This window comes from Cibotium barometz, chromosome 6 (assembly GCF_041138505.1).
Source record: "Cibotium barometz isolate CiBa-2024 chromosome 6, ASM4113850v1, whole genome shotgun sequence".
Taxonomy (NCBI): domain Eukaryota; kingdom Viridiplantae; phylum Streptophyta; class Polypodiopsida; order Cyatheales; family Cibotiaceae; genus Cibotium; species Cibotium barometz.
This window is the reverse complement of record NC_141051.1, coordinates 20739344-20883522: the sequence shown is the minus strand read 5'-3', so window position 1 is coordinate 20883522 and position 144179 is coordinate 20739344. Positions and strand designations below refer to the sequence as shown.

The 144179-nt window shown below is 41.4% G+C and overlaps 1 protein-coding gene across 5 annotated transcripts; it reads right to left on the bottom strand.

The window, feature by feature from the left end:
- Positions 1-53745: 53745 nt before the first annotated feature.
- On the bottom strand, positions 53746-118189 carry LOC147637511 (putative serine/threonine-protein kinase SIS8). Of its 5 annotated transcripts, none has more exons than XR_015266047.1 (15): positions 117715-118189; positions 116456-117594; positions 115821-116229; positions 115134-115707; positions 87030-87070; positions 86866-86934; positions 86654-86754; positions 86335-86413; positions 86153-86251; positions 56835-56903; positions 56609-56658; positions 56419-56500; positions 55866-55960; positions 54067-54250; positions 53746-53968 (listed from the first exon to the last, which is right to left on the bottom strand). XR_015266047.1 is itself a non-coding variant. In XM_086799295.1 (14 exons), the coding sequence occupies exons 2-14, from the start codon at positions 116638-116640 to the stop codon at positions 54157-54159; spliced, it is 1947 nt and encodes a 648-aa protein (XP_086655421.1). In that variant the 5' UTR covers positions 116641-117594; positions 117715-118189; the 3' UTR covers positions 53746-54156. The 5 variants fall into 5 exon arrangements, 2 of the variants coding, with proteins under 2 accessions (XP_086655421.1, XP_086655422.1); XR_015266049.1 differs by having other exon boundaries at positions 116467-117594; positions 117715-117884; XR_015266048.1 differs by having other exon boundaries at positions 53746-54250; positions 56812-56903; positions 117715-118045.
- Between the last annotated feature and the right edge of the window lie 25990 nt (positions 118190-144179).

Genomic DNA, 144179 nt, shown 5'->3' with positions numbered 1-144179 from the left:
TGATGGGATTTACAATATAGCACGGGCACCCATTACATAAGTGTGCAGACATAGTTGTCATAGAAATGTGTTAACCAATATGTGGTTAACATACTCCCCTTCGTGAAGTCGATCATATCCTCGTCGTGATTGGTGAGAGGTTGGTAAGGCACATGGGGAAGGTCACACTTGGTTGGTTCTCCTGTCTCTCTGGAAATGAGAGGGGGTGGGGGAGTTAGCATGATGGAAAGAAGTTAGTGGCTCTAGTACTGGTGATTAAGTATCCATCTAGTCTGATGGGCTCTTATGAGCTTGCTTTTTTGTATGTGCCCAATAGTAAAATACTTAATGACCAGTATCTCAGTGGGGGTAAGTGGTATGATTAAAGAGGAGTTCGTAAAACAATGGGGCTAGTAAGCAATTGGCAAGGGGGAATCCCGGAGGGACAAGGAGGCAACACGCATGGAGACTACTTGTGCTCCGAGATATTGTATATCGATGGTGATGTTCATGAAGCTCTAGCATCTTTGTCAAGACACCGTGATGGGTAATCACCTAGAGACTCTCTCTTTTCTTTTGGCATGTATTTATTGGTCAACACCCCTAAGAGGGTTTTGTACTGAGCGGCCCATGTGGCTAGAAATGTGAGCTTACTTTTGATTTTATCTTTGAGTAGTTGGATAAGCTCAACCATGTGTAGCACTTCCCCTTGGTGTGGTGATGAATTCAAGGGGCGGGGTGGAGCTGAGGTTCCATGGGTTGAAAGGGTTCGGCAAATTGAGATTTGGAGTGCCCGTGGGTTGGGTATGGGAAATTATGGAGGATTTTGTATAGGAGGAGGGAGCTTGCTTGCCAAACCGTCTTTGTTGATTGGACAGGTACTGGCGTGGTTGGTGTGGTTTGGGTGAACTGTGAGGAGTATGCCCTGGGAGCCAAATGATGGAATTGCCATCATGAAAGCCTTTGGGCTGCTAAGAGACATTTGGGCACCCAACATTATCGAGTGATGAAGATCTGTGGTTGGCGAGGCTTTCGGCTTTTTTGTTGATGAGGCTTTGAGCTCCGAGGTGGTTGTTGTCGACGTGAAGAAGAGACTTTTAATTGTGGCTTGGGGAGCCATAGGCATGTGTTGCCTTCATGGAAGCCTTGTGCTTTGAGCACATTGGTAGGCACCCAATGATGTAGGCTTCGCTGTGCTTGGGGTTGTCGAACCCGTGGTTGTGGGACCTTTTGTCGCAGCTTCTTAGGGAGTTGTTTCGGGGAATGAGCACAAGTGGCATGCTTGGGTAGCCAAAGGTGAGTGTTGCCTTCATAGTATCCTTGTGCCCGTATAGGTAGGTGGTCGAGGACTAGCCAACGTTGAAGCTTTGTCTTAGGGTTGTTGGTTGTTAGCTTAATTGGCTTTTTGTACTTGGATTTTAGAGATGGCCATCTGGGGATCCATAGTTCTGTGTGTAGCCATCATAGAATCCCTGAGCGGCAAGAAGATTCTTTGGCACCCACCATTGATTATCATGATAAAGATACGAGGTCGGGGTGCTTGCAGTGTGAGTGGTCGAGGATGTAGGGTTGAGGGGCAATGTCGATGAGATGAAGCTTGTTTGTCATTAGCTGGCTTAGGTGAAGCATGGGGTGGGGGAATAGGGGAGACTACCGGTGATGACGAGGGGGTGTGAGGTGGTAGGGCAGTCGAGGGTGAGGGTGTGTGGATGATTTCCTTTTGGGGACACAAGAGGACAATGGCCTTTTTGCCATTGATTTCCATGGTGGCCATTTGTTCGCGGGGCAATTGATTTGGCAGTGAATGTCATCAATCCACTCTTTTTCAATTATTATATGGCCTTGGAGTGCACCTCCATCTATGATGTAAAATATGCACTCCAATCAGTTATTTCTAATAGAAATTTTAGGAGTGAAATACCCAACACGCATTAAATGCATTTCATGTGAAATTTGAATATAAGTGTTTTCTTTTGTTAGTGTGGGTTTTCCAAGAGATTTCCAAAACTCCAAGAATATGAGATTCGTGTGGACCATAGGATATATGCGGGCTTGCCACCCACCGTTGTAGACCATTCTTGGTTAGGAGTCTAATCCATATTCTTGGTGGGCTGAGTTCTGGTGGTAGTTCAGGGGAAGTGGAAGACTTACCAATTGTTGGGGAGGGGGTGTGAGAATACCCTTTGTGGAAGCAAATTTTTGGGGCAGAGGATCAGAGTCGATGCACTCCCCATGCCACAGGATCATTATTACCTTGCCTTAGGAAGCTTGAGGGTGTGTTGTCAACGAAGTTGATTATACTTATAGCGTTCTGGACCCAGCTTCCTCCGAGGATAACCGTTGCTTTTGTCTCACCTGTGGGAACCACATAGAACTTACAAGACAACGGGTTAAATATAATATGGATAGTTTGTGTAAAAGACCCAAGGCTTTGTATGAGTTGTCCACTAGGCAATTGAATTTTGGCATGGAAAGTTTTAAGAGAGGATTTGCCTAGAGAGACCCATGTTTCCCATGATAGAATATTATGGTTAGTTGTGGGAGACAGCAAGGCATGTTTTCTTTGCATGTTTCTACCAAAGGGGAAATATATCCAGACTCGAAGGGTGGTTGTTTCAAGTTGTGGAGCTATACTTACACTTAGGGTGTTAAGTTAGGTAATGGCTTTGTAGGGTTCATGAAGGGTCTGGCTATTTGGGAGCACGAATTGTGTGCTGAGTTTCCGACCTAGGAGGGTGTCAAGTGTAGCAAGGATTTGAATCCAATCATGGTCAACTTAATCATTATGGACAGAAGCGACCAGGGATGGTGCTCGTCGCACGTCCACTCGCGCATCATCAAAGGCCTAGTGATAAGCATTGCAAACAAAGAGATCGTCACTCCTGGTGGTGGTCACAAAATTAAGTGTTTGAGACACTTTGCATAGGTAGACATTATGCATGTCCCAGTCATGGAGCAGTCAGGTTTGTCGCATGAAGGGTCGACCCAAGATGGCATTATAAGAGGTGTTACAAACTTGTTCATGACCACAAATGTGGGGTGGAGTGTCATGCCACATAGTTTTACCGTGAGGTCATGCACTAGGCCTAGGGTTTTGTAGAGTTTCCATCCGCAAGCTTGATCACCAATGTGATGGGATTGAGGTGTGGTTAGCCCCAGGTTTCCCAACATGTTTGTGTGAGGATGCTTACTCCACACCTTAATCTAAGATGCCTTTGACCACATGTCTGTTATAGGAAATGAACAATGTTGTGTTTGTGTCATCACCTTCAAAGTATTGTCCCAATGCATTGACACAAATTGTTGGTGTACCTTTGGGTCGTGGGTGGTGGTGATGGAGTAAGTCTGGATGATGGTGCTCAAATTCATTCGAGGAATCTAGAGATTCCTCGTCCACGTAAGCCTGTAGTTTGTGTTCCATCCAATCCCATAAGTCATTCCATAAATTTGGACTACCTTTTAAAACAAGGTTCCAATGGGCATTAGGATTTGGGAGGAGGAAAAGAAGACACAAAGGCTAGCCAGGTCGCGTTGATGAGTAGGGGCTTCTTGAGAGGCGGGGCCTTGATTATAGGGTGGACCAGCAATAGTATATGGAAGTTCAGTTTGGTCCTTATTTGATAGGTGTGGAGGTTGAGAGGTAGTTGCAGTAGGAGGATAAAATTCCTTAGCAAATTTGGTGTGCAGACCTCGTGAGTCTCTATTATACTTTGTGTCAGTGTTTGCATATCGAGTTGTTCGATGTGAACGTGGGATTTGCACTTGGTTGTTTGTAGAATATGAATAAGAGAATGAGGAGGTGCATGAGGGGCGAAATCGTCATTTGTCAACATCATGTTGGCGAATAGATCTTCCTTAGCCTGGACTGGTTGCAAGGACTCTTGCCTGACCCAGTGTGGAAGTTCAAGTTCAATGGGGGATGGCACACACTCTGGTGTATGGGGTCAAAGGTTACAAAAACGGGTGGCGGTTCAAGTTGACACTGGTATTGCTCTACCAGTGCTTGGGCCTCCTAAAGATGTTGCTTCTCAAGGATGGCATTGGGATATGTGGCCAGGCGTTTTTCCCGTTTGGTGAATTTTTGCTAGGATACAGGGGGGAGTGGCAGTTTGGCATGATCATCACTACCGAAGGAGGATGATGATGTGGTTTTTGTTAAGCCCGTGCGGATGCTAACCCAATTGTCACCATGTCCAAAGTGCTTAGAGTGTTGTTTCTTTTGGGATGTGGCTTTCTTTAGCTTGGCATGCAACCGTGTGACAACATTCAATGGGACGGTGGATATCTTCCCATGCTGAATGCTCAACACATTGAGGGATGGCATGCCTTCTTCGACTGTGGAATGAGAAACTGATTGCAAAGGGCAATCCTTATAGTAATGGTCAATTCCATAGCCATGACATTGTGGTTGCATTGGCATACATTTCTTTTGAGGACAGTCCACCACTCTATGAGGTTCATGGAAGAGTAAACACATAGAAGAGGTGGCTGCGGGTGCACCTATAGTGTGCACAAGTGGTTTAGGATCCATGTGAGGCACGGACAAAGGGAGGTGAGGTGTTAGGGGTGCCTCGGGAATGGCAGAGCGCATGGGCTCCACAGGTTCAACAATGGACCTAGTTGGGATCTTTCCATAAGCAATGGGGTTTGCCTGGAGAGGCAATGATTGGGATGGAAAGATTGGTACTGGAGAGGGGTATGGTGGCCCTTTATGTGAGTAGTTATTTTGGGGCGGTGCCACCAGCAAGGCTTGGCACCCGGGAGGAGAGGAAGGTAACGTTACAAATGAGCTTTAGGTTGTTATTGGCACAGTGGCCAACTATGTGGAATAGCTTTCTCGCATGTTGTCATCGAGAAAGAGCGCCCATTTGCAGGCCTCCTCAAACACATAGGTTTCGTATGTGATGTTTGTGGGTGCAATGGTTGTTTTGTGACACTCCCCAAGTTGTGGTGTAAGGGGAGGTGTTGCAAGGGTGGGGGGTGGGAATAGATCCGTGTGGTGGATAGAGAAGAGGGTATGTGAATGTGCTCGGGGCATCTATCCATGCTGGGGTGCATGTAGGGAGGGGCTCCACTAGATGAGGGCTCTTTGAAGATCGTCTCATCCTCCCAGCCCAGCATGGGTGGCATGACGACCACATGTGAATGAGCAATTGAGGCCGAGGTGACACTGAATGAAATGAAGGCATTGGGGGTATGCAACCATGACTGAAAGGTGTCCATGGTGTGCGGGGAAGTTTAAAGAAGCTTCAACGGTGCATGTGCAGGCCTTAAATAGGAGTTTTAGTTCACTTTTGCCTTGCACGTGAATGCACCCTTAAGGTTAAAAATGGTCTTTTGAGGCGTTTTATGCATGTAAAAATGATGCTAGTAAGTTAGGGAGGTAGACCAAAAGTATGTCTAAAGATTTAAAAATTTGAAAATATTTTCTTTTTTTGAAAAATGAAAAAAAAAGCTTTTTTTTTGGGTTTGGTATACGATCGTATGCTCACAAGCAAACGCTCGTGGCTTTAGGTTGGAACGGCCGTTTGATTTTTTTTTGAAAAAAAGTTTTCTTTTTTTTGGTTTGGTATGGTCGTACGCTCAGAAGTGAACGCCCCTGGCTTTAGGTTGGAACGGCCGTTCTCGAAAAAAAAGTTTGTTTTTGTTTAGTGCGCCCGTATGCTCACAGTGAATGCCTGTAGCTTTAGGTTAGAATGACTGTTTGAATTTTTTTTCGAAAAAAAAGTTTTTTTGGGGTTTGGTACGATCGTACGTACGCTCACAAGGTGAACGCCCGTGGTTTTAGGCCGGAAAGGCCGTTTGAATTTATATATACATACATACATATATATATATATATATATATATATATATATATAAATTGGATTTGGTACGGCCATATGCTCATAAGAGAACGCCCATGGCTTTAAGTTGGAGCGGCTGGCAAGTGTGGAATGGCTGTTCGAATTTTTTTAGGTTTGGTACAGTCATATGCTCACAGGTGAACACCCGTGGCTTTAGGTTCGAACAACCGTTCAATTTTTATAATAATTTTTTGGTTTGGTACAACCGTACGCTCACAAGTGAACGCCCATGGCTTTAGGTTGGAAAACGACTGTGGCAAGTGTGGAACGGCCATTCGAATTTATTTATTATTACTTTTTTTTGGGTTTGGTACGGCCGTATACTCACAAGCAAACGCCCGTGGCTTTAGGTTGGAGCGGCTATGGCAAGTTTGGAACGGCCATGGCAAGTTTGAATTTGAATTTGAAATTTGAAATTTTGGATTTGAATTTGAATTTCAAATTGGAGAGAAGTGAGTGGGAGACAACTAAGACCCCCTCTTTAATGCTAGCTAGGTGGGATATGGCTAAAGTTAGAGGCTACCTCTAAATTAGTGTATTTTGACTAATTTAGTGGTCCTCTAGCTATTTAACTTAAGATTAATTCTCTTAATTCCACTGTTAATTACTCCTTAACCCTCTTCTTTGCCCTCAAATTACTCCTAATTGGTGGTGAGGAGTTTAAGCATGGGGATTTAGGTGGATTAGCAATGTTTATGCTAATACAAAGATGTGATTCTCCCAAAATAATTTCACTAATTAGGTCACTAATTAATCCATTCAAAAGAGGAAAAATTAGACAAAAGAGGCCAAATTAGTGCTAATTCTTGCTAATTAATGCCTAATTGGAGTGGACTAAGCATAGATTTGAGTTAAGGCAAGTGTTTAGAACACTAATGCCACTCCAATTAGTATAATTACAAGTAATTAGGCTCAATTTTTTAGCTTTTTACTCTCTTTTAAGTTTACTAATCACACTAACCAATAGATTAGTGATAATTAATAAAATTAAGAGAAATTTTATGGTTTTTTTGTTTGATTAGTGTTCTATCTAGTAATGCTAACCTACCTCTGCAAATAGATTAAGCAATTGAAGAAAGAATATGCTAAAAATAAAGAAAATAGTCTAGGTTTAAGCAAAAACCCTCTTGATTAGGCTCTCTAATCACCCAAATCACAAGGTTTTTTACTTAAACAAATGGTGATCCTACTCTAAATCCAAAGCTATACGTGAATATCTACAAAAACATAAAAAACAACCAAGAAAAACATCAAAATACAACAAAAAATCAAAAAATCGCATCCCAAAGAGCCTACCTCGCGTCGGGCTATGGGGGCTCCATTGGATTCGAATCAAAGAGCCTACCTCGCATCGGGCTATGGGGGCTCCATTGGATTCGAATCAAAGATGGCATAGACAAGCAGCGGATGGCGCTCCCGAAAATGGCACCAGAAATGTTAAGGAAAGCCTACCCTAACCATTCGTGGGAAGTTGCCTATCCGTTGCCTATCCGCCGAGCTCGAGCATGGCTCAAGAGCTCCACCGTAGCCGCTCGTCCCGCCGTCCTCCTGCACTCATTGTCACACTGGGGCGATTGCTCTAATCCAATGGGTGATGCAATCTCTCTTGTGAAGGTCGTGAGATCTCTGTGGAGGAAGAGGATCGCGTTTGTTAGCCTAATCGAGAGAGAGAGAGAGAGAGAGAGAGAGAGAGAGAGAGAGAGAGAGAGAGCGAGAGAGAGAGAGAGAGCGAGAGAACACTCCACTTCTATTGCACAAATGGGAGAATGAGTTACAAACAAAAGAAATTGGCTGTTATAGTTCCAAGCCTTTTTCCACCAGGCCGTAAGTGACCTGGGGCACCCAAAACATAGTTACAAGGCTTTTCTCTCTATGGTTTGGCTAACGGACCAAGATCCTCTTGTCTGTCCTTTGAAGCTCAATACTTGGGAGTGTCTTTAGGGCGTTTTCCTCATCAAATGACGGGATTTACAGTATAGCAACGGGCGGCCATTACATAAGTGTACGGACATAGTTGTCATAGGAATGTATTAACCAATATGTGGTTAATTGTTCTCTTCTTGTTAGTTTTTTTCTCTCCTCCTACTCTCTTTTCTCCCTCTACTATTTTTATTTCACGTTTTTTTCCCTCACTTTACTCTCTTCTTTTCACCAATTTTTTTGCTCACTCTACTCTCTAAAGATGAAACTATAAAAAATAATTCTAATATTTCTCACCAATAATTCTAATTTTGTTCACAAATCATTGCTTGTTTGATGGAAACACCCCCCACAATCAATATAATTTCCTACTAAGGCAAAGAAGGGGAGAACCTTGTAGGAGCCTATCAATATGGGGAGCTTGTAGTAGAGAAGCAAGGAGAAAGGGTAAGCAATGCTATTTGAAAGAAACACTGATTTCCAAATATACAAATAAATAAGCAAGAAACCACCATGGTGAAAGAAAGACTAAAGGTCAAGATCCCTAGAAGTGGGTGGGGAGAAAGCCTAAGAAAAGAGAGCAAAAAAGATCCAAGAGTATTTAAGGAGAAAGAATATGGCTATAGCATGAGAAGAGGGAAAAGAATTTTCATAGAAGAAAATGAAAAAGGTGGAACAAAGGATGATGATAAAAATGAAAATTAGTCATCAAATCTTGAAGAACTAGAAGCAAGTTGCGATAAAGTAAGTAATGAATACCAAATGAGAGACCGAAATAACTAAGATACTTTCAATTTCACAAGAGAGATTATTGGACACGAAATGAGAATCCATGCACACTTAGCATTTATCAGTTTTCCTTACACGATAAATGTCATCATAGGGGACCTCATTGAATTCCCATCACTTGTAGATGTGACTTCCTACTAGAACAAATCATGCACAATTTAGTATAACCATGATTTTGGTTTGAATCAGGTTTTTTACTTCACAAAATATAAGAGTATGGCATTTTTATATGTGATTTATCCTTATCCCATCATGGAAAACCATTTATAGTGTACACAATTTACGTGGGCATGTTTCCTACCTTTGGACCAAGAAGAAGGCAATAGCTTGCCAAACAACTTTCATTCAAGGACTTGAATGTCTAATGGTTGGACTTAGAAGAAACTAAGAAGCATCACCGTTTGTCAAGGGACATCAATGTCCAATGGATGGTCTCTCAAGCATCATAGTTTGTCATGGGACATGAATGCCTAATGTATGGACTCTCAAGCAAGACAATTATTTTTGAAAATTCAATGAATTTGTCAAAGTACCCCTCAAGACATGTACATACAAGTCATGTGTTTTGTGTAGATATTCTACATCAATGATTGGTCTAGCATAACACTTAGCATGAAGTGGGAATTATTTCGATATCTTTTGGTGGGCACCTTTAACCTTTAACCTTTGGTGGAAATGAGTAGAACTCGCTGTCTTTTGGTGGGCACCTTTAACCTTTAAGTTTGATAAGGAAGTATATAAATCTACACATTTTTTTACATGTGATTTTTTATGTGTTTCCCATCTAGTTTCTAGAAGTTCACAAGTCCTTTTTATTAAAGAGGGAGTTCCATCTTTATTTTTAACAATTTGCAATGGAGTTGCAATGTGGAACTGGAATCCCCAAAACTAGACATGTGATAAGACCATGGGCCCTTGGTGGATATAGGTCATTTATCTTCATGAATCAACACGGTTTGCTATATGCTTGTATAGAATTCTGAGTCTCTTAACCAATCTACTTATCTAAGTTCCTGACAATGATGTATGAATTAGTACTCCTGTAATCCAATATATTGAAGATAGTAAACTACATACCTCTTGAGCCTTAGGTGCCTAACACTAATGGTGGTTGATATGCATACAAGCTTGATTATGTCCTTTTAACTTGAGAAGAGCACCAGCTTTCCCTCCAATAAGGTCATATGAGCACACAAATTGATTCAATAATGTCAACTCTCTGTATTTCCACCACCATTTTGGTTGGATTAGCATAGTACCTTGTGCTACATTTGGTGGTACTTCACAGTATATGGTGATGGGGTCATGCAGAATCAATTGCATCACAAGTTTAGAATATAGCTCCTCTTGTAAGGCATGCTAGCCTTTTCCACCTTCAGTTCTTAATGTTGAAAACAATTGTAAACAACTTTGTCATGTACTACTAGGCAATGAGACTTACATGTAATATACACTTCAAGAAGTGCTCACATAGCCTTGTTTGTTGTGTAATTTTCTCAGCTGAAATTTTGAAATCTTGGTTAGAATTTGATATTGTATTTAATTTTAAGTGCTGAAATTTATACATTTTAGTTATGAATCCCAGTATTTGTATGAGTTTTAGTATCTTCAAGTCTAAATCTCAGTTAAGCCTAAACATCACCTATAAATTTAAGGGTTGAAAAAAACATTTTTTTTAGCATTGACTTGAAGCATCATTTCTAGTTTTGATAAGATGATTTCAAAACACCCATGGTAGTAACATAATGATATATGAATCTTCAACTATTTGTACATGCTTGGTAACTCATGTTTTTTCATTACATTATTAAGTCATGTTCTTTCATTACAAGCTTAATAGGTCAGTCATTGAAAGCATCTCTCTTCTTGATTTTTGTATCTTACTTGGATTAGATTTTAGCTAAATTAATTGCATTTGATTTTTGTATCTTACTTACATTTGGTTTTAGTATCATACTTGTGTTTGATTTTAGCTAACTTTCCAAAAATATACGCTCATGTTATGATGCTTGATAAGAGCGTCTCCGACTTTTCACACTGACGGCGGGAGGTGAGTCTAGAAAACTTCTGGGGTAATGAGTAAGGGTAGAGCAACTCACTCAAGGCCTCATATCACAGTGGCCTAGCACTGAGGGTATAGTAACTCACCCAGGGCCCCATATCACAATGGCCTAAACACTGAGGGTAGAGAGACTCAATGAGAGCCTCATATCACAATGGCCTAATGATTAGCTATCCCATCAGATCCCCTCTACCTCACACTGAGGGTAGAGAGACTCACTGAGGGCCTCATATCACAATGGCCTAATGCTTGGCTATCCCATCAGATCCCCTCTGCCTCACTAGAATAATCATGATGCAAGAATGATTCCTCCATGTGTATTCCCTTCATAATTCTTAAAAGCAGGTCACATTATTAAGCGACTCCTTGAGACTTAACAAGATAAAGGTATTGTATCTATCCTTGTTCATTATTTGCCAACTAAACTACTCACCCCAGGTTTTTCTCGCTCTAAAAGGCATAGATTTGTTTTGATTTGGAAGTGTCTGCTTCTCGGGTTTACTCGACATCCACTTTCTAGTGTTTAATCCTTTTTCTACTTCAACCAGATCCATAGGCTCAGCCTAGCCCCATCTAATCCCATGGGTTTAGAATTCCAACCCCACCAAACCTATAGCAATGGTGTGAACTCACACACCCATAATTGCAATCCTATACCTATGGGTTTAGGATTCCACCCCCACCACTAAACCTATGGTAATGGTGTGAACTCACACACCCATAATTGAAATTACCTCTTTACTCACACACACCACTTATAGAAAACAAGAGTGCACACACACTCCTTTACGAAATTATTCCTTCCAAAAAAAACATACATCATAATGTTCTTTTCAAACCATGCATATATGACATGTCCACACCATACAATAGAGTCACACATCAATGGCACCTCAATTAACATCAATTTCCTCGCACCACCATGATCATGATCCTTAGATCAGGACAATATGCACCAATGATCTCAAACACTCCTAGACCATTATGATGATTGAAGGAGCCCTACAATGTCTCGTATTCCGCAACACAAATGTCAATTAATCCTAGGAGTCGCTTCTATTGATCATTACCTATTCCAAAATCATGAACACTCTAAGTATCAGTATATCAAGAGCCCTACGATGTTAGGTACCATGCCTGTATCACTCTGGAGTTGCTTCCTTCCCTCACACCAATCATGCCAGGACCACACCCACGTTTGGTCGAGAGGGGTCAAAGTCTTCGATAACTGCCTTCATGTGATACAGCTCTCGGGTAACACCCACATGGTAGTCCATAAGCATGTGTGGTACCTTCATAGGCTACAAACAAACATATACATAAATACATTATTCTAAATAACTAAATAGTATTGAAATCAAAGCACATCATCACATTATAATCTCATTCTGAAGCACAGTAAACCATCGTAAGCTCAATGAGACATCACAACTCTCCAATCAAAACTCCAAACAAGTCAAATTTTTCTAGCCGTATCATATTCTAGTGAGGTCTTTTTAGGAATCTTCCCTTCTCAGAGTAGGGATCCTTCCAATTCTTAGTAAATCTTTGGTCTTCCACGTACAAGGATGATCATTTCTAGCTCAACCGTATATCAGATATCATAAATTCCTCAATCATTTTTAAAGCTACCCCTCCTTGAGAGTTCTTTATCATTTCTAACTCTAGTAATTTGAGCCTTATCACATATAAAAATTCCTCAGTCCATTCTTAAAGCTACCTCTACTTAAGAGTTCTTTATCGTATTTCTTAAAGAATAAGTCTTCTTAAATCTTGCATAAAAATATTTACTTGTTTAGGTCTTTATTCAAAAGTGTCTTAATCAAATCTTTATCAAGACATCCTATAAATAGCTTTTGGGATACATCCTTTTAGTGATTAGAGGGCTCTAAATCTTTGAGTCAAGACTTGACGGATACTTTCTCTCTTTATAAATATACTTTATGAGAAACCCAACCATTCAGGATTAATGCCTAATGTTTGAAACATTGTGGTGTTGGGCTTGCGGGAGCGAGCCTTAAGGTTCCAGGTGCTCCTCCCACTCCTTCACACTCGAGCTACACCTAAAGATAGGATAGTTAAATGCCTTCTTCATGAAATTTAAGGTGTTGTGTTCACAAAGTCAATTAGTGAATCTGGAGTTCGAAGAACTGGGGATGACTCCTGCTCCACTCACGTTAGTGTTTCATTACCTCATTTCTCCCAAATCTCCTCACTAGAGGTGGACCCAAAGGAGTCTAGCCTTCTTAACATCGAAGAACTCTACTGAGTTCTGATCATTTGTTGTTGGGACTAAAGGCTTGGTGGGTTTGAGGAGATGTGATTGTATTATCATTTCTAATAATTAGTCCAGATCGGGTTCACATCAAAGATCCAGTGGGTGCTTTTGGATTAGGTCTGAGAATGGTTTCAAACAAGCTTTTTTTGGTGCTACTAGGCTCATGTGTCTAGGTTCATACCTCTAGACTCACTCCTCTAGGCTCACACATATAAGCTCACATCTATAGTTCACATTATGTGGTGGATGGGTGATCGCCTCTACTACACCACCTATAGGCACACAAAAAGAAGACACAACGGGGGGGGATACCCAAATCCCAGCTCCAAGGGCACCTATCAACCTGGCTCCTACCAACCTCCCTATTTGATGGAGTTTCCTCCTCCGACTACCCTCTCAGGTCAGCTCTGACCTCCAGCACCTTTGATCTTTCACCTAAAAGCCTATCCTAACTACAACTGACATCCAACTGACTAGAAACCTCTCCAATTGACGTAGATATGTGGTTGATTTTGTATCCAAATGGCTAATGTTAGACTGCAATCCAAAACAGGTCCCTTGGGCTCCCAAAATGTCCTCCAACATTAGCTCACCTTCAAACCTAAATTAGAAGATCTCTATACCAGTTAATTGCGCTTTGCCCGAGACTTCTCTCACTCCCTTCTGATTGCACTATCTGAGATAGACTCGGCTGTCCGAAATAGAGTAATCTGACCTCTGTGTCAGACTTCCTCTAGTTTCTATCCACTGACACCTCTAAATTCTTAGAAGACTCAAACAAATCATAGATCCAACCTCATAGCCACACATTTAATACTGTGAGATCCCACTGCCCCCTCTACGCACGGATTCCCGGTTGCTAGGAGCGAAAGTAGCTTCTTCTTGCGCGGGGCAGGGTTTCCCACTCGGGGCCTTGCCCTCGAATATCCAGACACGACACTAATTTGGTGGTCATTCCGAAACCGAAATCGGGAAAATTTTCCTTGCCCAGAAAACGGGGACGATTCTACCTTTTTGATTTCCTTAATGTATTTTCTAACGGGATCAAGAGACTAAACTAACCTTCACCTGATTAAACCATATAGAAGGAAAACTATTACAGACTTAACTTGAAGAAATCAACGTTTTTTTCCTAACTGAATTAGGCACAGCCATTGATCTATTCATTTGAGAAGTCTTCAAGTTTTTATTTAACTACTCGAGTTCTAAGCGTATTCCTATTATTCAATTTCATTATTAAAACTCTACTGATTCTAGCCTAACCCCATCTGGCCCATGGGTTAGCCACCACCAAACCAGTGGAATTGGTAGAACCAGACAATTACTCACCCACCCATAATTGAATGCCTTTCTTAACTTTTGCTTTTGAATACAGATACGCACACACTTCTCTTTAAACTTTAACTTATAAAACAATCCATTGACAAACAGTTATTGATTGCAAATGTCATAACTCAAAATTTCCAGATGTCATAACTCAAAATTTCCATTGACAAACAGTTATTGATTACAGATGTCATAACTCAAAATCCTTGTTTCTTAAAAAAAAAAGAGTATCACTCTGGACTCTCCGTTGAGACCAGCTGGTCAGCCAACGAGATCCAGTAACAGATTACAATAATCATTGGTCCATCATACAAATCTTCCACGACATATACATGGGTGTCCTAGGCACCGCGAGCCTGTGCATCGCCTGGTCAGATACCCCCAGGATCCTCCTTAGGTGTCCTAGCACTTCACTCAGGGACCGCTTTGTCGGCCCTCGTCCATTGTACCAGAAGCGCACCATTTTAACCGTGCCGAGGCTGGTCAAGAGGGCAGGCTTTGCCGCGTGAGCTATCCTTTGAACACTCCTCGCCAGCTGTTACAACCAAATTCCCTTAGAAAAACACATACCAAACATGGTTTCTATACAAGTTTTTAGTTTAATTTTCTCTTGAATACAATGAGTATATCTTAAATCAGTATCCCCAAAACTTCATAATCGTAATACTGAATTTCAAAACAGAATTCCTCGAATTCTATAACCTTGATCCTTAGATCAATTCGAAGGGTCTTAACTTAGTTTCAGATTTGGTGGGAGATTTGAGTGTATTTTCCTGAATTGGTCACATCTTCTTTCCTCGAAACTCACGAAAGAGTTTGGTCTTGGTCATAGTCTGATTCTGGGTTCAAGCCTGATAAGGTTTTTCCTGAACTATCTTTCTTGAAAAGGGGGGTGTTATTTCAATTACTATTTTATTGAATTTCATTCATTGAATATTCACTTAACTGATTTCTAAATTAATCACGAATTCTGATGAGGAATAAATTAATCATTTATCTGAAATTCTGACTTTGATAGATGTTTTGAATTTTCTCTTTACAATCCGAGTGAATATGAAACGATAGAAATTTCTCTCTTGGAGTATTTACTTATTCATTTATCAAATATTCAAGGAAATTAAACATAGAATTAAAGAGAATCTAATTTTGATATAAAAATTCTTTATGCGTCTATTTATGCATAAAATCCAACTTCAATGAAAATAACACTTTTATATAAAAGAAAATCCTTTTATACATCTATTTATACATAAAATTAATTTAATAGGAATAACACTTTTAAAATAAAAAGAATTTCTTTATGCATATTTTTATGCATAGAAATTAAACTTAATGAAAATCACACTTTTATAATAATAAAAATTCCATTATGCATCTTTCCATGCATAGAAATTGAATTCAAAGAAAATAACACTTTTATAATAAAAAATTCTATTATGCATCTTTTCATGCATAGAAATTGAATTCAATGAAAATAACACTTTTATAAATAAAAAAATTTCTATTATGCATCTTTCCATGCATAGAAATTGAATTCAATGAAAATAACACTTTTATAATAAAAACATTTCTATTATGCATCTTTCCATGCATAGAAATTGAATTCAATGAAAATAACACTTTTATAAATAAAAACATTTCTATTATGCATCTTTCCATGCATAGAAATTGAATTCAATGAAAATAACACTTTTATAATAAAAAAATTTCTATTATGCATCTTTCCATGCATAGAAATTAAATTCCATGAAAATAACACTTTTATAATAAAAAAATTTCTATTATGCATCTTTCCATGCATAGAATTTAAATTCAATGGAAACAACACTTTTATAATAAAAAAATTTCTAATATGCATCTTTCTATGCATAGAAATTAATTTCAATAATTAATATCAATGATATCCATGCATATTCATAGGTGAATATATACATGGAGTAAATAAAAATATTTCTTTTAGAATGCACAAATGGTGGGGATTACTCTTTTAGAATAACATAAAAACAAACTTTATTTTCAATAAAATTCAAGAAAATGTTCCCATGGCTGATCATTTTTTAATTTTTAACATTCTATTTTCAATTTAAAATTAATCCCAATTTGAAGTAAAGTACTCTAATCTACTCAATTTTCACTTTCTAATGAGTAAACAATAAGAAAAGTTTAATCAATTTATTTGTTACTCATTTTGGGATAAAGAAAGGCTGAATTCTTATGGAAGAGAAGGGGGTAGCCTTTTCATCAAGGCATAACATCAAGATTCACTTTAATCAACTAAAAAAAAAGCAAAGAAATCAGAAAACCATAGATTTGAAATTAAAAAGTAGAACTTTTAGCTTACATGGAGTTTTGTGAGCTTTCCTTTGCCTTGAGGGATTGAGGGTTCTACTCTTGTTTGGATCAAGAGTGGCCACCAATTTCTTTGGAGAGGATTTAGTCAAAAACAATTGAATTATCAAGAGAATTCAATGCTCTGGGTAGGAGTAGAGTAACAGTGCATAAACACTATTAAGCTTTTACAAAGGGGGAGGCTTCTATTTATAGGAAAAAGTGAGCCTCAAACCAAGCAAACTGATTCTAGAATTTTCTAGATCAGTTTGGTCAATTTTCGACCATTTTTGGGTTAGTTCAACTTACTTTTTAGAACTAGACTTGAAATAGGAGAGAGGAGAGATGAAATATCTCACTTAATTGATTTAAAATTGGGAAGCAATGATGAGAAAAAAGGTGCCTCCTTCATGAGGAGAAATCCTCACTCTGAGGTGTCAAAATTTCTTTTTTTAATGTTTCCTTTGGTCCTTAGTCCACTCTTCATCTTATGTGAGTATTTACTCATTTTTGGGTATTTTTTCATTATTTCTTCAATTTATCTCCTCCCTACATTTTGATTAATCTTATTGGTCCCTCAAAACCTTAATCCAAAATTTTCAAAAAATTTGGACCCTTAGGCTGTCTTTTAAGCAGATTATAATTTATCTAAGAACTGAGTTATCTCTCTCTAGCATATTTTCTCTCTCTAGGCCAAAACAGGATCTTTTATTATTCTAAAAGGGGAGTGATTACAGGGAAGAAACTAGACATCTTGAGGGCATGGGGAAGAAACGCAACAGAGGCAGATGGCTGAGCTGGATTCCTCCTGGGATTGCCTTGATTTTGATGAGGCAGACCCTGATTTAATTGATATAGGAAGGGGCTCGTCTCTGCATTCTAGGTCCTTGACTTCCTTGTCCTCTTGACATGGCAGGAGTCGGGCAGTCTTTAAGCCGGTGACCGAAACCCTGACATCCAAAATATCTGTTCTCACTTCTAAGCTCATCCCTCTGAGTCCTTGAAAAAGGTGGGGCTCTTGAGAAAGTGTTCTGAAGGAATCTACCAGTATCTTGATTCTGATTTGGGCCTTACTGCCTCTTTGGGGGGGGAGGAAAGTTTGAAGCACTTCCCGGGGTTTGGAACCTTTTGAAGTTTGAGGGTGAGGGCTTTGGCATGGGACCTTGACAACAAATGCCTTGGCAAAGTCCTTTGCCATTCTGACAGCTTCTGCCATTGAGACTGGTTTGGCATTTTTCACTAAAGTGTCCAATGGCTCGTTCATTCCTCGAATGAATCTGGCCATCAGCTGCTCTTCATCCAAAAGTGGAGAATCTTTGAGGAGAAGGGCAAATGCCTGATGGTATTCTTCAATTGTCTGGCTATCCTGCTTCAACTCCAAGAACTCATTCATTTTGGTTTCCAGGAAGCCCGGAGGATAGAACCTCTTTCTAAGGTAAGCTTTAAGATCTGACCAGGTCTGGGTATTTCGATCGCGCTGAGACGGTTTGTCTCGCAATGGTTCCTCCATATGCGACCCTAGTCGTTTCCACAATTTTTAATCTGGCAAGAGCCATCTTGCTCCTCTCATTATAACCGATTACATCAAAGTACTCTTCCATTGCCTTAATCCATTTTTCCACTGTTTCTCCTAACTGTTCCTCCCCTTCACCCTTAAATGGACCAGGTTGGGATCGGTGTAGGGCTTTACGACGACCACGTCCGGATCTAACTCTTCATCATCGATAAGAGGATCCGGCTACCTAGCACGGGCCACGCGCCTCATGATTTTGACAAAACGAGATTTTTGTCAACTTAACTTTGTCATTAGATTTATGATTATTTAATTTTTTTGAAAATTATCTCTTAAACAATTAAATATTCCATCATAATTCTTAAAAACAAGATTCACTTTGATAGTTTTATTAACCAATATTCACAACCATGAAAACAATTTGGAATCTTTTGCAAAACATCATTTATTATCAAAAGTTTTTAATATATACATAGAGTGTCTCGACTCCAAAAGTCACTGCCTCAATCGCGTACGCATAAAAAGGCGATACTGCCTAAATCGCATACGCATAAAAAGGCGATACTCTGATGGAGACATGCTATGATAGACACGATTCATCATTGATAAGGGTGTTGTAATTCTACTTCTACGAATAAAGCAGCTTAGAAGTGTAAAAATTCGGCAAGAATTTCTAAAATTCCGGGGCGAATGATTAAAGAGTTGGACATAATGAATAACTCCTAGCCTTATCAAGATCATGGCTAGCGAGATATTCTACCTGAGTCTTTGACGCTGATTGGTATTGATGTTAATACTAGAGAACCACATGTGCTGACATCGCTCTACAGGATCAAGGAAGTATAGATCCTCAAAGTGACGAGCGAGCCTCACTCTGCTTTCTCGGGTTGTAGAAGAGTTAATGAGATTTTTGAGGACAAAAGCGATCATATCCTGACTCTGGGAAAGTCTAGGAATGCTAGACATATTTAAGGTATCCATCTAAAAATCCAATTCAATTTATGAATTCATTTCAAACAGAATCTTAGCAAGTGAAAACATTTTTATCACAGATTTACTTTAACATTTTAGGCAATTTCTGCTGCTGTTTCATACGTTTACAACAACAGCGCTCTAATACCAGCTGAGAGATCCCACTGCCCCGTCCGCGCACCAGATTCCCGGTTGCTAGCAGACAGCAGAAGTAGCTTCTTCTTGCACGGGGCATGGTTTCCCACTCAGGGCCTCGCCCTTGAATGTCCGGACACGAGACTAATCTGGTGGTCATTTCGAAACCGAAACCGGAAAAATTTTCCTTGCCCGAAAAACGGGAACGATTCCACCTTTTTGATTTCCTTAACATATTTTCTAATGGGGTCAAGAGACTAAACTAACCTTCACTTGATTAAACCAGATAGAAGAAAAACTATTACAGACTTAACTTGCAAAATCAACGCTTTTTTCCTAACTGAATCAGGCACAGCCGTTGATCTATTCATTTGAGAAGTCTTCAAGTATTTATTTAACTCGAGTTCTAAGCGTATTCCTATTATTCAATTTCATTATTAAAACTCTATTGATTCCAACCTAACCCCATTTGGCCCATGAGTTAGCCACACCACCCAACCACTGGAATTGGTAGAACCAGACAATTACTCATCCACCCATAATTGAATGCCTTTCTTAGCTTTTGCTTTCGAATACAGATACGCACACACTCCTCTTTAAACTTTAACTTATAAAACAATCCATTGACAAACAGTTATTGATTTTTACAGATGTTCATAACTCAAAATTTCCATCCAATCCTTGTTTCTTAAAAAAAAATAGTATCACTCTGGACTCTCCGTTGAGACCAGCTGGTCACAGCAAGATCTAGTAACAGAGTACAATAATCATTCGTCCATCATACAAATCTTCCACGACATACGCATGGGTGCCAGAATACTAAAGGGAGCATTTGGTACGTGTTTTTCTAAGGGAAGTTTGGTTGCAACAGCTGGCGGGGAGTATTCAAAGGACAGCTCACGTGGCAAAGCCTGCCCAGGTCTTGACCAACCTTGGTACGGTTAAAATGGTGCGCTTCTGGTACAATGGACGAGGGCCGACGAAGCGGTCCCTGAGTGAAGTGCCAGGTTACCTAAGGAGGATCCTGGAGGGTTTTGACCAGGCGATTCACAAGCTCGCGGTGCCGTGTAAGACCGTTCTTTAAGAAAATAGGGTTTCTATGCAAGTTTTCAGTTTGATTTTCTTTTGAATACAATGAGTATATCTTAAATCAGTATCCAAAACTTCAATATTTAATACTGAATTTCAAAATAGAATTCCTCGAATTCTGTAACCTTGATCCTCAGATCAATTCGAAGGGTCTTAACTTAGTTTCAGATTTGGTGGGAGATTTAAGTGTATTTTCCAGAACTGGTCACATCTTCTTTCCTCGAAAGTGACGAAAGAGTTTGGTCTTGGTCATAGTCTAATTTTGGGTTCGAGTGTGATAAGGTTTTTCCTGAACTATCTTTCTCGAAAAGGGGGGTGATATTTCAATTACTATTTTACTGAATTTCATTCATTGAATATTCACTTAACTGATTTCTAAATTAATCATGAATTTCGATGAGGAATAAATTAATCATTTATCTAAAATTTTGACTTCGATAAATTTTTTGAATTTTCTCTTTACAATCCAAGTGAATATGAAACGATAGAAATTTCTCTCTCGGAGTATTTACTTATTCATTTATCAAATATTCAAGGAAATTAAACATAGAATTAAAGAGAATCTAATTTTGATATAAAAATTCTTTATGCATCTATTTATGCATAAAATCCAACTTCAATGGAAATAACACTTTTATATAAAATAAAATCCTTTTATATATCTATTTATACATAAAATCAATTTAATAGGAATAACACTTTTAAAATAAAAAGAATTTCTTTATGCATAGAAATTGAATTCAATGAAAATAACACTTTTATAATAAAAAAATTCTATTATGCATCTTTCCATGCATAGAAATTGAATTCAATGAAAATAACACTTTTATAATAAAAAAATTCCTATTATGCATCTTTCCATGCATAGAAATTGAATTCAATAAAAATAACACTTTTATAATAAAAAAATTTCTATTATGCATCTTTCCATGCATAGAAATTGAATTCAATGAAAATAACACTTTTATAATAAAAACATTTCTATTATGCATCTTTCCATGCATAGAAATTAAATTCAATGAAAATAACACTTTTATAATTAAAAAAAATCTATTATGCATCTTTCCATGCATAGAAATTAAATTCAATGAAAATAACACTTTTATAATAAAAAATTTTCTATTATGCATCTTTCCATGCACAGAAATTAAATTCAATGAAAATAACACTTTTATAATAAAAAATTTCTATTATGCATCTTTCCATGCATAGAAATTAAATTCCATGAAAATAACACTTTTATAATAAAAAAATTTCTATTATGCATCTTTCCATGCATAGAATTTAAATTCAATGGAAACAACACTTTTATAATAAAAAAATTTCTAATATGCATCTTTCTATGCATAGAAATTAATTTCAATAATTAATATCAATGATATCCATGCATATTCATAGGTGAATATGTACATGGAGTAAATAAAAATATTTCTTTTAGAATGCACAAATGGTGGGGATTACTCTTTTAGAATAACATAAAATAAACTTTATTTTCCAAAAAAATCAAGAAAATTTTTCCATAACCTCCTTTGTATGGTTGACCATTTTCAATTTTTAACATTCTATTTTCCATTTGAAATTAATCCCAATTTGGAGTAAAGTACTCTAATCTACTCAATTTTCACTTTCTAATGAGTAAACAATAAGAAAAGTTTAATCAATTTATTTGTTACTCATTTTGGGATAAAGAAAGGCTGAATTCTTATGGAAGAGAAGGGGGTAGCCTTTTCATCAAGGCATAACATCAGGATTCACTTTAATCAACTAAAAAAAAAGCAAAGAAATCAGAAAACCATAGATTTGAAATTAAAAAGTAGAATTTTTAGCTTACATGGAGTTGTTGTGAGCTTTCCTTTGGCTTGAGGGATTGAGGGTTCTACTCTGTTGGAGAGGATTTAATAAAAAACAATTGAATTATCAAGAGAACTCAATGTAAATGGCTCTGGGTAGGAGTAGAGTAACAATGCATAAACACTATTAAGCTTTTACAAAGGGGGAGGCTTCTATTTATAGGAAAAAGTGAGCCTCAAACCAAGCAAACTGATTCTAGAATTTTCCAGATCAATTTGGTCAATTTTCGACCATTTTTGGGTCAGTTTAGCTTACTTTTTGGAACTAGACTTGAAATAGGAGAGAGGAGAACTGAAATATCTCACTTAATTGATTTAAAATTGGGAAGCAATGATGAGAAAAAAGGCGTCTCCTTCATGAGAGGGAATCCCCACTCTGAGGTGTCAAAATTTTATTTTTTTAATGTTTCCTTTGGTCCTTAGTCCACTCTTCATCTTATGTGAGTATTTACTCATTTTTGGGGGGTTTTTCTTTATTTCTTCAATTTATCTCCTCCCTACATTTGGATTAATCTTATTGGTCCCTCAGAACCTTAATCCAGAATTTTCAGAAAATCTAGACCCTTAGGCTAAGGTCTTTTAAGCAGATTATAATTTATTTCTAATGCACCTTAGGAAATTCTTTTTAAACTTCTATTTCGGGGGAATTTATTTTAATGAGAAAGGATATTTTTCCATCCAAAGATATCTAAAAACTGAGTTACCTCTCTCTAGAACATTTTCTCTCTAGGCCAAAACAGGTAGAAACAAGATCTTTTATTATTCTGAAAAGGGGAGTGACTACAGGGGAAGAAACTAGACATCTTGAGGGCCTGGGGAGAAATCTTACAGATACAGAAACCAATCAAACCTCAGACCCTTCTGACTGCTGACTGCTCAAACTGTCAGACTAAACTCCAAATAGGTCCCTCTCAACCCAGATAAGCCAGTTCTCACCCTCCACACACACAGCTGAGAAGATCTAACATTTAACTGACTCTAGCCTCTCAACTAACACCAACTGAGTCAATACTGACACAACAGACAATAGATTCATGCTCACAGGGTTCCTCCTCCATCATCTTAATCAAAACAACACCACAAATAAATCTCCATGGAACAAGAACTCATCAAATCACACAGAACTCATGCTCCACACACTATATTCTTCATTGAAATAGAAACAAATAGTCTCAACATCCCTGAGACTTGGGGCTCCAAGGAAAAAGAAGAAAACACAAAAAACTATCAGGGGTCCTCCACTGATAGACCACAACATCATCTCTTCACAACTTCATCTTCATTCACAACAAACAACATCCAACTAACTAACAATAGGTACACATGAGTAAGATCTGGACTAGGCCAAGTATCTAATGAAGGCACTGCACGGAGGCCCTAACAACCTCGCCTCCTAGCAGGTCCTCTTCGTCTTCATCTCTCCCTCCACTATGGCATAAACAAACCTTCTCTCACTACACAAACCTTCTGTCTACAAACCTTTAACAGATGTAGGAACTACAGTATGTAGTAAAATCAATTCACCCTACAAGAGTCCACTCTACTGCTGCGGATTGCGCTCTCTCCACTCTCTCTTGTGGTAACATGAACCATAACTCCATGGAGAGTCCCCTCTCAAATGAACTCAATCGAGCTTCTTGAACCGCTTTCATTTCTTCTGGAACAATTTGCCCCCTGGCTTCCTTATGTTGCCATGCAGTTTTCATTCTTATTTTGTGCACTTGCTCAAATACACCTGGCTGCAAGCCATTTTTTCCACCTTGGATTCATCCCACACTATCATATGTACACTACCTTAGGCATCTCTTCAAGGCTCTCCACACCTTGCAAAGCATACTCAGCCTCATTCAAGATCTCCTGACCTGACTCCATATCAACACATGCACCATCTCCCTTATCAACTAGCACAATTGATCACCTTTCGATTGCAACCAAGCTTTCATCTTCTTCACACACTAGCACTATGCTAGCAGTCTCTTCATAACCAAACTTTAGACCACATAAGGCCGCATCCATGCTCACAAAAACATGGGACATCTCATGATTCACCATTGAATATGACACTTTAGCTTTGTTTTGTACCTCTGCAAACCTTTTGGCTCCGACACTCTATCATAAGGTGCATCTTACAAACTCAATTCCCTGAATAGCAGGCAAACGACTCAAACCAACATAAAATCTCAACTTCCTCTCCTTCCTACAAGCAATCTCAAGAGCCTCTTTCAAGTTTTTAGGTCTCTTATACTCCAACTTCTCCTCAAGACTGGGCTCAACTAACTGATCAATTTCTACAACTTGACCATCTTCATATAGGCACCATAGAACTCAAACCTAGACATCTCTCTAGCATGCATAATTTCTCTCTCCCATGAATGCCATGCTTTTTCAAACCTTTGCCAAAAATCAACTACACATCCATCATCATGCACACACACTTTTACCTTCATCCAAGCTTCCATTAGAGTTAACTTTTATGTAAACCTTTGAAGCAACTCAACTTCCAACAATGCCCAATTGTCTCTCATATCATCCTACAAATCCTCATACCACCTACATGCATGATCTTCTAGAAACAACGAAAATGCCCTGAACCATTCTAATTCACAATCCCTATTCCTCACAAGGCAAAACAACTATACCTACCTCAAAAACCTGGCTGGATCCTCTCCATCAACTCCCTTAAACCTTGGACAATCCATGATCATATCAAATGGCTTGACCTAACTCCCAAGTGGTTTCCTACCTTGCAAATAAGGCCCTTCAGAACCTTCTGATCCTCATGGGCACCAAAACAATGTGTAGTGGCTGGGTGATGGCCTCTACTACACCACCCCTACAAGCACACAAGAAGAGGACACAACGGGATCAGAACTGTGGGGGACACCCAAATCCCAGCTCCAAGGGCACCTATCAACCTGGCTCCTATCCCTAGCCCTCTAGCTAACTTAAGGGGGGGACACCTCAACACACTTCAACACCCTCTGACCTCCCTATCTGATGTAGTTTCCTCCTCTAGCTGTCCTCTCAGGTTAGCTCTGACCTCCAGCACCTCTGATCTTTCACCTAAAAAGCCTCTCCTGATGACTACATCTGACATCCAGTTGGACCAAAAACCAATCCAACTGACGCATAACTATTGTCAATTCTGCCTCCGAATGAATGATGTTAGACTCCAATCCAAAATAGGTCCTCCAAGCTCCCAAAACATCCTCTAATGTTAGCTCACCTTGAAACCTAGCTTCAGAAGCTCTCTACCAGTAAGCTACTCTCTAGACACTTCTCTGACTACCTTCTAAGTGCACTATTTGAGACAAACCCGGTTGTTTGAAATAGAGTAAACTGACCTCTGTGTGTTAGACTTCCACTCCTTTCTGTCCGTTGACACCTCTAGATACTTAGAAGAATTAAACCAACCATAGATCCAACCTCATAACCACTTAGCTGACATCAGGCTGCTGCTGCTAATACAGAAACCAATCAGACCTTAGACCCTTCTAACTATTGATTGTTTGTTGCTCAAATTGTTAGAATAAATTCCAAATAGGTCCCTCTTATAATCCTATTTTTGGGCCTAATTTTAGCATTTTTTAGAGCATAAAATTAGCTACCCTTTGCTGACACTTCTTTGACTACCTTTTGACTGCACTATCTGAGCACAAACCCAAGTGTTTAAAATAGAGTAAAATGACCTCTATGTTAGACTTCCTTTTTGTCCATTGACACCTCTAGATACTTAGAAGAATTAAACCAAGCATAGATCCAACCTCATAACCACTTAGCTGACATTAGCTGACACACAGTTGTTGTGCTGATACAGAAACTAATCAGACCTTAGACCCTTCTAACTACTGATTGTTGGCTGCTCAAACTGTCAGACGAAATTCCAAATAGGTCCCTCTGATAATTCTATTTTTTGGGCCTAATTTTAGCATTTTTTTAGAGCATAAAATTATAATTTTAGCCATTTTTGGGGTTAGAAATTAGAAAAATTAGCTACTTATAGCCAAAAATTAGGATTTTTAGGTTCATTTGATTTTCTTATCATTTTGAGTATTTATCCTTATTTTTAGGATTTTTTAATAATATTTTACCCGTATTTGATAGAAGTTGACAATTTAATATACTACGGGGATGTAATGGTGTTGTTGCCTGGATGTTTCTCAAGCCTAGGGAGTTGGGCCAGAGCTTGGAATTGAGAATTGAGAGGATGCAATGGTGTTGTGGCCTCAATCTTTCTCAAGCCCTAGGGAGCTGGGAGAGAGCTTGGAATTGAGAAATTGAGGGTACTAGAATGTATTTTTATGATTACTAAGGTCTAGAGATGTGAAAAGGTGTAGAATTATAAAAAAGATATTATAATTACAATCGTAATTTAAGGAAGCGCTTCTTTATCATTGTGGGGCTGAGGAGGGTGATTTTGCAGCAAGATTTGGCTATTCTATGCTTCTATCTGTCATATTTATGCATTCCCTTCTCTATTTATGCTATTCCTCATGCCCAATTTCTTAATTATGCTAATTAAATAAGTGATTAGTGGGGTTTGTGAGAGATTAAGAGCTTTACTGAAGGATTAGGCTTAGAGAAGGTGGAAACATCAGATGAAACAACACAATTGCATTTTCCTAATCAAATTCTTTCATTTTTTTCAAGTTGGTGCCCTAATTTCAATAATGATTAATGCATAATTAGTGAATATTAAATAAACTAATTGGTAATTAAGGAAAGTTATTTAAAACAAAGAAATGGCATGTTCTAATACATTGAATCATGATTTTTATTACCAAATTTGAGGAAGGTTTCTAATTATAATGAATTATTTAAAATTGCGGCCTGTTTTAGGGTTAATGAAGGAACTATTTAAGGAAATTATCAAATGTGTATAAAGTTTCCAAATAAAGGAAGAACATAATGAAAGAAAGTTATGTTAATTTTTTGATATTTTACTAATTATTAATTGATTTCCAAAATTAGGCGGTTTTGGTAATTTAACTGAAATAACTAGTTAATCTAGGAGTTTAGGGTTGAGAAAAATTTCAGTGCTGAGGGAGTGTTTGAGTGTTTACATAAAAATTTATGAGAGTGTTTTGATGTTTTTTACTAATTATAGAAAAGGATTTTCCTTGTTTTTGAGAAATTGCTAAATATGGAGATAATTAGCTATAATAAGTACAACACCTGAGATAATTTTAGAAAATTAGTTTTAAGTTTCCTAATGTTTAAGAGTTTGTCTTATCAGAAGACATCTTAGATAAATGCCTAAAGGAAAGTAAAATGAATTTTGTTATTCATTTGAAGGGTAGTTTTAGAAACTTTATATCTATGAAAGGTTAAGGAATTTGGAGATGGTTGAAAACAAGATTTATGTTCATTTATTGATTTATTTTACTATGTGAAAGGGATTGGATAGATTCTAAGTCTAGCTTAGGACTGTATTTCAAATTGACCATTTTCAAGGATTCCTTGGAGGACTCTTATCTCTTGATGTGTGAGAAATTTGGGAAAGAGTTGAAGTAGGACCCTAGCTCAGTTAAGTATTTATTTGATTTGATAAGAGATTTTGGTCATATTTTACTTTTATGATGTAGTTGTAGTTCAAAATGGCCTTATTTTACTTTTATGATATAGTTGTAGTTCAAAATGGCCTTATTCCCTAGCTGAGTGGAGGATAAATAGTGAGAGTTATAGAGGGAATTAAAGGAATTTTGCTGAATAGAAATTAATTTTTTTATTTTTTCCTAAGTACCTACAAGGTTTGAGGTTGATATGAGTTGATTTGACCATAGATACTTTGTAAATGTGCCTCATTTTAAGCATAGTGAAGGGCTAGTTATGGTGCATAAGTGCGATACAATGAGAGAGGCGTGTTGGTTATGCTCTATAAAGAGTATTTGCAAACTTTAGATGTTGAGAATAACTAAAGAGTGGTATAAGAACCCTTTAGAATATAGCATAAGTTAGGCTAGGAGTGGTTTATTGAGGAGACTACAAGAACTAGTTGGACTACATTGGCTAGAGTCCACTAGGGAATGCCCGTCAATTGGGCAGAATATTTGCATAAGGAGGTGCGTGCCATTTGTTCACAAAAATTCCCAAAAATTCCTCTACCATGCCACTGGATGGGAGGAGCTTCCCAGGGCCATGCACCTCAGCAGACCTGATGCAACCCCCATCTCTCTGTCTCCTCCCCAATCCTCTCCAAATTCACCACCACCAAAGTGCCATCACCCGGAGCCCAAAGGAAAAGATCCCATCCCCCCCCCCCAATCTAGCCAAGGCCCCATCCCCAAAGAGTAGGAAGCTGAAGAAGCCAAACGCAAGGCTGCTGTGAGGAGGAGGCCCAAAGGTAGGCTTTTTGGAACATAACCTTTTTGAAACCCCACCCCTCACAGGATCTTCTCCTTTCCCCCCTCATTACTCAGAAGTGGGCCCCTCCTCTCCTCAATCATCCCACTTTAATACCGTCTGGAGACCCTTCGCTGAGCACGAGTGGGCAGTTTCAAATCCAGCGAAGCAGAGAGCGTCCATGCATCACATGGGGAAGTACCAAAATTTGCCCAAGGCTTCTCACGCATGCCCCACGAGCTCATCACGCAGATGACAAACTGCATTTATCGCCAGCAGGAGATTGCTTCATTGTGGCGTAGAAAAAAATGTTGCTTGCAAAAGGCTCAGCAACAAAATGCAGAGGTCTTCGATGAAAAGGAGCAACATTTGGGCGATGCTCTCTCCTCTATTTCAGAACTCCAGCACCAGCTCCAAGCAGCACAAGAGGCAACACAGAGGACTAACCACGACCTATCTCTTGCCCAAGACATAGCCAAATACTTGCAGCAAAGAGCTACAACCATAGGAGAAGCCCTCAACAAAACAAATCTCAACTTCCAACAGTACCGTGAAATAACAAAGGAGATGCTCCACCAAAAAGAGGCACGACTATGGAAGCCGCGGGGAAGCAAGAGCCGCACAGCCACCACAAACACCCTCTGGCCCCTCCTCCCCAGTGCCACCGAGAAGAAGGTCGATGCCTTGATGGAAACTGCGATGGAGCTACCTATCCTCGCCATCCCTCCCCAAACCTCATACTAGCTCCTCAACCTCCACTACACGACCGTCTGCCTCAACTTGCTTCAACATGACATATTCATTGACGAACCCATCTCCCACACCACATACGCATATGTCCTTACCAAGCTCCCACCCCACAGCATTGCCCTCCTCGCTCAGTTCTTTGTTCATGGGCTCATTTCCTTCACCCACCCTGTCCAAGCAAACCTCATGAGCTGGTTGCACCTCCTCTACTTCAGGATGCCTAGGGACCCGAATGATGTAATCGGCCTCTCCGTCCTAGATGGGATGTGTCCTTACCCATACCCATTGTAAGATTCCTCCCCAACCTCTCAAGATGTCCAGTATATTCCCCTGTAATCAAATCCCTCTTCAGATATATAAAAGGTCTTGTTTCTACCTCTATTTTGGCTTAGAGAGAGAAAATGTTCTAGAGAGAGGTTATTCAGATTTTAGATATTTTTTGATGGAAAAATATCTCTTCTTATTAAAATAAATTCCCCCGAAACAGAAGTTCAAAAAGATTTCAGAAGGTGCATTAGAAATCAATTATAATCTGTTCAAAAGGCCTTATCCTAGGGGTCCAGATTTTTTGAAAATTTTAAATTAAGGTTTTGAGGGGCCAATCATATTCATCCAAATGTGTGGAGGAGATAAATAGAAGAAATAAAGAAAATCCCTCGAAAAATGAGTAAATACTCACATAAGATGAAGAGTGGACTAAGGACCAAAGGAAATACTTAAAAAATGAATTTTTGACACCTCAAAGTCGGGAATCCCCCATCCTGAAGGAGGCCCCTATTTCACATGTGTGGTGGAGTTTTAAATTCCCAAAAATTGAGATATTTCATCTCTCCTCTCTCTTAATTCAAGTCTAGTTCCAAAAAATAAGCTAAACTGACCCAAAAATGGTCAAAAATTGACCAAATTGATCTAGAAAATTCTAGAATCACTTTGCTTGGTTAGAAGCTCACTTTATCCTATAAAAAGAAGCCTCCCCCTTTGTTGAAGCTTAATAGTGTTTTATGCACTGTTACTCTACTCCTCCCCAGAGCCAAAAACTGTGAATTTCTTAATAATTCATTAGTTTTTGACCATTCCCTCTTCTAAAGAATTGGTGGCCACTCTTGTTGCAAACAAGAGTAGATCCCTCAAACCATCAAGCCAAAGGAAAGCTCCCAGAAATTCATGTAAGTTAGAAATCCTACTTTTTCTTTATTCTTTTAATGGTTTTCTAATTTTTATTATCTTTAAAATGATAAATTGATGCTATGCCTTGTTGGAAAGGCTTTCCCCCTCTCTCATTCTTAAAATCAGCCTTTCTTTATCCTAGATAAGTAATGTAATTGTTGGAATTAAACTTTTTATATTGTTTCTCTTTTAAAAGTGAAATTTGTTTAGTTTAGAATTCTTTAAATCATTTGGGGATAATTTTTAAGTAATTTAAGGTTAGGAAAATTTGAAAAATGGTCAGCCATACAAAGGAGGTTATGGCAAAATTTTCTTAAATTTTGTGAAATAAGTTTTATCTTTTATTATTTAAAAAGAGTAATCCCCATCGTTTGTGTATTCTAAAAGTGTTATTTTCATTCTAGGCATAGAAAAATACATAGTAAAATATTTTTATTATAAAAGTGTTATTTCCATTAAAATTAAATTCTATGCATAGAAAGATGCATATTGATTATTTTTTTAATTATATATAAAAGAGTGATTTTCATTAGATTTAAATTCTATGCATAGAAAGATGCATATTGATTATTTTTTTATTATAAAAGAGTGATTTTCATTAGATTTAAATTCTATGCATAGAAAGATGCATATTGATTATTATTTTTTATTATAAAAGAGTGATTTTCATTAGATTTAAATTCTATGCATAGAAAGATGCATATTGATTATTTTTTTATTATAAAATAGTGATTTTCATTAGATTTAAATTCTATGCATAGAAAGATGCATATTGATTTTTTTTATTATAAAAGAGTGATTTTCATTAGATTTAAATTCTATACATAGAAAGATGTATATTGGATAATTTTTTTAATTATAAAAGTGTTACTTTCATCAATATTGATTTTTATGCATAAAATGATGCATAAAAGATTTTTTTTATTGCAAAAGTGTTGCTTTCACCAATATTGATTTTATTGCATAAAATGATGCATAAAAGAATTTTTTTATTATAAAAGTGTTACTTTCATCAAAATTGATTTTTTTAATGCATAAATAGATGCATAAATGGATTTTTCTTTTATAAAAAAGTGTTATTTCCATAAAAGTTGGATTTCATGCATACAGAATTTTTATATCAAAATAAGAGTTCTCTTTAATCCTATGTTTAAATCCCATGAATATTGGTAAATGAATAAGTAAATACTCTGTTAGAGAAAATTCTACCATTTCATATTCTCTAGGACGGTAATGAGAAATTTAGAAAAACTATCAAAGTTAAAATTTTAGATAAATGATTAATTTATTCCTCATAGGAATTCGTGATTAGTTTTGAATTCAATTAAGCAAAATATTCATGAATGAAATTCAGTAAAGTAGTAATTGAAATACTACCCTTCGATAAAGATAGTTCAAGGGAGAACCTTTCCAGACTCAAACCCTTAATCAGACTATGACCAAGACATAACTTCTTCGTCAGTTTTAAGAAAAAACGATGTGATCAATTCAGTAATCTACACTCAAATCACCCACCGAATCTGAAACTAAGTTGAGACCTTTGATTTTGATCTGAGGATCAAGAATTCTGAATTCGAGGAATTCTGCTTGGGAATCTAGACCTGTGATCTAGAAGTCTTGGGATACGAAATTAAGATATACTTATTGTATTCAAAAGAAAATCAAAACTGAAAACTTGCATAGAAACCCCGTTTTTCTTAAAGGACTGTCTTACGCTAGAATGCTGGTGGAGGGAGCATTTGGTATATGTGTTTTCTAAGGGAAGTTCGGTTGCAAAACAGCTGGCGGGGAGTGTTCAAAGGACGGCTCATGCGGCAAAAACCTGCCCAGGTCTTGACCACCCTGGGTATGGTGAAAAATGGTGTGCTTCCGGTACGATGGGCGAGGGCTGACAAAGCGGCAAAAACCTACCCAGGTCTTGACCAGCCTGGATATGGTGAAAAATGGTGTGCTTCCGGTATGATGGGCAAGGGCTGACAAAGCAGTTCCTGAGTGAAGTGCCAGGACACCTAAGGAGGATAGTAACTGATGCCAGTGGTTTTGCCTTGGGAGGTGCACTCATGCAGGAAGGTCATGCAGGAAGGTCATGCAGTGGTCTATGAATCCCAAAAACTCAAAACGCATGAGAGGAATTATGCTATCCGACCTGGAACTACTTTTAATAGTATATGCTCTGAAGTTGTGGAGACATTACCTACTGGTTCAAATATTCACTTTGATGACAGATCATCAGAGCTTAAAGTGGATCTTCACTCAGAAGGATCTCAACATGTGCCAAAGATGGTGGATGTAGACCCTGCAGGAATTTGATTTTGAAATCAAGTACCTCCCAGGCAAAGAAAATGTGATAGCAGATGCCCTCAGCAGAAAAGCCTCCTTGCTTGCAAATTACTGTAGTGTCAAATCCTTTGATTATTGAAGCAAGTGAGAAGATCATGCAGGATAGATTCTTTGGCCCTATTACTACCCTACTTATGCAGGAAAGCAAAACTCCACAAGAGTTGAACCAAGTTCAAGGGTACAGCCTGGATGATGGAATTATGTATTATAATCGTAGACTATGCATTCCCAATGATGAGGGAACTAAGGGTCAAATTCTGAATGAAGCCCATGACAGCCTTTTTGCAGGACATCCAGGTTTCATCAAAACCTACATGTCTGTGAAAGAAAAGCTTCTTTTGGCCTGGTCTAAAAAAGGATGTGCTTAATCATGTACATCAATGTCTGACCTGTCAGAAAGTCAAGGCCGAGAGAGTAAAAATGCCTGGGAAGTTACATCCATTAGACATCCCCCAGATGAAGTGGGAATGCATCAGTATAGATTTTATTACTGGATTACCCTCAGTGCAATCAGGTTACAACTCCATCTTCGTGGTAGTTGATAGACTAAACAAAGTTGCCCATCTGATTCCAGTAAAAGAAACCTACACTACAGTGGATGTGGCCAGAGTGTTCCTCAAAGAAATCTTCAGATTGCATGGCCTACCCAAAAGAATACTAAGTAATCGGGATTCCAAATTCACGTCAAGATTCTGGACTGCATTTTTTGAAGCAGTAGTAGGAACTTTCTTAGATCTCAGCATAGCTTACCACCCCGAGACCGATGGCCAAACTGAAAGGGTGAACCAAGTAATCGCAGATATACTTCGGTCATGCAGTGAGGACCAAAGGAAATACTAAAAAAATGAATTTTTGACACCTCAGAGTGGGGATTCCCCCTCATGAAGGAGGCGCCTATTTCACATGTGTGGTGGAGTTTTAAATTCCCAAAAATTGAGATATTTCAGCTCTCCTCTCTCCTAATTCAAGTCTAGTTCCAAAAAGTAAGCTAAACTAACCCAAAAATGGTCAAAAATTGACCAAACTGATCTAGAAAATTCTAGAATCAGTTTGCTTGGTTAGAAGCTCACTTTTTCCTATAAATAGAAGCCTCCCCCTTTGTTGAAGCTTAATAGTGTTTTATGCACTGTTACTCTACTCCTCCCCAGAGCCAAAAACTGTGAATTTCTTAATAATTCATTAGTTTTTGACCATTCCCTCTTCTAAAGAATTGGTGGCCACTCTTGTTGCAAACAAGAGTAATCCCTCAAACCATCAAGCCACAGGAAAGCTCCCAGAAATTCATGTAAGTTAGAAATCCTACTTTTTCTTTATTCTTTTAATGGTTTTCTAATTTTTGTTATCTTTAAAATGATAAATTAATGCTATGCCTTGTTGGAAAGGCTTTTCCCCTCTCTCATTCTTAAAATCAGCCTTTCTTTATCCTAGATAAGAAATCTAATTGTTGGAATTAAATTTTTCATATTGTTTCTCATTTAAAAGTGAAATTTGATTAGTTTAGAATGCTTTAAACCATTTGGGAATAATTTTTAAGTAATTTAAGGTTAGGAAAATTTGAAAAATGGTCAACCATACAAAGGAGGTTATGGCAAAATTTTCTTAAATTTTGTGAAATAAGTTTTATCTTTTATTATTCAAAAAGAGTAATCCCCATCTTTTGTGTATTCTAAAAGTGTTATTTTCATTCTAGGCATAGAAAAATGCATAGTAGAAATATTTTTATTATAAAAGTGTTATTTCCATTAAAATTAAATTCTATGCATAGAAAGATGCATATTGATTATTTTTTTAATTATAAAAGAGAGATTTTCATTAGATTTAAATTCTATGCATAGAAAGATGCATATTGATTATTTTTTTAAGTACCCTCAATATCGGCCAAACCTCCCCCAATCCTTCATGCCAACCTCGCCATTGTTTCTTCATCACATCACCGATCCCTCAAAACTCGTCACCCCGCTGCCACCAAGAAACCCCTCCGCCCCACCCTTGGAAGAAGGAGAGATCCCATCGCCGCCGCCACCACTTGAGCGTGAGGAAGTCGACCCTGCGCTTAACCCACTAAATTGGCATGACCCGCTTGATTGAACAAAGTTCAAGCAGGCAATTTGGATCCTTCTCAGTCGACAACTCTAGGCAGAGCCGCTCACAAAGGTCACGGATCACACACACATCCACGTCTTGCATCCCTACATCGACGTTACAAAGCATCAAAGCTGGAAGCGTGAGCATGCCCCTCGACAATGTGGCAGCTACCATCGGCTACACACCGCTTCTCATCCCATCACATTCGATCTCATGGGCGAGCAACCGGCCTGGAGGTGACCCTTCTTATTATTGAAGCTATACATATGGGAGCAATACTACAAGGTGCCACACCCACTCCAGATAAACCCTGAGTACCTGGCATCCAATGAAGATGGGCTTGAAATCTCTTCCACGAGGAGCAAACCAAGAACCTGAAGCTACTCTTTAACTTCTCATGGTTTACTCCTTCGACACCCCAATAGCCATGCACTGAAGACAACAAGTTAAAGCACATCCACAAATTCATTAGAAGATATGATCAGGTGCTCAATCCCGCGGTGGTCTCGCCACTATCAGATTTTTCAATCTAATTATCACGCTGCTAGAGACATTCCCCGAGAATAGAACCACTATCATGAAGGCACTCAAGGCTTGGCCTTCAAAATCAACAAAGGGCCAACATTAAAGCAAATCTTTGGCTACTACGAGCGTGTCTAGTGCATACTAGTAGTGCATACTAGCCTGGAGCCTCCAAGCATTTTAAGACATGATAGAGATAACTTTTTGGACAAGCTACCATGTCTTCCATCGAGCCCCCCCACATCCTACCCCATGTCATGACTTTGTCAAAACCTATTCAATCTACTACCATTAGATCTGTGCCAGCTCCAAGGACAGACCTGAATTAGGAGGGGGTGTGTTAACCACTCCGATTAATATTATTTTTCAAGCGTGGCCACACTTCTTGTAACTTATCTTTTTGTTACTGTGCAAAGCATTGAATGATAAAAGAGATATGGGATGACCGAGCTTAGAAGCTAGTTTTGTGCCCCCAAATTGTAAATGGGTGGCTAGCCATTGTAAATGAGAGCTCTTGTATATAAGACATTTTATGGAATATGAAAAGGGACAATCCCATTAGTCTCAATTTAGTTTTTCCTCTCTCTCTCTCTCTCTCTCTCTCTCTCTCTCTCTCTCTCTCTCTCTCTCTCTTGAGCTGTGGATGCTTTCTTGTGTGTAGATGCTTTTATGCTTGATTGTTGTTGTGTGTGCATGTTGGGATGGTGATGATCTAGCTTCTCCTCTCCTCTCCCCTCTCTTGTCTCTCTACCAAGATCCCTCTTGCATGCATGTTGGCATGGAGTGAAGGTTGAGCTTTCCAGAGCTCCCTCCTTCTTTGCTCTTCACCTAGCTTGTGAATCTCCACTTGGGTGATGTGAGCCCCTAGTGGCCTCACAAGTTGACCCTCATTACGGTTGGCTAAGTGCAAATCTCTGACTCAACCCTTGCATGGTTGTTTCTCTTCTTCTTTCCCTCTCTTGAGTGCAAGGTTATATATTTAACGTAACATAAACTAAGGAGAAATACAAGCTTACTCCCTACTATGCGCCATATGTCAAACCACCACTCATGCCATAGAGGCTTACCAATATAATGGTAGAGTTCATCACCCATGGGTGACTCTAGCGGAGGAGGGGCCTAAAGTATCAGTTCAACTAGTGGTTCTAGTGAGCCAAAACTGAATACATGCCCTAATATTGCCACATCCTTATGTTTGAGACCATGGGGGTGCAACTAGTGGTCTTTTCGAGTGTTATTACTGCAAGGCTATTATAGCATCATTATAGGAGCTCTAGAAGGCACAATAGGAGGAGACTACTTTGAATCAACCTCTAGGCAACTAATTTAGTTCAAATTGAGCTTTATCTAGTGGAGATTGAGCCATCATAGGAAGTTTTATGGAAGCCACAAGGTCGCAAGGCTCGATGGCCACTCTAAAAGATCAAGATGTACCAAACAAGGTTAAAGAAAAAACCCCAGAATTGGGAGAAGTAACATTGTGTTAGGGGCAAGGACCAAGTAGCCAAGATGGTGCAAGAAGCACAAGGGGAACCCAAAATGATCAAGAAGTTTTATTTCCAAGGAAGGTGGTAGGACAAAGTCCAGAGAATGCTCGAACATAGCCAAGATGGTGCAAGAAGCACAAGGGGAACCCAAAATCATCAAGAAGTTTTATTTCCAAGGAAGGTGGTAGGACAAAGTCCAGAGAATGCTCGAACAAAGTCCAGAGAATGCTCAAACATAGCAAAATGCAAGCACGGTGTGTAAATTCATCGTTGCTAGTAACAAGGAGCCGGATCAAATTGCAAGGTGCAGAGTAGTACTAAAAAGTGCCATAAGCACCTAGAGCAAGCAAGAAACCATGTAAGCTATGGAAGAGCAATGAGACTCAACAAAGAATGTCATTGAGTCAAGAAATTTCCAGAAAAAGGATGGAGGCCACTAGAGAATAATTGTAGAATTAAGGACCAGAGGTCCAAGAAGGGGGTAAATATTTTGCCTAGAGCCCTCTGTAGAAAAGAAATTTGGAAGTGATGGATAGCTCATGAAACACATGAGTATGATTTATGGCATGATTTTAAAAGATGAAATTAAACATCACATTAGATCAATTCCTTTGTTTGGTGTCAAATTACAGAAAATAGTTGGTAGAGGAAGTTGCTAGAAGCTCTGTCCAATAGGATCACATATGATGTAGTGCATTACAAATCACTAGAACCCATTTTGGACTTTGATGCAGTAGTTTCATATAGAAAACAATGGAATTCAAGGTCAAAGGGTGTCTAGATTCCTTGTGGATGGAGGATCTAGTGTCAAGGTGTTTTGTCCAAAATAATGGCATAAACTTTAGGAATCATAAAGATTCAATCTGCACCATCTTTGTAGTTAAAATGGTGATTCAATGGAGAGTTATGCACATTGGAATCATCCATGGATTGGAAATCAATGTGGATGACTGCAAGTTTCTAGTATCTTTTGTGATCTTGTAGATGAAGGAAAACTTTGGTGTATATCTAAGGATGTTGGGCCATCCCTAGCTATGAACATGGAAAGATATGTTAGAATTGGAAAATTGGGCTCACAGTTTGTCTCATGGCCAGAAGAAAGGTAAGATGAGAGTAGTCTCAAAAGAAAAAGTGGATCCTTTTGTCTTGCCATCTCTATGACAAAGGTTTGAATTGGTTGGAAGGAGTGGAGGATGATGAAGAAAAAATGTTTACAAAGCAAAATCTATTAGTTTCCTTATTTGAATTAGCTAGAAGGAGTGGAGGATGAAGAAGAAGAAATGTTACAAAGCAGAATCTAGATTTAGTTTCCTTATTTGATGTTAACATTGCCCGAATAGTCTCTTAGTATGAGCCACACGTGATGTCTGTACTACCAGACATTTCAATACCTTTAATAGATTTGGCAATAGCAGAAGATACATCAAAGAAGGCTCTAAAAGAGACTAGAGAAGTAGATTTGGCAATAGTAGAAGATATGTCAAAGAAGATTCTGGAAGAGACTAGAGAAGACTCTGAAAGAAGAAGTCAGGGAAAAAAATGATAAATGTTGAAGGTGGAATTCATTTATCTAGTTAATAAGGCAAATTGTTTTTCACCAATAGTGAGTGTGCCTAAGAAAAAGGTTTTGTGTGGATTATAAAAGTTGAACTCATCACTATCACTGATCCCTTTCCGTGCTACACTTTACAGATTTAGTAGGGAGACATAAGATGTACTCATTTTTGGATGGATTTAGTGGGGGCTATAAATGGCTCTAGAAGATAAAGAAAAGATAACTTTGTTGTGAAATGGGTGATGTTTGCGTCTAATGTAATAATATTTAGATTGATTTATGAGATTTTTTTATAATTATCTCATAACTTTCATGAGAGTGAGTCTAGGAAAATTTACCTTTGTAGTAAGCAATGGAGTATTACTAGGTCACATTGTCCGATAGGAAGGATTAACACTGGATCCTCAAAAGGTGATTGTTGTTAATTTGTGATGTTCGAGGCTCCATGCAATATCAAGAATTTGGGTAGATTTCTTGGATAGACCACACAGTTTCTATAATATTTTGGTGTATGTGGCATGTCTGCTATACTTTGGTATTTAGAATGTGTAGCATATCTGATGTACTTGTTGAGGGATGCCCAATATGTAGCATGTCTAATAATGTACTTGTTAAGGGATTCCCAATATGTGTGGAATGATCACTATGGAAAGGCATTTTGGCACCAAAAGCTTATGCTTCCATAACAAGCACTCGATTATGCAACCTATGGATTAGATGAGGCTTTTCCATCTTTTTGTGGATGCCTAAGATGTTGCAAAATAAGGAATTCCCTCATGCCACAATACAAGGAGGATGGCACCTTTCAATTTATTATGCAAGTTGAATGCTTTTCAATGCAAATAAAAAATACTCAGTTGGAAGGAAATGCCACTAGTACCCAGTCATGGGCCTGGATATGGGAGGGACGAGAACCAAATATTTGTGTGGGTCACCCCTCTCAATGGGTCTTGAAATCACTGCTTTTTACTTTGCGATTAGACTTTGCCACTATCCTAACTTTGGGGTTGCGTCCCTTGCCATTAGACTTTGCCACTATCCTAACTTTGGGGTTGTGTCCCTTGGCATTGTTCCTCCAAATCTTGGCTTTTCTATTTTTCCAATCTTCTCGGTCACCTTTGCTATAAAACTCTCCTTGGCCCTGCCTAGTCTATCTTCTTTTCCCCTCCTAGTGTATCTTCTTGTTGGTTTATCTTATCCTCTCTCAAATCTTTTCTTGTGTTCTATGTTTCTTGATGTCTTGGGTACTTCTTGTTGGTTTATGTTATCCTCTCTCAAATCTTTTCCTATGTTCTATGTTTCTTGATGCCTCGGGTATTTCCTGCTTCTTCTTAGAGTCCACGTTTAATATGTGGAAGAGATTTATTCTTAATTTCTTGATGCCTCGGGTATTTCCTGCTTCTTCTTAGAGTCTGAGTTTAATATGTGGAAGAGATTTATTCTTAATTTCATATCTTGGACATTTTCCTCTTTTAATTTTAATAGTGTATTCTAAAATGATTGGTTTTCCCTATTAATATTGTTTATTCTACTACAGTAGAGAGTACTTATTTAGGGCCTTCCCTACATTATCTTGATGATTGGCTATCCCAATGGCTCCTCCCCAAGGTGCTCAAATGGAAAACTCTCCTCGTTTGAGAAATGCAAGCAATTCCTCCTAAGAACCTATAAATTCCAATCTGATGAGTAACCCATGTTTTGCTTCCCTAATTATTCCTGGATCAAATCATTATCATAATTAGAGTACACACTCATCTTAAAAAATAGTACTTTGAGCCAAAACAAAACACAATGCTTTCAAAGAAATTGCATCATATTCCATTTCTTTGCTAGGGCAGTAGTCTCATCTAATGACAAGAGTTCTAGGTATTTTCCCTATTCCACAACCATGATAAGTAAGCCACACTCAAAAGCATCTTTAGGGTCAAATCTTTCAAGGACTTGCTAACAACAAATTAGGCTCAAGATTAGAGGTCAAGGATCTATTTCAGGTATTATCTTTAAACAATTTCATCACATCATCCTTTCGAGTCATATAAAAGATTTCTATCTCTAGTCCCTCATGAACAATTATTTAATTAACGTGTCTAGATAACTTAGACCATCAATATCTCTTTCAAGGGATATGACCATGAGAAGACTATCTAATTTGGGCAATGTTCCTTATCCTTATTGAGATTGCATTATAAATGGCTTAGGTCTTTATGCAAAATTCGACTCTTCAAGGGACTCTAACCATTCTCTATAGGTGTCTATTTAAATTACTAATCAATCATACTCAATTCCCTACTCTTAGTCCTTGATGAGATTGTGTTTTTTTCAATACTTTTCTCAAGGGGTTACTGACTCATTTCAAGGACTTACTAACAACATATCCACATTCCTAGGAATACTTCATAACTAGAGTCTTTTTTATCTAGTTCACAAGATACTATTTCGTTTTGTGTATTTTCCCTTAGGGTGGGTCCAGATTAGGTTCAAGATTAGAGGTTAGGGATCTATTTTAAGTATAATCTTTAAACAATTTCATCACATCATGCTTTCGAGTCATATAAAAGGTTTCTATCCCTCATGAACAATTATGTAATTGATGTGTCTAGATAACTTAGACCATCAATATCTCTTTCAAGGGATATGACCATAAGAAGGTTATCTAATTTGGGCAATGTTCCTTATCTTTATCGGGATTGCATTATAATTGGCTTAGGTCTTTATGCAAAATTCAACTCTTCAAGGGACTCTAACCATTCTCTGTAGGCATCTATTTAAATTACTATCGATCGTACTCAACTTCCTACTCTTGGTCCTTGATGAGATAGTGTTTTTTCATTACTTTTCTCAAGGGTTTACTGACTCATTTCCTTATGCATCAGATTTGGGCAAACACATGGCTTGCTCATTCCTAAAGACTTCTTATAACCATAACAATAAGAATAGAAAATGCTAAGAGGAGTTATAGAAGACAACCTTATCTTTAGAGGCAATTCAAAAGGTTGATACCATGGATGTCTCAAGCTTGAATTGCTCACCCAATAGATGACTTCATTATATAGCATAGAGCTTTTGATCTTAGATCATCTTGAAGTAGGATTCCTTCAAAGCTATCCTAGCATTTGTTCGATCATGTGCTTTAACAAGAGAAGAGTATCATTAAACTTGGAAACAAGCTTGAAAAATTCCCAGAATAGAATTAGGAGTAACAACAAATTTTTCATTGATTTGACTCCAATGGGTAAGGATTTAAGACGAGAAGATTATTCTTTATAAATAGTAGATCATGTTTTTGGCTAAGCTGTATTACTTTAAACTTTTAAACAAGCTATGTGAAAGTTTTATAGTCAAAGCATCTAATCAAAGATACCTTTTCTTAGTTTTCAAGATTACATGTCTTTTTTAAGTCATCTATAAACATGATTATAAAAAGAAAGTTATGTTATATGTGAAAAAGATAACTTCTTTTATCTTTTAAATTTTAAGTATTAAGCTTTTTGGCCACTTAACCAAACCCACATAAACATGGCTATAATCATAAGGTTTTAATCTTACTAGTTTAGACTTAGAGCAACATATATTCATGTATCCATATGCACATATAGCAAGATTATATGCCGATTCCCAACAACTCATAATAACACGGTTATATTGTTCACCTTATAACAACATATATTCATGTATCCATATGCACATATACCAAGGTTATATGCCGATTCCCAACAACTCATAACAACATGGTTATATTGTTCACCTTAAGCTCTAGGAAGCCTATCAACTAGTGTGAAAGAGAAATATATATGTAAAAAGCTATGCTAAATTCTTGATTTCACAAGAAAGAGGTTATGACTTTAAACCAATCTAAAAGCTTATATGACCTCAAGTTAAGATAAACAAGCATATAGTAGGTAGACTCGCCATAATTTCTTATAAGAGAAATTAGACTTAGCTCTTTTCATTACTAAGTAAGCAAGTAAGTAAGATATTGTTTACTAAGCAAACTAGAAGGTAACACATAGAAGATTATACAAGGCTTTATTAAGCTTTAGAAAAAAAAACATTCATGGAGAAGAGACGATTTAAACAAGTTACCTTTTATTCACAAAGGAGAGAGAGAGCTTCAGGCCTTCCATCAATCAAGAAGCTTATGAATCTTAACATTAGGGGGCATTTGAGCATAAAAAGGGCCCTATAAGAATCCCTAATTTTAAGAAATTAAGACTAATTTTGTTGTGGCATAAGGAGACACAGCTCATAAAGAAGCGTACTTTCTTGCTAAAAAAGTAGGGGATCTCTCTAGGCTCCCCCTCTAGGCTCTAGTTTCCCTCTCTAGGATTTTCGTATCTCTTTCTCTTTCCACATCATCAATCTCGTCCACATTACTGGGGCCCGAAAATAGAAAAAATCCATTTACTTTCAATTCTACCCTTTCAATCTTATTTACTGCACTTTAATGCCGTATTTGAAATTCCCACCAAATTCCACATCAACCTCAAAAACCGTTTTCATTCTCCCAACTTTCCATGCCTGCAATGATTCTCTCTCTTTCTCCCATTCCTGCAGTATCTGAGCCATCTGTTTGAGTCTCTCCCAAGCTCTCCTTTTCCATGTGAAGGTATTTTCTATCTCTCTAGAGCTACCATCTTGGAGTTACTATTTCATCCATACTTATTCATAGACCCCCAATTCTTATTGTAATGGCACTCAGAGAAGTAACAAACACCTCAGATAATCCATCACAGGCAAGGAAGGTAGACTTGCATGTTCGCATATTGAATCCTATCAAAAAATAACATCTTAATGCTGCACAGGACAAGCAAGAAAGAAGACAACATGGTCGGAGTAACGTGGAGGTTGATGGATATTTATATCCCAATGATCCTTCTTTGAGCTGCTCTCCACCTTTCCCAGATTTACCATCATTTATTCAATTTGTTGGAGAAGGTGAGAATGGGCTGCTTGGGTACTGTGAACGCTTAAGCATGAGTGATGTATGGAGGATTCAATTCCTCCACTCACAAATACATAGCTTACAAAGTGTTTCAAATAGCCTGCAAACAAGCTCTTCAAAATGCGCAAAATAATATTTTGGAGCTACAGAAACAAGGCAAAGAGAAAGAGGACCGCATAATAAAATTGTAGGATACAATCTCTCGCTTGAAAAGCACCTCTGTAGTAGGAGCAAGAGAATGAAAGAGGATGATGAATAACATTCAAAGACTACCAGTTGGTGGTGCTCGCAAACGAAGAATCCATGCAGCATGGTTTGTTTTCTTTTCATCTTTTATCGATGTTTCTTTCTTTTTTATATAATATTGGTAATGTAAGTAATCATCGTTTCTTTCTTATAGGAAATTTCTTAAAGAAGCATGTGGGGATAATGGTCCTTAAGACATTGGAGATATTTTACATAGTTGTGTTGTTCACGAAATGTGATATTCTTTCCATAGTTCGAGACCCGCGCTACAAGAAGGTGCATCAGATACTTGCGGATGAAATCCTTCAAGACACAACTAATATTTTAGGCATTGAAGAGTTTCAGAATGCTTGTTGTGATGCAGTGGGCATCAGCACAAAGGATATTAGGCTCTCTATCAATTGCTAAAAGATACACTTCAAAAGCAAGGCATCACACAAAATAGTTTCCCTGTTGTTCCAAGAAGACTAAGATTAAAGTGTTTGCTTGGGTGTCCCCAAGAAGGTGCTAACACCCTAAATCCTTGTCCGCGTGGTGCATGACAGTGGTGAGGGATAGAAAACATAAGGCGGGCAGGAAGCGGATGCTTGAGAATCAAGACTATGAGAACGAGACAATGGACGATGATGTTATCAATTGGTTGGCGGTGTCTTATCTCTGCAAACATGCTAGCTGAGCCAAACAGGCATTTGAAAGATCCAGTTTAGAATCCTATAATTCCATTTAAGCTCAAAAATGTCCACTTCTATACTTTACATGCATTCATGCATTCAAAAGTGTCCACTTCTATACTTTACATGCATTCATGCGTGTGTTTTACCGTCTGCTCAAGTGTCACATTGACTATGCATTCACCATGCAGGGCAAACAACGACAAGAAGAGGCTCTTCAAAAAGTGGAATAGCTACTAAACTCAATTGGTTGCCATGGCAGTAATGTGCAGATTACTATTAACAAAAAGATATCTGGTACAAATCATGAGGTTGCATAGCAGGTGTCCATGAGTGGATATAAAGCAAGATGTTTTTTGGAGAGGCTAGAAGAGGCAAAGGACTTATCAAAGCCTTGGGACTTGTGGATGGATTTGTGTAAATATACAACATTTGACTGCACCAACCCAAGCCTTGTAGTTCTACGTGAGAAGGTTTGGTCAGACTTCAACAAGATGGTAAAATTATTGACTAAAAATAGAACGACTGCAACAACGGATCGACAAAAAATTAAAGAAGAGCTTTTTTCTTTTACCAAGTCCATGGTCAATACATGGGGTGATAACAACATTACTCATTACATGGTAAACACATAACACATTATAAGTTCTTTATCAAGAAACAACGAGTATGAATCATTGTTGACTTTCTTTTATTTTCCTACAACACATTTTGTATGCTCATGGTGCATACTTCATGGATGAGTATGGTTCTCTTAACATGTGGAGTACCCAAGGAATGGAGAAATCTCACTATCGAGCTAGAGGCGTATATTTTAAAACACCCATCATGCAGGGGGGAAGACTCCTACAAATTACCTCAAGGAGATGTTTAACTGGTTTTTTAGATACACTTTTGGAAGAAAAGTATGCATGGAAAGGGCTCGTACAAGCAATTTAGCAAGGGCAGCAAGAAATCATGCCAAAATGAGGAGATCATCAAAGTGGAAAGCTAGCACAGGACCAGCACGTCATGCGGCATGGAGATCTTCACGAAGTCGAGTAGGAAAATTTTGGAAGGTTTCACAGTACCAAGAACTTGGATTAACAGACAACAAGTTTGAATACCAACACAAAACATGGAATTTTGTTTATCTAGACAAAACATGGTTTTCATTTCATAAAATTAAAAAAAGTTGATTACAAAATCCAATTGTGTTCAAAATACAAGATCTACTTGCTTTCCAATCTGTTCTCTTCTTCTTCATCCCCTTTAGGCATTTCTCCTCTATAACGCAAAAACTTCTTGTGACTATAACCCTTGTAGAAGGCCAAAATCCAGGACCATATCCAAAAATACGAATGGTAGCACATTTCTCTATGAGCATGACCTTATGTAAATTATACGAGACAAATGCATAACCTGTATATCTAGATAGTGCCTTGAATGCTAGTAAGGGAATTTTGACATCCTTAGAATACTTGTTGTGATAGAAAATAAAAATTTCCTTGTCAATAGACGAGATATAGTGTGCAAGAGCGGAATCTTGCCCCTCTTACACGAGCAGCTCCACCACGTCCAAGGAAGCCATTTGCATCATCAAACTCTATTTGCATTAACATAAAAGGCTTGACAACATGAACTCTTGGAAACATAAAAAGATAATATAAAATCTCCTAAGCCATCATTAAGCTCAATCTGCATTTATATATGGGATTGATTACCTTTTGGTTCTCATCCTCTTCCAACTTGGCCGCATCCCAAAGGTTAATGGATCCTTCTTCATTTCTTGATCAAGCTGAGGCAAAGGCCCTCGACCAAACTCTGTAAGCCCCATCTCCTTTTGAAGACTCTCAAACTCCTCTTCACTAGGAATAGAAGCTTCTCTCTCTTTAGCTTTGTGGAAGGGAAACACCATGAAGGAAAATTTTATCTCTACTCCACAATTTTGAAAGTCACCTTCCACGGTGTGATAAGGAAGTTTCTTCTCTGTCCGAACAAGCTAATCGCACCGTGAAGGAAAATTTATGTGATTTGTGATTTTTATCTCTACTGCACATGTCATTTTGAAAGTCACCTTCCACAGTGTGATAAGGAAGTTTGTTCTCTGTCCGAACTCGCTTATCGCACCGTGGAAGGGAAAAGGAAAAATTTGTGTGATTTTTATCTCTACTGAAAGTCACCTTCCACGGTGCGATAAGAAAGTTTGTTCTCTGTTCGAACTCGCTTATCGCACCGTGGTGGAAAGGAAAATTTTGTGTGATTTTTATCTCTACTGCACGCTTCTGAAAGTCACCTCCCACGGTGCAATAAGGAAGTTTGTTCTCTGTCTGAACATGCTTATCGCACCATGGATGGGAAATTTTTTTGTGATTTCTATCTTTACTACAATGCATCCTTTTGATCAATGTCCACTTATGACAATCCTCTTCTTTAATGATTTCAGTATCGTTGATGATGGCTCATACAAAGCAGACAGTTAGAAAAGTTCCTTTAGTTCCCCCAGTCTAGCCAACAGGAAAGATTGTGGACAGTTGTCAGCAGGGTCAGGTGGTATAGGTTTGATAAAATTATTACTCCCTTTCCATTTAGAGATAGAAAAGCAGCTGAGATCCTAGCTATTCCTCCTTCTTTGAAATGGAAAAAGAAAGATGAGGTTAAGGTTGAAGAAGTCACGTCCCCAAGTCCATTACGGAGAAGACTCAGAGGTTGGTAAGACATAAAGACTTGAAGGGTGAGGAAAGAGAACAAAATGTTGATGTAAGAGAATCTGAAGTGGATGAGAGTTTATCCAACCTTCTGCAGTTAGAGAAAGAGAATGATGAGAGGCTTGCAAAAGTACCTGGGCAACTCATTTGTAATGTATCCTTCACAATGGAAGATGATTACGTGCAGATCGCCTCCCGATAAGAAAAGCCTCTACATTAAAGAAGAAAAGAATGCCTATGCATTCACCTTTTAAGCATTTTATCTTTAAGCAAGGAACCCCCGAGAAGGTTGGCAAAAAGGGTACTGCGAAGAAGCAGCTTCGATTCACACATGCAAGAACGCTTCTACAAAAGAGACCCAGGCAAAGTATGTGGATGCAAGGCCAGAGACAAAGAATCCTCAGGGCATGGAGCCCCATCAGCCCTAGCTTGTAGATCTTTATTAGTACATTTCATTTTGTAAAGATTCTTCTCGATACGAGGTTTTTTCTCATATCTTTGTTTTTTTAAATATCCAAAATTCTTATTGAACCCCTCATTATTTTAGCCATTTAAGACAGCTTTAAAAATAATTTACGAAAAAATAGAGAGAGAGAGAGAGAGAGAGAGAGAGAGAGAGAGAGAGAGAGAGAGAGAGAGAGAGAGAGAGAGCAAAGTATAATACGAGTATACATTTTATTGAAATGTCACAAGATATTTTCCATTAAAGTAACATTGAGATACAAATTCTTTTGAGCCCGTCCTCAATACAAAACATTCCTAAAATTCCTAATCATCCTGTGCTGGAGTAGGCTTTTTCTTTAGTTGGCTTGTTTGGGGTCTTCTTAAGGATCGTTTGATACATGGCTTTGGCTTCAGCTCTATCAGTTTTTCTGCATCTTCAAGGTCTTTCTGTCTGTTTTCAGAGTACACGATAGATTTATCATCTATATCCCCAACAGAGGAATACACTGAGTCATCTTGTGAGACAGGAGGGGGTGTAGCAACCTTGCTAGGAGCATCCTTATCGCAAGAAGAATTCGCAGCCATGGTAGGCTCGCTTTTGTTATGAGCTATAAGTAAGAAATAATGTCACAACTTTCATATGTAGGATGTCTTTATATACTGCTGAAAACCATGTTCTACAATCCTGTGCGCCATAAAACCACGCTAGTTTTGAACAACTGTCATCTCGAATCCTGTGTGTCATAAAACCATTTTCCCAACCTACAATGAATTGACCATTCATGTGTTATAAGAATTCGCATCATCCATGGGACAGCTTTCTACAATCCAAAAAAATATATTAAAATACACACTGCACTTTTGATTGTTGGTAAATCATAAAATATTTTACAAATATGATTTGAAAAGGAAGCTTGGAAGGTATTGTTCTAGAGAAGTTCATTAACTCATCGATATACCCTCAACCTCCCAGTCGGTATCTACCAAGGCCATCGGCTCCATTCGCTTATGAATCTTCCTATTATTCACCTTGAATTATGCCTTGCTAATATCCTCACCTCCTACGATTTGAAGGTGCTCCCTAACATTTAGGAGACTCCAATGTCTACTTGCACTTAAAACTTCCACCACACCACTTGGGGCAACCGAACACATAGGTCAACAGGTAAAACAACTTGATCATCTGCCTGCATTGGAACCCAATAACTGTTCTTTTTCATCCACCGCTCATAATAAAAGCGTATGTATAACGTGGAATGGGCTTTGAGATACCGAAATGAAACACTAGAGTCTACTATATTACACTTGAATGTGTCATTTTTATGCACCCCCTCTACAATACTCCAGTGCTCTCCAAGCAAGGCAACCATGTCATCACCTAGTACTTTCTTGCACACAAACGTGGTAGATGTTTGTGAGAAGGTAAATTGATTGAACATCTTAGCAAAAAGATGTATTGGGCATACCCAACTAAGACCCACAGATCGAGAGGGCTTTGCAAACTTTAAAGACCCTTGTATATCATAAAGCATCTTTGATTTCATGACCATTACAGTCCAAGCATCTGGGATTGGCCATTCAATAGAAGAGAGGGGGGGGATGTTATCATCTGTAACTTACCAAAACCACCATCATGCCTTGGAACCACATAGGAGTGCCGGTAAAAGAAAACTTTTTCTTTGAGAAGTTATGCACTGTTTCTACAAGAAAACATTGCTTCACCGATATCTCCATGTAATGCTTGAAATGTTCCAGTAAGACTGCGTAATGGCTGCTCCTCTACCAAGTTTGAGGGAAAAATGTCTACAAACAAGAAATAAGATGACTTAGAAAGAAAGAAACTTCTGGCAGTCTCATGAAATCATATGCTCCTTTCAAACTCATGATACTTACAGTTGCATGGAAACTTAGTTTGTTGGCGAAGATGGATATCTCGTGTTGTGTAAACATGTTGTACCATGGCCACTAGTTCTCCATTGCTCGCCTTTTTGAACCATGTAAATGACCTTTCCAATGAAGCTCCATCACATCTCGTTGTCGAACTCGATAGGGACCAATTGCAGTAGGTTGTAGATAAACCCAAGAACCCTTATGAAATGGCTCTCCCACCCAAGCACCATCGTCGTCCTTCCTATTGTGCAGTGATATCTCCTCAGTCTCATCTTTTGGTCTTCTTGGTGCAGCCATATCAACCTAAAGCTAAAGGTGAAGCTTGTTGTGCGAAAGGTTAGGATTGGTGAATGTTCTAGAAAGAGATCTATAGATTAGGGTTTTGGAGGAGCCTTAGAGAATGAAGAGATCAAAGAAGGGAGGAGATTAACGAGAGTATAGTTTGGATGTTCAAGAAGCTAAGTGGACTTGAAAATGAGATTTTGGTCTATAATCAAGTTTGAGATGAGTTTTTGGGAGGAAAAGTGATTGTTTTGGAATAATGAGCCACGAAAATTGTGGGACCACACCTACCTACTCTAACCCCCTACTTTTTGTAGGAGACAAATATATTTATAAGCGTCGAAAGCCTAGTCCCCCTCCCTACTGCCTAGTATCTCTCCCTGTATACAAAGGAGACCAAATGTGCAAACTCCTCTATTCTTATTGGTTCATTGCTAATTGCTTTCATTAGTAAAAGGTCCAAAATATGTTCAAATGCCCCCTAATGAAGCTTCTTTATCAACTTAATTTCATTATGAGATTAGTAAGAAGTTAAAAAGAAGTCATGCACTCTAAACATAAATAATTCCTAGAAGAAAATAAGGAACACTTCATGTAAACATTTGAGATAACCCATACACTTATGAAAAGAGGCAAGCTTTTATGAAGCTTCCATTTATGAGAGAGCGAATTTTAGGCTTGTTAGACATGGAAGGACTCAAATAAAAACATTAGGCAACTCTTAATATCCACCAAAAGGGGGCTTAGAGCCACGCCCCGCCAAGGGGCTACAGGGCTATCTCAAATTTAGGGGAAGAGAGCACAACCAAACACTCACAAGGCAATCCCACCAAAGGGACTCATTGACTTGTTTGCATAGTTTTTCCCTCGAATCTTTTCCTGCAATTCTCTTATTTGTTTTTCCTCCTATAAAATCATATGAGAAGGTTTTTCATCATCATTGTAGGGCTTCGAGTTCTTCAGGGCTGAGGAGGATGCCCCTACTAGATGTGGGTGGGACACCTCATCTGCAAGGCTATTGGAACCCTGCAAACCCCACTTCTTTGCCAAAATCAAGAGAGACTCCAAGATACACAAGGAAACATGATGGTCACGAAAAACATTTTTCCTAACAATTCTCAAAACCTTCAAGTTCAAGAATTTGAAGGTTATTTTTAAGATTTCATAGGTTTAAGCAATATTATAGCCTTATGCACCTTGTCAAATGTGGTCACGTCCATCTACACATGATCAAGGAGAAGTTCTTCCAGCCAGTCCTCATGCGAAGAGATCGAGGGGCAACTATAACATTGTTGGGTACTCGTGACCAAAGAGCTAGGCCACCTTTCGATGACTCAAATATTAATCTACCCATGCTTCCACCAGGCCTTCCCAATAATATGTATACGGGAAGATCTAGCTCTAGTCGAAGCAATCCTTTGCAACCTTCTTGGACACGGTATAATCGTTTTATAGGACTGGCAAATGGTACTTTAGAGGATTGTGCTTGATATGTATGCCAAGTGTGGTGCTCTTGCCAAAGCACCACACTTGGTGATATTGTACATATCTTGCAATCAGTGCACTCCAAGAGACATCCCAAGAAAGAAGCTCCTCAAGCATGCCCTCTTTAGGCTTAGCTATTTGATCAAGCTGCCTTGATAGCCACTTGCACGAGAAGCTTTGCCTGCATCTTAATTTTGTTCCTGCTTTCAAATTTTTTTTGCAAATTGCAACTTTGGTTACGAGGTCGAAGAAAACTCGTTCGCATCATCGATAATGGTTATAGCTCTACATTAATCAACGATCGTGAAACAATATCATATGAGAATCGTCGTGGCATCATCGACTTCAAGAAAAAAAAAAAGGTATTCCTATTTTTCTCTCTTTTATATTCAAACAAACTAATGGCCAAAGGTGTATCTTTGGTCCACTTTCGATACAGAGAGTGTTATTTGGGAAACGATGGAAGGGCATGTTCTCTTATATTTATAAAACTTTGGGGAGGATTGTGCCAACTCCCCACCATACTTTATGTATGGATTTTTTTTCACTTGCATAAACAAGCACAAAATTCATATGACTTGAACTCGGATTCAGATGTGCTAACTAATTTGTAATTATCCTTTTTGCGAGGTACTTCAAGATCTCTGTCGTTTATAAGCGTAGGTGTGTAGTTCATCGATAGCGGACGTGCCTCCAGCACCCTTTCCAAGTATGTTTACAGATTCGTGTTCGTTCAATCACTTCAAGATATGTTTACAGATTCATGTTCATTCGATTGCTTCATACTTGTTGGAGCACACTCATGCACTTGTACAGGCGTAAAAGGCTACCCAAGCATTCTAGTTTTTTAAAAACTTAAATACTAGCTCCGCACCTAATTCATGCCCTTCCTCCAACATTTCTTATCCCTTATAATAGGCAAACATGCATGGCCCTCATCTATCTCCCTTGCACAACATGTCTTATCCCTTATAATAGGCAAAAATGCGTTGTTACAACCTAGCCGCCTTGTAATGGGCTACTTGCACTTGTCTCCACACCTGGGCTACCCCTTGCACCTTTCACCTTTCCTTCCCTCACTTTTCACACATCTTTCACTAAGCTCTCATGGATTTCTTGCCAAAACCAACTAGCAAAGGCACTTTCTTGTTCACTTCCCACGTCAACTCATCAATCCCCCACATCCATGGATTCTCTCAGCATCAAATGTAGGCTTTCATATGTGAGGTCTCCACTGACCACGCCCAAGAATTGTATCAACTCATCAATCCCCCATATCCATGGGTTCTCTGCGCGTCGAGTATGGGCTTTGGTACCAATGTAAGGTCTCCACAAACCATGCCCAAGGATTGTTTGACCTAGAACCGAAATCGTATAACGAGGTTTCATAGACCTAACATTGTCCACAGACCATGATAGATATTATGGCTAGCGACTCACCACCTAACAATAGGTTGAGTGTTTCGAACCACCCCTAGGTAGGAGGTTTGATTGTCGTGAGCCTCCTTGGTACCAATGGCCCCAACCTAGCATCCCATACCACTAAGCCAAACCACCCACATTGTAGCTCCATGGTCATGAGATTTGCACGCCCTTGGTGGCCCTCATCCTCAATAACACATAAGTGCACTGAAGGCACTTATATAGTAATAACCCAACTATTATAAGCCCTCTTTATTTATGAGCTTTCATGCTTTATTTGTAAGCTTTTAACCATTATTAGCCCTAGGATATTAATTATAAGCTCTTAGCCAATCTAGACCTCATCTTGCTAGTCCCCTCAACCCACGTGTGAACCCTCCATAGGTCCCCACGACCCAACTAAGCCTTAAACCTAATCTTGGATTAATCCTAACCCTAATCTTGGGTTCGGACACACCCCTAGTCCTAATCATAGGCATGTCAGGACGTAACATTTTCCTACTTTAAAAATTAACTTTTATTGTCTTGTGCCTATAAAAAGCATGTTACCTCTCTCTAGACCTTAAATTGTCCTATCTACTTAAAAGTCATTTGTATCATTTATTAGTTACGGTATTTTTTTAAAACCTAATTAAAAAAAACATAATTTCAATAAAGAAGGTAGAGCATTTATCAAATGGGTCCATTCCCAATTTCCATCCAATGTGGTTGTGCATGCACACTCATGTGTGGGGGGCACACGAGGCTATAAGATGTAATGAAGTCATTACTCGGTCTTAAAGCTACATTGAAGATGGACTTGTCTAGACTGTACAATAATCAACTAGTTTTGGTACAAGTTAACATGTTTAACATTGAGTTTATGTAAGGAATATTTACATGAGATTTACAAAATAGTTACATATTTGTAAGGATCTTGTAATGAGAATAAGCATGATGGTAAGAATGTGCAAAAGAGATGCATGTATACCTTGAAGTGCTTTCTCTTGAATACTTGGATCAATGTTTGTGAACCTCTATGATACTTTCTTTGAAAATATGGGGGGTGAGAAGTTTCAGGATCTAAGAGGATTTACTACGGAGTTTGATATCATAGTCCAGAAGCAAATTCAGATGAAGGGTTTTAATATTGTTGAATCTAATGGCATGTTTGATATTTAGTATTTTGTTTAATACCTACCATTGGGTAATGACATTTATTTGCATTGAAACTCTATATGCATCTATATATGGCACTTTTTTGGTAGCTTTCCAGTCTAATATTTATATGTTACATAGCCTTTAGTTGTGTCAAGCATGAGTTGCTTGAATTCATTTGGTGATACATATTCATAAAAAGCGATCTTCGAGAAAAGTAATTTTGATATTTCAATGAGGTTTGATCAAGAATCCTAGAGTGTATCTGTGTGCAAAGCACACTATGGACCAAAGCTCTTACATCTATGTATCCGATGAGTTCAATGTTTACAGGACACCAATCATAACCACCCTGTTTAGAACAATGTCCAATGCCATTAAAGTTTTTGCTCTGAAACAGTGTTGGATGCATGGAGAACTCATTGCAGCTCTGCAAGCAATATGATACAATTTACAAAGGCAGCCCACACACACAGCCCAAATGCTACCTTCCAGTATTACAACTAGAATTTCACAACCTAATCATACCAACAGTTCCTTTGCAGTTCTGCAGTTCACCATGTAGATTGATGGTCCACAGCATACTCCCAAGTTGCATAGTTACCTCATTGAGAGCTATCATGAAGGTTTGGGTGTAGAGCTCCGAACTTGTTTAGCCATGTCCCGCATTCTCTCCAAAATCTCTTCAAATGATGGCCGGATTGCTGGATCGCTGCAATCAAATCAATATGATTATAACCCCTTAAACACTTTCCTATAATACCATGCTGCCCACAAGGAGGGCTGAGTTCTAGCCCCAAAAACTATCATATAATATCTATTTCTGCCCTCCCCAACCCCCACCCCCCCAAAAAAAAAAAAAAAAACACCATGCATGATAAAACAGGCTTAAATTTGCATCAATTACAGACTCATAGACAAAAACCAAGGGTCGTGCAACCTGTAAGGAATTTGAGGTGCAACTGTTTGATACTGATAAGGAACCAACATGCTAATCTCTCAAGTACTTGACATTGACCACCTAAGGCATTTCCCGGATGGGCGGGGGTTGGACAGGGGAAGCTCCCCTGTCCGTGAGGGATGGGCAGGTTCTCCCAGAATCCAGATGGGCAGCATGTGTGTATTGCCCCTTGGATCAGACTGTCCCAGTCTTGTAATGATCTAAGCTGAGATGAGGAGACCCAGTCTCCTATGCAGCTGATGAATCTTCACTTTATGATATGTTTGAACGCTTCAGCTACTCCAAAAGGCAAAGTGAGGGATCATTAAATTTAATGGATTAGTAATCTTAAGCTTCAAAGGAAGCTAATTAATTTTCTATGAAGATCATCGAATCCTCTAAAATACAACACCCTAAAATACGTGAGAGTCTGAGCAGGATTGGGCAGAATCCTTGTTTGCAGGATCATCCTTTCATAGATCCACAAGGCTACCAAGAGGCAAGAATTGCTAGCTTTGTCCTTTATGCGTTGGCGGAGTGATTAGAGGTCAGAACTTTCATATGGCTGCTGGTTATGGACCCAATATATGTATCAGTCAAGTGGGCATGGTGATCATCATACCAACTGATTTATCCTTGATGTGTTAGCGTAGTAGTTATAGATTCAAATCCTAGTAGAGACAACCCTGCCGAATGTTTTTTTTTTTTTTTGTAATAGAAGATATATTACCAAAATTACTTTACAAATGGCCACATGGCCACCATGTGATGTACTAGCTTTCCCTCACAAATTACTCCGAACCACAGGTGTAGCTCGGAGTACCCTCATCCAATATATAGCCGTGTCATTCTCCACCAAATGAGCTGACCGCAAGGTAGAGACTTGCCACAGTAGTAGCCCAATGTTTATATCATGCAAATGAGAATGGTGATCACAGTACCCACTCCATGGATGTCGTCAACAGTTCCTTCAACATTTCTATTTTCATTTGTGATTTTTGTTTGACAATTACAGCATGTATTCCAGCTCCTCAAGCTTCAATGACTCTGGATCACAGACATTGGCTGCCACGTATGGTTCCTCCCCCCCCCCCCCCCCCCCCCCCCCCCCCCCCCCCCCAAATAGCCTTAGGCCCAAGATCCTCCCGTAGTTACCGTTTTTCATCGCCCGTGCTCCTCACCCGTAGGCAATGCCGCTAAGGAAGCACCATGTGGGGGTTTGAACCCCGAACCTCCTGGTCCTAGGCAAACATCCTTCACCACTTGGGCTATCACCTCTTTGGCCACTTGATTCTTTTTTTGGGCACCTACATTACTTTATTCCAGTTTTTACAATACACTAAAATACAGTTTTAGCCGTATGAGAATGCGTACATGAAGAACTCACCTTTGCCAACAGTCTTGCATAATGGAGACCAGCTTGGGATCCAAATTCTCGGGAATTTCTAGTCTATGATCCATGAAACCAACAACTCCCACGACCTGCAAGTTCAATAGACATAAACACAAGTCAAACATGACTTCATCATTCTATTTACGCATTGAATTCTACAGATGGAGCTTTCCGATTTGTTTACTTCTAGCTATTAGTATCACTAATAACAGAACCTTACACTAGCATAAATTTTGCATGCTAGGGTTGCACTAGAAAAGTCCAGAACTTGCTTAGCTATTGATAATGATATTACTAACCTTAGTAATCAATGCAGAAACCCCCAAAAAGAAGAGACTTCACCCATAATGGGTATCATGTGTGCATGTTCGCAACGACGAAACCCCCCCCCCCCCCCCCCCAAAAAAAAAAAAAAAAAAGTAAAGAAAAAAACAGGCAGACATGGACACATCCACGAGTGAGATGGCCCAATAAGAATGGCTTGTTTGCAACATCTCATCCCTCGCAAGAATTCACATGTAAGAATGGAAAATATGAGGGAAACTACCTGCATAGCATTGAGACCTTCCCAAGGTATTTGTTCTGTAGCCATTTCCCACAAAATAACTCCAAAACTGTACACATCGGACCTGTGCATGGCAGTTAATGAGGGACAACACTTGAAAAAAATCAGCAAAATAAATATACACTTACAGTTCACTTTATTTATTTGCATACTGCTTCAGAGTCTTGCTTACTTCTCATTTGATGGCTCATTTCTTAAGACTTCGGGGGCCATCCACTGTGGCTGAAAACATTATTAAAAATTTCAGCTTCAAAGTGTCTAGCAAAGAAAAGGAAATTTTTAATTCATGTTTATCAATAGAATACTAAAAATTTCAGCTTCAAAGTGTCTAGCAAAGAAAAGGAAATCTTTAATTCATGTTTATCAATAGAATACTTTCTCGGTATGGCATGGCGCACCGTGCCCTTTCCAGACTTGGATGTAAGATAAGTTGCATGTTTCATCCGTGAGAGGCCAAAATCACCAACCTGAAATATGTAATCACACAGTAACCAAAACTCTCTCTCTCTCTCTCTCTCTCTCTCTCTCTCAGCATGTCGCCTAAGGGTGGAGACTGGGCAAAGCAGAGAACATTGCCAGAGAGAACAGGATCTGCCGATCCTGGTATGGACAGCACTATCTTTTCAGATGCCCGGTGTACTATGAGTTACCAAGGGAGGTTACACTGCCTCTTCAAAGAGGGATTTCGACCAGTCTTGAGTCATTGATTTCCTCCACGAGTTTCTTTCATCCAACTCAGGATGGAGACCCTTGCCGAAGATCATGAGATAGCCTTGACCCAGATGCCGCTACTCGACACACCAGGAAGCGCACACTGAGAGTGCATGTGCCACAGATGCCACCCCACCTCCTGGGCCTCTCCCTAGACAGAGCGATCCAGGTGCAGCGAGCTAGATGTTTAGAACCCACTGGTCCAAGGAGATGCTCCATCCAATCGGGAGAGCTTTTGATGTAGAGGCTTTGAGTGTCCATGGTTGGTATAGTCGAAAAAGAGGGCAATGAAGGAGTTGTATTCTTGAAGAGCCAAGAGGTTCATGTAGGAGGGGGATCCAAGCGATGGGTCATACCATGGACCAAGCTTGCACCCACCATAACCCCCCATCTAGAGATGTACCTAGATGACTGTCGATGATATTGCCTTTGGTGCAGGTGCAAGTGTTTGTGAGTGACTATGCCTGCTCCCCAAGCAGTGGATGGGGAGAGCCTCTACACAGTTAGAGATGTCGAGGACCCACATTGATCCCTTCACATTGTATCATTGTAGCATTGTACCACTGGCACTTATTACAAGGCTGTTGTTTTTCTCTCAGATCTAGTTTATTTTTTAAATCATGTTTTTTCTATGATTCTTGGACACACTAACACTTTTGTCTCATTCAACTTTTGGCCTTTTGTAGACATTAATGGAACTTTCCTCTCTCCCTCTCTCTCTCTCTCTCTCTCTCAGCATCTGCCTCTCAGCATCTGCCTAGCCCTGGCTCGAGAACCAAAAATTGCTATCTTCGCCGGAGCTTCCCACAAAAAAAATCAGTTCTACAGAGAACATTTCATAAGAGTTACAGAGGACAGTTTCATTGAGAAACATGTCTATCTGCATAGACACACGTCCCATGCCATGCCATTAGTCAGCTGAGGGTGTCTCACCACTGCCTAAGGATAGATACTTGGAGAGCAGAGGGCATACCATGGGAGACGCTCATATGCAGACCATGGAGGACCAGACACACGTGCCATGCCATGCCATTAGTCAGCTGAGGGTGTCTCACCACTGCCTAAGGATAGATACTGGGAGAGCAGAGGGCATACCATGGGGAGATGCTCATATGCAGACCATGGAGGACCAGGGAGGTGGAGACTAAAGAGCACTACCTGTTCAGATGCCCGGTGTGTACTATTGAGGTACGTGGAAGATTTCATTGTCTCTACTGGCCATACTGTTACCTGTCGTACCTTCGGCTGAATCTGACATCATTGGTCCATAGATCCACGTTGTACCTGTTTTCTGTACTAGCTGAATATACATAAGTACTTACGACTCCCATCGAGTAGTGTGATTCAACAATATGTTTTAAGGCAAGCATAGTTTTGAGCTGAGTTTTCTATTTTATATTATTACAAAGACCTGCAAAAAAGGGGGGAAGATCAGTACCTGCACAGGAAAGGTTTATTTCTCTCTTGTACATGAAATTTTTGGGCATGGATTGGGGCATGGATTGAAAGGCCAGTTGTATATTTATTATGGTGAATGTAATTGGATAAGTCTAGCCTTTCTCCAAAGTGTGGGAGAAGAAGAGGCCCAAAAAGCTTGTACCAAATTAAAGACTCCTTGGTAATAAAGGAATCCAAAGGAGGGGGGGGGGGGGGGGGGGGGGGGGGCGGGTTTTGTGTATTTTGTTAGCAAAACTAAGCCACAAGGGGAGAGGACATATTCTGAGGTAGAGCAAGTGATGGTGGCTGTTGTATTTTCTCTTAGGAAATTTAGGTCCTACCTACTCCCAAAGCCATTTACTATTCTGACCCATTATTCTCTGCTTCCTCATCTGATCCAATTTGACATTCCTTTTAGGAGATTGTCCAAGTGGTTGGTGGAATTACAGGAATTTCAGTTTATTTGTATGGTGGTGGACAGCACCAAAGCTACATTGGTTGACATTCTGACATATAGGCAGAATCCTATGGTGTTGAAGGAGGAAATAGTGGCAGAGAAGAAAGTGCCCAGATGGAAGGACCCAGAAACATGGCTGTTAGATGCTTTTACTATGTTCTTTATTGGGGCTTTCAAGAGAAGCTCAGGGATGGCCAGTGGAGGTATAGTCTTATTGGATCCAGAGGATAAAGAAGTATTTAAAGAAGGGATTAAATTGCAGGTGCAGACCAACAATGAAGCTAAGTATGCTACCTTGGAGTATGGGCTTCAATAGTGCATTAAGAAGGGAATCAAAAGTCTGATCATCAAAGGGGATAGCTTGTTGGTCATTAGGCAGCTTCAAGCTGTTTGGAAAGCTAAAAACCCTAAATTGAAGGAATGGAATTTTCAGATAAGAAAGATGTTACATAGATTCCAGGGAGTGCAGAAGATTCAACATGTGAAGAGGGAGCTAAATCAAACTGCAGATGCATTAGCAAAAAGGGGGTTGGGCAAGGACCTGGATGCGTATGCTATTGTTGTAGCCCATCCAAGCTAATGTTGGAAGAGAGAACTTACAAGAAATTGAAGATTTTTTACACACAGGTCATGCACCATCCAAAAGGTAGAAATATGGTTTTATAAGGAAAGCTTTACTGTACATTATTTTGAATGATCAACTGAAGGATTTGATTTTGAGGAGAGTTTCAAACAGGGAGGAGATATTTGCCATTTTGGCCTCCTACCATGAAGGCGTCTGTGGAGGGCATTTTGCCCTGAAGCTAACCCTGAGGAAGATTTTGACAGCTGGGTATGTTTGGCCTAGTTTGAGAAGAGATGTATATCATTGATGCAGAAGGCAGAAGGGTTTTGCAATGTGAGTTAAGGAAGAGTATTGTATCATATGGAGCTTTTAAAAAGTGGGGATTGGACGCAATTGGTCCTCTACCCACTGCTGCTAGGGGTAAGACCTACATTTTGACTGGAGTAGACCATCTGACCAGATGGGCTGAAGCTAGATGTGTGAAGAATATAACTCTGCTAAAGAGGTGGCCAAATTTGTATTTGAAGACATATGTGCTAGATTTGGCATGCCTTTGGAGATGCTAACAGACCAGGGTCGCCTGGATTCAGAGGAGAGGTCGTACAAGAGCTCATGTAGAAATTACATATTACATGTAGATACTCCACTCCGTATCATCCACAGTGCAATGGGCTAGCAGAGAGATTCAATGGAGAGTTGTGCACTATGCTGACTAAGTGTCTGGAAGAGCATCCCAAGCAGTGGGATTTGCATGTTTCCTCAGCTCTGTGAGCTTATAGGACAGCTGTTATATCAGCTATTGAGTTTTCACCTTCCCAACTTGTTTTTGGAAAAGAGACCATGATGCCTATTGAGGTTGAGTTTCCCAGTTTACAGTTTCTTATGAAGCATCAAGAAAGGGACTTAGATGAGTATGAAGAGAGATTACTGGATCTTCAAGAGTTGCAGTTGGCTAGAGAGGAAGCCTTGGATCACTATATTTAGTTAAGCAATCAAAGAGCTGAGCATTTCAATCAAACTGTTAAGGACAAAGGTATTAAAGAAGGAGATTTGGTTCTCAGATACAACAACAAACTGGATAATACCTTCCAGGCCAGGTTACTAGCCTGCCTGCTGATGCAGATGATCCACCTGATGCAGCAGATACTGCTTGGAACCTAGATCTACTTTTCTTTGAGGATTGTTTTGGTGAGCCAGCAGCATGTGGTTGAGCATGAATGCTCTAACCAAGGGGGGTTGGGCAAACTATGATGGGTTTTTTTGTGCCCAAACCTTTGAGCCCAATAAATGTGGCCACCTCAACCCAGGAATAAGAATAAACTCATCAAGTATGGCTAGAAACCTTAGGAAATGGGTGATTGTTGCATGGCCACCTTCTATTATAGAACCAGCTATTGTCACCCCAACCAAAAGAAGAATGAGCTCTTGCATGTGCAGTAGAGGAGAGCTAGATGCTCGAGAGCCAGGAGAGAAGCGAATAGTGGCGGGGAAGCATTGTGGAGAAGAACTGTATTGTGTGAGAGCATTGTGGTAGAGAAAGGAGTTGTGAGAGAGCCAAGGGGCGTTTTTGTGAAGCAGCTCTGTGGTAGCTTGTTATTGAATACTGTTTTGTTTTGGGAAGAAGGCCACGCAAGATTTTCTTGAGGAGGTTTGGGTTTGCCCAGAGCAGAGGGTGCTAAGGTGATAGAGGGTCTTGTAAGAGGTTGGTAACCTAGGACCTTTGGGAATAGCAACTCTGTTGGAACTTGGACCAACTCAAAGCTTTGCTCAACAATTCTCTGCGGTGTTTGATGGTGGAAGCCTGCAAGGTGTAGTTGCACTTCTTTTGTTGTTATTGGTTATTGTGGAGTTGAAGATACAAATTTGGAAGGGTTTTGCTGGGGATAATCTCATGAAGGATCCCTTGGTTTCTTGATGATCTTTCTTTTTTTGTTGGAACCCCAAATCTTAGGGTTGTTGAGATTGGCTCAGTTTTATATATACACAAAAGGTCTAATTGTACTAGAATGACGAATTCCTATGCTTTGGTGTTATCTGTGTTATTTTGATGGAGTTTGTTGAAAAGAACCAATTGTGAGTTGTAAGGTCCCTCCCAAGCCATGTATGTATGTGTCTCTTTTAATATAGATTTCAATAAGGAAAGAGAGTGTACTTAGAGAAGAGTGAGACAATAAGGCTAGAAACATTAGGAAAGTGTTAGAATAAAAATATTAGCTCCAAAAATCTTAAAAGAAATAAGAACATAAGAATAGTTCTATTAAGAGATAAGTATTCCCAAAAATAGAATTTCGAGTTTAGGTGATAAGAGGTCATATTTAGAGTGCTTTTACACATTTAGAGTCCATGCATACTAAAAATGTGAAAAAACAACGCGTTTCTAAAGATGGCGCGTTTGTGGCTATATATAGACGTTTTTGCCCATTCTGCCTGCGTTGGCTTGTAGACCAGATGCCTTCCCGTTCTTTTGAGTAGTTACATGACTATATTCTGAGTTTTTGTCAGCGAGTTATGGCCGAAACAATTTGCTGTTTCTGTCAGGGTGTGAGAAGGCAGCAAGTAGCCTCAAGGTAATCCTAGAGTTTGAGATGCATATATCCCTTCATTCTTATCTAATATCTCAGAAAATAAGCTTAGATTTCTATGGTCTTTCGAAGGAAGAGACCAAAACTCCATAGCTTTTCTTGTAGAGAAAGAATAGTAGACCGTAGTCCTGTAAGAGAAGGCTACTTTGCCATAGACCTTAGAAAGAGAGAAGAGTCACAGTACGAGTAAGAGGAGATAAAGCTTAGGGATGATTGGATGATTTCAATCATAAGACAAGGTATGAGAAGACTCTATTCTCATATGTCAAGTTCTAAAGCTCTTGTACGAAAAAAGGCAACGATAAACGACAAATTTCTACAAGGTATATACATATTTTGTTTTTCAATTACATATCATTTTCTTAGGGGTTGAGGTATGGCCCCGGCTTCTCTATTGATTGTTACAGTGATCTATTTGATTGATTTACCATTTAAAGTTTGTATTCTTTAACATATGCCTTAATAAAGAATGTCTTATCTGGCAATCTCAAGTTGAAATGCTAAAATCTTTGTGAAAAGGATTGTTTTCTTAAGAAGGTAACATGGATTCTAGTCCTATGGTTTAGTTGAGTAAATGGATTGTTATCTTGGTTAAATTAAGGTACAGGTATAACTTCTCCCTGCCTTGACGCTGCCCCGTTCTTGTGCTTGTATAGCCGGACGGCGGAGACGTTAGTAAGGCCCGGAGTTGGCCCATGGTATCCCTCATACCATTGGGAGAATGAGGTTCGCCGATTGAGGCGAGTGATTGTGATGCTGCCTAGTTCTGAGGGCCCAGGCTAGTGCGGTGAATTAGCCCACCCTAGTGCGCAGACATCCCTCTGAGGAGCGGGAGGATCGAGCGATGGAGCCTGAGAGGGCGACAGGCCGGCTTGAGTCCTCGCCAGCGGCCGACGATGAGGTGTGTGGTCCCGTAGGGTTTTGCCCAGCATGTAGAGGCTGGAAGGCCGAATTCTAGATCATCGGCGGTATAAAGGAAAAGAATAAGAGAGCCGGCTTGGCTTGTATGAAGTTGATTCATGTTTAAACTTTGTTTTTATAAATCTTGTCTTTGGCATGATTGTATTGTGTAAAAAGGCTGTCTTAACAAACCTTGTGAAAAGGGCTTTAATTAAGGAACATGTTTATTTATGTCAAACAGTGTGGTAGGATTAATTAGAAAACAAATTGATGTGTGAGTAGGGTGGAAAGTGGGAGGATGGAATGCCCCGACGGCACCATCCTATGGACGGGTGGACCCGATTAGTCGGGTAGCTTTCCAACAGATTAAGTGAAAGCCCTACGCTAGATAATTAGGTTCTTGGGCAACTCTACTCTAGAAGACTAGGCCAGCGGCTGTGCCTTGCATAAGATGAGGAAAAAAGCGTTGCCTCTAGAAATCAAGTCTTATAGTTGCCCAATTTATGATCAATTGCCCTATGGGTGATTTGATGTTTAGAAGACCACGCTCCCCCTACGGGATAGAGCTAGGTCATACCTATGAATCGTATCCTTGAATCTCTACAGGGTCAAGGTGTCGATGAATAGGAAATTTTTCCCAAGATAAGACTTAGCGGACTATCTTAAGTGTTTCCCCTATTTTTGGAAAGGGGGAAACCTTACAAGTGGTATCAGAGCCGATCTTAGTTCCTAGGATTTGTTTTTCAAAGGTTAATTGTCAAGGGATTAAAACAAGTGATTGTTTATCATATGAGGACGAATCAATCATCTCTACTGGCCATAGAAGTTGTTTGAATATCCTCACATGTTGAGACAATCATCCTATGAAATTGTTCTTATATCTTGGGGGTGCACACGCAAGATATTTGTACAATAAATTTGACAAATAAGATTGGGGAGAAATTCTTTTGTGAGGAAAAATATAGGGTGATCAAATTAAGAAACTAGTGAGAGACTGAATGACTAGAAGGATAGACCGAAACTTGTTTAGAGAAATTTTCAAGATATATCTCATTAACTTGCATATTATAAATTATTAAGATTATAATTCCATTAAGGTTTGAATAGTTGACGTGTGAATGCCATCCATTGGATGCTTTACACTAGGACGATCATCCAAGATCTAGAACCCATCTAACAACATGGATCTCGGATGTGTAATTCCTAGAGGATCATGCTCTTAGATGTGTTAATCCCAAGATACTAGATGTTTAATTTTCAGAAAACTAATCATCTCAGATGTGTCAATCCTGATAATCTTTGGATGTGTCAATCCCAAGGCACCAGATGTGTAATTCTCAAAAAACTGAAGATCTCAGATGTATTAATCCTGACTGCCTTCAAATGTGGTGCTATGATAAGTATTTGATAGTTTTGAACTTTTAATGGATATAATGAAAGAAGCAAGCTCACCCTTGCTCACGTCTAAAAATCATAAGAAATGCCAAATTAGTTGGAAGCATTGTTGTCAATCTAACCATTGGAGCTAAAAAGTTAGAAGCATTGTTGTCAAGCTAACCACTGGAGCTAGAATCAGTTATGAGATGCCATGAAAGTACATCTTCGTGAAAGGTTTTTTCCTCTAGGATTTCGAGAGGATAAAATGAACGAATTTTTGGAGCTAACCCAAGAAGGAAAGACCCTAAAAGAATACCACCAATAAACTTCTCTGATTTGCTCTAGAGATGGATGAGGTAACTCTTCTCCATCGATCCTCTATTTCAGAAGCCATAGCTATAATCAGAGACTATGATAAAGTTTTTTTTTATATAGAAAGTGTCGAGAAGGACATGAACCCTTCCATGTTAATCAAGAAGAGGTCTCCTAATTCAAGAGGAACGTCAAGCCCACCCCTGGCTACAAGAAGTCATGAGCTAGAGCAAAAATTAGGTCAAGAAATAGGGATAGCAGGGTTAAAGATAATCGAATTCAACAAGTATTTCTATGAGTAAATAGAAGAGGATTGGTGCAAGATTCATGTGAAGTAATGTGCATGATGATAAATAGAGCTATTCTACAAGACAATACTAAAATTATGAAATTGCTATCATAGGTTAGATTACGTAAAGAATTGATTTCCTTACGTTTTTCCATGATAATTTGCTAAGTACCATATTACATGGGGGTATAGAATAAGGAATTCGAAGGTTCATACCATATGAGAGGTATATGGATACATGAAATTAGAATAATAAAGACCTTTCAGAGGCACAACAAAACGAGCCAAGCACATGAAATAAACGAATCTTTAAGAACAATATTTAGATAAAAGAAGATTTTTACCTAGTGGAGACACCACTTTGAAAGAGACAGGAGGATTTGCTTAGATACTACCCCAGCTCGCGAGATGAGGACATCTCGAATCTTTTAAGTGGGGGAGATTGTAAGGTCCCTCCCAAGCCATGTATGTATGTGTCTCTTTTAATATAGATTTCAATAAGGAAAGAGAGTGTACTTAGAGAAGAGTGAGACAATAAGGCTAGAAACATTAGGAAAGTGTTAGAATAAAAATATTAGCTCCAAAAATCTTAAAAGAAATAAGAACATAAGAATAGTTCTATTAAGAGATAAGTATTCCCAAAAATAGAATTTCGAGTTTAGGTGATAAGAGGTCATATTTAGAGTGCTTTTACACATTTAGAGTCCATGCATACTAAAAATGTGGAAAAACAACGCGTTTCTAAAGATGGCGCGTTTGTGGCTATATATAGACGTTTTTGCCTATTCTGCCTGCGTTAGCTTGTAGACCAGATGCCTTCCCGTTCTTTTGAGTGGTTACATGACTATATTCTGAGTTTTTGTCAGCGAGTTATGGCCGAAACAATTTGCTGTTTCTGTCAGGGTGTGAGAAGGCAGCAAGTAGCCTCAAGGTAATCCTAGAGTTTGAGATGCATATATCCCTTCATTCTTATCTAATATCTCAGAAAATAAGCTTAGATTTCTATGGTCTTTCGAAGGAAGAGACCAAAACTCCATAGCTTTTCTTGTAGAGAAAGAATAGTAGACCGTAGTCCTGTAAGAGAAGGCTATTTTGCCATAGACCTTAGAAAGAGAGAAGAGTCACAGTACGAGTAAGAGGAGATAAAGCTTAGGGATGATTGGATGATTTCAATCATAAGACAAGGTATGAGAAGACTCTATTCTCATATGTCAAGTTCTAAAGCTCTTGTACGAAAAAAGGCAACGATAAACGACAAATTTCTACAAGGTATATACATATTTTGTTTTTCAATTACATATCATTTTCTTAGGGGTTGAGGTATGGCCCCGGCTTCTCTATTGATTGTTACAGTGATCTATTTGATTGATTTACCATTTAAAGTTTGTATTCTTTAACATATGCCTTAATAAAGAATGTCTTATCTGGCAATCTCAAGTTGAAATGCTAAAATCTTTGTGAAAAGGATTGTTTTCTTAAGAAGGTAACATGGATTCTAGTCCTATGGTTTAGTTGAGTAAATGGATTGTTATCTTGGTTAAATTAAGGTACAGGTATAACTTCTCCCTGCCTTGACGCTGCCCCGTTCTTGTGCTTGTATAGCCGGACGGCGGAGACGTTAGTAAGACCCGGAGTTGGCCCATGGTATCCCTCATACCATTGGGAGAATGAGGTTCGCCGATTGAGGCGAGTGATTGTGATGCTGCCTAGTTCTGAGGGCCCAGGCTAGTGCGGTGAATTAGCCCACCCTAGTGCGCAGACATCCCTCTGAGGAGCGGGAGGATCGAGCGATGGAGCCTGAGAGGGCAACAGGCCGGCTTGAGTCCTCGCCAGCGGCCGACGATGAGCTGTATGGTCCCGTAGGGTTTTGCCCAGCATATAGAGGCTGGAAGGCCGAATTCTAGATCATCGGCGGTATAAAGGAAAAGAATAAGAGAGCCGGTTTGGCTTGTATGAAGTTGATTCATGTTTAAACTTTGTTTTTATAAATCTTGTCTTTGGCATAATTGTATTGTGTAAAAAGGCTGTCTTAACAAACCTTGTGAAAAGGGCTTTAATTAAGGAACATGTTTATTTATGTCAAACAGTGTGGTAGGATTAATTAGAAAACAAATTGATGCGTGAGTAGGGTGGAAAGTGGGAGGATGGAATGCCCCGACGGCACCATCCTATGGACGGGTGGACCCGATTAGTCGGGTAGCTTTCCAATAGATTAAGTGAAAGCCCTACGCTAGATAATTAGGTTCTTGGGCAACTCTACTCTAGAAGACTAGGCCAGCGGCTGTGCCTTGCATAAGATGAGGAAAAAAGCGTTGCCTCTAGAAATCAAGTCTTATAGTTGCCCAATTTATGATCAATTGCCCTATGGGTGATTTGATGTTTAGAAGACCACGCTCCCCCTGCGGGATAGAGCTAGGTCATACCTATGAATCGTATCCTTGAATCTCTACAGGGTCAAGGTGTCGATGAATAGGAAATTTTTCCCAAGATAAGACTTAGCGGACTATCTTAAGTGTTTCCCCTATTTTTGGAAAGGGGGAAACCTTACATGAGTGAAGAGTTGAACCATGTTGAATCAGAGTTGTGTCAGATAACTTTGTTTTTGACTCAATAGGGTCTGACAGAGGCAGCTGGAGTCAGTTGTGTGTTTGGATTAGTCAGCTGATGTTGTTTAAGTATAGATCTTGTCTTGTTTGAAGCTTGTTGAGCTAGGCTGACCATCAGAGAGTATTCAGAAGTCAGTCTGATAGGTTGTGGGCTGGATTGTAGTCTAGGTGTCAGCTGAGGGCTGTTTCAAGTCAGAAAGGTATCAGCTAGGACCAGTTGAGGATCAATAGGAGTCGGTTGAGGGTATACAAAGGTAGATCCGATCTTTTTGGGTTGAAAGGAAGGGATAGCAGTAAGATCTCAGCCAACAAGGAGTCAGCACGGGTGTGCTGATAGGTTCAGTGAAGCCCTAAGGAAAGTACTTTGAAGTCGGATGGGTTTGGAGGACATCTTGGGTTGCTTAGAGGACATTCTTTTGACTGGGGTCAACAGCCGAAATCTGAATCAGAATACAATCTGCATCTGATCAACTAAGTGTCAGCAGGAGGAGTGTTTTTGGTCAACTGGTAGTCAGCTAAGGTCAGCTGAAGGTTTGTAAGTGAAGATTAAAGATGTGGGAGGTCAAAGTGTTGGGGATAAAGGCACAATGTGCTATCCCTTGTATAAGTGGTACCGATAATGCCACTTCATCACCTTATCTATTCTTTGTATAAAAGGCAATAAGGGAAGTCACACTTGAAGACTTTTGCTTCCCACAAAACTCGTGCTCTCTCTTTTGCTCTCTCACCCTTCTCCCTCTCCCTCTTGCTTCCGCTCCTTGCTCCCATCAATTGGTATTAGAGCCTCCCTACCCACCAGCTCCTCCTTGTTCCCTAGCCTCCCCTTGCACTGTGTGACCTTTCCATCGCGGGAAGTCACTTGTTCTTGCTGCCCAGGCAGTCCAGCCACTCTCCCTCGCTGCCCCCAGCTGTTTTGTGGAGTTTCATCGCGGGAATCACTTCTATTCTCATGCTCCTAGCTGGAGACACCTTTTGGGTGAGTGTACTTGCTGTTTTTCAGCATTTTTGACTGTTTTTTGGGCTGTAGCAAGCGAAATACAGCGAGAAAGTGGTCAAGGACACTTTCCAGTTGGAGCTCTTGGCATTGCTACACCTCCTACAGCAGGGCGACTGCATTTGCATCATTTTTTCGTCAGATTTGGTGCAGTTTAAGCTGGGCGACATTTTTCAGCCACACAGGAGCTGAATTTCGCCTGTCATTTTGGGGGTTCTCCTCTAGTTTTTTGCACTAAATCTGGTCGCCTACACCTGTAGAGGAATCCTGCCAAGTTTGGTTGGATTTTGCCTGCCCGTTGCGTAGTTCTTGCTGATTTTCAGTTTCCAGCCACAGGGCAAGTTGCAGATCTGTGGATTTCGCACATTCTACTGCTGATTTGACATCATAAAAGAGGTCGCCTACTTGAAGGGACACTGTCTGCCAAGTTTGGTTGACTTTCACCTTCGTGGTGCTGAGATATCATCACTTTTAGGGTTCAGCCTATCAAAAAGTGACACGTGGCAGTGGATAAGGCTGAGAAATTTGGGGCTTTTGCAATTTTATGCATTGGAAGGCTTGCTCTTGCACATTGAAGCAAGAAATTTTCAGTTTGAGACACACTGGAAGAGGGAATCTCAAAGAATTCATAAAATTCCAAGAATATTCCTTGAGCTTGATGCCAGAGGTTATGCCTTTGTGAAGCAGTGCTTGGAGCACTTGGATGCATTGACATTGTTGCAAAAGTGGTGCTGATTTGCTTTATGCTTGGATTGTGCACATTTGTGGTAGTCAAAGTTTGACTTTTGACCTCAAAAATTGGGGCTTTTGGTGCACAAGTGCTCAGCAACTTTTTGTGACACTGGAATAGTGTCTTGGATGCCAATTTGGATGCTTTTGTGTTGAGAAAAACAAGAATATTGTTTGCTGCAGATTTATGACTGTTTTTACTGTCATTTTGGGACAGTTTCTCTGAGTTTTGGATGCCTCTATCTCTGTCACAAGTTGGGACAGATTTTTGAGTGAGTTGCACTCAGTTTTGCAGGCATATTTGGCTCAGTTTTGGAGTCATAGTGGTGCAGGAAATTTATTACAGTTTTGGGACTGTTTATGCATTCAAAGGTGGAAGGTATATTGGTTGCAAGTTCTCTCCTGTAGAGGACAGATTTTGGTTGCTATTTTATTTGGCTTTTGCTGTTTTTTATTTGCTCAGACACGGCTTCAAGTGGGAGTGAAGGTGGTTCACTTCTTAACATCAAGAAGTTGGAAGGAGCAAACAACTTTGCCATTTGGCAAAAGCAGTGCTATAATGTGCTTCTTCAAAAGCACCAAGCCCGTCCTATCAAGGAAAAGGGGGTGAAGCCAGATAATATATCAAATGATGATTGGGAAAGTGTTGATGAATTGGGCCATTGGCACGTTCCACAATTATGCTTTCTATTTCAGATGTGCTCTTGTTCAATGTTGAGAATGAGGACACTGCATGGGATATGTGGAGAAGGTTGGAAGATTTGTATGCTCAACAAAGTGCAGCAAGCAAGGTTTATTGGCTCAAGAAGCTCATGGATCTCAGGATGAAGGAGGGCATGACTATGAGTGTGCACCTAAATGAGTTTAACTCTATCATCAAGCAGTTGGCAAATCAGAAATTCAACATTGATGATGAGTTTAAAGCAACATTTTTGCTTTGTACTCTTCCTGAGAGTTGGGATATTTTCAGGACAGCTTTGAGCAATTCAAATCCTATTCTTGTGTATGCAGATGTTGAGAGCCAGCTCCTCATGGAGGAGATGAATAGGAAGAACAATGCTTCAAGTAAGTCTTCCACTGCCCTTAACACAAGGGGAAGACCTCAGTATAGAGGTAATGACAGCCAAAGGAACAAATCCCGTAGTAAGTCACGTCCTAAGAAGGACATTGAATGCTTTCATTGTGGAAAGAAGGGGCACATGAAGAAAGATTGCTTCAAGTGGAAAAAGGAGCAAAAGAAGGGCAGCAACAACAATCAAGATGCCAAAAATGACAAAGGCAAGCAACGTGCAGAGAGCAGTAACAGTGGTGTGAAGATTGAAGAGATAAATGCAGTCACTCATGAGAGTGAGGATGACATTCTTTTTGTTTCATCACTTGATGCACATGCTTTGATCACTGATGATGATAGTGATATGACCACTTGGATCATTGATTCGGGTGCTTCTTTCCATGTGACACCACACAGGGAGTGGTTTTGCTCATATAATGGTGGTTCACAGGGTGTTGTGCATCTTGGAAACAATTATGCATGCTCTATTGAAGGGATTGGAGATGTGAAACTTGTATTTGCTGATGGCACACATTTTATGCTTCATGATGTTAGGCATGTGCCAAAGCTGAAAAAGAACTTGGTTAGTATTGGTCAATTGGATGATCAAGGCTAATACACTGTGTTTGGTGATAGTAGGTGGAAGATAACTAAGGGAGCCAGAGTCATTGCAAAAGGGTATAAGTGTGATACTTTGTATGCTTTGCATGTTTTTGATGTAAAGAATCATGTGGTTGCCGCCGTAACTGAGGTGCCAAAGGTTTCATTGTGGCATGGCTAGTTAGGACACATGAGTGTTAAAGGAATGCAAGCACTGTCTCAATTGGGTTATTTACCGTCTCTGAAATTTTCAGAATTTAAGCATTGTGAGCATTGCATTTTTGGTAAGCATTCACAGTCACCACATAAAGTGACATTGCAACAAAGATTGGCACCCTTAGATTTGGTACATAGTGATGCATGTCAAATGCCTCAGTTGATTATGGGTGGTCATGAATACTTTTTTACATTTATAGATGATGCCACTAGGAAAGTGAGGGTCTATTTCATCAAGAGGAAGGATGAAGTTTTTGGTGCATTTCAAAAGTTTGTTGCCTTGGTTGAAAATCAAACAGGCAAGAAGTTGAAATGCTTACGCTCTGATAATGGAGGAGAATATGTCTCCAAAATATTTCAGGAATTTTGTGACAGGAAAGGGATAAAGAGGGAACTCACAAGCCCTGATAATCCTCCACAGAATGGAGTTGCAGAGCGAAACAAATCGGACTATTCAAGATAGAGTCCGTAGTATGCTGTCTCATGCTGCCTTACCCCATGGTTTTTGGGCAGAGGCTGTTCAAACAGCCATTCATGTCATCAACAGGTCACCGAATAAGCGGTTGGATGGTAAAGTACCTGAGGAACAGTGGTATGGCAAGCCATTGTTCAAACAGCCATTCATGTCATCAACAGGTCACCGAATAAGCGGTTGGATGGTAAAGTACCTGAGGAACAGTGGTATGGCAAGCCACCCTCATATAAACACTTGAGAGTGTTTGGCTGTGATGCGTATGTGCACGTACGAAAAGATCAGCGCAACAAACTCCAACCAAAGTCAAATAGATGCATCTTTATTGGATATGGTGATAGTGGTGAAATGGGGTATAGATTGTGGGATCCCGTTGGAAGGAAGATTATACGCAGCAACGATTTCATGAGGAAAGCATGCACAGGAAGCCCACACAAAAATCAGAAAATAGGAAGGTTGTCTTTGAAGAAATCATTGTGAATAGACAGCAAAATATGCCCAATAATATGCAGCAAGGTGCTGCTGCAAATGTCCCTAATGCAGAGGGAATAGAGGCTGAGAATCAGCCTAATCAAATTGCCTTTGATATGCCACAAATAGAGCCACATCTCGGTGATGTAGGACAGCCAGAGGAGGTGGTACAACCACATAATATGGCTGATATGCAGGCTGAACAGCCAGCCAATCAAGATGATTGGGTAAGGAGATCCACCAGAGTCTCCAAACCTCCTGATAGGTTTGTTCCAGGACAAAACTACGTGGCTGATTTTGTCATGCTGACAGATTGTGGTGAGCCTTCATGCTATCAGGAAGCAATGAGAAGACATGATAAGAGAAAGTGGGAGAAGGCCATGCATTCAAAAATGGATTCTCTTATCAAAAATAAAACATGGGATTTGGTGAAACTACCAAGTGGAAAGAATGCCTTACCATGCAAATGGGTTTATAAGATCAAGGTCACTCCTAATGCTGAGAACAAATACGAGGCAAGATTGGTTGCCAAGGGGTTCAAGCAACATAAGGGCATTGACTTTGATGAAATCTTTTCCCCTGTGGTGAAAATGACAACATTGAGGGCTGTTTTGGCATTGGTTGCACATGAGGACATGGACTTGTGTCCAATGGACGTCAAAACTGCGTTTCTTCATGGTGATCTTCATGAGGAGATTTTTATGGTACACCCAGAAGGGTTTGTCAGTGAAGGCAAAGAAAAGTTGGTATGTAAGCTGAAAAAGAGCTTATATGGGTTGAAGCAGGCTCCAAGGGAGTGGTACTTCAAATTCCATACTTTCATGCAATCTCAGGGGTTTAGGAGAAGTGATGTTGATCACTGTCTCTATACCAAGAAAGCAAAAGATGGTAGCCTTATTTTGCTCATCATTTATGTTGATGACATGCTTATTGTGCAGGAAAATCTCGGTATGAGATTGATGCACTGAAGATGGGACTGCATAAGACCTTTGATATGAAGGATCTTGGTGATGCAAATCACATCTTAGGGATGCGTATCATACGGGACAGAAATCAGAAATTGCTCTATTTGTCTCAGAAGGAATACATTGGCAAGGTTTTGCAGCGTTTCAATATGGAGGGAGGAAAGATTCTTAATACTCCATTGCCTCCATATGTGAAACTCAGTCAGAAAGACAGCCCACAATCAGATGATGACAGGGCTGAAATGGCCAAGACTCCTTATGCATCCGCGGTTGGTAGTCTCATGTATGCAATGGTGGCTACACGTCCAGATATTGCCTTTGCAGTGGGAGTTGTCAATAGATACATGGCAACACCTGGCAAGAAGCATTGGGAAGCCGTGAAAGGTATAATGAGATATCTTAAGGGCACAATGCATGTGTGCATTTGCTTTGGAAAGAAAAACTTGGTTCTTCATGGGTTCACAGACTCAGATTTTGCAAGATGTGTAGACAAAAGAAAGTCTACTATAGGATATGTTTTCACCTTAGGTGGTGGTGCTATTTCATGGATCTCTCGGTTGCAAAAATGCATTGCTTTATCTACCACAGAGGCAGAATATGTTGCAGCCACAGAGGCGTGCAAAGAAGCCATATGGTTATCTCGTCTAGTGGAGATATTGGTTTATCAGAAGAGGTTCCTATTTTGCATTGTGATAGTCAGAGTGCTATTCAGCTAGCACGTAATCCTGTGTTTCATGCCAAAACGAAACACATTGAGGTGAAATATCATTTTATAAGACAGGTACTTGAGGATAAGCGCATTCGGCTTGTCAAAGTGCACACTGATGACAATTTTGACCAAGAGTCTTAACCCGCAACGCTTTGCACATTGCAAAGTACAGATGGGTGTTGGCTGAGTTTCTCATGTTGAGATTCTCTTGTATTTTGTGTATATGTTTTTTATGTACACTTCTTCCTCTCTTTTGGGCACATTGCCTTTAAGTGGGAGATTGTTGGGGATAAAGGCACAATGTGCTATCCGTTGTATAAGTGGTACTTATAATGCCACTTCATCACCTTATCTATTCTTTGTATAAAAGGCAATAAGGGAAGTCACACTTGAAGACTTTTGCTTTCCACAAAACTCGTGCTCTCTCTTTTGCTCTCTCGCCCTCCGCTCCTTGCTCCCATCACAAAGCTGACATGGGAGATGACTGGAGTAGTTAGCTGGGTTAGTATTGAAGAGTTTGGAGAGTGCTCAGGTATCCGCCTGTGTTAGCTGAAGATCAAAGGACATAAGCTGAGTGGATTGGTACTTTGATCTGGTGTTTTGTTGGTGTTGTGGTGCTAGGTGGTTGTTCCCTTCTCATGGTGGTGTGGTCGGACAAGCTATAGAGGCAGGTCTCCCCCGACACATCAACGTATTAAGTGCGATGTGTGTATTGTTCCCGAGATGGTGCCCAAGCACGTTCACACCTAGCTAGTGTAGTTTGATTGTCACCAGGAGAGCTCAATGGGTGATCATCAAAATTGGAGAGGACACAATGGGCTTCTTGAACATGCTGAATGCAGTAGTAGGAAGAGCCACTTTCTAGAGTACAGTTCACCAGTCCCTCCCACAGGCGGATTTTTGGTACATGCGTGGTGATTTCAACATGTTAGAGTTGACAGAGGACACACTTGGATGGGCATGGTTATGGTTTTAGGCACGGAGTACTCGGTCTGGGAGGAGCTGATTGTGGCTTTGAGGGGACATGACCCTTGGCATTTACCGGAGTTTAGACAGCCCCGGGAGTCTATGCTTCTCGCGATCCGACAGGGAAAGTACATGCCCCAACCTTTCCAAATTAGACCGGTTTTATGTGGATGAGTGGGCTTGTGGACTAGGGGTATGATTGGTATTCTGGCAAGCACTACTTTCTCTAATCATGCACCCGTCATTCTATCCCTGGAGGACCCATGGAGGCAGGACTAACATTTGAGCACCCGGATCCCAGACAGCCTCATTCAAGATTTTGAGATTTGTAGCATGATAGAGGAGATTTGGGAGAGTCTGGATTTTCACACTAGTTCAGCTGCAGGAGCTTTGGACGCAGCCCTTGAAGAGATCAACAGTTTATTGCAAGAGGCCGCACAAAGCAGCCTGGCTGGCTTTCGAGAGCAGGGGAGGAGCATCCATTGGAGACGAGCCTCCTTACAACGGCTTCAAGAGAGTACCCCGTACAGCCCCTGGATTGAGGCCCAGTTAGCTGTAGCCCGTACAAGTAAGGAGGCTTCACAAGAGTACCCTAGACAACCCCTGGATTGAGGCCCAGATGGTTGCAGCCTGTACAGAGCTTAGTTCCATCAAGGAGCAGAGGGTGGACAAATACCATGATAGAGCCTTCTTTTGGAACCACGCGGGCAACAAAGTCACCCGACATTTCTTTGAGATTTTAGGCCCACACACGCAAAGGGATGGTACTGCAGGTTGCAAGGCTAGGATGGATCCATAGTTGCGGATCCCCCCCATGAGCCATTGCTACAGATTTCTTCCATTCTCTCCTCACGGGTGCCTCCCTATCCTCTCCACGCGTGAACGGGTCTGGCAGCACACGAGAGAGGTGGTCCCCCCCCCACTCTCCCGACTTTCCTACTGACACCCTTTATGTCAGAGGAGCTTGCGGAGGCTCTAACGGCACTCCCCAGGGGAAAATGCCCAAGAGAAGATGGGCTTCCGGTTTCCTTTCTTCTTTAGCATTGGGATCTCATGGAAGGCGGCCTCAAAACTGCCTTAATGAGATTATGACCACGGGCTCCATGCCAGAGAGACTATCGAAGGGATTGATTCATTGACTCCCAAGGAGGGTAGTCAAGGAAGGTGGTGATAGATTGGAGATTCGGTAATGGAGGCCCATCACCCTCCTAGGGACTGCCTACCAAATCCTAGCTAAAGCCATCAACTGGCAACTGCAGCCTTTCCTCCTTGATTTGATTCAAGGCACACAAACGGGTTTCCTCTAGGATCAGAGCATTCTAGACAACATCTTCACTTTTTGGGAGGTGAACGCTTCGGCCAGGTTGAAGTAGTATGATCTTAAAGTTCTCCTTCTGAATTTTGAGAAAGCCTATTATAGGGTGGACTAGGGCTTTCTGGAGGGGAAGATGTGCCGGATGGGATTTCTTGAGGAGTGGATCCGAGGTGTTTCTGGGTTCTATTCGGCTTCACAGAGCCAGGTTCTCATTCAGAAAGCCAAAGGCAACAGATTTTCGCTTTCTTGCTCAGTCCAGCAGGGCTGTCCACTAGCACCTTATCTATTTTTTGTTTGTTGCCAACGCTATGAGCAGTTTTCTCTCCGCTTAGGAGATAGTGCTCCAAGGGTTGCGTCTTCCCATCCGCATGCAGGAGGAGTTTACTGATTCCGAGTTTGCCAATGACAAAGCATCATACCTATCCAGAGATGAGGGGAATCTCCAGAGATTTGCCGAGGCGATAGAGATCTTTTGCTGTGCATCTGGAGCACAGATCAACTGGCACAAGTCGTGTGGATTCTAGGTTGGCTCATCGCCCACCCCGACTTGGAAGCCAATTGATGCTTTTCAATGGATCCCGAGTGGCACTCCAGTTCGTTATCTTGGATGCCAAGTTGGTACCGATATTTCCCCAGAGCAGCAACTAGCCCCTCTTCTTCTCAGCATTTGGAAGAAGCTCCTTTACTGGAGTTCAACTAGGCTTTCCTTAGCTAGCCGGGTTGTGGTGGTGAACCAGCTTCTTCTCACCACCATGTTGTAAGATCCACACTAGACCATGCCCATGGATAATCTCACATAGAACCACTCTGGGTCAAGGTAGAGGACATACCTAAGAAACCATACCAAGGTTTCCATACACCTGAATGTCAAACACATCGTGTGAACATCGGAGATAGAGGACATACTTGAGAAACCATAGCAAGGTTTCCAAGACTTGAACGTCGAACATGTTGTGTGACTAGGATAGATATTGGTTAGTAACTCACCACCCAACTGTAGGTTCAGTACCTCGAACCACCCCCGAGCCTGAGGTCAAATTGCCATGAGCCTACCAATCGCCGATGACCCCCACTTGGCATCCCATACCACCACACCAAATCACCCGCTGACAACTCCATGGCCGAGAGATCTTGCACGCTCCTTGGTAACCCTAGGCTACCGCATGGCTCCTTGATCTCATGTCTAATAAGTGACCCCAAGTTACTTATATAGTAATAACCTCGCTATAAGTGGCTAGCTTTTATTTATCAAGCTTTCTTGCTTTATCTATAAGCTTTTAGCAATTATTAGCCCTAGGCTATTATTTATAAGCTCTAAGCCAATCTAGACCTCTTCGTGCTAGCGCCCTTAGCCCACATGTGAACCCTCCAAGTCCCCACGCCCTTGGCTAAGCCTCGACACTAATTCTGGGTTATTTTGGGTTAATCCTAACCCTAATCTTGGGTTAGGACACGTCCCTAGCCCTAACTCTAGGCTAGTCGGGATGTAACATACTTCCTCCGGCCTAACCCTGACACCGTAGAGGATGAGGATACGAGGGCTACCCTTACGTACGAAGCTGCTCTATGGGATCGGCTTAATGCCTGTGCTTGGTCTTTCATCCTTTTGAACTCTCAACCCTCAATCATCGCTCACATCAAATGGGATACTCATGCACATGTTACTTGGAAGAAACTCTCCGACATCTACGACTGGAAGACACCCATGAAGAGAGTTTCCTTGGAGTTTCAATGGTTCCACTATCACATCAACAAGCTGGAGTCATTGCGACCTGAGATTTCTAGGTGTAGAAAGGAGGTTCCGCTCTGGATATGGCCATCCGGCTACTTACTCAGTTGCCCCTAAAATTTGAGAGCTTCTATTCTTCACTTCTTACCTCAGGATGGACGGAAACCATTACAAGGGATGGGTTGGTGCCTATGGTCCTTAATTGGGAGAGTAGATTCAATGATTGTTCTTCAAAGAAAGGTAGCTAGGCTTTCACCTAACAAAGGCAAAGGTGTTGCACCTCCCTCTAATGACTCTAACGGCTCCAAGGACTCTAAGGACGCTAAGCCGTAGAGGTCTTCAGCTCCTAATTCTTCTGGCAGCCAAAAGTTTTGTGATTATTGCTCCAAACAGGGGCACTTATGGCGACAAGCCAAAGTTGCATGTAGGACTTGGAAGGGAAGTCAAAGGACAAAGGGGCGAGCTCAGCTGCCAAAGTTGTGAGGAGTCAGCTTTCGTCGCCCTGAATTGATCTCACGTCCGATATTTCCCATCCAATGGTGGAGCAGGCTTTTCCTTCTTGTTCCAACTCACCTCAGTGGACTTTGGAAAACAGTGCCACAGCACATGACTTATCGCAACGCATTGCAACAACGTCACACTCTGCCATTGGAGATAACTATGTTGTCCCCATTCTTGGCGAAGGGACAATGCCCCTCATTCTGGATGGCAATGGAGGGAAGTATACCTCGAGAGTGCTATATGTGCCAAATTTAGCATTCCATCTCCTTTCTGTACATGAGATTTGCAACTTGGGCACTAAGGTGGAATTTGTGGAGGACTCTATGGTCATTCGTGACCCTCTCACACAGGTACCCAATTTTTGGCATGCTACGTTTGGACATCTTCATTTGGAGGCTTGCGAAAGGCTTTTCGAGAGCAACTGGTGGATGAGTTGCCAGATGTTGGCACACGTGAAGGCCCTTGTGACTCTTGTCTCAAAAGGAAACAACATCGGGAGGCCTTTCCAAAAAAGGCTACACGGTGAGCTACGGCACCTCTGGAATTGGTTCATGCGGATTTGTGTAGCCCGATGCGCACTCCGTCGTTTTTCTTTTGGTTGATGATTTTAGCAAGTATACTTGGGCCTATTTTCTCAACTCCAAAGACGAAACTTTCGAAAGATTCCAAACATGGAGAACCTTGGTGGAGAAATAGTCGGGACACTTTGTCTTGACATTACGAGCCGACAAATGCGAGTTCATGTCTCACCAGTTTAACCAATATTGTGACCTCCATGGTATTCAACAGAAGTTTGCCAACACAGATACTCCTTCAGAGAACGGCATGGTGGAACAAAAAAACCAAACGGTGATTGAGATGGCTCGGACAATGTTGGAACATCAGAGTCTTCCTCAAGCTCTGGGCGGAGGCAGTTTACATTCTCAATCGGTTCCCTACTATTGTTGTTCTAGGGCAAACCCCCTTTCAGGCCTACATAGGAAGAAAACCCTCAGTTTCACACTTTCGGGTTTTTGGGTCAAATGCATTTGTTCATGTACCTGATGGTGATAGGGGGAAGCTGGACGCTACGTCCAAGCACCATATTTTGGTTGGTTACAGCTCAAAATCCAAAGGTTATCAGCTCTACAATCTTGCAACTTCGAAGATCACTGTTAGTAGAGATGTGGTGGTTGATGAGACTTCATCTTCCACTGCAAAGGGGGTTTCTTCATCATCAGAGGCTGATTCGACTTAGCCTCTCCTTGGTTCCTCAAGGGATCCTCCTATTCCTATTCCTCCTCCTCGACTTGAACTGGCACGTCCTCTAGCATCTCAGGTGGACAAATCATTCGACAATGATTAGAGGAGGATATTTCGGTGGATGATCCATAGCATGCTACACCTCCGGAGCAGGGTTCGATTTGTGAGGGGAGATCTCGTATTCCCAATTGGTTGTACCAGACATTGCGAGACTCAGGGGTAGCACGGTTGCCTTCACCTACAATAGGGAGTTCCCGTCGATCGGAGCGGTTGTGTATCACAACATCACCTGAGGAGAACCTGTGCGTCAATTATGTCCTAATGTCATGCATCCAGAAGGACTCGAAACCTACTCATATTGGGGAGGCGCTCTCCAAACCGACTTGGAAGCAGGCCATGGAAGCACAGCTTGACTCTATTGAATGGAATCAGACTTGGGAGTTGGTTCCTAGATCAGCAAAGCGGGAGGTGATTGGTGTCAAATGGTCTACAAGACCAAGTACACATCATATGGCACTCTAGATAAGCATAAGGCTAGGCTTGTGGCCAAAGGCTATTCTCAAAAAGCTAGTGTGGAGATCGGTTTTCAACAGCAACAGCCTACCATTATCTTATGCAGCAACCAAAGTTGCTTGGCTATTGCTAAGAATCCAGTATTTCATGTGCGGACCAAGCATATAGAGATCCAATACCACTTTGGGTAGGAGCGATCTTGGAGAGAGACATTATCCTTGAATACTGAGCACACCCCACATAAAATCCCTGTTAAGCATTTGATCATAGGTGGAATGGCCAACTTTCCTCCCTATATCGTAGCCTTGAAGCAACCGAATTTCCCCCTAAACACTAAGGTCAAACCTTAGGTGAACCCCAGGAATCAATCCAAATCCATGCAAAGTCAAGGATGAAAGATAGCACCACACCCCAAATCTATCTAATTCCACTCCAAATCCGATGTAGACATCTATGCATCTATTCCACTTTGTCCCCTGCCTTGTCCCTGAACACAAACATGAATACTTCTTCTTGAAACTAATAATGGTACCCTTGGCTCCACCCCTTGGATGAACTTCATCCCTTGGAGTGCTCCATGAAAGCTTCTTGTGCAGCCCCAACTAGCTACCAACTCTCTTGAAACCCTCCCCTTGGGTTTGCCTGATATCAACCACCTTCTGGAGGTCTTGACACATGCTAAGTTTCTCTCCTTGGACCTGTGCACTTCTTCTGGGACACCAACAGCACTTAGCATAGCTAAGCCTGATGCTGACACAATGTTGGATGGTCACCACACCACCAAAAGATCAAGACATGGGTGATGGTTTCATCCATGTGTGATGCAATAAGGATAGTCTTGTTTCAGCCTAAGCGCTACATAGGAACTATTGATGCAAGAACAATCAACACAGACAGAGACTTAAGGGAGCAAAGCCCCCTTTGGAGGCTTTCAGTGGATACACCTTGCCGAGGGTGAGGGCATGCACAAAAGTGGCACATAGACCCTCCACCAGCCAAGGTGGCTGAAGAGAGATTCTGGCGGGTATGGATTTGGGAGGGTTGCCCTCTCACGCAACTCCAGTGGGACCTGGGGGAGTGGACATGGCATGATCCCTATGATAGTGAGGAGGCTCCCGGCACCCCTTTCGTTGCTTACACCGCACGGCTGGGCCGTAGGATTCACATGTCAGAGACTGAGGGCACTCCAACAGCAGCAAGGCACCGGCAGTCTTAGGGCCTCCCTCCTTAGTTTCTCTCAGATTTCGGAAGAGGCCGCGAAAGATCACTCTCTCTCTCTCTCTCTCTGGAATCGGAGCTTGGCGGCGGTTGGCACTTGGCTGGCCATAGGAGGTAGGCTAGCAGTCTCTTCGAGGTGTGGCCATCTCCCGGAGGAGAAGAGCATCCTTCCCCCTTTTTAGTTTCTTGACTCTCGCTCGCCCTCTATGGGGCTGAGTTTGTACTTAGCCATTATGGTGTTTTGCTCAGTAAGTAATAGAAGGATCTCTTTTCCACCCGCTGGGGGAGAGAGAGAAATGAAATGAAATGATGTATTAACATCTCTAAGAGGCCATAGTGGCCTATGAGACCAAAACTGAGAGTACATCTGAAGTTGGTGTCTCATCAAAGAGAACAACTAAATGAGACTAAAAAGTACAATAAACTGATTGTCCTACAGTTATAAGAACAGAACTGTAAGACTCCGAGATGATACTGAGTAGAAAATACTGAAAAATACTGAAAAATACTGAAAAATGTATATCAGGTAGATCCATGTATGCTGATCAGTTGAATTGTTGCCCTCTCCTTAGATCAAGTATCTCCGCCATGGGGCTGTCTAGAACGGAGAGGTTGTAGAAGTGAGGTAGGCGCCTCTGATGCTGAGCAATAATGGCTCTGATCTGGCGATGGTGAGGATGCCGTGGTCGGGATCCTGGTGGGCGTGGCCGACGAGCACAACAGAAGATAATTGCTCTATCAGTGGTGACTCCCTGGGAGCGTGGTCGGTGCCCTGATGGCCCAATGGAGGAGGTATCAGGAGGTGTGTGGGCTAGGTTGCTGGTGCTCGTGCCGAAGAAATCTGTCAGGGTCCTCTGTCTAGGTACATCATGGTTCGGCCTCCTGTCTGCCAAGAGGCTCTCTCTGTGTCTCCTGAGCTCAAGTAGAAACAATCCCATGCATCTCTGATCCTCAAACTCCATGACCCTACGTAACGGCCCAAAACCCTCTCAGAAGAGGCAGTGATATCTCCCTCGGATCTCATAATAGACTGTACATCGGCAAATGTAGTGTTCCTTTGTCTCTACCTCCTGGTAGCATAGCTGACAAATGCGGTCATCCACGATCTGATGCACATATCGCCCTGTCAATCCGCAACTGGTGTGATGAGGTCCGGATCTGTCCAATGGCACAACGTATCCCATGTGATAGGTGTACATCCATGTACGCCGGGCGGGTGATAAAATCATCCGGTGAGAGGTGTAGAAAATGGCTCTTGTAATGAGCCATTTTCGTGCCCAAGGGCTCAAGGGGGCTAGTCCATGTCCTCTCTGTGTCCACTCTGATGATATCCATCCTGATCACCCGGTTTTGCTCTGAGCGGGTGAGATCCAAAAATGGACAATCTAGACTGTACTGAAAGGGTGGTAGTGCCCCTATTCGCAAACCATGTAGGTCAAACCATGATCTCATCTGAGCATACCAACAATGAGTATCTCCATCCTCTGCCAAATGTATGGATGAGGTCAATGCCAATCGGGAGTACCTCTGCTGAGGTAGCTCCCATAGCCGCTGTAAAAAGGTAACTGCCTGGAATAGGGCCTCGGTTACTACTGGTGGGGCACCCAGCTCAGCCCGAACAATCTCATGTGGTACTGATGATTTGGTTCGAATCATGCGGGCAATCATCAAAATCAGTGGTCTCTCCATTTGCCTCCATCCCTCATCTGTCCCTCTCTGAGATCTGTGATGTATACTAGGTCCCCAAATTGGAGCTCCGTACAGGAGGGTCGGTGTGACAAGCGTATCAAATAGCCACAATTTGGTGCGTGGCTCCTGAAACTGTATGTGTGCACATTGCCTCTCAAGTGCCCCCAAGGCTGCATGCCCTTGAGCTAATCTAGCTGCTGCTGCCTCCTTCAGGGAGAAACGCGGTCTTGTGAAAGTAACTCCCAAGTAGACATATGACCTGACGTACTCTACCGGCTCCCCTCGGAAAGTGAACCGAGGCTCTGATCTCGTCACCCATGCCTGTGTGGTGTTAAACACCATAACCTTGGTTTTCCCAAGGTTCACTGTCAAATCTCTATCCGCACAGAAAGCCTGTAATGCATCCAGGTGTCTCTGTAATCCCTCCGGATAGTCTGAGATTAGAACAATATCATCAGCATATAACAAGATGGGTATCAACACCCTTGCCAAGCATGCCCCTAGGCCTCCCAATCTGTCTACATAATCAGAGACCGCATCAATGTACAGTCCAAAGAGGGTGGGCGATAGCGGGCATCCCTGCTTCACCCCTATCGTGCTGCTCACCCTATCAGATAGTCCGCCTGGAGCTCGGACTCTACCTGTCACAGACTCATACAAAGCATATATCCCCCAGTGCATATCCTCGGGTACCTCAACGTCATGCAATCTGTGCATAAGCCTAGCACGTGGTACGGTATCGAAGGCTTTGCGGAAGTCCCCAAAGCAGCAATATATCCTTCTCTTCTGTGCCCTGCCCTCTTCAATAAATGCCCGAAGTGTCAGTATGTGATCCAAGGTAGTAAATCCTCTCCTGAAGCCAGCCTCTCCATGTGCTCGATGACCATGCCTCTCTGCCCATGACCAATCATGATCATCCTGTAGTTGCCTGGTACCATGGGGTCCCCACTCTTAAAGAGTGGTACAATGATATGCTATGTCCAGCTTGTCGAGAAACCCTCACAAATGGCACGATTAAACACATGTACGATGAGCGGAGCCAAAGTGTCTCGTGCATATGAGAAGTGCTCTCCAACTAGCCCATCATGATCCTGTGCCTTTCCATTCTGTAACCTATCTATCGCATCGAGCACCATCCGCATAGTAAAAAAGGTGCTGCTAGCCGGTCTAGCTCCCACTGGAGGGGGGGTGGGGGGCTGTCCTGGTGCATCATATAGCTCTCTAGCATAAGTACACCATGCCTCAGGTGCAGTAATCGGAGTACCAGGCTGTCTCTCCTGAAACATCTTCCATGCCCTCTTGCTGTCCTTCCCCAGGAAGAGTTGCTAGATCTCCTCCTCTAGCTTAGCCAGATAGGCTCGTTTCTTCCTCCGCACAAGGCGCCGAAAGATCATCCTAGCTTGTCTATGCGTGCGAGACCCAATGGCAATCTCACGCTGTAGCTGTGCTCATGTCTCACGACACTCATCATCATACCAACTGTTCTGTGGGGCAGTTCTGCGGGGGTGGGTGGAAGGGATAATAGTGCAGGGAAACGCATATGAGGCGGATGCATGTAGTACACTTGCCAATCCTCTCGTGATCTCGTCCAGAGGGCTATGCGGGTCTAAAGCAAACAAGCCATCAGATACTGCATCTCGATAAACCCCAACTCTCTCACGTGTAAACTGATATCTCGGGTACCTAGGTAGATGAGTGGCTGGCCCATCTCTCGGGGATCTACCTACTAGTGTGAAACTCGGGTATGCATGATCAGCTGCTATGCCAACGGGCCTACTGGAAATCGTGAAACCCCGCACATCAGGTATCAATGAAGGAGATCCCATCAAGTAGTCCATTGTGCTCGCTCCCCCTTTAGAGTTCCAGTGTGTGAGAGCATCTGATCCTTGCCATCTCGATAAGCCATTGTATATGACCAACCCATGTGCACTCCCGAGTGTGAGAAAATGCCTGCCATAATCTGTAATCTCCCCCTCATCCTATGCTGATCTCTGCAACCCTACATCCTCTGCCACGATCTCCCGGTACATAGCCTCGTGAGTATCATACAACTCTGTTTGCTCTGTGCCTGTACGTTCATTAAAGTCTCCCAATAGTAATATGTCTCCCATGCTGGCAAACCTCATGATATCATCATATAGTGGTACATAGGGCGACTCTCCTGATGGTGCAAACCTGGAGTGGGCTGGGGGAAAGTAGCATACCGCTACATATAGTTCGCGGAGCCCCTCTCTGCAACATGTACCTCGCATTTGCATCTCTATGTACCACATGTATTTTGTCACAAAGCTCCTGCCTGAAAAGTATTGCCACTCCTCCAGATGATCTCGTGCCTCCCACTGTGCATGGCTAAGGGCGGAACACTGATTCCCATCTATAACCCCGCACGTCAGGAAGCCTCTTGTTTGTGCACCGATGGGTCTTCATATACATAGCAATATCACTATGTCTGAAAGTATCCTGCATCTGTTCTAAGGGCTCCATTGCAATTCCACACCGTGAATCGCAAGGTCTCATAGGCCGCGCACCATCAAGCGGGACTCCTCTCCGTAATGATGAGTCGGCCATCTCTGTATACCGCCCATTTCCCCTCGTTCCTTGCCTCAAGCAGACGTGGCATGTGTTCCTTCCGGTGTGCTATCTGTGCTAGTGTAAGGTCCTCATCCAAATAAATCTTTTCCCCCTTAAGGGCCATCCTTTGGAGAGGAAGGCCTTCTTCTTCTCCAAGTCACCAAACCTGATGATCAATATCTTCGCCCTAATTTCATCTCAGCCTACTCGCCATGCTCCAATAATGGGTACATCAGTGGCTCCAATTTTTGTTGCAAGAGCTTTTGCAAGAGAGAGAGAGAAATGAAATGAAATGTTATATTAACGTCTTCAAAAGGCCATAATGACCTATGACCCTAAACCCTAAACCAGAGAGAGAGAGAGAGAGAGAGAGAGAGAGAGAGAGAGAGAAGGTAAATCACTCCTGTAACCTCGAATCAGTAACCTCCAAATAGTATTCATGCTCGTTAAAACAAACTACACTACAATAATCACTTGATAGATAGCAACCATTAATGTTTATTAGAAGTGTTTTTGTAACGAGACCAACCTTGACGGTCCAATTCTTGTCAACAAGAAGGTTGGAAGACTTCAAATCCCGATGGATTAATGGAGGATTGCGATGGTGAAGATAGTTCATGCCTCGAGCCTACAGTATCAAATTAGGTTCCACTGTAAGGCTTCATGCTTGGTAGCTTTAGCATTACACAGCTTTTGCAAACATCCACTCACCACATCAAGAACCATAGACAAGCGACGCCTCCAATCCATTCTCTGTGTATTTCTATGCAACAAGCGAAATAGGCTTCCCCTGTAGAAAACAATGTGTCATAGATCATCTGTGGTACTGATGTACAACAAGATTAATAATGGTTACCATTTGTGAGTCCTTCTTTCAAGAGATAAATGAGAGAAGAGAATAATAAGAAATGATGTATATAGGGGGGGCGTTCTGTAGAAATCTCCCACCCCAACAACAATTTATGGCTGCTTTTCACATTATACTGGCATTGGAATCTTTCTGAAGCAAAATAGACCGCAGAAGGCACACCTTGGCAAGAACTCTGTGACAATAGACAAATGCTGAGGACAGTATACTGCTCCCATGAAGAGAAGAACATTAGGGTGCCTAAGTCTTCGCATGATAGACACCTGATAGAAACATGAAGACAAGACATTGAAAGTTGTTATAGAACATCATCCAGAAAATTTGAATAAAGTGGTCTTTGGAAATAATGGGTATTCTGCATGCAATGCAACTACCTCTTTTCGAAAGTCCTCCAAAAGTTCAGTCGAGTATTCTTGATTTGTGAAGACTTTTACGGCTACATCCTGAGAAAAACAATCGCAAAATGAAATACGATGCAGCCAAATGGGAAGGGGTTTCTAAAGAAGTCCAGCCATCCATACACAGGGAGCTTCCATACCGAGCCAAACCAGATTCCATGATAAACTGTCCCACAAGAACCTGTAACAAGAAGGTTGCAACTTCACAATCTAAGGATAAGCTTGAGTTTTGACAACGCTCAGGAAATTTTAAAAAGTAAAATAAAAGAAAGTGCAGATTTAAAGAAACTAAAGGTGCTTCTCAAGGAAAACCCAAGCAGGTGAAAAGCGAAGTATCTGGCTTTGCCATCCAAGGATTCTCAAAAGGCCAATGGTGAGGCCCTTTGTTTTGAATGCACGAGCCAGAACCGCTCCTCCTTTTAAGTTCCCAAAGAAAAAAGAAGAGAGTCCAAAGGACAAAAGCAAGTGCACTTAATACAGAAAGTACCCTTTTCAAGTACTTCAAAGATAAAGGAAGTAGAAATTTTCCATGAGGACAACACATTTGTGCTACTTATCATCCACCATGTAGGAGCCTACTTTTCGCCTCATAATCTCATGAAGATGGATGGGAAGGGAGCTCCCCCCCACTATGCCTACATCCTTCACCCCTCCCCCCTTCACGTTTGTCTGCACACACACCCCCTCCCACCCCCCCCCCCCCCCCACCAAAACCTTCTTCTCCGCCCCCCTTTGCCTGCCCTGCCCCGTTTCCCCCCTCCCCACCTTCACGTCTGTGTGCGCCACCTTTCCCCCTCTCTCTGCGCACCCTGCCCAGCTTCCCCCCCTTCCTCTGCGCCTGCCCTGCCCCCCTCCCCTTTGCGCTTTCCCCCCCCCCCTTCTCTGCGCCGCCCCTCTTCCCTCTTTTCTGCCTCTTTGCCCTTCTCCTTCTCACCCCCCCCCCCCCCCCCCCCCTCTTTCTTCCCGGATCCCCGCCTTCCCTCCTTCACAGCTATTTTCCCCATTTCTCCTTCCTCTCCCTCTTCTTGCAGGTAGTTTTTTCAGGTTCCTCGGGGCGTTTTCCTTTCGGCAAGTCTCGGCATTTTCTGGTCTTCACCCTCAAGAGGACTCCATGGCAGCTGCTTTGTCAACCCCAACCGAGGCCATCGTTGCTCTTGTAGTCAATTAAGGAAGAGGTGGCCTGAATCTCCAGACATGCAAATGGAGTAGCAAGACCCTGGAGTGGTCGGTCATCGCTGGCCAGCGGATGTTGGAGGGACCGGCCACCGCCAGCTAGCACAGGGGGTAAAGAATGCAGAAGAGCTTCAGTCTCGGCTTTGGCCTGGGGTCTAAGAGATAGTAGATCATAGAGAGAGATAATGTAATGAGTGGTTTGTAGGAGAGCCTTCATGGACAGACAAGAACCCCCAGGAGTATTGGGATGGGCCGGAGGTTGGCCTTGGAGCTCTGTGACGGCATCTTGGAAAGCCTGGTCAATAGCAGAGGGTGAAGGTGGTACAGATTCCTTTACAGGGGATGGAATGGGGCCCAAAGGGAGATTGGAGGTGGCACGTTGGGCGTGAGCTACTATTGGTGTAGTTGCCAGAAACCCTTCAAATAGTAGCAATCTGCATCAGCGTGGCCAGCTTGTTGACAGAAGCTACAGTACTTTTGCTGAGGGCATGTGGGAGCCGTGTGGCCCACAGATTGAGAGAGACTACACCAAAGGTGCCGTCTGGCATCTTGGGTAGATTTAAGTTCATCGATTTCTTTGTGAAACTGAGAAAGTGTGTTGACCTCCGGGCTAGGCTTGTTAAGTTTGAGGGATTCTAGCTCCTCCTTGAGTTGCTCCTTCTCATCAGCAGCCCTCCGAGTAGGCGAGCATCTTCTAATTGAGTGGCCAAAGGTGGCATTTGGTTTAAGGCTTTCCCGCAGCTTTTGATGGGTAGTGCAAGGAAGTGCTTCTCGACCCATTTCCAGATCATAAAGTTACCCACAGGTGCTGTGAGATGACTGACAAGCACTTGGGTGCGTGTCATGAGCTTTGCTAAGGTTTCGCCCAACTAGAGTTTGGAGCTTGTCCAAACTTGTCCAACTAGAGTTTGGAGCTTGTCCAACTTGTCCAGGATCCACTCCTGATAGTTGTTGGGTCGGAACATGGTGCAGAAGTCGGTGTGGAGGGCTGCCCATGTCAGAAAATGGTCGGCCTCAAATTGTCTATACCACTTGTCGGCGGAGCCTTCGAGAGTAGACGGGAATAGGGCCAAGCAGGCATCCTCTCAGACTAGACCTCTACACCGACACATGGCGAGAAATCGTCGGATGTCATCATCCGCATCTTCTGTGGAAGACCCTTTGAAGGTGGGTAGTTTGACATTGACTCTACCCAACACAGTGGCCAGGGCCTCAGGTTGGCCAGCCGCTTGCCATTGAATTGTGAGAAGCAGAAGAAGATGAGGTATTTGGTGATAGGGGAGGAAGAGGTAGGGGTGGAGGAGGATTTCTTGGTGGAATGTAGCGAAATTTCCTCCTTTGGTAGAACTTCAGAGGGCTAGAGGGGGAGCTTTTGATGGGGCTATCCTCAGGACCATGTGAAGAACGTGTTTGCCGCATGCAGTGGGGAGAATTGGTGAGAGTTGCTAACAGAAAACACAATAGCCAAAGTATTCACTCCACTGCTGTAGACTGCGATGTGACGAGAGAAGGTCGCACCGGGCATGCCAAATTTTGGTGTACCTGTAGCAAGCCTGAGTGGCTCAGGTCCCCTACTCACTGTGGACTCTCTCTCTTAGATGAAAGTATGTCGAGCCAGGGAGTCTACTCACCAGAACTGCTCAAATACCTACTAGTGCATAGTGAGAACAAGCCTATGATGAAAAGAGAAATGCAAGGTGCTCACGTGCAAGTGCTCAGTGAATATGAGTGAACATAAGTGCAGAAGTACTAAAACAACAATGAACTACAAGACCCATTGGAATGGATCTAGAGTTAAGGATGAAATCAAACACATGAAAGATGAATTCTAGCATCCGTTATACATGAAATTAGCATTTCCAAGCATCATAGCCAAAGATGAACAAGAGAGAGAATCCATATGTGTATGTAACAAAGAGAGAGATACACAATGGCCTAAGTGTGTTAACCTCTCACCAAGAGGATGGCTTGAAAGCTAGCCATGAGCCTTGACCATAGATGGCCTTCTCCATAGTAGGAGCCAAAGGTACAATGGAATGTCCAAGATTAGTAAAATGACAAAAGGTTCTATCCATGTGTCCAAGGCCCTATTTATAGTGTTTTACCCATGGGTCCATTTACATTTATGCTATAGGTTCATGACAAACCATCCCTTCCCAAAGATTTTGTCCTCAAAATCATACAAGATATTTACACTTCAAGTGTGGCCGCAACTGGAATCTTTGAGAAGTAAAGAGGTTCCCAATTTGGAAGAAGAAATCCAAATGTAATGAAGCCCACAGACTCTTTCTCCAATGCAATCATATGAGACTGTTATGGCAGCCTTGTTGTCGGTGAAGATCCTTGAAAATGCTTCATGAAATCTCCATAAAAATGGGTTGCAATTGATGCATAACCTCAACCAAATGAGTTCCACATCTTTGCCTTATATCATGATGATCTTCCAAGTGTGTTGGAGTAGAATGATGGCCCCAACAATGGATCCAACCAAAGCTGTCCAGAAATTACAGCAAATCTGTCCAAAGATTACAGCATATGTAGTCCTCATGTAATGCCCATTCTCCACATGCTAAACATGCCACTTGGTCAAGGAATACATCAAGCAAACCATGTTGTACATACTCCATTGATTGCCAAGTAGCCTTATCCATGGGCAAATGCTTCCATTTAACAAGGAATTCTTCAATATTCCTGTTCCTCAATGCTCTCGTCCTCTTGTCCTCAATGCTCTTGTCCTCTTGTCTACAATCCTCTCCGGCTCATATATTATCTCTCCTTCTTCATCCATTGGTGATAGTTCTTCAAGCTCTTGAGGAAGAGAACCCACAAACCTCTTGAAGTTAGATACATGGAACACATTATGGATTCTTGTGGAAGGAGGTAAGTCAAGCTTGTAAGCCAATTCACCTACTCTCTTGACTATCAAATATGGTCCATAATACCGATGAGCCAACTTTGGGTTGGAAGACCCTTTGAGGATATTGTGACGGCTCTTAGGAAGCTTGAGTAACACATAATCACCTTCCTTGAACTCCACTTCACGTCTATGCTCATCCGCATTTGCCTTCATGACTTCTTGAGCCTTCTTCATGTTGTTCTTGCATAATTGAAGAAGCTGTCTCGTCCTTTCCAACTCATCCTTGGCTAAAGGATTAACTATTTTATCCTCATGAAAGGCAATGGATGGCACATGTACTTGATAACCATAAAGGGCTTCAAAAGGTAACATCCCAATACTCAAATGCTTACTAGAATTATGGCAAAATTCAGCAAGATAGAGCCATTAACTGTGAGCCAAGCTACCCTGGCACGTGTGTCTGTGGTGCCATCCAAACCCGACCAAAGAAAATTGCGAATCAACCTCCGCAATTGACCAATGCATACACTAGAGAAGCACCAACAAGAGGCAATAAACCAAGCCGAAGCAAGCAATACCTCAATAGCCACCAATGCTCTGGAGGTTAAATCTAATCTCCTGGAGCTCCAATGAAGAAGCTTCTTCCGAATACTCATAAGTACCGGAGCAAACTGCTATGCAGAAATAGAAGAAATATCAACCCCAACCTGGCATCCCAGGTATCTAGCAGTGCATCCTCTGCTAATCCGAATAAAACCAAGCTCCGCACCCCAAGCAACTCTCAGCGAGTCACTATCCAAAAACCAACAAATTTGTTCCAAGTAATGAGGGTTCTTGTTGCCAAAAAAAACTCTTCCAGTGCCACCCAGAAGGAACATAAACATATGTGTGAGGCCTCCAAGAACATGGTTGTGTCATCAGCTAACTCAGCATCAACCAACTCCTCCTAACTACAAAGAGGCAAGCTCAATCCATAAATACCAACAATGGAGCTGAGGAAGATGCTCATGGCATCTGCGACTATGATATATAATAATGGGGCTAAAGGGCATCCCTTCCGTACTTAACGATAGATCTAAAACCACTTGTCACATGTGGAAGCTCTGGGAGTCTTCTTTCAGCCCTAAACACCATCCTAGAACATGCTTGATGCAAAACACATACAGAAGACAGAGAAGAGAGAGAGAGAGAGCTGAGTATTCAGTATATTCATAATGTACGAAAAGGTAGCACAAGATCTTGCAGCCCTAAGCTGCCTTGGAAAAGGGTAGAAACCCTAATCTAATTCCTTAATCTGTGACCTATCCTGTTGAGGGCTGAATGAAGACTCCTAGAGCTTCCGCATGTGACATTGGTATCAGAGCATTAGGTTCAGCAATGCTAAACACTCATTCAATCCCAGATGAAGGTGTGCAGGTCCAAGGTACAAGAAAATGCACCGGTCCGAGGCCCAAGGAGTGGAACACAAGACATGGAAGAAGTTTCGAGGAGGTTGGTTGGTGGTGTTCCACAAGGCCCAAGGGGAATGGCAATCCTGTGAGTCAGGTGCCACTTGGGGCACACCAAGAAAGGCTTTCAGGAAACGGTTCCAAGGGAGGATGATCCTCCAAGGGGCAGAGTGAGAGTGTCAGACTCAATACTCAGGAAAAGAAGACCAAAGAAAGTGTTTAGGGACAAGGCATGAAGGGATAGGGGACAGGATGGAACAAATGCATGGATCTTCATCAGATTTGGAGTGGATTTGGAGACCGGGCCGGGTTTTCAGTGAAAAGGTTGCCACGAAGGGAAGGATGACAAGTTTGGGACTCCGTGAATAGACAATGGAATGATGACAGTCATCAAAGAATAGAGATTGGAATCTCGCCATCAAGTTTAGCAAAGGGAGATGTCATGTGTATGCACATATGCATGCTGATCCCAGGGCTCTTTCCTGTAAAGAGCCAGTTTTGGAGCCAAAATTTGGAGCATATGTTGTTAGGCATGGGCAAGAAGGCGGTGGGTTTTCCCACGAAGCTGTCGACCAAGAATCTATCTCTGGCATGAGATGGGCCGTGAGTAGCAAAGAAGTATTTGTTGCATTTGCCACCCATCTGAATCCAAAAGCATTCCTGGGCATGGTAGCGGTACTCCGCACGCTGCTCAAGAGAGTGATGAAGCTTTTCCCTAACAGTGTATAAAGAGCCTGCAACCCAGTGAGCATGATGATGTTTCTCGTGCTCTCTCTCTAAGGCAGCAAGTCTACATCTAATAGCCCTTTCTAAGTCCAAGGCCTCTTGCCTCTTAGAAAGGGCACACGTGTGATAAAAGTCACTAATATCACAGAGAGCAAAGGCCAAGCTTTGCGAGACCTGCGAGAAATCATGAGATCTCTAAATATCAAGCATCTGACATGATAGCTCTATATATGAGAACAAATGAACAGGAATGCGTACGTGAGGTGCTAATCCATGGCGACTCGGACCTCTAATGCATAAAACCACTGGGCAATGATCCAATTTCGAAGTGCCTGCAGTAATAAAAGTATGGCACTCTCTGTCAAGCACCCAATCATCCACATAAAACCGGTCTAACCGTGCATGAATACATCCTGCATCCTTTCTCCTGTTAGACCATGAATAAAGAAGAGTGGATGGTCTCCTTAGAATGTCATCCTCATGCCAACAATATCTGCCATGAATGGAGAGTATAAACCTCTTCCAAGACGCTCTCTCAAGAGGATGCACCAAGCCCTCATGTCCACCTATTTTATCCATTGGCATCTCAACCATGCTAAAATCCCCACCAAGAATCCAATGGTCAGCATGAGACATAAACGTAGTGAGAGATTTCCAAAAGACAATCCTCTCACCTCTATGGTTAGGAGCATAGAGATTAAGAATACCAATGCTGTCACATGCACTCTGCACTGTAGTGCATGGTGACAAGATGGCTCATCATCATCAGTGCAACATTGTACTTTATTAGTACCTTTTTAGGATGATAATTGCCGTACGTCGTGACCCCATTGTAATCCTCAATCCAAGATAAGTCAAGTACGAGCTACGTAGGTCATTCTCAGCCTTAAATAGTCAGTCAGTCCAAGTCCCTTAACCCACTTGAAGAGATGCATTCATGCATGTAGAGTCAGTAAAAGCCTTAGAGTTTGCATCAGGACATGTGTGCATTTATGCATACCATTCATTCCATATGCATGTAGGGCATCTAGACCATTGCAGAAGCCTTCAGATATCATGTAGCAGTCATTAGTATTATTCCCATATTTTTCAGCATTTATTGGGCATTTTTTACATCATTTATATATTTCGGCCAGCCCTGTAGCCAACCGACCAGCACCCCATGTCCATATAAATAGCATCCATTATTCATTCAGATCATAATCAGCATTGAAGACCTCATCACCTAGAACCTTCAGCACAAGGAGCATAAAGGGATTGCAGAATTCAGCACATCAGCCTTCAGCGTTTTCCTCATCATCATCTAGGAGCATCAACGCTTGAGCAATTCAGCCTTCATTCAGTAAAACGCATCATCTACAGCATTCAACCTACAGATCCTCTTGCGTTTTCAGCATCCATACAGTTTTCAGCACCCTCATATGCATCGTTTTGCTACAGCCACTTGGTGAAGGTAAAACTCAACCAACATTCATACTCATTTTCAGCATTCATACATAGTCTAGAACAGTCCCAATCAGCCCCTTCTCTCAGCCTCAAATTTGCAGCCTTCCTACATCCATTGGGAAGAGTGCATAGGCTCGAGATTGGTCATCATTGGTGCTTCTACAGCCGTGTACGGTTCAGCCCGACTCTTGGTCTTCCTAGATCTTGTGTTTGGCTTATCGTCAATCCACTATCAATCTCTTCAAAGAAATAAAGCAAATACTATTCCGGTAACGGGATAGGGGGCCCTTCAATGGGTAATTCGGGACCCCATATGGTGTACAGTTTCCATCCCTCTCTCTCTCAAATCTCTTAAAGTTTGAAGTCTTAAAGTGGATTGCTAAACTCGTGAGACTCAGGATACAAAAGACGATGTGAGCATTTGTGTGATAGGATCCTCAATTACGAATACTTCCGTTGCATGTTACAAATGCATGTAACACCCTGCATAAGACGGATCCACTGTGCTCTCACAGGTAAAATGACACCATGTCCAATGATGCAAGGCAAAACTGAAACAGAAATACAAACACACCTTTGGTACCAATGGCTGGATACCAAAAGGTGTGTCCTGAGAGAAGCTTGCCCGATCTCCCACACTAGCTAGCATCCAATTTATGCTCTTGCAAGAGCAATACATCCATAGGTCCACCTGTTAATGCACTGTGAAGCAGAGTTTTGACAATCTGTTTCCGCCAACGCAAAAAAAAACCCCCAAGACCTTGAATGTTCCATGAGACAATCCTCATAAGGACTCGGAGTAGGAACGACCAGATCTCGTGGTTGACAAAGGACCCCTTTAGAGACAGAGGTATGTCTCGCATAGGTAAGGGAGGGATAATCTAACAATGAAAACCTTACCTCTCATTCCCACTCCAAGGAAAAGCCAAGGCTAGTCCTCAAGATTGGAGAGGTACCATGACAATGCGACTGCGCAACATCATCCTCGAGGGTGCAATCATCCTATAACTGTAATGCTGCATCCTCCTGCAAGGGATCCAAATATTGTGCCTGCAGAGCTTCATCCTCCAAAAAAGAAGGATCCACATCCTGTGAGGCAAGAGTTGCACAAGGGTTGGGGTGCTCCTCTTAAGGGTGCGCGTAAAGGGACAGGTACAAGGGTCCAAGGGTGCCTACTATCTCTAACCACAAACCAACACTGTGTGGTCTGCTGAGGCACAAGGGTAACTGGGGTCTAGGTAGCTGCAGGAGGCATCTGCTAGGTAGGACCATGCCGCCTCCTAGCGTGGCCTCTCGATCTAGGACAGCCTCTAGCAATGTGGCCTTGTTGACCACCAAGGCATCACTTATATAGTGATAATTGCCGCTATAAAGAGCTAACCTATAAGGCAAACCCATCTATGAAAGTGATAGTGCAGAGAGAAACTATAATGCCTAACGTGAGAAAATTTTCATAGTAGGCTCCAATATTGTTTTCTCAGGACATATGCCCTCAACAAGGATATTCATCAATGGGTCAACAATCTCTTGCTTAAAAATGTGTGGACAGAGTTTACTATGGAGCAAGGGGATTCTCAAAAATCCTACTTAACTCACTGCAACCAAAGGAAAAGTTGTTTGAGATTGCACCTCTCTTTTACGCAAGGCAAATGGTGCATGTGCCGCCATGGGTGCCTCTTGCTAACTATCAAGGGCTACTACAACATCAATGCCCGGTATGGGTTGAGGTGGTGGATTTCCCCGTTGATCTAGAGGATGCACTGCCACAGATAGCTTAGACATTGGGAAAAGTAGTGTGTGCACCCAAAATCATGGGCAATAGAAACAAATTCTGTGTTTTTTGGGATATCGATGTGCCAACACCCGAACGCATTGAAGTCAAGATTGCTAATGTTCCCATGGGGGAAAAGCATTGATGTGCCAACACCCGAAAGCATTGAAGTCAAGATTGCTAATGTTCCCATGGGGGAAAAGCCATATGAATTAAACCAGTCTCCTTTTGTTGGGTTGTGCTTTAAATGTCACAAGTTTGGGCATTTTGAATTGGAATGCCCGATACTGAAATTGCAACCCCATGAGGACTCAATTCCTCCTCCACTAGTGCAGAAACAATCAAAACTACCAAAACAAATACCAATGGTACATGCGGTGAATGCAAATGTGAAACAAAGTATGACACAAAATAAAGGGAAAGCAGTGCAGCAAGCACAAAATAAAAGGAATGTGCAAAACAGACAAATCAACCAAAGAAAAGATGTGGATGGTTGGATTGCTCGAAAAATAGCCACTCATTGTGAGGCACTAGGATAAAACATCTATGGCCTCCACCTCGGGCGAATCAGCCACATGTACATCCATGAATTGGTTGAATGCAATGGAGGGAGGGATGGAATACTTGCAACAAATGCATGGAGAGCTACACAAAGAGATGGTATTAGCAAATAATATGCCAGTTGCATGATGGACACAACACCATGTAAATATGTAAAATATAATGTACAAGGTTTGTCTGATCCAAATAAATGGAGGTTTCTCTAGGATGTTGCTTCGGCAAATCCGGACGTGGTTTTCTTGAAAAGGAACATAATCAACATGCTTTTATTGGAAACGTAGGCTACTTAAAGAGATTTTAGTATATTTTATGCGGGAACTGTTGATTACTCAAGCACATGCATAATGATACAAACAACTTTGAGGCCAGTGATCGCCTATAATGATCCTCTTGGTAGATACATTGTGTTGCAATGTATACTAAATGAGGAAATGCACGAATTTGCGTGTATATGCACCGACAGCGTCAGCTAGAAGGGCAGAGCTCTGGAGAAGACTCGCTCTCTATCCGTGGTTGACCAATGCATTTAGGTTAGGAGACTTCAATATCTCTCCATCAGTGCAAGCTAACACATCTGGGGATTCACACATGATTGTAGCAAAAAAAGTAGCTTGGTAGATATTTATTAGACACTATAGCAATGGATATGTGGAATGTGAATTGTTCGAACAAAAGAGGATTCACATTTCAGCATAATGCTAGATTAGAGTATCAAGCGAGGCTTGACACAGATGCTATACGTTAAATGTGCACAATGGAGATCCGAGCCCTGCGAAGGTATGGGTGGATTATGCATCACAATTATTGGATCATTATCTATTATGGGTGGGTATGCATTTTGACATAGCTATGCACAATGCAAGGCTGCCATGTAAATGATTGTGCATAGTCAATAGATCCAACCTATCATATGATGTGTATCAAGAGGTGTACAGAATCATTGCATGACTTAGAGAATATGCCCGCTATGACCTAGCATAGTATACTCTAGTAAAGAGATATAATACCCCCAGACCAAATCACTAGGCATTTGGGATATCCTTTGGGTTGGAACATATCTTTCGAAGAAGAAGTTGCATGGGTGCAAACAAAAGTCAAACAAAAGGTTGATTACTAGCACTTTTCTACATGGCCTTTGCATGTCAGGCTACAAATAGTACAATCCATCATAATGGCTTACATAAAGTCCTTGGCGTTGCTGATTTGGGACAAAAAATCACTCGACACATTCACGTCATCACCAAAAATGGAACTTTTATGGAAACAAGCACTGATAGGAAGGCTTTAAGGCTATTGAAAATGGAGCATGTATGTGTTGGTAGAAACAGCTAGTGATGGAGACACAGCTATGGAGGATCATAAAGCTCCATGGCTATGGATTGCATAGGGGGAAGAGAGAGAGAGAGAGAGAGGTAAAATAATGCTAGAGAGAGAATTTGCACAACTCAAATGATGATGAGATTGATTGATATAAAATGAAGTACAAGCCCATGTATATAAAGGCCTTTCCCAATACCAAACCATTTGACCTTATTTAATGCATGCTTATCCACCCTAAGAGGCGATTCACATGCAGACACACACACACATACACTTAACTCTCTATAAGAGAGTGTACACACACACACACACATGAAGCTCCGATTTCCCAACAAACCCTCCTTCGAAGCGAAGGTGATATCTTATGAAGTGGCATTCATACTTATGGTGATTTGGGCTCAGTAGCACCACATGATGCAAAAGATCACATTGGCCATACCTGACGTGATACAACAGATCACAGTCAAGACTGTAAATGGAGCCTGACCATACATAAGATTCCTCAACCCTTCTAGACTACTCCCTCTGACACAAAACAGGGTGATTTAGGAATTTACGAAGCCTTTTATAGCACAAGGGAATACAAACATTTAGGCGGGAAAAACACACACTCAATGATTATACACCCCCTAGACAGAGGATTGACACCAGTTGGGGATTATTGCCAGTATTACAGCATGGCGAATCTGGAGAGCTAGATGCACAGAGGCTATTGAGGGTGTCCAGATTTTTGGGTCTCCGTGCATTAGTACTATATGGGGTGATATCATCCATACTCTTATGGCTACTTGGACTCGCATTCAGGGGCCCTCTCGTTCTGCGCAGGCGAAGCGTGTGATATTTATGCAGGAATGGGACCATGGCATCTTCTTTTCCTTTGGTACCACAGGTCTTACATGGCATCATGATGCTCCTCAGTGGTTGAAATCACCTTACATATTGGGGTGATTTTATTCTTTTCCGGCTTATAGCTGTGATTGTTGTATGTTTTTCTCATACTTAATAGAAGTCTCTTTCTGGGGGGGGGGGAAAAAACACACACACACTCAAGATTTTTCTTCAAATTTTGGGGGACATGCCGGGCAGAGAACCCAACTCAAACACATATAAAGACAAATATTTTCACAGTAGGTAGTGTGTCGATGAAGATGTTGTTTCCGACAGCATTGCCAAGGAATGATCGCTTGGCCGATCATTTTAAGCCCGAGGGCTAGGGCAGAGGACCCGTGAAGACTTAAATTTCTTGCCGTGTAGAAGGTTTAATTAGAGGATTTATGCTCTAATTTTGAAATGCCCCAAATTCTAGTATATTCAAGGACTTCAATTTTTTTTATTTTTACTAATTACAGGAAAGCCCCAAATTTTCGGGATTGAAGAGACTTCAATTTGATGCAGGAAAGATGATTTTGAAGAAAGCCCTAAATTTTTGTTGCTTTAATTTTTCAATTTTCAGCATAGAATAAAAAAGGCCCAAATTATTTTTATATGACCTGCACTGTGCAGACCTGCTGGAGGTGGTTGAGCACACACCTGCTAAAGATCAATAGGCTAATGATGAGCAAGGTGTTGGTGGGCACATGCGGACGATGCAACACTAATGATGTGGCATAGGAGAGGCAGCGGATGAAGTCAGTGCTCATACAGGTGGCGACGTGAAAAGTAGAGGCGGCTACAAGGCAGAGGCGTGACACTTTGTGAAGCACCGGGCTATGCAAGACCAGGGGGCTACAAGTGTGGCACACGAGACTAGCATACGGAGATAAGAGATTAAACAAGGTGCCTTCTTCTGTGCAAGCAGAACAAAATCATCTGCAGGGCTGCAACGTTACGCGCTAGCTCTGTTCGACGTTTGCCAACGAGCTGCAGGGTACACACAGGCTACAGTTGTCTTCTCTCCAACGGGCTACAAGGAACGCACAGGCTGCTGCTGTCTTCTCCCCATGACCACAACCACGTTCTTCTCCACAGCTACACGATAATGATTAGCACTTTGGGATGGCAACCAGCATCAACAGCAATTGTTGATGGCTCTGATACCAATTGTTGGTAGAAGCAGTTGTTGATGGAGACACAGCTATGGAGAATCGTAAAGCTCCATGGCTATGGATTGTATAGAGAGAGAGAGAGAGAGAGAGAGAGAGAGAGAGAAATGAAATGAAATGATATATTAACGTCTCTACGAGGCCATAATGGCCTATGAGACCAAAACTCAGAGTACATCTGAAGTTGGTGTCTCATCAAAGAGAACAACTAAATGAAACTAAAAAGTACAATAAACTCATTGTCTTACAGTTATAAGAACTGTAAGTAAGACTCAAAGATGATACTGAGTAGAAAATACTGGAAAATGTATATCAAGTAGATCCATGTATGCTGATCAGTTGAAGTGTTGCCCTCTCCTCAGATCAAATATCTCCGCCATGGGGCTGTCTAGAATGGAGAGGTCGTAGAAGCGAGGTAGGCGCCTTCAATGCCGAGCAATAATGGCTCTGATCTGGCGATGGTGAGGATGTCGTGGTCGGGATCCTAGTGGGCGTGGCCGACGAGCACCACATAAGATGACTGCTCTATCAGTGGTGACTCCCTGGGAGCGTGGCCGGTGCCCCGATGGCCCAATGGAAGAGGTATCAGGAGGTGTGTGGGCTGGGTTGTGGTGCTAGTGCTGGTGCCGAAGAAATCTGTCAGGATCCTCTGTCTAGGTACATAATGGCTCGATCTCCTGTCTGCCAAGAGGGTCTCTCGGTGTCTGGTAGGAACAATCCCACTCATCTCTGATCCTCAAACTCCATGAACCTGCGTAACGGCCCAAAACCCTCTCGGAAGAGGCAGTGATATCTCCCTCGGATCTCATAATAGACTGTACATTGGCAAATGTAGTGCTCCTCTGTCTCTACCTCTTGGTAGCATAGCTGACGCTTTGATTTGAACTTGTCCAACAAAACATAGAAAGGAAGGGAAGATCATTCCATCTCGAGAACCCCTTGATGGAGTTCAGATGTGTTGTCACATGCACTCTGCACTCAGTGCAGAGTGCAGAGTGCATGGTGACAAGATGGCTCATCATCAGAAGTGCAGCAGTTGTACAGTTTTAGAACCCAATAGGATGATATTTGTCGTACGCCGTGACCCCATTGTACATCCTCAGTCCAAGATAAGTCAGGAACGAGCTACGTAGGTCATTCCTCAGCCTTAGCGGGTCAGTCAGTCAGTCAACTCCCTTGACCCACTTGGAGAGAATCATTCATGCATGTAGAGTCAGTAGAAGCCTTAGGGTTTGCATCAGAAAGCACTCTGCATCTTGCATAATATGCATGCATATGCCTGTGCATCATTTAGAACATCCCAGAAGCCTTAGGGAATTTACTAGGATTTATCTGGTATTTTTTCCATATTTAATAGTATTTATTTAGCATTATTTGCATTATTGGGCATTTATAAATATAAACTTTATTAAATGACCAACCTCCAGTTAGTATAAATAGGCTTGCATAGAGCTTAGTTTCTCATTTAGTCTTCATTGTGCTAAGAGCTCCCCTCCTCAGCCCCAGGAGTATCCTTGCCTTCAGCCCTAGACTAATCCAGCCCTTGGAGCTCATAAGCTTGCTTCTCCAACCTTGAGAACCCTTGCTTCAGTCAGCCCTAGGCGCCTGCTATCAGCCTCCAATCAGCCTGTTTTCAGCACCAAAGCAGCCTTGATTCAGTCCACCACAGTCCCTTATTCAGCCTACAGCCCCACCTCAGATCAATGCCAGAAATCAGCAGCAGTCCATCAGCGTTTCTGTCCAGCAGCCTGCGTTTTCCAGCAGCATCAGATCCTTTGCGTTTTTCTGTCCAACAGCACCAGTACTTCATGCGTTTCAGTCCATCAGTTCCCTACAGGTCTGCGTTTCTGTCCACAGCAGTTTCCAGCCCTGAATCAACAGTTTGCAGCAGTTTCCAGCCCTGAATCTGCAGTTTGCATCAGTCTCCAGCCTTCTGTGCATCATCCATACATGCAGCAGTCATCTGGTGAAGGTAACACAGCATTCATAAGTGTTTTCAGCATTCTAACATAGTGTAGAACAGTCCACCTTCTTCTTCTCTCAGCCTCAGGTGTACAGCCCTTCCTCATGCCCTTGGGAAGAGTGCATAGGCTCGAGATCAGGTCATCGAGGTGTTTCTACAGCAGTGTACAGATCAGCCACTCTCCGATCCTCCGAGATCTTGCGTTTGGCTTATCTACAGTCCACAGTCATTCTCTCTAAAGAAATAAAGCAAATACTATCTCGTTATCGGGATAGGGGGCCCTTCAATGGGTAATTCGGGACCCAATCTGGTGTACAGTTCTCATATCTCCCTCTCTCAACTCTTTAAAGTTTGAAGTATTGAAATGGATTGCTAAACTCACGAAACTCAGGATACAGAAGACGGTGTGAGCATTTGTGTGACAGGATCTTCCAATACAAAGACTTCCGCTGCATATCACATTGGTATCAGATTCAGATTGTCCACGCACACCGTATCCTAGCGTGGGGGCATCCTTGGATGGTTCGATTGCGTTCCGGCACGACCACCGACTTCAGCATCATGTCTACAGGAGAGAGTACTCATCAGCCGGAAGACGTCTCCCCCGAAGGAGACCTCGTTCTTCCGCCTACAGCAGACACCATAGCTCTTCCTCCAACTCTTGGAGGCAGCAGCAGCACGTCCTTCTACACCTCCAGCAGCACACGACTACATCTCCCTCTTCTTTCAGATGGAACAACAAAGGAGAGAGGACGAGGCCCGAAAGAGAAGAGAAAAAGAAGAAAGACGGGACTATGAGGAAGCCCAACGCAGGATCGACGAAGACCGGCGTCAGGCTGAACTCGCCGCTCGGGAACACCAACGTGAGCTTGATCGAGAACGTATGTTACTCGAACACCAACGGGAAAAGGAGGCCATACACTTGAGGTATCAGCAGCTCTCCTCAGTCTCCCCAGTCATAGGTGTCACCAGCCAGCAGCCCGCAGCAGCATCAACCACCATTATTCGCAGTCAACCAAATTTCAGTAAGTATGATAGTAAGTGTGATCATTCATCAGTTAATCAATTTGTTCATCAGTTTAATGCTCATTTTCCATTAGCTAGGATCACAGACCCACAAGACAAAGTCCACTTAGCGGCTCCCCATCTCACTGGTGAGGCAGTCACTTGGTGGCAGCATTGGTCTAGTATTCATACAGCCCAGGCCACAGGTGTCACAGCCTTTGACTGGGACATCTTTGTCCATGACCTGAAGACCAGATTTCTCCCGCCCCAGTACATGACCGGTCTGAAAGACGAGTTCTATGGACTCAGACAGAACGGATCCCCAGTGCTTTAGTTTTCCGGTAAGGTTATTACTTTAGCACAGCAGTTTTAGGGTTATCTGAGCAGGCCAAGATGGAGCAATTCATTCGTGGATTGGACTAACATTCGGTTCACAGTTCGTAACTTTGAACCAAGTACATATGACCGGGCTCTGACTCTCGCTCAGAATGAAGAAATGAAGCTTAACGGGGGCAAGCCCAAGCAGGCATCTCAGTCCAGTACCAAACCCCAGCAGCAACAATCAGTTGCACAGACAGGGAAAGGTAACGCATCTTCTAAAGATGCTAAGAAGGACAGCAGTATAGCTCCAGTTCAGGGAGTAAGAAGGATAAAGAACCTAAGAAAACCCCTGATGAAAAGGCTAAAGCAGGCATTACTGGAGGTTATCTTCCTCCAGAGGAGCAAAGGAAGTACCAGTCAGAAAATAGATGTTTTTTCTGTCATATTATAGGGCATGGTAAGAAGGATTGCCACAAATGGCAAGCGGCACAAGCCGCCAAAGCTCCTTCTGCCACAGTTGCCACAGCCTCCCCAACTCCTCCAACCCCGCCTACTACCTCAAATGCAGTTCAACTTTTACCTTCCATGCATCCAATGCCATCCGTGGTATTTGATGCTAAGCAGGAGGGTGAGAGCGATGCTGCTTAGAAGAGCCTCATCCGAGCTTATGGCTCTGCCCAGGGCCGACAGTTTGTAGTCCTTTTCGATATGGGTAGTTCTGAAGATGCCATCTCTCCCCAGTTGGCTAATAAATTGAACTGCACATTAGTCCCATATCATCTGGATGTGGACGGGTTTACACCTGGTCTTCGCACCCACATTTCCCAGCAGGCACAGCAATTTGCCTTTGAAGTTCAGAAGGCCTCATTTCAACGAGATTTCATCGTCTCACCTTTGTTGGGGTGTGACATGATCTTAGGAATTCAGTGGTTCCGTCAGTATGAGCCTATTCCCAATTGGGGGCAGGACACTTTTACTATTTGTAAAGGTTTTCCTGAGCCTGTCGTGATTCGCGGGGATAGAAGCATTCTTGGCATCCCATTGATTTCACATCTCCAGGCCAGACGAGCTATCCGTAAGGGAGCAGAAGGAGCACTCCTTTATGTTCGTGCTCAAACAGCCCCTCCCTCATTAGTAGCACAGTCCCTCAGTTAGCATACCTCCTATCTAGACACCAGGACATTATGCTTAGGGACGATCTCCCGCCCAGTCTCCCACCCTCTCGCCTTGAGGACCATCACATTGATTTGGTCCCTAGATCAGATCCTCCTAGCAGGTTTCCCTATCGTCTTTCCAAGACTTTAGAGGGCGAGTTAGAAAAGCAGTTATCTAAGCTTCTCCGAGCCGGATTCATTCGGCCTTCTTCCTCCCCATTTGCTGCACCTATCCTATTTGTCCAAAAGAAGGACAAGTCTGCACGCCTTTGTGTAGACTACACGGCATTAAATAAACTCACTATCAAGAATAAGTTTCCTATGCCCAGGATAGAGTACATTTTGGAGCGTTTAGACGGTGCTAAGTTTTTCACTATGGATCGACCTCAAGAGTGGTTACCATCAGGTCCGCATTTTTGAAGCCGACATTCCAAAAACAGCTTTCCGGACAAAGCGTGGTCACTACGAGTTCGTAGTCATGCCTTTTGGGCTTACAAATGCACCCGCAACGTTCAATAAGATGATGTCTAGGATTTTCGCATTCCACATTGGGAAGTGTGTTTTCATATTCCTTGATGACATACTAGTCTTCTCAGCCACTGCGGAGCAGCATGAGAAAGATGTGGAGAAAGTCTTGCAACTTTTGCGGGATAATCAGCTCTACGTAAATGCCAAAAAGTCTATCTTTGGTGTTAAGGAAGTTCAGTATTTGGGCTACATCATCGGTTCCGATGGGATTCGACTGGACCCATCAAAGGTTCAAGAGATCTTAGATTGGGACATTCCTAAGACCGCCCAAGAAATCCGTTCATTCGTAGGTCTTTGTCAGGCCTATAGCACACATGTCCATCAGTTTTCCAACCTTGCAGCACCTCTTACCAACTTGTTCAAGGGGGTGAAGACTCGCAAGCAGAAAGTCTCAGTTACAGGTAAGGCACTTGATGCATTCCGTGCACTCCAGAAAGCTGCCTCAGAAGCACCTGTATTAAAGTTAGCATCATGGGACGAACCTTTCGAGGTCATCACCGATGCCAGCAATGTAGCCATAGGTGCAGTCCTCCAGCAGGACAATAGACCCGTGGCATATTACAGCAGAAAGTTGGATGTCGCCAAAAAGAATTATTCGGTATATGACAAAGAGCTTTTGGGTGTGATCACAGTGCTCAAACATTGGAAGCCTTTTCTTTATGGACAAGCTTTCACAGTGAAAACAGACCACCAAGCCCTTAAGTGGCTTCAGACTATGCCAAGTGCCCAGTGGAGTGATCGACAGGCCAGGTGGAGTCAAATCTTCCAACAGTTTGGAGGTATGATTGAATACATCCCTGGTAAGCATAACCCAGTAGCAGATGCTCTCAGTCGAAAGTCCAGCATATCCAGGCAGTCCAAGAAGCTACCATTCTCGAAATCACGGGGAAGGACTTGGATAGTATGAAAGACCAATATGTCAACTCCCCTGAGTTTGGTACTCAGTATAGTTTGGCCCTCACTTCTGAGCCTGGCCACTATTCAGTACAGAACGGTTGGTTGTTCTACAAGAACCGTCTCTGTGTTACTCGGGAAAAGCGTTCCGCTCTTCTCCACGATGCCCATGACTCCTTAGTTGGAGGACATAGGGGTATCAACAGTACCCTCGAGAAATTAGAACGGTCCTTTTATTGCCAAAGATGAGGCGTGATGTCTATGCACATGTACAAGCCTGTAAGATTTGTCAAAAAGTCAAGGTTCCCCATACAAAGAAGGGAGGTTTACTTCAACCTTTGCCTATCCCCAAGACGGACCTTTCATCGACATATCTATGGACTTTGTAGGGCCTTTACCAGCATCCACTGGATCCCGTAACACTCAGTGTTTTTTCATTGTGGATCGCTTTAGTAAATTCTACATGCTCATCCCATGCAAGCATACTGCCACAGCCGAGGACGTAGCCCGTCTGTTTCTCAAGCATTGGTATCCAATTTGTGGTTTGCCTAGCACCATAACATCAAATAGAGATTCCAAGTTTACCTCGCATTTCTGGAGGGCATTATTTGAAAACTTTGGAACTAAGTTGCAGTTGTCTAGTGCATTCCATCCCCAGACAGATGGCCAGATAGAAATTTATAACGAGTTGGCCTTTGATGTCCTCAAGTTATACTGTCATGACCAGCAATCCCAAATGGGAGCACTATCTTCCATTGGTCCAAGCTATCTTGAACGACACTCATTCATCCAATGTCGGACGGACTCCATATGAAGCAGCCTTTGGTCGCCGTTTTTCTTCTCTTTTGACGAGAATGGTGTCTCCATCTTTAGAGGCTAATAAAACACGGAAGCATTTTCTGAGATTATTGAGTCAGTCAAGGACCACTTGACCAAAGCTCAGGAAGCATATAGCAGACAGGCAAATAAGTCTAGACGAGATGTCCACTTCAAGGAAGGGGATTGGGTCTATTTGCGTATCATGAAGCAGAGATTGAAACAAGTGGGCAAACGTTGTCCCAAGCTTTCATTCCGTAGTTTTGGCCCTTTTCCAATAGTTAAGAAGATAAGTGATGTCTCAATGAAGTTAAAGGTGCCTGCCAGTTGGACAATGCATGATGTTTTCCATGTTTCTTGGCTAAAACCATATGTTGGTCCATAAGTGTTTGATGTTTCAGATGAACAGCAGCCAGACATGGTAGACGAGCCAGAAGTTATTGAGCCTGAGCAGATCCTTCTTCATCGATGGAAGCATGGTTCCGGTCGACGGATTCGTCAATTCTATACGAAATTCCAAGATCGAGGCACCCACGAAGCCATATGGCTCGACCAGGAGTTCTTCCAGGAGTACCCCAGTTATTGGCGGACTACTTGGAAGCCATAAACCTGCCGCCAAGCTAATCAGGAGGGAATGTCACATGCACTCTGCACTCAGTGCATGGTGACAAGATGGCTCATCATCAGAAGTGCAGCAGTTGTACAGTTTTAGAACCCAATAGGATGATATTTGTCGTACGCCGTGACCCCATTGTACATCCTCAGTCCAAGATAAGTCAGGCACGAGCTACGTAGGTCATTCCTCAGCCTTAGGGGTCAGTCAGTCAGTCAAGTCCCTTAACCCACTTGGAGAGAATCATTCATTGATGTAGAGTCAGTAGAAGCCTTAGGGTTTGCATCAGAAAGCACTCTGCATCCTGCATAATATGCATGCATATGCCTGTGCATCATTTAGAACATCCCAGAAGCCTTAGGGAATTTACTAGGATTTATCTGGTATTTTTTCCATATTTAATAGTATTTATTTAGCATTATTTGCATTATTGGGCATTTATAAATATAAACTTTATTAAATGACCAACCTCCAGTTAGTATAAATAGGCTTGCATAGAGCTTAGTTTCTCATTCAGTCTTCATTGTGCTAAGAGCTCCCCTCCTCAGCCCCAGGAGTATCCTTGCCTTCAGCCCTAGACTAATCCAGCCCTTGGAGCTCATAAGCTTGCTTCTCCAGCCTTGAGAACCCTTGCTTCAGTCAGCCCTAGGCGCCTGCTATCAGCCTCCAATCAGCCTGTTTTCAGCACCAAAGTAGCCTTGATTCAGTCCACCACAGTCCCTTATTCAGCCTACAGCCCCACCTCAGATCAACGCCAGAAATCAGCAGCAGTCCATCAACGTTTCTGTCCAGCAGCCTGCGTTTTCCAGCAGCATCAGATCCTTTGCGTTTTTCTGTCCAACAACACCAGTACTTCATGCGTTTCAGTCCATCAGTTCCCTACAGGTCTGCGTTTCTGTCCACAGCAGTTTCCAGCCCTGAATCAACAGTTTGCAGCAGTTTCCAGCCCTGAATCTGCAGTTTGCATCAGTCTCCAGCCTTCTGTGCATCATCCATACATGCAGCAGTCATCTGGTGAAGGTAACACAGCATTCATAAGTGTTTTCAGCATTCTAACATAGTGTAGAACAGTCCACCTTCTTCTTCTCTCAGCCTCAGGTGTACAGCCCTTCCTCATGCCCTTGGGAAGAGTGCATAGGCTCGAGATCAGGTCATCGAGGTGTTTCTACAGCAGTGTACAGATCAGCCACTCTCCGATCCTCCGAGATCTTGCGTTTGGCTTATCTACAGTCCACAGTCATTCTCTCTAAAGAAATAAAGCAAATACTATCTCGTTATCGGGATAGGGGCCCTTCAGTGGGTAATTCAGGACCCAATCTGGTGTACAGTTCTCATATCTCTCTCTCTCAACTCTTTAAAGTTTGAAGTATTGAAATGGATTGCTAAACTCACGAAACTCAGGATACAGAAGACGGTGTGAGCATTTGTGTGACAGGATCTTCCAATACAAAGACTTCCGCTGCATATCACATGTGTGCACATGTTTAATAGGATTTGTACAAACAACCTCGATGAGTGACACAACAGAGTTAACTAAAGGATTCCATTAGTACACTAATGGAATCCTTTAGTGTACTAAAGGATTCCATTAGTACACTAATGGAATCCTTTAGTGTACTAAAGGATTCCATTGGTGACCTTCTAGTCCTCTCATAATCTCGTCCAGAGGGCTATGCGGGTCTAAAGCAAACAAGCCATCAGATACTACATCTCGGTAAACTCCAATTGTCTCACGTGTAAACTGATATCTCGGGTACCTAGGTAGATGAGTGGCTCGCCCATCTCTCGGGATCTACCTACTAGTGTGAAACTCAGGTATGCATGATCGGCTGCTATGCCAATGGGCCGACTGGAAATCGTGAAACCCCGCACATCAGGTATCAATGAAGGAGATCCCATCAAGTAGTCCACTATGCTCGCTCCCCTTTAGAGTTCCAGTGTGTGAGAGCATCTGATCCTTGCCATCTCGCTAGGCCATTGTATATGACCAACCCATGTGCACTCCCGAGTGTGAGAAAATGCATGCCATAATCTGTAATCTCCCCCTTATCCTGTTCTGATCTCTGCAACCCTACATCCTCTGCCGTGATCTCCCGATACATATCCTCTTGAGTATCATACAGCTCTGTCTGCTCTGTGCCTGTACATGCATTAAAGTCTCCCAATAGTAATATGTCTCCCATGCTGGCAAACCTCATGATATCATCATATAGTGGCGTATAGGGCGACTCTTCTGATGGTGCAAACCTAGAGTGGGCTGGGAGAAAGTAGCATACCGCCACATATAGCTCACGAAGCTCCTCTCTGCATATTCGGACCCACATGTACCTCGCATCTGCATCTCTATGTACCACATGTATTTTGTCACGAAGCTCCTCCCTGAAAAGTATTGCCACTCCTCCAGATCCTCTCGTGCCTCCCACTGTGCATGGCTGAGGGCGGAACACTGATTCCCATCTATAACCCCGCACGTCATGAAGCCTCTTGTTTGTGCACTGATGGGTCTTGCAATATCACTATGTCTGAAAGTATCCTGCATCTGTTCTAAGGGCTCCATTGCAATTCCACACCGTGAATCGCAAGGTCTCATAGGCCGCGCACCGTCAACCGGGCCTCCTCTCCATAATGAAGTCGGCCATCTCTGTATACCATCCATTTCCCCTCTTTCCTTGCCTCAAGCAGACGTGGCATGTGTTCCTTCCGGTGTGCTATCTGTGCTAGTGTAAGGTCCTCATCCAAATAAATCTTTTCCCCCTTAAGGGCCATCCTTTTGGAGAGGAAGGCCTTCTTCTTCTCCACCTGATGATCAATATCTTCGCCCTAATTTCATCTCTGCCTACTCGCCATGCTCCAATAATGGGTACATCAGTGGCTCCAATTTTTGTTGCAAGAGCTTTTGCATCCTCTTGGGGATTTTCCTTATCTTCCCACCCAACTACGCGTACATGTAAGGCACGTGCGCACACGGAAATGAAAAAAGAGATGCAGATATGGAAGGATGACATGCTCCGAGAGATTGGCACAACAGTTATTGGGAGTGTCACAAATCTCTAATTTCTCAAAGTATTTAGACTTCTGGACCTTCGGTGTTCCTGCAGTTGGTGCCTTAATTTTCTATACCCTTTTAGGTATCCAAATCTTCTCCAAGTTTACATGTGCTTAATGCATTCATATGCGTGTTTGATTACTTGTATGACATTGTTTTGTTGCTTGGACAATTCTTGGTATTTTGTATGTGTGTCCATGGAAGGGGATGCTTGGACTGTTATGTGCAGGTCCACATTATATAAAAAAGAAGGCTGGACAACAAATAAAAAGGGCTCGTGAGTATAGGCTTTCAAACACACTGACGTGTGGGCACCCTGGACAAGCCAAAGGCCATGATTATATATGTGAGCACCTCGCTATTAAGCCTGAGCTTCATGAGTGGAGGAGAAAAGAAAATAATTAAAAATTTATCAAGGCTTTTGATAAAAGCATGGAAAAGCAAGCCTAACCATATATAAAGGTGGTATGGAAGTTTACTACGCACATATCAGAAGGTGACTCTCTCTCTCTCCATCGCAAACCTATATGGACTGGTGCCATGTCACCAGCCTGGACATTTCCCAATATGAAAGGGGTCTCGTGGACTCCATGACATCTAAATATTGGAAAGTACAAGCTTTGGAGATGGGGGATTATCATGGAATACAAAGAATCATACTCCTAAAATCTAGGAGGTCACTATTTTTTTTTCAAAGAAGAGGAGAGTTACTATTTTTGGCCCGACTCGGATGGAAATTCCATTCGCGTCATTACGTCTGGAATCGAGCAAATGGGAGGGCATGTCCAAGCACATTTGGCAAAAGGTCTACCAGTTGGGATATTTTTAGAGGTAAAGATTACGGGAGGACCCATCTCTTAGATTGGGGCATGTGGCAAGAAAGTGGATCAAAGTGAGACAAGTGGCCTCACACTTGTCACTTCAGCTATTGTGTGGCTCTCCACTTGTCATTATAGCCTTCTCTTGCCATTTTAGGTCATGGGAGGCCCAAATCTATAAATTGGAGCCCTCTCTTCTCATTAAGAGTAGGCTCTCTTGCTGCAAGCTCTCTTCTACCATGTTGGCCTGCTTGCATTCTTGTCTACGTCGCCTAATGGAGAGTCTCTACACTACTTCACTCCCCTCTCCAGATGGTTTCTCTATTTTTGTAGCCTCTTCATGGTAGACAAGAATGCAAGCTATTGTACCAACCATTGTACCTCTTGTACCAGCTGAGTGGAGGATTGTACTTGCTATTTTCAGATTTTGTACCTGCTGTTTTCAGATTCTGTACCAGCCATTGTACCGGCTGAGTGGAACTGTTTCAGATTCTGTAGCTGTTGTACCAACTCTATTGGTGCTGCCCTGACCTGTTTTGGTTGCCCATGGTGCTGCCCAACTTGTTCATGGTGATGTATATGGTATATTATTTGCTTCAGCTGAGTTTTTCTCACATATGGCATCTTGAAGACCCGTGGTGATGGGGAAGAATCAGTACCCACACAGAGGTATATGGATTATATTGTTGGCTCAGCTTTTCTACAGCCTATGTACCAGCTGAATTTTATGGTTGTCTCGCGTTGGGGCATTGGTATATGGATAATCCGGCATCTCCCGTGGGGAGAGTAAGGCTGTCAAAGCTTGTACATGATATTATTCTCCTTGGGTAATAAAAAATTCCCGGCGGGGGGGGGGGGGGGGGGGGGGGGGTGGTTTGTTTGGCCCATTCCGGCCACTATGCGATGTTAGTTGTCCACATCTCTCTTTTACAGCTCTGTGGATTAAGTGGTGTATGTTTAAGGATGTGGCCAATTTCAGTGTTTAATTTCATTAATGGACAAGTGTTTTGTGAAACCCCCGGGCCCCTCCGGAAGTTACATGCCATCGTCAACATTATCATCGTCATTATCATTGCCATCATCTTTACAGACAAACCTGCATGCGGCTACTGTCAAACAGAGGCAGGTTGGCATCATCTTTGTAAGGATTGCGAATTTGCTGATGTCATCAACATTGTACACCTGCTGCTGATTGCTGATGTCATCACTACAGTACAGCTGCGGTCTACTGCTGTATGGACAGCTTGTTCGCATAATTACAATATGGCCAGAACCCTTCTGACATCATCTACTGTACGGCTGTTGTGCCCTGACATCATCCCTATACGGACAGGTTTGTGGGCATCATATTGGGTGTGAAGAAGGTTATTGCTACACACCTTCTCTATACAGCATCTTCTTTTGGCTTGGGGGTTGTGAGAAACCATTCTACAGGAGCATCAAGATTTGTGAAAATATGTAGGCTTCCTCGAGTTGGCCCAAATACTTGCGTGTGTGTGAAGAGATATTGAGAAGGCTTCTGAAGAATCCACATTCAGTGTGCATTGCTGGACCTTGGGAACTCTTACGCATGGCAGAAGAGTTCAAGATACAACTCCTTGGAATCCTTACGCATGGCAAAGGAATTCAGGGAACGGATTGTTCTTAGACTCTTACGCAAAGCAGAAAAGTCCAGGAAGGCTTTCTTTGGAATCCTTACATAGAGCGGTTGGATCCAAAGGCGACCATTTGATTGTATTCGTTACATGTGCTTGGAGAATTAGGTGCAGAATGGTGAGGATTCCCAGGCACCAGTGACCTTGTACTTGGAGCAAACTCCTTTTGGTAATAAAATACCTTGAGGAGGAGGATCGGTCCAACATTCAAGCCCTAGTGTGGTGTACAGTTTATTTCAGTTGTTTGTGGTTGTGCCGTGTGTTGGAGGTAGAAATTCTGTAGCTACTCTCGGGTTGCATGACTAGAAGTTTTGATGGATTATCCCATATGCAAGAGCATGGGAAGTCGAAGAGCCATATATCGGGTGTGGTGGCACCTTGTCATAGATATCTCCTCCGGCCATGTTTTTGGGGGGAAGCAATAGCTAGGAGATGGAAGCCCAGCCACTGACGTTGCTCAGTGCCCTAGGGTGGTGTGCATGCTACTACTGCGTGACTTTAGCATGGTATCAGAGCTCGGCCTGTTGTGGTCCTAGGTGGTCTTAACCTCTGTTTGATCGAGGTGCTCGAATTGAAGGAGGATGTGGGAGGTGGCAATTCTCATAGCTACTCTCGGGTTATCGCATGACTAGAAGTTGTGGTGGATTATCCCATATGCAAGAGCATGGGAAGTCGAAGAGCCATATATAGGGTGTGGTGGCACCTTGTCATAGATATCTCCTCCAGCCCGGTTTTTTGGGGGAAGCAACAGCTAGGAGATGGGAGCCCAGCTACCGACGTTGCTCAATGCCCTAGGGTGGTGTGCATGCTACTACCGCATGACTTTGACACCATGATTAGTGTTTAATCTTGTTTACCACTAATTCATTCCAAGTAACACACTCAACCCCATTACAGCGAGCTGCTCCAATTTCTAGTTTTAGTCCTAATTTTTCCAACAATGCTACACTAAGCTCATCAAGAAACCTCTCAGCAATTGGTGGTTCTTTGGCAGCTGGGTTAGTGGCTTGGGTAGTTTAGGGAAACAACAAGAGAGTATTCATTGTTGAATCCTTCTCAGTCTTATCTTTCATGTTATCATCCAATCTAATGGCTAGATGACAACAAGCATCCAAAGTTTTGTAATCCACTAGCAATCACATGATCATGAAGCCCAAGATTACGTAATCCATATGAAATCGGGACAACAATTCTTCATCACTGAGCAGTTCTCGGTCTTCACACCTCAAATTCAGATGTTTCGTGCAAGTTATGAATTCACGTACACTTTCTCCTTCATTTTGGCCAATATTATTCAATCATGACTCCACTTTGCTCCACTATGAGCGGTTTCCACCATGAATACAACTTTCAAGGTTTCAAAATCCGCACTTATTCTCCAACTTTAGCGATCTAAACACTGACCTTCTCTCCCATCCAATTTCTTTCTTAGTAGGAGGACAAACGCTTGATGAACGTTGCCCGTTAGAAATCCCTTCTACTGACCCCTGGATCCTCGGGGCTGAACACTCAACGAAGGCGGAAGGGAGGCCCAAACCAGCCTCCAACTGCTAGCCAGCTTGGTCAAGCTCCATACAACAAGTTGGACCCCTAAAAATGTGATTTTTCACCTACCTATGGTGCCACGACAAAGAACGTGACTTCAAAAGAAGATCAAACAAAGCTCTCATCTCTTCATCATGGTTAAAGGTCCATGCATGGCATATATTGTGTCACAACCTCACAATCATCACCTTTTGTCCCTTAAAAAATAAGGACTTCCAACATGGGACTGATCCTGCTGCTAAACCCTAACCTTAAATAGTAGTCTTAGCATGACACGTGCATCTGAATAACGGAGCTCATGTATGTGAATGAATTATCCACTATGTGTCCGTGCACCATGATATGGGCTGAACTAAGCAAGACGTGAGGTAAATCAAATTGATATCAACGGCCATGGCCCATAACCCCTTAGGAATCGACAAATGCATAGCCTCCAACATTCACAAAGTCAAGTATACACTTAAGGCAGAAAACTCATTGCTCCATACGCTTCAATACATACAAGCAGCCAAAAACAATAAAAATTTTGAATTCACAAATACCTTCTCCAATTTGTTCGTGCAAAGTCAGATTACTCCACGCTATTTCACAATCTTCTAGCTCAGACTCCGTTTCCATTGATAAATGCGAGCTGCCATTTACGCTAGAATTGCTGTTGCTACTAATGCTACCATTTTGACCAGAAGTGAGCGAGCCTGGATTGGCTGGTAAAACGCTGATCCCATCTTGATCTCCTAAACCAACCAGTCCAGCTTTTGGGGGACTACTCCGATCTTTGTTGCTTTGATCTAAGGTTGTCCAAGGGAAGGAGGTACGGAACTTTTTCTTCAGATTTTTTGGCATCCACGCTTCTGCCTTGGAACTCAAAACTGCTGCCCGCCCACTTAATCCCTTCCCGTCTGGTTCTACAAGTTCTCTCTGAGTCTCTGTTTTGGTTGCATTTTCTTCTAGATTCACAGGTAAGAAACCTTCCTGTTCTGTGCCCGGTGAAACCACTTGATGGTTGCCCTCTTGCCGGTTGTGATCATCTGAACCTCCATGATCAGATCCACCATCCTCACCAGGACCTGCTTCCCCATTGTCTGCTATCCTCAAACGTGATAAAACCTTGGAGGCCTACAAGAGAGAACCAAAATCAGACCCAAGTAATCATACATGGAAATACCTTGCCCTCCTCCAAGGTTTAAAAAAGATAAGCTCATGTTGGTGGTCGGAAGTCTGGTGCTAACCACTTTGGAGACAGTATTCTTGAACGGCATGGCAAGTGGCTGTTGCCTATCCATCTTAAGCTTGGGAAGTCCACGTATTCCATTTAAGATGCGAGGAGGTTCCCACGAATGTGAGGAGCTGTTATCTTGCAAACCAGACTGTTTGAAAGGGCGGGTATCACTTGAGACCCCAATGATACCAACAAATTGATCTCCCTCATATAGTGGAGTATCTGTCATCATTGCAACAAAGACTTCCCCGGTTTTTTTCTTCAGCGGAAATTGTCCCGACCATGACTCTCCCCGGCCAAGTTGGCTCACAAGCTGTGCTGCCATATCATATCTAGCATCATCAACGACAAGATCTAGAATGTTCTGACCTATTGCCTCTGAAGCTTTCCAACCATATAGATCTTCAGCAGATCGATTCCTGGGAAAACAAACCTTAGTCACTTCTAGTAACAAAATTCTTAACATGGTTTAAAAAAATGGATTTCAAACATAATACTTAATGAAATGGTGAAAATCAGCTGCCATGAAGTGATTCTGTGCAAGCATGGGGTGCACAAATAGCAAAGAATATTTGTCTTTGACTTCACAAGCATACAGCCATTACTTAAAGTTCCTTTTAACAAGACAATGCCAGAGGTCTGTACCAGTAAGTCACCTCTCCAGTTGGCCGAAAGATGTAAACCGCCTGTCCCATTGATTGAAGAATGTTCACGAAGTGTCTAGCTGGAAGATCTCCTTGCAAGGATCTTCTACCTGAGCTAAAAGAGCTGCAGATGACGAAGCCTGGTGGAAATTCCAGTTGGGATGAGATTGGTTCTTGTGAATACATGAGCAACTGTCTTCCTCTTGTGTTGAAAACTGGATCTTTTGATATTCATTAGCAAAGGGCATGTCTTGATAAATTTCTTGTGCTCCATGTGATTGATCACGCACCTGTTCAAAAGATGAGTGGGAGTAGCAGCAGCACTTACAAAGTGGACACAAGCCACCCGGGGATGTGGTCAGATGGTTGTCGTCTTGTCGCAACGGTGTTTCATGCATCTGAATCAGTTTAGACAACTCTTCTTGAAGCTTGGTTTGGCTCTCCTCCAGCTCTTTGATCTTCTTGAGAAGCAAGTGAGAGATGTCGACTTGAGAAGTGCTGTTGCTTTCGAGGCATGGGCTGTTGGTAGAGGAAGAGGCTGCCGCAGACATACATGGCTCTTCTGATGATGGTAGAGAGCTAGATTGCTCTGCCTCCGCCATTTTGATGGCTTCTCAGCCCACAAGAGAGGGGATATGCACTTGATCAAATCAAAATCCGTTCCAAAATGGCAAACATGTTGTCCAAATGATGAGTTTATATTTAACAGAATGGGTTATCATTGAGCTGGGTGTTGGAGTACACAGCAAAACCCTTCTCAAAATGGCGACTCTGTTGTAATACAGTAGGTTATCATTGCCAATATTGTCTTAAAACACATCAAAAACCTTCTCGAAATGGCAAATTTCGCTGGTAGTGGACAATTTCTCTTTAAGCAGGAGTTATCATTGCCGGAGTGGCCTACGAGTTATCATTGGCGGAGTGGCCAATTTCACTTTAAGCAGGCGTAATCATTGGCAGAGTGGCCTATGAGCAAGGTCGCATCATAAACCCAAAATGGCAAATCTGTGGATGAACTCAAAGGGTTATGACTTACCATCACTAGACGAAGTACCCAATATGAATTCCGATGGTGGCGTTTCTGATAAGCTACTGGGTTGTGATTGGCCTTTGCGATTACGATTCGGGTGTCCAAAAACCCTAACAAAAATGGCAATTCTGATTGTCAACAGGAAGAGCTTAACCTTCACACAGTGGGCTAAGATGCAAAAGCTAGAACTAGAAATAAAAGAAGATGCGAGAGCCAGTACTGTGAATTACCCGTGCGAGCCCAAATAGGTAATGAAAGCTACTCTCTGCGGTTAGTGGGCGTCGGAATCTTCACTGGGCGATTATCTGGAGAGATCCTGTTGTATTTACTTTGCGAGACACCGTACTGGGCTCAGTGGAGCTTGGGGAAAATGGCTATCTGCGAAGGCCCCAACTGTGTTGAGAGAGGAGGACCTTTTTCTGCTTTTCTGCTTTCTGCTTTCTGCTTTTTTTTTCTTGCCTATTTTGCTCTTCGCTTTTCTGATCACGTCTCTGCCTTTCCGAAAAGGGGAAGGCCCTAAAAAATCAATGTAGCGCATGATTCACGCGACCTTACCTACTTCAACTACACGACGTCACGATAAACCCATTAATCAGGCGAGAAACTCTCATCCTAACCAATCACGCTTAGCGCAGAGCTCGCCACGCGTCCGCCCTGGCGAGGTGCCAGCACAACCAGCCAACAGCTGGCTCTCTCACAAACATTATAACATATAATTTGGAGTGTCGGCGATGTATTTGTTGAGGGAGATGGGACCATTAATCAAAAATTTACACTATCCTTACCTTTGCCCCCATATACACTGTTGCCTAAATCCTTTTCTCACTTCACATCAATCAATAGCTGTCCAATCGGGCATAACTCCAACGTGCACCACTCCTCCCGTGCAGTGCTTTTGGAAAAAAAAAAAATTCAAACAATCAAAGTAAGGACAACTCTTTAATCTAATCGGTTTTTGTTTACAAAATCTCTACCCTATGCCGATTTTATAACTAAAATATACAAAAAAAAATCGTTCCTTAAAATAAGGGCTACTAAAAATCTCAGCCTGTTTCTCTTAATTCTGGCCGATAAAAATGCACTAGAATGCCGTTTTTTTCGAGCGCTTCCTGCAATTACTCCTAGTTGGCTCTGGGTTGATCCGAGCCACAAGGTGTGCGGAATCGCTGCCAATGGGGCCTTTCTATGCAGGTCACTGCTTTTGCTCTCTCATTAGTAAATTTTGGCAACACGTAATGTCATTATGACACATCAATGTTGAACATCTCTCTCTCTCTCTCTCTCTCTCTCTCTCTCTCTCTCTCTCTCTCTCTCCACACATTATTGGAGAATTCTTTTTGCTTGTGTTTCTTATTCTATTATTTATGGTTGTGATCTAGAATGGTGGAGTATTGATACCCATCGAGCCTCAATGTGGGTCCAAGACCCATTCCTTCCACTTTGGTGCAGTCATATGCATTATATGTGATACGTTGTCTTAACTATGTTGTGAAAACTCTCTCTCTCTCTCTCTCTCTCTCTCTCTCTCTCTCTCTCTCTCTCTCTCTCTCTCTCTCTCTCTTTCTATTTATTTATTTATTTATCAATCTATGTGTGTGTGTGTGTGTGTGTGTGTGTGTGTGAGAGAGAGAGAGAGAGAGAGAGATACTCTCTATGTTTGGGGGTGTGTATGTGCATGTTGCATGTGTACGTACATGCATGTGTGTGTGTGTGTGTGTAGAGAAAGAGAGAAAAAGATATATATATATATATATATATATATATATATATATATATATATATATATACTCTGCGTTTGGGGGTGTGTGTGTGTGTGTGCATGTTGCATACATGCATGCGTGCATGTGTGTGCATGCTGCATGTGTGCATGTGTGTGTGTGTGTGTGGAGAGAGAGAGGAGAGAGAGAGAGAGAGAGAGAGAGAGGAGTTTTAAATGTCATAGAAAAGTTAGTAAATGATTTGTATGACAACATTGAAGTGTAGGGGGGAAATGTTGTTATACAAATCATTTACTAACTTTTCTATGACATTAAAACTCCTCTCTCTCTCTCTCTCTCTCTCTCTCTCTCTCTCTCTCTCGCTCTCTCTCTCTCTCTCTCGTAACACACACACATCCTTCAAAATCATTTTTGAGCACCCTTTGATTGTGTTTCTTTCTCTAATACTCATGCTTATTGTTGGGCATGGCCGTGGTGCAGTAGCATTTGTCATGAACTTGTTCCCCTCTATAATGCTATTAATGGTAATGCAATGCATGATGTTTCCCGCGTGGCCTCTTTACATCTAATTTAGGTCTCAAAATTCTTGTTTATTCATCTCAATTTATTCCAATGTTTTATTTATTAATGACTCTCCTTTTATCAATTAGAAACGTCATTTTCAGTATTTGTTTACTCATAAATTTGTAAGCTCACTATCTTTCATAATTTCCTCATAGATATTAATATCAAATCTACATTCTTGTCTTTCTCATTATTATCAAAGTTGTTTTCTTTTTTACGTTTTCTTTCATTTGTTTTTTGAACTTCCTTTTCATTCAATGAATCAATAAAATGATGTCTTTTGAATATTCAATCACAGTTCATGTTCTTTAATCTTTATTGATCAAAAGTGATGTTTGCTTTTTGTTTTGATGGTCACTCAAGATTTATGTTTTCTTCTCACATCTTAATAAAATTTAGTATTCCAAGTTCTATTTTATTGATGATCATGTTTTTTAATATAGTAAAGAAAAAGGAGTTGCTAATTATTTATGAAAATTCACGAGACCAACAAACCAACAAAGTTATGTTTTTTAATGGGGTGTCTATTATTCTCGTGCTTTTTGAAAAAGACCCACATCTTTAAAGCATGGAACTTTTTAAAGGGCTTCTTCAAACACCTCTTTCCCAAGGGCTTATTTAAATGCCTTTCCTAAAAAGCTATCTAGCAATGACAGCTTCTCTCTCTCTCTCTCTCTCTCTCTCTCTCTCTCTCTCTCTCTCTCTCTCTCTCTCTATTGCTTATACATACATATCATGGACAATCACTTATGACTCACTCTCCATATGACCCAATCATGCATTAAAACATATCATTGTTATAGCTCAAAAAGGTGGTTTTCTAGTAACACTTTCCATGAAGACACACAAGAGGATCCCAAGTGTGAAAGAATATGACACAAATCTTGATTTGTCCTTTCTCTTTTTTCTTCAAATGCTATATAAAATATATCATTAATTCAATAATTTATTTAAAAATACGTGCATGCTTCCAAACATCTTTATAACATCTCTTTGGCTTGAAAATGTGAAAGTGCTAAAATAATTACTAATAAGCTCCACAAGGTGAGAGTGTTACATGCTTTGTATATGGTTAGATTTATAGATTACATAATTCTCTTGTACTCTACAAATTTACCATAAAATAAGAGCTTTTCATGGTTTTGCATATGCATGTTGATAGATTTTTCTTTCCTCTAGATGGATTCTAAAAATGAATGGATTCTTTGTGAGACACAAAATTTCCCTTGCCTAAGCTTGTTGAGATATCGAGCTCATCCAGTGAGGCGGTGGACACTGATGACCCGCCTGGGGGATAGGCCCCACACTTACACCACGGACATGGTTGGTGAGATCATGGGTGATATGCGGCCAGTGGGATGACAGGCTGTGTGATAGTCATTCTAGAGACTGGCATAGTTATAGCGCCAGCTCATTTAGTCGGGTTCACACTATAGAGAACCTACACTATAGAGAACCTCCTGTGTATGTATTGGTTGAGTACCTTTCATATTGTGTGTACTCTTATCTTGTATATGCTGTGTTGAGTGTTGAGTAGAGAAAAAGAAGATTTTCAGCCTCTCACCTTGTGTGTTCTCTATTAGGGTTTTGTGAGTGTGTGTGTGCTTGCAAGAGCTCAAGCTCTCTTCCCCCCTGCATCTTTTCATGGTATCAAAGCCTGGTTCGTGCTAAGGGCTTAGCTACAAGTAAGAGAACCACAGGAAGCGGTACGAGGGTAAGAGCTTCAACTACTCTTCCTTATTTGTGTTGGTGACTACACCCTTGTTGGGAGCTCTATGGGAGGCACCGGCAAATGATCTCTGATCGAGGAGCTTTCTTCGCGGGAGTAAAGCTATAGGGCAACTACAGTGTCCTAATGGACACAAATTTCTGGGCCGAAAACGCGTTTCGGGCACGTCTGGACCTCCGTTTTTCAGAAAGCAGGCGATTTTGAGCACTGCGGGTAAGTCATCGATTCTGTGCAGAACTCTGTTTTAAGAACTGCAGGAAGACAGATTGACTGTGCAGACACTGTGGGTGCTGCAAAGAGGTCAACAGCTGCCACTGGGTGTATGTATGCACATTGAAGTCACTGGTTTTGTGACATTTGAGAGTACTACAGTACCGCTGCAGAAAATACAGCAGTTTGTGCAGGAAAAACCAAGTGCTGTTTCTGGTAAATTTGTGTATCTGACAAGATGTCAAATGATGGCATAACCTAGATTGTGGCTGAGAAGCTTGATAAGAATAACTTCCATGCTTGGAGGTTCAGGTTGACGAATTTCCTGATGGGAAAGGGCTATCGGGACTACATAGAAGGTGAGCATGAAGAGGCACCGTAGATACCGGACATAAATCTGACTGCTGCAGATGTGAAAGAGTTTAAAGACTGGAACCAAGGAGCCAGGAAAGTTATGTATTGGCTCTCCATTAGTATATAGGACACCATGATTGGGCACATTCAGGATGCCAAGTCCCCCAAGGAGGCGTGGGACACCTTGGTAAAGCTCTATGAAACAAATACCAAGGCACGTAAGTTACAGTTGAAGAATGAACTTCATACTGTGGAGAAAAAGAGCATGTCTGTGAATGACTATGTGTTAAAGATAAAGGGATTACAACTTGAATATTGTTAAATCTAGCATACCCAAAAGACATTAGCAATGTCTTAACATTGTTTGGCTGGATGGGTACACATTGGAGGAGCTTACCTTTAAACTAATTATGTATCATGGTATATTATTAATTACTTGAAATGATAAAGTACCGCAATCTACCTTAAATTGTCCTTCTAAAATCAATTCCAAAACTGATAATAAGGAGACAAGGTTTGCCTGTATTTAATAACATACTAGATAGTTGTGCAATAATCCATGAGCTCATATTCAACAACTATTTGCATAAAGCTTCCAAGTCCAATGACATGCTCAATGAAATTTATCTAGAGCTATAAAGAAGAGGATCTCGGATCGAAGTAACAATAGTTGATTAAGGTGAAGCGGTGGGGTGTTAATGGATCATGGGAGATGAGTGGAAGGTCAAGTGAAGAGATCTACAAACACCTTAAGTAAACATGTTTGAGAGAGAGAGAGAGAGAGAGAGAGAGAGAGAGAGAGAGCTATGTAATCCAATTATTTGTTCCATTTTCATGCTAGTTCAGGCTTAACCATCCACCTGGATGCAATCTTTGCTATGGGCTCCACTAAAGCAAACCCACCACACTTGCCCCCCCCAGTGAACATGTGCCAAGACCCATTTTATGTACACCATCACCCATACCACTACCCTTTCCGCAATTGATGGGTTGTGCACGAGACCCATATTGATAAACTTGTGATGCAACTATGTTCATATAAAGTGATTACGTTTAAATGCAGGAAACAAGATGATCTCAAAAAAAGAAAGTAATCAAATAGTGGGAGGCATAGTTCGGAAGTGGTTGGTGAAGGAAGGTAATCGAAAGATAGATGCACGAGCTAGTGAGGCATACACATGATAACGATGGGTATAACAATATTTTCTTTAAAAATAGTAAAAACTTACTTTAAAGTTTAACAATAGAACACAATGTAATACAAGTGGTACTACGACCTTCTCGTTTACATCAAATTTTATCAAAGGGTTAGTCTCTGTGATATGTGAAAGCTTGTGAAAATCAGATTAACATTTAATCAAGAAAACAAATTTAGCAACTTAAAAACTTGACATTTAACACAAAGAAGAGAAAGATAGATAGAGTAAAGAGTGTACACTACTAGATTGTGTCCCAAATAACCCTCAAAAGGTCCCCCACCTTGAGGTGTATTTGCTTTTTTTATTGTATTAGGTAGCTGGACGAGTGAGCCCACCTACAAAATGTGCAATAATAAGCTCCATAAGACATGGCTAGGGATCCTACACAAGCAATAAATGCAACCATTGTCTGAAAATATATTATAAGGTAATTCTTTGTTGAAGCCAAAATTGATGTGCAAAGCATTGTTAGAGATCACTCCATTAAACCTAGCACAACAAGGATATACCCTGAAGCTTTCCCTAATAATCCGTAAAAGGACAACATGGATGTCATATCCGATTAAAGCCTCACATCTAGAATGGGAAGAGCTAATGCCCATGGTAGGTGAAGGAACTTTATGGGAAAGTGTGGCAAAGCATACAAGGTTAGAAAACCCTCGACTGTAAGATTTATTAGAATATATGCTTGTTACACACATTATTATGCACATCTATAAAAGATGGAAGCAAAAGCATCATATGCATATACAAGAAGAGGATATAGCATATGATGGCATGAATATGCCACCAATTGGTGCATTTGGCATATAACTTGCTAATAGAGTTCTTTTACATTGTTGTATAGGGCAATATAGTACTTGTGAAGTATTCTAAGTTCACATTATAGATGCATGAGACTAACTATGAGCGGTACATCGGTAACTTGTCCCTAGATTGGGTCTCACAATGAATTACCTCTGGTGTCCAAACGCTAGGGACTAGATGTCCATATTACATAATATATGAGGGTTATAAATTATCATGTGGGATGTGCATGGTGGGACTAACTCTGAGTAGTACATCGGTGACTTGTCCCTAGATAGGGGCTCACTGTGAAATAGGCCTAGTGTCTAAGCTTTGACCTTTCACTTAGTTGGTTTATAATATTTTGACTTACCTAGAATCATCACTGTAGCTCAAAGTCTTTGTTCTCATTTAGCAAAGCCTTAAATGCTTCAATGGGAAGAAGAACATGCAAGCCTAAAATGTCATATTTATTAGATAGTTCAGTGTCTTCATCTGCTTCTAATAAGTCATCCTCAATGTCATCTACTTTGCCAAGTAGATGACATTAGATAGTTCAGTGTCTTCATCTGCTTCTAATAAGTCATCCTCAATGTCATCTACTTTGCCAAGTAGTTGAGTGTCTTCTTTAGTTGTGCAACAATTTCTACATTGTTGTCTAGAGGTTCTCATCCTTGATCCTCATCTAAGTTCTACTCCCCTCCTGCATTGATATCTTGATATGTTACCTCACCTGGCCTTGCCTGAAATATATGCCTACCCCACAGGGGTTCACATGGATAACATCATCTCCTTCACTTGGCCTTGCTTAAAAAATATGCCTACCACCACAGGGTTCACGTGGATAACATATAACCGTTGTTTTACTCCCCTCCCTCATTTCTTGAAATATATGCCTACCACAGGGGTTCACGTGGATAACATACAACCGTTGTTCTACTCCCCTCCCTCATTGCTATCTTGATATGTAATCTCATCTCCTTTACTTGGTCTTGCTTGAAATATATGCCTATGAGGACAGAGGTTCACGTGTGAATCAACTCTTGCAATCCAAATATGTTATCCATGTGAACCATAATCCCTCATACTTCTATGAATTCATGTGCCTACAAACAAGTAGAAAGATAGTGTTTGAATTTAGGTATTACATGTGAAATAGAATTATCTACATAAACATAGAAATTGCATATACATGTATCTTACATGGAAATATCGCACCCATGAGATATCACAAATTTCTTCCATTGTTCCCTTGCCTATTGTAACCCTCTCCAAAGTCTCTTAAGTGCACTCTAGTGCATTAAGCATGCTTGTAGATGAGTGTTGATGTCACAATCTCTCACTTTCAAGGATTCTCACACTCTTTTCCTCCTTGTACAAGCCAACACACTTTGCTATGCATTGTATGTTATATAACACAGTGTTGTTTATGTGTTGGCAACAGGGATTTTATATTCACGTGATCACAAAATTTTTTTTGTTAATAACATGTGTGAACATGTTATTAACATGTTCACATGTTAACATGTTCACAAAAAAGCCGGTGGCAAGCGACCTGGTAACCGGGAAAAATCCCGCTGGGCTTTTGCTATACCCGGCGGGCCCGCCGGGCTTTTGCTTTACCCGGCGGGACCCGGAGGGGTCGTCACATATCCCGGCGGGGTACATTTTTCTATATATATGGGCCCGGGGGGCCCTTTGGGATTTCATTGCTGACAGCATACACAGGTAATAAAAACTTGTGTGTGTGTGTGTGTGTGTGTGTATGTGGGTGTGTTCGTGCGGGCAGCCGCCCACTGTCGCAATGCGCGGCAGGATGTGGGTGGTCCGCCACACGAGGGATGTGTGTGTGGGTGAGTTCGTGCGGGCAGCCGCCCATTGTCGCAATGCGCGGCAGGATTTGGGTGGCCCGCCACACGACTGGTGTGTGTGTGTAAGGCCATTCTTCGGAATGGTGCTTACCCTGGGGCACTTAGTCGGTAACGCGGCTAGTCTGTGTCCTATGGTAAGTATGGCACGCCGTAGCGGTACTAGTCGGTGACGCGGCAAGCATAGTATCGTTATGGCGATGTCACCTTCCCTTCCCTTCCCTTTGTCAAATGCGGACATATGGTCGGTAACGCGGCCAGTGTATGTTTGTATCTTATTGGTATTCCCATAGAATCGGGCGGCATTTTGTCGTTAACACGGCAAGTTGGTGTCGTCCGCTAGTGCATAAAATGTTTTTTGCATATTGCGGCATTTGATCGTTAACGCGGTCGAAAAAGTGTCGTAAATTTGCTTGCGTATTTCGGCATATGATCGTTAACGCGGTCGAATAAATGTCGTAAATTTGTTTGATTTGACTTGTATTGTTTTTATTGTGTTTGATCCATGCGATACTTGGTTGCTAACGCGGCATTAGTATTTCAAGGATCAAAGTTTACATCATATTGTCTAAACGTTTTATTTTATAATATCGTGATTCGTAACTCGAAAAATATGAATCTCTCTCTTCTTACCCCCCTCTCTCTCTCATGATACAATTCACAACTCTTTCTCTATCTCTCTCATGATTCACTTCACAACACGATAGATGTGTAGATAATGATTTTTTTTATTTCTCTTAAAATATACATAATTTTTAATAATTTCTTTTTTCTCCCTCTATTTACTTAAAAATTAAAACAATACATTATTTTTCTCTTTAGGAACTCACAAAAACATTAAAAATGTCATTTAATGTTTCTTCTCTCTATCTGTCACAACTCTCTCTTCCTCTCCTCTCTCTCTCTCTCTCTCATGATACACTTCACAATTCTCTCTCTCTCTCTCTCTCGCAATGATACACTTCACAACTCTTTCTCTCTCTCTCTCATGATACACTTCACATCTCTCTCTATCACGATAGGTATGTAGATGAAGAGTGCTTTAGGATTACAAAACATTATTTTTCTCTCTTTAGGAACTCACAAAACTATAAAAAATGTCATTTAATTTTTCCTCTCTCTATCTGTCACACCTCTCTCTCTTCCTCCCCCTCTCTCTCTCTCTCTCTCATTCGATAATGTATACACTTCGTAAGTAATAATGCGCTTGTTGCGGTTGTCTCACGTTCGATAATGTATTGCATGATGTTGAGTTCAGTAATGTTGTTTGATATATTCTGTTTTTGATTTATCATTGATAAGTAATGATACACTTATTGCTGTTTTCTCACGTTTGATGATGTATTGGATGATGTTGAGTTCATTAAAATTATTTGATATTCCATTTTTGTATGAACATTGACGATATTGATATACTTGTTGCTGTTCTCTCACGTTTGCTTGATGTTTATTTCAGTAATGTTTGATATTCTGTTTTTTTGTGTTTAGTGACATTTGCTAGATTTACGAAGACGATCAACATGCTTTCTCCCGAAGAGCGCAAAATTGTTCTGCGAGCAATTCGCGTTGAAGCGGTCATCACGGTATCACAATGTACTGATGATGTCGTCAAAAAGATCAACGAGTCTGAGATACTCATGCGAGATCTCATAGACCAAATATGGGAAAATGCACAGCGTCGGCTTCGAAGCGGAGGCAACGCTGAGCTGCTAGATAGACAGAAGATAGCAGATTTCAACCATCAGCACATAACACGAACCATTTTGGGGAGCATGCGAGTAGCGTGCAGTGATCTTAGAGATGTTGCCCCGCCTGAAGCCAACATGCAACGTCTACAGTTATGGGACGTTGTATGGAGCGAGCAAAGGGCCAAGAGCAAGCGCATGAAGGCGTTGGATGCAGAGTCCCTCCCCAAAAGAGTGCGAATTGCCCAGGACGTCGCTGCAACGTCCAGTCAGGCAGATGCAAGTGGTACAGGTGTCATTAATCGTACCATCTATAATTCTATGTGCACACATCTTATTGGCATCCCGCACGAAGCTCTTCACGAAGGACGAACAATTGGCTCCGGTGTGTTTGGAACAGTAAAAGAGTATGCAATTAAAGGTATATCATTTTTACCGGAGCACATCACTTTTTGCGGAAAGCATTACAAAGGAGAAGGCAGTGTGAAGTTCGAGAGCTTCCAAGCAGAGCAGGGTATGCAAGTGCTACATCCATCGATTGTCCGATGCATTGCCTTTACAAAAGAGGCTCCTTGGATCACAATTTTCCCGTACTATAATGGCGGCGCTCTTGGTGATACTCTTCTGAAGGTTCCCTTCAGATTCAGTGAGTTCACCAGAGCCATTTTTCGTTTGGATCGAGGATGGAGACAACCCCCGCCTGATAATATCCCTTTAGGTCATCTAGAACTTTCAAAAATAAAAGAGGTAGTAATAAATATGCCACATATTATGCATGCCCTGGTGGAAGGTGTAGCGGCAGCACATATGGCAGGTATTGTACATACCGACCTACATCCTTTTAATATAGTGTTGGATTATACAAAAGAGCTAAAGCCACGCATAGGTATTATCGATTGGGGGTTGCTGCTGAGAGCGCCCAAAAAATGGGTGTCTCTCAATTTTGTTTTTGAAGCAGACAAGAACCCGGAGAAGGTGGCACAGGCACTCTCCTACGCAGACAGAGAGCGAAATAAACGGCCGTGGATAGCCCCAGAGCTTTATGATCCATTTTTGGCAGATGCATACACTCCTGCATCTGACGTTTTTGCCTTGGGATATTTATTACAAACTTTATATGACTTCTGGAAGAAAGTGCAAGAGTTGTGGATGGATAATAGTTCCCATGACAAAGTTACCATGGATACTATTACTCATAGAGTCAAAAATTGGATGTTCCTGCCTAATCGCGATGAGCGAAAATCAATTTTGCAAGTAGTTGAATTTTTTAGATCACTAAATACTGACCCTACGAGGGCGCAACGTCCTCTTGTAGAGCTATCGGTGGCATTCACCCCAACTTTGTAATAATACAATACCAAGGGATTAAGTTTCAGGAATGGCATTTTGTTTCTCTCTTCAAAATTTGATGTGTCCAATGTTTCAAAATTTTGTTTCTCTCTTCATTGAGTCTTTGCAACATCTCTCTCCTCCTGTGGTGTTTAAGTTTATGTTTTCTCTTCAAAATTCGATGTGCGAGCATTGTTTGAAGTGTTTTTGGAGTCAAGTGGATATTTCTCATCGAGTCTTTGCAATACATATCTCCTCTCGTGGTGTTTGACTTCAAGATTTTGAGAGTAATGGTCAATTTATCTTACGTTGATCTTTACAGTTCATTAAAATTCTAAAGTCATTTACGTTCATGCAGATATGGAGCAGGCGCAAGCGAACGAGCATCAGGAGTTAGCCAAGAAGGCATACGAGCGAATGAAGGCCCTATCACATGGCCTGACAGCCCGCGAAGCGACAAGAACAGCATGCAGGTTATCGAAATGGACAAATTCAACTTATGCCCAGTGGAAAGACATAAACAAACGCGTAACCACAGAGATGATAAAGGAAATATGGCCATGTCCAGATGGCGAAATTAAGAAGGGAAGATGGAAGATTTCTCGGTGCACCCACAACGATATCAAAACTAATGCCGAGCGCATTTTCTTGGAGGTGTACGGACGTCCTCTCCATAACGCCGACGCTCCACTGTATTTTGCTAAAATGTTATATGCTCAATTTATCTTACAAACTCCAGTGGACTTCACCTCCAGAGAGGCCACTGTCAACACCCACAACATTCGTGAAGAGACAGTGACATTTACACGAGAAGAACTTGCACTCATGGTGGAGGGCGCTGGACTGGAGTTAAACCAGGTTAAAGAAAGCTTAGGGGCCCAGTTAGCAGAGAAGGAGAAAGAAGCTGACCGATTAACTCAAGCGTCAACTCCTCCCCCGGCCAATAGAGGGATTCAAGAGCAGCTAACAAAGATCAGCCAAGATGTACAGAGCATCTCTTCACGTATTGCTCCTGTGCGCCAAGGAAACCACATCTCTCATTTTTTGATACATCCTGATCTTGTGGGAGTTTCTGCTGAGGCTACAAGTTCCTCCACCCCCCAATGTCCTATATGTTACAAAGTATTCGATGGGTGGAGCGGCCAGTATATACTACCATGTGGACACTACTACCACTTAATATGTTTAGTGAGACAAATGCAAAATACTTCTACATGTGCATTGTGCAATGTCCCAATAAATCAAGGTATTTATACAGTGTTCGGCATGGCTAGCGAATATAAACCACCAGGACCTTTAGATGCAACTCCGAGTGCAATTCGTAATTTATTTCAAGATGAGAGTTAAGAAAAACAAATCCTACTTTTGTATTGATAATTTCTTCAAATATGATCATTTGTACAAGTACTTTTTATTAAATTAATGAAGTGACTTCTTCCTCTATGTCAATATCTTGCTCCAAAATTCTTTCACCGTTTACTCTCTCGTCTGCTAAATTAAGCTCATCTAAGTCAATGTCTAAATTGTCTTCTATCTCAAGGGTGGTGCACAACGTACGTCCAACATCAAAGTTCTCCTCTACTACATCATCACAATTGTACATCCATCTGGGCATATCTTCTTCATACTCTTCGCTTTCAATGTCTCGCAAGATCTTTTCATTGCAGTACATGTAAACAAGTTTATCTGCTCGATCTGCAAGAAGTCGATTGCGAATAGTACTATGAATATATTTATACATACTCCAGTTCCTTTCTGAGCCTGAGTTTGAAGAGCACTGACTTAGAACCTTCATCGCAAGGTTGCGCAATAAAGCATAATGCTCACCACCATTCATCATCCACCACTTCCATGCAGGTTGCTCTTTAGCCATTTGTTGAACAAGGGAGTTGGAAAATAAACCTTCTTTCAACCGAAATGAGGTCATCTCCTTTATGCACTGTACACGATCATCATCATTATTATAGAAAGTGTTTACCACTTTATAAAAATCTTGCACCACCTCAACGTTGGACATCAAATCCATATTCCAATATTCAGGATCTAACATGTAAGCAGCACTGTGCAGTGGCGAGTGCGCTCCAATCCATCTAGCATGAAAGTACTTCAACAGAACTTTTCTTTGTCTACTGGAGAATGGTACACGCCATTGCTTTTCCACCACTGAATGCTCTAATTTCTCAGGACACTCCGAACTCCGCTGGACAGTCCACCATTGCATCCATGCTTTTCCGAGATTAGGCGCTCTTTGATCAAGACTTCGTACAACATACATAACAGGCATCATTACATGGTATGCATCCATCACACTGTTCCACCAACTTCTTCTCGTAAGCGCTCCCTTCAAGACTTTGATTTTCTCTTTCACTTTTTCAAGTTGAGTGTTCTCCCAGTCATGAAATGCCATGCATGTAAATGTTTCACAAACTGCATCTTTATTTCTAAGAAGAGACTCAAAAGTGTAAAAGTGAGTGCAAAACCTAGTCTCCGCTGGAAGCTTTAACATAACTGACATGCGAGGTCGAAACATATCTAAAACTCTCTGTCTCTTGAGCATGAATTTCACAAGCTGGCGAGCAGTGTCGACGATCGAGGCAAACCATTTGGTATCATCAGATTTATACCAATCTTTTAATACAAGATTCAAACTATGAGTATTACATCCTACCGGAAAAATATGTGGATATTGTCGCTGTAGGATTCTGGATGCATTTTTACAATTTTTTGCATTGTCCATGACGACTTGGACTACATTCTTGGCACCCACTTCCTCTATCACAGAGCTAATGACTTGAGCAATGTAAGCCCCAGTTTTGATTGAACCAGCTGAATCCACGGCACGGATGAAAGTCTCACCTCTAGGTGAAATAACCATTACATTAATTAATGGTTTTCTTTGCACATTAGACCATCCATCACTTACTATACTACATCCAGAAAGCTCTATATTGCTAAGAATTATTCTTTGTACACGTTCTTTTACTGACGCATAACATTTCTCTAATAGATCATTTCGCATAGCATGGTACGTAGGCAGTGAAAACCCTGGTCCAAACTCACCAATTTTCTTCCATGCTCTCTTCCAATGCTCTCTTCCAATGGTCACTGTCCACCATGCTCTCTTCCAATGGTCACTGTCCACCAATTTTCTTCCATGCTCTCTTCCAATGGTCACTGTCCACCATGCTCTCTTCCAATGGTCACTGTCCACCAATTTTCTTCCATGCTCTCCCAGAAAAGTAAATCGCTTCAGCGAGGACGAGTTGTGCATCATCGAGTCGACCTTGACGTAGGCTTTCTTGCAATGAAGTTTGACGCATGGGTATATTTCCTACGTCAAAGTTTCGCTTGCAAGAAGATGCACTGGGTAGATTACTTTCTGGTTGCACATTGCCGTTCGGGGTACAAGTAGGCGATGTAGCGGGAGTTTGATGATTAGAACAACAGTGTTCTTGCTGCCTTGATACATTAACGGTAGGAGTGTCATGTTTTCTTGAATCTTTCTTTTGAATTTCTTCTCTTATGCGTTTGGCCACTATAGGTGCAGAGGGGTGGGTACATGACTTTTTCTTCGGTCTACCTAAAAAGTGTTCTCTTAGTCGAGGAGCCCCACCTGATTTTACTGCATGGCATAGCTTACACTCCCAATCTATGAATCGATCACCAACGTTAATTGCATATTGCCACTCTATCCCAGGTGCCTTTTTTTTCCTGCTATTTGAAATTTGGACTCTATTGGAGGTATCACTGGTGGATCCAACATTGTCCTCCATCTCAACAGATAACCTATTCAACCAAGCGTATAACAATGAATACACAAATGAAAAAACAACAAATCACTCACGTATAACAAAACATACATTAGCAAACAAATTACTTCGAAACTATCTTGACAAATACAAAAGATCATCACATAACACAAAACTACTTCAAACTATCTTGCAAGGTCTTACTACAAAACTACTTCGAAACTATCATGCACATTGCACTCCCAATGAAGGATGCCTTTTGTACCCAATTAAGGATACTTTACACAATCAAAGATCTATACTTGCCCAATACTCTAGTATAGGACAATAGACCTTCTTTAACATCCACAAAAAAAATCAAAGATCTATGCTTGCCCAATACTCTAGTATAGGACAATAGACCCTGGTCTACTCTAAACTATATCAAGTATCAAGAACCAATACAAGCCCCTAAGCAGGACTCTTGGCTCCATCAAACCATTCATAAAGCAGAATGAGGTAGATTACGTACGTGGCTCAAATGCAAAGCTGAATGACTCCAAATTTGTCCCTAAATCTCCGTAAGTATTAGCTACGAACCACACCCTGCCCCCAGTTCAAAGAACTAAGGACGAGTGGCTCAATAGCCTTAGGAGTGCCTACAAGGAAAGACGACAGCCCCTAAAATAAGGACGTTCTTCCCAAGAGGACACTTCTAGCAACTCGAGAGCTCTACAAGTACTTTGAGGAGAGATATCACGCCCCCAAAACAAGGACTATCTTCCCAAAAGTTGTACGACGGGTGTCGGGCAGTGTTTATATACAAAATAGTACCCCGCCGGCTTTTCTTCTTTTTCCCGGCGGGCCCGCCGGTTTTTTATTTTTCCCGGCGGGCCCGTCGGGCTTTTATCTTTCCCGGCGGGCCCGCCGGGAAAACAGATATCCCGGCGGGCCCGTCGGGAAAGATAAAAGCCCGGAGGTGTTACTGGAGTAGTGGGTTCCGGCAGGTCATTTCTCAGGTCATGTGAATATACATTGTGATCACAAGTTTTAATATGTTAACACTAGGTTTTGTTAACGTGATCACGAAATTGTGAAGACGTTAATGAAATCCGTGGTTGGCAAAGTTTATACAAGAGCTTGAGCTCATTTCCTTTGCTAGATAGCACCTTTTCCATGATCTTATCAGCTTGTTCATATGTCCATCAACAAACTTGCCAAGAATAAAAATTTCAAGTATTATGACTATTAAAAAAATGATTTGAAGGAGTATTTTTAACTGAGCGAGTGCACCTAATATCACATATCTAGGAGTTAAACCATCTTTTTAAAAAATGAGGTGTAGTGGGATCCATATTCACCATGTACTTAGTTATGTAAAGTAATGTTTGTTGAAAAAGCGAAGCCTCTGCTATGGACCCCTTTGTTGCAATCTTTGACAAATAAACAATTTTACCACCTTCATAAACTTCTCAAAGAAGAGGCTCACAACACCTACAAGTGACATTTCATCTACGAGTTAGATGAGCACATGCACTTGTATGTTGAAGAAGCATCTAGGTAATTTCATTAGGCATAAAAGTATTATGGAATCTTCTTTCATGTTTAGTAAATAAACAACGTCACCCTCTTTGGAAACAACAAACCTACGAAGGATAAAAATTTCAAGTATTATGACTTAAAAAAATTATTTGAAGGAGTATTTTTAACCGAGCAAGTGCACCTAATATCACATATCTAGGAGTTAAACAATCTCTTTAAAAAATGATGTGGACTATTTTTTTCTGAGCGAGTGCAACTAATATCATGTATCCCTGGAGATAAGCAATCTTAAATAACCAACGGTAGAACATGCTACAAAGATGCAGTACCAAATGAGTGATAAATGAACTAATAGACATAAGAAAAAAACAAATGTGAGTTAAGTGTTCATTGAGCTCAATTTGGAAGAAGTTATGCCGATTATGGGACTTTAGTCTCGATAAGTTATTATCTCGTGAGGTGAAAAGGTTTTTAAATGAAGCTCCATATTCAGTTGGTGTTTGAAGTTGCTTGATCCGTCCTAAGGCAATTCTATGCTCTTGGTGCAAAAGAACCCTTGGAGCAGTCCAATAAGCGTACCCAGTCCCATCAGCTTGATAAGAGCACCAAGTCCCATTTGAGTTATGTCGAGGCCATATATGAGGTTTAGTTTTGGCCTTAACAAGATTGCTCCTGGTGACTATGAGCGAGTCCTTCTTTCCTATAAGATGCCTCCAGATGCACATTTTTAAAAACATGCATACGATTTAATAAGTGCAACTTTCTTGTATTCTCTTATCTACAAATTTTAATTATAGTCCATGCTAAATCCTAATCATGTAGAGTCATCCTTGGAGGTTTTGTGCTTAATTCTCCATTTTGTCTCATTGAACTTTAGTACCTCAATAGTTCTGGAATAGGTGGTGGTCCATAGGTAAAAACCACCTCATACAAAATGGGAATATATACTTGTGCAAGCTCACACTTCATCTGGAATGCAACTTTGGTCGATGAGTAGTAGGACACACATGATGACCTTTTATAGCAAGACTTGTCATCCGTGTTTTACTTGATTATTGTGAGCAATGACAAAAGAGATAATAATTTAAATATATCGTATACACTTTATACCTAGACATAGTGAAAAGCTAGGATAGTCACATGAATGGTTCATGTAAGTATGCCTTTTAAAAGGAAATTTTGATGCTCGTCAGATCTAGATATATCTTGTATCATGAAACCATGCCAAAGCTATTGGACCTGGTGCCAAGCACACATTCATGCTTGGCACTCTTCTAAGAGATCATGATGATTGACAAGTTAATCTTTTATTTCTATACATCATGATAAATAAAAAAGAAAGAGAACCAAATGTTGAGTTATCAATAACCAAGAATCAAAAGGCTACAAATCAATCGTATACATCAGTATACAAAATATCATGATGTATACATCATGATAAATAAAAAAGAAAGAGAACCATATGCTAAGATAATCTTGCATTACTATACACCAAATATAAAATAGAAAGAGAACCACATGCTAAGTTACCAAACAAGGAATGAGAAGGCTAAGAATGAAGTGTTCCTTTTTTATCTCCATGAAAGGTGGATTATTTTAGTTGACTATCACAATAGCCACAACATGCCATGTTTACCATTTAGATGGTTGTATGGAGAAAGGGTTGATCCCATCAAGTGCTAGTCCAAGTTATAGATTACGAGATTCCTCGTTGAAGATTGGCCATTTGATGTCCAAATGGGATTTCCCCAAGAGTGGATTTGAGGGGTCTATTTGGCTTCACACAACGAAGTTCTCATTCACAACGCCAAAATAGATTTCCACTTTCTTGCTCAGTCCAGCAGGGCTAACCACTGACACCTTATCTGTTTTTGTTTGTTGTCAAGGCCATGAGCAATTTTCTCTCCACTCAAGAGATAGGGCTTCAGGGAGTGCATCTTCCCATCCGCACGTAGGAGGATGACACATAGATGAAGGGATTCAGAGTTTGCTGATGACACATAGATGAGGGGAATCTCCAAAGATTCGTCGAGGCGATAGACATCTTCTACCTACATCCAGAGCACAAATTAGTTGGCAAGTCGTGTGGTTTCTGGATCCCCTGCCTTGACTTGGAGGCTAGTTGAGGCTTTTCAATGGATCCTGAGTGGCACTCTAGTTCATTATCTTGGATGCCAGGTTGGTATCGATATTTTTCCGGTGCAACAACTAGCCCCTCTTCTTATGAGCATTCGCAAGAAGCTACTATATTGGAATTCAGCCAGGCTTTCCTTGGTTGGTCGGGTCGTGGTAGCGAACGAGCTTCTTCTCACCACCATGTGATACATTACCTCTTGTTGGGCCTTCTCTTGGGCTTGCATTGGTTAGATTCAACAATTGATCCACAACTTTCTTTGGGTTGGTAGCGACGACAGGAGACTAGCTCGGCCCAAGGTGGTGGCCTAGAGAGTAAGCGTTCAACCACCACACAAGGGGGGGGGGGAGCGGGAGGGAGGGAGGGACTAGGTTATAATCAGCATGGATATTTGCATCTTTCCATCAATGCTTTAGTTTTTTGCATGCCAATATATATATATTCAATAGAATCGATGGACATCCAAACAGAAACTCTTTATATAAGGTTTAAGAGGGAAGAATCATAAGATCAACACTTTTCTATTTACAAAATCTTCTTTAAAACACAACTCATTGCATTTAGGACAATCTATGCTTTTCTCATACTCTCCTCTATACAACACATAATCATTGATGCAAGCATGAACATGCTTGCTATCCAAGCCTAAACTTGATAACATAGACTTTTCCTCATATCTTAACATCAGTAACACAATATTTTTTGACAATAACATTTTAATACGAATATTTGAAAAAAGACACTCAATTTTCACATTCAAGAATTCATCCCACACATTTTAAAATATACCTTCATGAAAGAGAGTAGATACTCTAAAAATACTGTTTGGTCCACCCATGTTGAGTTTGTAGATTAAAATGAGCAAGCTTCGAGAGTTTCTTGTTTTCAAAAACAAGAGTTGAGGTTTCCTTCATTAAATGGTCAAGGTTGGCTATGTTGCGATTAGCATCCCTTTATTTTTACCCGCTAGGTCCATCTAAGTTATACTTTTGGTAGTTGTCAAATATATTGCACACCATATTAACTGTTTTAATCATATTGTTCTCTCCCATATTTTAGATTTTCATATTGGACGGGATCCTTATCTCTTATAAGATTGGAATATTCTTGCGGGGCAACTATGAAAATATGTGGTCCATGATGAGGGCTAGATCTCCATGGCTACCTCATCTATATCTAAACATATAAAATAACAGCAATGCACCAGGTTCCTAAACATATAAAATAATTATGTTTATATCACTCTATATCATCTGGTTCCTAAACATATCAAACAAAAGTAATGCAATTACGTCTCTCTCTCTCTCTCTCTCTCTCTCTCTCTCTCTCTCTCTCTCTCTCTCTCTCTCTCTCTCTCTCTCTCTCTCTCTCTCTCTCTCTCCCCCCCCCCAAATGTAAATTCAGTAATTAAATGCCTTGCTTGATAATCATTGTTGCATGCCATAGTAAAAATGTTGTTTAGTTAAAGATTCAAAAAATGATGTTTAATTATAGATTCCAAAAATTATCGTATATGTAAAGATATAATCCAAGTCAATACCTCATGTAATGAGCCTCTCCCTAACATAAAAACATAATGCAACTCAATGTGCTTTGTGTGAGCATGAAACACTAGGTTCCTCAGAATGGCGGTGGCCAATGCACTCAGGCTATTAGTGAAGATGGAGGTAGGGGACTCCTATATCCAACACCAAGATCTGCCAAACACCATTTAAGCTATACTCATTCCTAGTCATTTTTGTAAAATATGCCATATACTCAGCTTCATAGCTCAAAGTGGCCATCGTTAGCTGTTTCATATTGAGCCATCGTTGTCTGCCATGATATATATATATCACCAAGATGAAAGCAAAAGCCATTAGTGGATGAAAATATGACCCATGTGCTGAACAAATCCCATGTTGTTCACACTATAATGGTGCTTCTCTTGTGGTGGGAAATATATCAAATGGAGGAGTGTGCACAAACACATCAAATGGAGGAGTGTGCACAAACACATCAAAATACCCATTATGCAAGTAATGAAATAATAATTACAAAATATATAAACATCTCTCTCTCTCACACAAACACAACAAAGTTCTACAGCCTTAGATAGAGTGATGTATAAGGGTTATTAAGTACAATTTGGCTTTATGATTTTATGAATCCATTTATAATTCTTATGCTTTATCTCTTTATGGGTTTCTTTAGCCGTGAGATAGTATGTGATGAGAAGGTTTCACAGTGAAAGACTTCTTTGAAAGAATGATGATGTTGAAGTCTTAGAGGTGGGACCTGGATATCTTGTGTGATTTATGCCATTAAGGCCTAAACTTGTCATTTTAGAGTGGTACTTGTGGTGTTGTGGATCATGCCTTTATAACTATTATTGTGGTTTGGAATCACTTGAGTATGATGCTCATTCTCTCAAGAAAATTAAGAGGCATGTAGTATGGTGTGTTCTTTCTCTCGGAACTACTATGTTCTCATCCTTTGGATTACATATTCCCCCTTTGTCACTTTTCCTCACCTTGTGTGTAGTACTACTTTCACAACACTAAAAAAGCAAGGTGGTGAAAAAGAATAGGTTCCAATACTAGCATTTAATGATGATCATGAGGAGAGTACTTCACTCTAGTTTTTTCAATCCTATTTTAGCTTTGGTCTCATAGTAGGTAGAGGCGTTGGTCTTATCTAGATCCATTCTCAATGGTCTATAATATATTTGTCAACTTAACTCTTGGATGGAAGAGACCGATCTTCACAAAAGGTTTCATCTAATGTTTGCATAATAGCTTGAGTACATCCCTTAAATGATAGGGGTCACATCATCCTATAGTGCTTACTCATAGACAATTGTAGTCGACCATGTAGAGATACCCTATCCTAAATTTGATTTCCTCTGGCCATGTATGTAGAAGGACATGCATACATTCATCCATGCATCTCATAGACAATTTTAGTTGACCATGTAGAGATGAACTATCCTAAATTTGATTTCCTTTGGCTAGGTATGTTGAAGGAAATAGATGCATACATTCATGCATGCAGTTGTTACATCACCACTCGAAAGGTTACATTTGATAGGAAAAAGGCCCTAGCCTTTGCTTATTCTTTATGGGTTTCTTTAGCCAAGATAGTGGTGATGAGAAGGTTACACAAAAAGACTTCTTTGAAAGAATGGTCATGTTGGGGGACTTGGATATCTTATGTGATTATGCCATCAAGGCCTAAACTCCTTATTGGGCATTTTAGATCAATATTATCATGATTATTGTCCCAAATCACTTGAGTATTCTCTTTCTCTCAAGAAAAATGTTTTGGGGGGATTTGTTTTTATGGCATTTTAGATCAATATTATCATGATTATTGTCCCAAATCACTTGAGTATTCTCTTTCTCTCAAGAAAAATGTTTTGGGGGGATTTTTATGGCAAAAATGTGTTGCCACCCTTATTTCACACAAAGGATGAGTTTTTTATTGTCAATGTCAATGACTTGGATGTTGCCTTTTGTTGCGTCCAGCAGCTCAGTGGTGCAAAAGGCACTGACAACCCACTCCCCACGTCGTGAGCACCACCTCAATATCACACGTGTGGAGGTGGCAAATTGTAACCACCAAAGAGCCGTTGTTGTCAAGAACAAGAAGACTCAGCATAAGAGGGAAAGCAAAGAAATACCTAACGATCTAGCTGAGGAAACAATAAACATACTGTTAGGGAAAACATCTATGGAGTAACATTCTGCACCATCAGCCACCAAAGGAAAGTGTAGGACCGCTTAGAACAAGTCTAAGGAGAAACCATAGCATGGAAGGAACTTTTCAAAGAAGACAACACAGAGAGCTTCGCACCACACAACTCAGCTAGCTTCAGGCATGCTTCATGGATGTTCTTGGATCTAAGGATGGTAGAAAGTAATGCCTTCCAAGAGACCTTCTAGGAATCTCCCAACTAGGAGTGCCTCACGCCGTTACAATTAAAAAGCCAATGCTGAAACTTTTGTAACCCTACATGAGCAAGAAGTGCCAAGAGCGAGAATCCGAGCACAGTCCAGGTCTAGAAAGCCCAAGAAGGGTGGAGTAGCAAAACTAGGAAGAACAACCACAACAAAACCCTCGGAAAATGTTTAAGGGAGCCATGGTGTCATTAGCCAAAAATTTCCCAATGTTCTTAGGAGAAAAAGGGGAAGATGCATATCTACATGTGAGGAGGTTTGAGCAATACTCGAAAGTGGCCAATCCTCGGGACGTGGAAGAGCCAAAGCTGAGTGAAATTCGCAGAGATGCTTTCATGAATACCTTCAAAGACAGAGCTACCAAAGTGGGTGTCAAGATATCAAGACAGCTATTTCCAAACCTATGAGGAGGTCATTTCTAGGAAGATTCCACAAAATAAAATCCACAACTCAACTTTGTGATCAAATGAGAGAGCTCCGACAAGAGGATATGGATGTGGAAGCTTATGCAACAAAGCTGCTAAGCTTGAGATAAATGCAAATTGTTGCTGATTGGTTTGTCCAAGGGCTTAAGTTGAATATCCACGCAATAGTCAGCACAAAATAAGCAAAAACTAAAGAGGACTTTGAGGAACTTGTGGAGCTGGCCAAAATGACTAAAAAAAGAAGTCAAAAAAGGAGAGAAGAAGCCCAAGAAGAGTGTCACCACCACTGAAGAGAATGATTTAAGCAACTCCTCGCAGGACTCTCTAGTAGCATTGTAAAAGAACAAAGACAAAAAAGAAAACCGAGAAGGCACAAACAAGCTCCGAAGAATTGATGCTACAGGTAAAGCAACTCATGGAAGAAATGAAAAAGAGCAAGGGCTCAGATTTCCATAAGAATGTGTTCTGTTCCCAATGAAGTAGGAAGGTCACCTCAAGGAGAAACGCACTGTTTGTAATATGTACAATCATAGTACATGGAACTATAGGTACAACATGAAAAATAGAGCTCCCATGGTGAACAGCATAGAAGTAGTGGAAAGAAGACCCCTAGGAATGAGAAGATATGGAAATAGAGGCCGTAAAAATTATTCAGGAAAGAGAAACCAAGGACGAGCCCGTGGTTCTACAACCTTCACGTGTTATTATTGTCAACAGCCCCTGGATACACCAAAGTAGAATGTACCATGAAGAAAAAGCATGATGAAGAAAGACAAGTTAGAATTGATGCAGCTCAAAGAAAATCCGCCAAGCACCAACATGATGCAGGAAGATGACATAAAAAAAGGAGGTGCATGACATCTTGGGAGTCACAAGGGCTAAAGCTCATGAATCTGGTGTAGTAATAACCCCGCTTCATAACCAAAACTCACCCCAAGCTCGCAAACAAGAAGGCAGCTGTGGACTGGGATCAGCATAGGAAAAGGTGAGAATTCAAACTACTAAGGAAATCGAGAGAAGGCAAGGAAAGAAAAAGGAGAATGGCTCACACGAAATCATTGTGGGTTTCCCGAAAACAAGTGGAAGAAAGCATGCAGAGCACTTTAATAAGGAATGCCTAGAAGAAAGCCAGAAGAATACTGGCTGGTTACAAGCCAATATAATATCCATGCTGTTGGGTAGATAGGTTTAGCTAAGACAAGTGCTAGACTTATGTCCAAGATTCAGGGCCAAAATCCTAATGACATGCATTGAAGGATTGAGCAAGGAATTAAAGAGCTCAAAAGAAGAAGAAACCCCGAAATGTAGCTATATGCAAGCCAAAGAATTGCCAGTATTCAGAGATGATGAAGTGGTCAAAGTTATAATTAAATTGAACAATGTACTCATCAATGATGCAGTGTTGGATGGAGGATCCGAAGTGAATGTCATCACCAAGGAAAATGCATTAGGATTGGGTCTCAAGTGGGAGCCCATTCCGTTCAACATAAGAATGGTAGATAATAAGGTAGTAGTACCTAAAGGAATCATCTCAAGAATGTCCTACAATGAAAATCAAACACGTTGACTTCAAGGTTAACGTAGTGATTATTACCACAAAAAACCACACCGGCGGGTCCACACCGGGTCGTACTAAGTGTTACTGGGAGGGTCCTGGTTGAGACATGGCAAGGTGAAGTAGGCCTAGGGTAGGAACAAAATCACCATCAGCAAACTATGGAAAACAAGTCAAAGAAGAAATTGACAGATTATTGAGAGTGGGTCTCATAGTGCCAGCTGCTTGGATATCCCCGATCGTGGAAGTCTCCAAAAAGAATATGAAAATCAGAATCTGTGTGGACTACCACAAGCTGAATGCTGCAATTAACTCAGATCCCTTTCCACTTCCATTCACGGATTCCTTACTGGATGAGGTAGCCAGAAAGGAGATGTACTCCTTTTTAGATGGCTTCAGCGGATATGACAGGGTGATGTTTGGCTTGAAAAATGCACCTGCCACCTTCCAGAGAATGGTGTAGGAGACTTTCTATGACTATCTGACAGACTTCATGAAAGCTTTTGTGGATGGTTCCAACATGTTCGGTGATAAGGCAAAGCACATCTATCATTTAAGGCTATGTTTGCATAGGTGCAGAGATACAAGGTTGAAGTTGAATCTAGCCAAGTGTGCTTTTGCAGTAAAATCCGAAACATTGTTAGGACACATTGTGTTAGCCCAAGGATTGGCTATAGATCTGTCTAAGGTGGAGGCCATATCCAAAATGTATGCTCCCCAAAACATTAAGCAACTTGAAAGATTCCTTGGCAAGGTGAAGTGGCATGCAAGATTTTTGAAGTATCTAGCACATCTAGCTTACCCATTATATGCACTTACCAAGAAAGATGCAAGGTATGGTGGAGTCTGGAATGTTAGAAGGCATTCCGTTGGCTGAAAAGCATGGTGCATCCACACTAGTGATGATCAACCTAGAATGGAATTTAATGTTCCATGTTTATGTAGATACTTTAGACAAAGTAGCGCACTGATGCAGGAAAAACAAAAAGTTTATATGCAACCCATCCATTATGCCAGCAAAGCTCTCACAAGGGCGGAAAGGAACTACAGCACAATAGAATGAGAAGCCCTTTCTATGATTTATGCTATGAATAAGTTCCGGCACTATCTCTTGGGAAACAAATTTGTTTTCCATGTGGACTATCAAGCACTTATCTATTTGGTGAACAAAGCTTTTTTGGTGGGAAAAATGAAAAGATGGATGCTCCTACTTCAAGAATTTTAGTTCACCATCTAGCACACACCCAGAAAAGAAAATGCAGTGGCATATTTTTTATCCAGACTAGATTTCAAAAGAACTTGCCTTGGGGGGTGTAGAAGATCAACTCCTAGACACCAACTTAATCACAGTGACATGAGGTAGAAGAAAATTGGTATTACGACATGATACAATTTCTGGAAGATGGGACTTTTTCGGAGGGATACACCGCAGAAGGGAAAAATTTAAAAACTCATATTTAGCTTATTGTGTGAGATATTATTTAAAGCAAAAGATAAGAACATGAGAAAGAAGTTGTGGTAAACTAGCAATCCCAATGCTATAATATTTATGACCACCTTCACTCAACACAGAGAGAAAGTATAGTTATAGTGCTCCTTGTGTAGGAAAGATACTCCTCAAGTTGACAGCCACAAGCAACCTCTCAGTGTGCTCATCAATGTTTTATCTCTTTGTAGAATGATTTGCATATGAAGGTAGCACAATAATAAAGAACATAGAGCATATAATTGTTATGAGGTGGTCTCAATAGCATAGAAATCAGTGGTTCTAACATCTCCTTGGTAGCTAGTCAAGTATGCCTTATAGTTCAAGATCTCCTCTGAAGAAGTGGAGTTAATGTCCATCATTTGGTTCCCAAGCTATGGATCTATAAAGTTGTAGTAGATCTAAGAAGCATTGCCTTTTGCAGATTTGACAATTTGCCTTTGCA

Bases quoted from the DNA above. Each gene is read 5' to 3' on its own strand.
- LOC147637511 (XM_086799295.1), bottom strand. From the start codon at position 116,640: ATGTATTCACAAGAACCAATCTCATCCCAACTGGAATTTCCACCAGGC. The intron at 116,230-116,455 runs GTACAGACCTCT...TTGTTTTCCCAG, and splicing joins ACTGGAGAGGTGACTTACTG to GAATCGATCTGCTGAAGATC. The intron at 54,251-55,865 runs GTGAGTTCTTCA...ATTTGATTGCAG, and splicing joins ATGCAAGACTGTTGGCAAAG to CGATCCAGCAATCCGGCCAT.